General features: G+C 38.3%; 2 protein-coding genes across 3 annotated transcripts; one reads left to right on the plus strand and one right to left on the minus strand.

The window, feature by feature from the left end:
* Nucleotides 1-22,739: 22,739 nt before the first annotated feature.
* Nucleotides 22,740-42,394, minus strand: CISD1 (CDGSH iron sulfur domain 1). 2 transcript variants are annotated; one of them, XM_052661012.1, is made up of 4 exons: nt 42,246-42,364; nt 34,416-34,510; nt 33,299-33,504; nt 22,740-23,160 (listed from the first exon to the last, which is right to left on the minus strand). In XM_052661012.1, the coding sequence occupies exons 2-4, from the start codon at nt 34,453-34,455 to the stop codon at nt 23,071-23,073; spliced, it is 336 nt and encodes a 111-aa protein (XP_052516972.1). In that variant the 5' UTR covers nt 34,456-34,510; nt 42,246-42,364; the 3' UTR covers nt 22,740-23,070. The 2 variants fall into 2 exon arrangements, with proteins under 2 accessions (XP_052516972.1, XP_052516973.1); XM_052661013.1 differs by lacking the exon at nt 34,416-34,510 and having other exon boundaries at nt 22,745-23,160; nt 42,246-42,394.
* A 1,563-nt stretch (nt 42,395-43,957) lies between these two features.
* IPMK (inositol polyphosphate multikinase) lies at nt 43,958-94,230 on the plus strand. The gene is made up of 6 exons (XM_052661180.1): nt 43,958-44,147; nt 64,243-64,328; nt 70,754-70,850; nt 78,129-78,301; nt 92,422-92,503; nt 93,608-94,230. Exons 1-6 carry the CDS (start codon nt 43,958-43,960, stop codon nt 94,228-94,230), a joined length of 1,251 nt encoding a protein of 416 aa, XP_052517140.1.
* Nucleotides 94,231-144,179: the final 49,949 nt, after the last annotated feature.

The following is a 144,179-nucleotide window of genomic DNA, read 5'->3' on the forward strand; positions in this document are numbered from 1 at the left end:
CACATAGCTATGTATAATATTGGTTATATAATGTTAGATATACAATGCACATGTATCAGTTCAGTTCAGTTCAGTTCAGTCGCTCAGTCGTGTCTGACTCTTTGAGACTCCATGAATCGCAGCACGCCAGGCCTCCCTGTCCATCACCAACTTCCGGAGTTCACTCAGACTCACGTCCATCGAGTCAGTGATTCCATCCAGCCATCTCATCCTCTGTCGTCCCCTTCTCCTCCTGCTCCCAATCCCTCCCAGCATCAGAGTCTTTTCCAGTGAGTCAACTCTTCACATGAGGTGGCCAAAGTACTGGAGTTTCAGCTTTAGCATCATTCCTTCCAAAGAAATCCCAGGGCTGATCTCCTTCAGAATGGACTGGTAGGATCTCCTTGCAGTCCAAGGGACTCTCAAGAGTCTTCTCCAACACCACAATTCAAAAGCATCCATTCTTCAGTGCTCAGCTTTCTTCACAGTCCAACTCTCACATCCATACATGACTACTGGGAAAACAATAGCCTTGACTAGATGGACTTTAGTCCACAAAGTAATGTCTCTGCTTTTGAATATGCTATCTAGGTTGGTCAAAATTTTCTTCCCAAGGAGAAAGCGTCTTTTAATTTCATGGCTGCAGTCACCATCTGCAGTGATTTTGGAGCCCCCCAGAAAATAAATAAATAAAGTCTGACACTGTTTCTGCTGTTTCCCCATCTATTTCCCATGAAGTGATAGGACCAGAAGCCATGATCTTCGTTTTCTGAATGTTGAGCTTTAAGCCAACTTTTTCACTCTCCACTTTCACCTTCATCAAGAGGCTTTTTAGTTCCTCTTCACTTTCTGCCATAAGGGTGGTGTCATCTGCATATCTGAGGTTATTGATATTTCTCCTGGCAATCTTGATTCCAGCTTGTGCTTCTTCCAGCACATATATATATACATATGTATATAGATGTTAAAATATTAGCCATATTGGTTAATGATTTAATCATTATAACCTGATAAATATTATTCACAGCAGAGCCACACACATATATTTTTCTCGTTCTGTATCATATTTATTTGTCCTAGAATTTATCATGCATCTACTAACTCCAAAATGACTTATCTGTTATTGGTTTGGCCTGGTGATCATTGGCTATTGGTTCATATTTAAAAAAAGGCACTGAAATGCTGGCTTCAGCCTCTGAGTGTGTCAACAGGGTTTGCTGACCCATAGGTATTACTTTAAGGTTATCTATTTAAATTACAATTGTCAGTGTTTTCTCACAACAATTCTGAGTGGGGGTGACGCTTTGAACCAGATGTTTGTGTCCACCCCACCTTTAAGTTTATATGTTGAAACCCTAATGTATTTGGAGGCAGGTCCTTTGGCAGGTAATACATTCATGGATATGGAGAACCTATTATGGGATTAGTGTCCTTGTAAGAAGAGCGAGAGAATTAGTCCTCTCTCGGCTCTCTACCATGTGTAGATACAACAAGGACACGTTCATCTGTAAACCAGGAAGTGGGTTCTCACCAGTCAGTCACCAGATCTTCTGAGCACCTTGATCTTGATCTTAGCCTCCAGAACTGCGGAAAATAAATGACTGCTATGTAAGCCACCCAGTCTATGATTATTCATGTTCAGTTTAGTTTAGTTCATTTCAGTTCAGTCACTCAGTCATGTCTGACTCTTTGAGACCCCATGAATCGCAGCATGCCAGGCCTCCCTGTCCATCACCAACTCCCGGAGTTCACTCAGACTCACATCCATCAAGTCAGTGATGCCATCCAGCCATCTCATCCTCTGTCGTCCCCTTCTCCTCCTGCCTCCAATCCCTCCCAGCATCAGAGTCTTTTCCAGTGAGTCAACTCTTCACATGAGGTGGCCAAAGTACTGGAGTTTCAGCTTTAGCATCATTCCTTCCAAAGAAATCCCAGGGCTGATCTCCTTCAGAATAGACTGGTTGGATCTCCTTGCAGTCCAAGGGACTCTTAAGAGTCTTCTCCAACATCACAGTTCAAAAGCATCAATTCTTTGGTGCTCAGCCTTCTTCACAGTCCAACTCTCACATCCGTACATGACTACTGGAAAAACCATAGCCTTGACTAGACAGACCTTAGTCGGCAAAGTAATGTCTCTGCTTTTGAATATGCTATCTAGGTTGGTCATAACTTTTCTTCCAAGGAGTAAGCGTCTTTTAATTTCATGGCTGCAGTCACCATCTGCAGTGATTTTGGACCTAAAAAAAAAAATAAAGTCTGCCACTGTTTCCACAGTTTCCCCATCTATTTCCCATGAAGTGATGGGACCGGATGCCATCATGTTCGTTTTCTGAATGTTGAGCTTTAGGCCAACTTTTTCACTCTCCTCTTTCACTTTCATCAAGAGGCTTTTTAGTTCCTCTTCACTTTGTGCCATAAGGGTGGTGTCATCTGCATATCTGAGGTTATTGATATTTCTCCCAGCAATCTTGATTCCAGCTTGTGTTTCTTCCAGTCCAGCGTTTCTCATGATCTACTCTGCATATTCATGTTACAGCATCCCAAACTGAATAAGAGTGGAAGGAGAAGTGTAAAGGAGTTATAAGCAACTCATCAGGAAAAGGAGCTGCAGGTTTTCACATTTAATAACAAGTATCAGCTTAATCCTTCTGTTTTCAACCCAATTTCCTGCTAAGTTTAGGGCCTGGAATTCAGTGTCCACTCATGACAACCTTTCCTCAGAATGAATTTCAAGTCATCTTTCAGAGAATGGAAGCGTGGGAGGGACAGACCTGCCCATACAAGCCTCACAGGAAATTTGATGAGGGGTCTATACAGCTTCCTAGTCAGATGTTGAATATATTCTGTTTTTAGTGCCATACCCCTTCCCCCGTGGTCACAGTTACTCCAATTCCTGAATCTCTGTAGAATTCTATTTTCTTATCAACATTTTTACTATGAGATTAAAAAATTTTTTTTTTGTTACTACAGAAAGTTGACAACGTAATATATGTCTGCTCCAATATCCCCCCCCCCCACCCGCAAACTCCCAGTTTCTTGTTTGTTTTTAAATTTTATTTATTGGGTATTTGTCATGCAAAAAAAATTTTGTTTTTAAAAATGAAGTAAAAAATGATAGCTTCTGTGTTTGTGTTATAAAATTCCATCCCACTTCAGGAGTTAAGAAATACTGTCATTGGAATTCCCTGGCCGTCCAGTGGTTAGGACTCTGCCTCTTATTGCTGAAAGCCAGTGGGGGAACTAAAATCCTACAAGCCGCACAGCGCAGCCATACAGATATACATGTAGGGACTTCCCAGGTGGCACAGTGGTAAAGAATCTGCCTGCTAACGCAGGAGACACAGAGATGCAGGTTTGATCCTTGGGTTGGGACGATCCCCTTGAGGAAGATATAGACACCTGCTCCAGTATTCTTGTCTGAAAAATTCCATAGATAGAGGAGCCAAGCAGGCTTCCATCAATGGGGTCTCAAAGGGTCGGATAAGACAGCACACACACACATACACACAACAACAGTTCTGTTTTTTCTTCCAGACAACAACTGTTTCATACAACAACAGTTCTGTCTTTTCTTCCAGAACTTTATAATCTCTCATCGTCTTTAATTTTGAGAGAGGATTAGCAATTATTTTAAGATCTCAGGTAGCAGCAGGTATCCCGTTCTTTCTTCCCAGCTGGCTATTTAGTTGTTTCACCACAGTCCTGTGAATTGTTTATTCTTTTGATGATGATTAGCAATACCACTTTTCCTTTAAGTTTTTAATTGACTTAATGTCCTTTCTAGGAGGTTTCTATTCTTTTCATAGATTTTTTTTGGGGGGTGTGTGTAAATTCATGCTCCATTATCACACCATTTCAGTTATTATTGTAGCTTAATAACAGGTTTAACTATCTGAGGTTGCTAATTTGGGGTTTAATAATAGGTTTTGCTTTCCTCCTACAGCAATCTGGAGAATGCTCTGTAAATGCTCAGGTCAAAAGCCTTGCAGTAATCCTTTCTCTTTTTCTAACAGGCTACATTCTAACAGACTACATTCATATCAGTAAAATCCAAGCTATTCTAGTTTCAAACTATATCCTGCATCTGACCAATGTACTACTATTCTATCCCAGATGAAGCTGCCATTATTTCTCTCAATTGAGTTATTGGAGCAGACTCTGGAATGGTGTCCACATTTCTGTGCTTGGTGTCCCTACAGTTATCTCCATACAGAAGCCTGTGTTGTATGTAAGTCAGATGTTAGCCTCCTGCTCAAAAACCTCCAGTAGCATTTGATCTTACTCAGAATAAAGACAAATACAAAGCTCTAACCTCGTCACCTCCCACTCCTTCCTTCACTCAGCTGCAGCCCCAGGGGCCTCCTTGCTATTCTTGAAACACATAAACAAAAGACACTTAGCATAATTTACTCCAGGTCTTAAAAACTGCTGATCTGCCACCCATAACTTATTTTCCTCAGATGCCTATTTCAGTAGGCAGCAAAGAGGAAAGAAAGGGAGAAAGAAGTGCAAGTATGCTCATGTCATAATTTTTGAATAGATAGTAGTAAGACTCTACCTAACGAAATAGAGGAGAAAGTCTATTTTATAATAAAGGTAACAACTAAAATAAAAATATGAACTTCCCCAAACTGTCAGATGAAAAACATGTACCATTATAGAACAAGCAGAGTGTATATAGTGAAAATCTATTGTGAAAAAACTAAAAATAGGAAGGAAATCCTTACGAAAACTATGGAACTGAGACTCATCTAACTATTGTATCCATAGGAGGAAATATGTTAAGAACTACCCATTAGATAAAAGACTCCTTAGTTCAGTTCAGTCACTTAGTCATGTCCAACTCTTTGCGACCCCATGAATCCCAGCACGCCAGGCCTCCCTGTCCATCACCAACTCCCGGAATTCACTCAGACTCACGTCCATTGAGTCAGTGATGCCATCCAGCCATCTCATCCTCTGTCGTCCCCTTCTCCTCCTGCCCCCAATCCCTCCCAGCATCAGAGCCTTTTCCAATGAGTCAACTCTTCACATGAGGTGGCCAAAGTACTGGAGTTTCAGCTTTAGCATCATTCCTTCCAAAGAAATCCCAGGGCTGATCTCCTTCAGAATGGACTGGTTGGATCTCCTTGAATGGACTGGTTGGATCTCCCTGCAGTCCAAAGGACTCTCAAGAGTCTTTTCAAACACCACAGTTCAAAAGCATCAATTCTTCAGCGCTCAGCTTTCTTTACAGTCCAACTCTCACATCCATACATGACCGCCAGAAATACCATAGCCTTGACTAGATGGACCTTTGTTGGCAAACTTATGTCTCTGCTTTTCAATATGCTATCTAGGTTGGTCATAACTTTCCTTCCAAGGAGTAAGCGTCTTTTAATTTCCTGGCTGCAGTCACCATCTGCAGTGATTTTGGAGCCCCCCAAAATAAGGTCTGACACTGTTTCCACTGTTTCCCCATCTATTTTCCATGAAGTGATGGGACCTGATGCCATGATCTTTGTTTTCTGAATGTTGAGCTTTAAGCCAACTTTTTCACTCTCCACTTTCACTTTCATCAAGAGGCTTTTTAGTTCCTCTTCCCTTTCTGCCATAAGGGTGGTGTCAACTGCATATCTGAGGTTATTGATATTTCTCCCAGCAATCTTGATTCCAGCTTGTGTTTCTTCCAGTCCAGCGTTTCTCATGATGTACTCTGCATATAAGTTAAATAAGCAGGGTAACAATATATAGCCTTGACATACTCCTTTTCCTATTTGGAACCAGTCTGTTGTTCCATGTCCAAAGACTCCTAGTGAATTATAAAACAAAGACCTTTATGCACTTCTCTATGTATATTCTGTACATAAAGTACTAAAATTATTCAGAAACTTTGTAAAGAAAAGGATGAACAAAAATATCCTAGGGAAATACAAATAAAAGGAAGTAAAAGTGAAAATTGCTCAGTCGTATCTGACTCTTTGTGACCCCATGGACTGTACAGTCCATAGAATTCTCCAGGCCAGAATACTAGAATGGGTAACCTTTCCCTTTCCCTTTTCCAGGGGATTTTCCCAACACAGGGCTCGGACCCCGGTCTCCCACATTGCAGGTGGATTCTTTACCAGTTGAGCCACAAGGGAAGCCCAGAGTCCTAGAGTGGGTAGTGTATCCCTTCTCCAGTGGATCTTCCCAACCCAGGAATCAAACTGGGGTCTCCTGCATTGCAGGCAGATTCTTTACCAACTGAGCTATCAGGGAAGCCCAAAAGGAAGTAGAGTTTAGGATATTAATATCATATGAGATTAAATTCTGGAAAACAATCACAAAGATGACACTTCATAAACTGTCCAATATACAATGAAGTTCTTACAGACAGTTATGCCCGACTCATATGTACAATTTGACCAAAATGGTTGGAAATTACAGGTGAGGATGGGAGTGTGGTAGCAGTGACAGAGAATCTGGAGGCCCCTGCATTGCTGTCTATGGCCTGTTTTTCAGTCACTAAGTCTGTCCGACTCTGCGACCCGGTGGACTACAGCACCCCAGACTTCCCTGTCCTTCACTATCTCCCAGAGTTTGCTCAAACTCATGTTCATTGAGTTAGTCATGCTATCTAATTATTTCATCCTTGAATCATCATTTGAGTACCATGTTCACTTTTTAGGATGTATCCAGATACTGCCTGTACAGTTATTTACCTTATGCTTTTCTTTGAAGTGACATATTCTTTAAGTAAAATAATTTTATGTAATATAAAAACTGGTAAAGGTGAATGTCATATCTAAGAAAGGAAGCTATTCCTCAGGTTTGAGAATGTAGTTCTATGTTACTAAATTCTTCAAATACAGCCAAAAATCTACTTTATTCTATAAAATCTTCTGATTTTCTTTTAATATTAGCTTAAAAGGGCAAACAACACTTGCCTGTGGCGCTTTGGGCCTTGCATCTACCAGTTCTTTGTGTTCTGTAGGTGCTGGGGACACAAAAAAGGAAATCTCCCTCTCCCTCTTCTCCTTTCATCCTCAGCCACTGATAACACCATCTGTGACTATAAACTCCTTATCTGAACTGTAAACGCCTGAAGAGCAAGGATTATGTCCTAATTGCATCCCTCTCTGCCTCCCTTCCCCTCCCAGAGTTTCTGGTACTTACCAGGGGTCCATTCATTCATTTTTTTTGTTCAACAAATGTTAGGAAGCAGAAAAAATATTTCATAGCTTAATTGAAAAGGCTTATAAGTATAATTAGGATTCAGAAAATAAGCAGAGTTCTGTGGGCTGCAAAGAAGGGACACCTAATCCTAACAGAGGGAGTAGGGATGGTTCCCAGAGGAGGCATTAACTCTCTGAATTGATTGATTGTTCTTAAAAAAAAAAAAAAAATGTGTGGGGAGGCATTCCAAGAAGAGAAAGCAGGGTGGTATGAGATTTAAATTAGGCTGGGATTGCTGATTCCTAGAGCACACGTTGGGAATGATTAACGACAGTGCTGGAGGATAGTCAGCCTTGGTCACAAACAACTGTGTTGAATCTGTAACTTCATACGACAACTAGCACTCTGCACAACTTGATGACTATTCACTTTTTTTCTCAATGGGTTTTTTTCCCTGCATTCTATAAATTTCTTATTATTTTCTGACTGGGAACATCTCATTTATCCTTCATGTAGCAGTTCAAATGCCAGTTTTTTTGAAAAATGATCTCAACCTCTCTGTAACTCCTTTAATTGTTGTTGTTGTTCAGTTGCTCAGTCGTGTCTCTAATAATGGAATTTGAACTGATTGAACCACGGTACTTTGCACATACTTTTATTTTAGCTGTAATTATTTTGTTTATGTGAAAGTGAAAGTGTTAGTCACTCAGTCATGTCTGACTCTGTGACCCTATGGACTGTAGCCTACCAGGCTTCTCTGTCCATGAAATTCTCCAGGCAAAAATACTGAAGTGGATTGCCATTTCCGTCTCCAGGGGATCTTCCCAATCTAGGATTTGAACCAGGGTCTCCCACATTGCAGGCAGATTCTTTACTGTCTGAGCCATTAATGTTATTATTATTAATTCTCAAACTAGGCTGGAAATGTTTTGAGGTCAAGGGCTGCTTTTTAGTACATCTTTGTCTCCAAAACATCTGTTGAGATATTTCATATTTGTTCCTCAAATGACTATCTCCATATTAGTGTCTTGGAAGTGCAAAAGGAATGGGAGATTGTCATTAACTTCTCAGAGGAAATAGCATTTGCGGATGTTGAACAGAAGTGACATACACACAAAAAAAGTGAAGGAGGGCATATATGCAAATGGAATGGCACACATGAAGATGTGCCTTTTTAAATAATATAATTTATTTATTTTTTATCATGTATTTTGGCTGTGCTGGCTCTTTGTTGCTCCGAGCACGCTCTCTCTAGTTGCAGTGGTCAGGCTTCTGTTTCAAGTGGCTCCTCTTGCTGTGGAGTGTGGGGCTCTAGGGTGCTTGGGCTTCAGTAGTTGTGGCTCACAGGCTTCAGAGCAGGGGCTCAGTAGTTGTGATGCATGGGCTTAGCTGCCCCTCGGCATGTGGAATCTTCCTAGAGGGTTAGAACCTGTGTCCCCTGCATTGGCAGGTGGATTCTTAGTTACTGGACCACCAGGGAAGCCCCAAAATATGATTTCTTATTAAATCATTTGGATTAAAATGATTGTCCAAGTGATTAGTGGGGAGAAAGAAAATTTGATAATATTTGCATAGGAGGAAGATTGTAATAAAATTCCATTTCACACTGAGCTCTTCTTCTATTACTTTATCCTTGTTCAAACATTTCTGAGGTGGTGGAGCTATTTGTTCTTGTGTGTGCATGGGCTAGTGCAGTTGAACAGAGTACTATGACAGGTCTTCTAGTCCTGTGTTGTTGTTTAGTCACTAAGTCATGTCCAACTCTTTTGTGACCCCATGGATGGTAACCCCCCAATCTCCTCCATCCATAGGATGTACCAGGCAAGAATAGTGGAGAGAGTTGCCATTTCCTTCTCCATGGATCTTCCTAAACCAAGGATCAAACCCTTGTCTCCTACATTGGCAGGTGGATCCTTACCATGGAGCCACCAGGGAAACCCATATTTTATCCCTTGTTTTTGGCTCTCCTGTGAAGTCTTTTCCAACTATTGAAACCTGAAGGGCTCCTGTATCCTTTCTGAATTTCTCTGGACTTTCTGCTGGCTTGGTTCAGTTCATTCACTGAGTTGTGTCTGACTCTTGCAGCACGCCAGGCTTCCCTGTCCTTCACTAACTTCTGGAACTTGCTCAGACTCATGTCCATCGAGTCGGTAATGCCATCCAACCATCTCATCCTCTGTTGTCCCCTTTTCCTCCTGCCATCAATTTTTCCCAGCATCAGGGTCTCTTCCAATGAGTCAGTTCTTTGCCTCAGGTGGCCAAAGTATTGGAGTTTCAGCTTCAGCATAAGTCCATCAATGAATATTCAGGACTGATTTCCTTTAGGGTTGACTGGTTGGATCTCCTTGCAGTCCAGGGGACTCTCAAGAGTCTTCTCCAATACCACAGTTTAAAAGCATCAATTCTTTGGTGCTCTGCTTTCTTTATGGTCCAACTCTCCCATCCATACATGGCTACTGGAAAAACCATACCTTTGACTAGATGGACCTATGTTGGCAAAGTAATGTCTCTGCTTTTTAATATGCTGTCTAGGTTAGTCACAGCTTTTCTTCCAAGGAGCAAGTGTTTTTTTAACTTCATGGCTGTAGAAACCATCTGTAATGATTTTGGAGTGCAAGAAAATAAAGTCTGTCACTGTTTCCATTATTTTATTTTCCATGAAGTGATGGGACCAGATGCCATGATCTTCGTTTTCTGAATTTTGAGCTTTAAGCCAACTTTTTCACTCTCCTCTTTCACTTTCATCAAGAGACTCTTTAGTTCTTCACTTTCTGCCGTGAGGGTGGTATCATCTGCATATCTGAGGTTATTGATATTTCTCCCAGCAATCTTGATTTCAGCTTGTACTTCATGCAGCCCAGCATGTTGCATGAGGTACTCTGCATATAAGTTATGCAGGATGACAATATACAGTTTTGATGTACTCCTTTCTCTATTTGGAACCAGTCTGTTGTTCCTTGTGCAGTTCTAACTGTTGCTTTTTGACCTGCATACAGATTTCTCGGGAGGCAGGTCAGGTGGTCTGTTATTCCCACCTCTTTCAGAATTTTCCAGTTTGTTGTGATCCACACAGTCAAAGGCTTTGGCATAGTCAATAAAGCAGAAGTTTTTCTGGAACTCTCTTGCTTTTTTGATGATTCAGCGGACATTGGCAATTTGATCTCTGTTTCCTCTGCTTTCTAAAACCAGCTTGAACATCTGGAAGTTCATAGTTCATGTACTGTTGAAGCCTGGCTTGGAGAATTTTGAGGATTACTTCACTAGCGTGTGAGATGAGTGCAATTGTGCGGTAGTTTGAACATTCTCTGGCATTGCCTTTCTTTGGGATTGGAATGAAAACTGACGTTTTCCATACTAGACCATTCAGGTATGACCTAAACCAAACCCATTACAATTATACAGTAGAAGTGACAAATAGATACAAGGTATTAGATCTGATAGTGTGCCTGAAGAGCTATGGACAGAGGTTCTGCTGGTGCATCTTCTGCAAAGGCAGGATTATTTCTTTTGCAATTGTATACTTTTTATTTTGATTTGTATTTGTAAAGTGACTTTTTGACTTGGAGCTGATACATGCAAAATATAAATATTTATGAGAAAGAGAAGACAAGGAAAAAATAAAAAATGAAAAACAAAGCAAAAAATATGTAAATACTTACCACATATATAAATACACAGAGAGGAAGAACTGACTCTTCATTTCACCTTCCCAGATAATTATAAGTGTATTGATCCTTCTTACCAAGAAGAAAAGGGCTTTCCTGGTGGTTCAGACAGTAAAGAATCTTCCTGCAATGCAGGACACCCAGGTTTGATCCCTGGGTCAGGAAGATCCCCTGGAGAAGGGAATGGCTACCCACTCCAGTATTCTTGCCTAGAGAATTCCACGGACAGAGGAGCCTGGCAAGCTACATACAGTCCACAGTGTCAAAAAGAGTCAGACATGACTGAGCGACTAAGATAGAAAAATAAATCTTATTTCTCTTTGGAAATTAGGAGATTAAGCCTAGAGAAATGTACTTCACTTAGGAAGTATTTTAAAAGTTTCCTATCATTTAAGATGTTTGAAGGCAATAGGAGATTAGAAATATTATTTGATATTACACATGGACTGTTACGAAGCTCTTCTCCTGCAAGTGCGCATTTTTTTCTGTGCTTACTGATAAAGAACAATCTCAAAGCCACTTGCTTTCATCTGCTTATTATTTAGAGTTTGATTCTGCCCTTAGGATTTACATTCTTTTCTTCGTAGGACACTAATAAAAACTGAACTAGATGAAACAGTTTCTTTGAAATCTTGTTAGTCAACAGTACTGTTCAGTTCAGTCACTCAGTCATGTCCGACTCTTTGTGACCCCATGGACTGCAGCACACCAGGCTTCACTGTTCATCACCAACTCCCGAAGTTTACTCAAACTCATGTTCATTGAGTCATTGATGCCATCTAACCATCTCATCTTCTGTTGTCCCCTTTTCCTCCTGCCTTCAATCTTTCCCAGCATCAGGGTCTTTTCCAACGAGTTAGTTCTTCACCTCAGGTGGCCAAAGTATTGGAGTTTCAGCCTCAGCATCAGTCCTTCCAATGAATATTCAGGACTGATTTCCTTTAGGATGGACTGGTTGGATCTCCTTGCTGTCCAGGGGACTCTGAAGAGTTTTCTCCAACACCACAGTTCAGAAGCATCAGTTCTTTGGTGGTCAGCTTTCTTCATAGTCCAACTCTCACATCTATGCATGACTACTGGAAAAACCATAGCTTTGACTAGACGGACCTTTGTTTGCAAAGTAATGTCTCTGTTTTAATAAGCTGTCTAGGTTGGTCAGACTTCCCTGGTGGCTCAGATGTAAAGCGTCTGCCTACAGTGTGGGAGACACGGTTTCAATCCCTGTGTTGGGAAGATCTCCTGGAGAAGGAAATTGCAACCCACTCCTGTATTCTTTCCTGGAAAATCCCATGGGTGGAGAAGCCTGGTAGGCTATAGTCCATGGGGTAAAGAGTTGGACACGACTGAGCGACTTCACTTTCGCTTTCTTTCTAGGTTGGTCATAACTTTACTTCCAAGGAGCAAGTGTCTTTTAATTTCATGGCTGTAGTCACCATCTGCAGTGATTTCCGAAGCTCCCCAAAATGAAGTCTGTCACTATTTCTACTGTTTCCCCGTCTACTTGCCATGAAGTGATGGGACCAGATGACATAATCTTAGTTTTCAGAATGTTGAGTTTTAAGCCAACTTTTTCACTCTCCTTTTTCACTTTCATCAAGAGGCTTGTTAGTTCTTCGTAGTTGTTCTAATCTCAGTTCAGTTCAGTTCAGTTGCTCAGTCGTGTCCAACTCTGCGACCCCATGAATCACAGCACACCAGACCTCCCTGTCCATCACCAACTCCCGGAGTTCACTCAGACTCAGGTCCATCGAGTCAGTGATGCTATCCAGCCATCGCATCCTCTGTTGTCCCCTTCTCCTCCTGCCCTCAATTCCTCCCAGCATCAGAGTCTTTTCCAATGAGTCAACTCTTCGCATGAGGTGGCCACAGTACTGCAGTTTCAGCTTTAGCATCATTCCTTCCAAAGAAATCCCAGGGCTGATCTCCTTCAGAATGGACTGGTTGGATCTCCTTGTAGTCCAAGGGACTCTCAGGAGTCTTCTCCAACACCACAGTTCAAAAGCATCAATTCTTTGGCGCTCAGCCTTCTTCACAGTCCAACTCTCACATCCATGCATGACCACAGGAAAAACCATAGCCTTGACTAGACGGACCTTAGTCGGCAAAGTAATGTCTCTGCTTTTCAATATGCTATCTAGGTTGGTCATAACTTTTCAGATTAAATGTTAATAAACTTGCAAAATGAGAAACCTCCACTCTACCTAGTACCTTGCCATAGAAATCTGTGGCCAGGTCTCCCCCTGGTGGTCATGGTAAAAAGTACATGAGAGTCTTCAGAACTTTGCATTTCTCACTAGGATTTTTCATTCTTTGGGGTAGACATTAATAGAAAAGCTGCTGCTGCTGCTGCTGCTGCGTCGCTTTAGTCTTGTCCGACTCTGTGCGACCCCACAGACGGCAGCCCATTAGGCTCCCCCGTCCCTGGAATTCTCCAGGCAAGAACACTGGAGTGGGTTGCCATTTCCTTCTCCAATGCATGAAAGTGAAAAGTGAAAGTGAAGTCGCTCAGTGGCGTCGGACTCTCAGCGACCCCATGAACTGCAGCCTACTAGGCTCCTCCGTCCATGGGATTTTCCAGGCAAGAGTACTGGGGTGCGTTGCCATTGTTTTCTCCGTAATAAAAAAGGCTAAAGGACAAAAGGGGCTTCCCTGGTGGCTGAGAGGTTAAAGCGTCTGCCTGGAATGCGGGAGACCCGGATTCGACCCCTGGGTCGGGAAGATCGCTTTAAGAAGGAAATGGCAACCCACTCCAGTACTCTTGCCTGGAGAATCCCATGGAGGGAGGAGCCCAGTAAGCTACAGTCCACAGAGGACAAAAGACTTCCCTGTTGGCTCAGTCAGTAAAGAATCTGCCTGCCAATGTAGGAGACAAGGTTTCTATCCCTGGGTCAGGAAGATACCCTGGAGAAGGAAATGGTAACCCACTCCAGTATCTTTGCCTGGGAAATCCCATTAGTAGGAGGAGCCTGGTGGGCTACAGTCCAAGGAGTTGCAAGAGTCCAGTACAACTTAGTGACTAAACCACCAAAGGACAAAAGGGGAAGGAGAATAATGTAACAATGCTTGGGTTACTTTTCTCAGCTTAAATTTCCAATCTCATTACCTCTGTGTGGTGTGCTTATTGCTTCAGTTTTTTCCAGCTTCTTGTTCAGGATACTGATAAAATAAAGCAAGTAACAATCCAAGCCTCCTTACACCCAAATCTAAATATGGTTGGTTGGCTATAGTTCTAACCAAACAATAGTTTTTGATTAAGAAAAGGTTTCTTTGAATTGAAATGGTCACGGCAGATGCAATAGTAGTGATTCCTACAGCATTTTGATACACTGTTAAACAGCTAAAATTCAATAAAGGACAATAATAATTGAGTACCCCTACTTGGGGCTGAGCACAGTGTGAAGTGCTTCACATGCATTTCATCTTCATGACAGCTCTGTGCGATAGCCCTATCATTGCTGTTTTACAGGGCTCAACTAGGTTAAGTGATCTGATCAAGTTCACACAGTGGAAAACACAGAGTCCCTAGCTCTTAGTCACTTCAGTTGTGTCTGAGTCTTTGCGACCCTATGAACTGTAACCCATCGGGCTCCTCTGTCCAAGGGATTCTTCCAGCATGAATAGTGAACTGGATCGCTATGCCCTTCTCCAGGGGATCTTCCTGACCCAGGGATCCAACCCATGTCTCTTACATCTACCTGCAATGGCAGGTAGGTTCTTTACCACCTTTAATGCCACATGGAAAGTCCTTTCACTTCACTATCTTTTTGCTTTGTTAGGGACCCTCTAGCATGCTCATGGATGGGCAGTGAACAACTAGGATGATTTTAGTATAAATACCCACTTAACCTTCTTCAAAATTACTTTGTTGTATAGTAATTTCAGTACACTCCAGTACCCCAGTTGTTTGGGGGTACTGGGGAGATTTATGTAATGATTAAAATTTGAAACATTTTCTTTCCCAGGGCTGAAAAAAAGTGAGTCGTGCAGCATTACCAATGTCTTGGCAAATCAAACACCAAAAGCACAAGAGAATCACAGAACTGTAAACTGAACTTGCAAGTCACTAGAATTATGGAGTTATTAAGGTTCTTGCAAACAGCTGAGAAGAGAAACTAAATGCAAAGGAGAAAATGAAAGATATACCCATTTGGATGCAGAGTTCCAAAGAATAGCAAGGAGAGATAAGAAAGCCTTCCTCAGTGATCAATGCAAAGAAATAGAGGAAAATAACAGAATGGGAAAGACTAGAGATCTCTTCAAGAAAATTAGATATACCAAGGGAACACTTAGTGAAAAGATGGGCACAATAAAGGACAGAAATGGTATGGACCTAACAGGAGCAGAAGATATTAAGAAGAAAGATCTTCATGACCCAGATAACCATGATGGTGTGATCACTCACCTAGAGCCAGACATCCTGGAGTCCAAAGTCAAGTGGGCCTTAAGAAGCATCATGACAAAGTTAGTGGAGGTGATGGAATTCCAGCTGAGCTATTTCAAGTTCCAAAATATGATGCTGTGAAAGTGCTGCACTCAATATGCCAGCAAATTTGGAAAACTCAGCAGTGGCCACAGGACTGAAAAAGGTCAGTTTTCACTCCAATCCCAAAGAAAAGCAATGCCGAAGAATGTTCAAACTACTGCACAATTGCATTCATCTCACACACTAATAAAGTAATGCTCAAAATTCTCCAAACCAGGCTTAAACAGTATGTAAACTGTGAACTTCCAGATGTTCAACCTGGATTCAGAAAAGGCAGAGGAACCAGAGATAAAATTGCCAACATCCGCTGGGTCATAGAAAAAGAGAGTTCCAGAAAAACTTTTACTTCTGTTTTATTGACTACACCAAAGCCTTTGACTGTGTGGATCACAACAAACTGTGGAAAATTCTGAAAGAGATGGGAATACCAGACCACCTGACCTGCCTTCTGAGAAATCTGTATGCAGGTCAGGAAGCAACAGTTAGAACTGGACATAGAACAACAGACTGGTTCCAAATAGGGAAAGGAGTACGTCAAAGCTGTGTATTGTCACCCTGCTTATTTAACTTGCAGAGTACATCATGAGAAATGCTGGGCTGCATGAAGTACAAGCTAGAATCAAGATTGCTGGGAAAAATATCAATAACCTCGTTATGCAGATGATACCACCCTTATGACAGAAACTGAAGAAGAACTAGAGTCTCTTGATGAGAAAGAGGAGAGTGAAAAAGCTGGCTTAAAACTCAACATTCATTGGGAGAATGGCATTGAAATATGTATATTATCATATGTGAAATGGATCGTCAGTCCAGGTTTGATGCATGATACACGGTGCTCAGGGCTGGTGCACTGGGATGACCCAGAAGGATAGGATGGGGAGAGAGGTGGGAGGGGGGTTCAGGATGGGGAACACATGTACACCGTGGCAGGCTGATGTCAGTGTATGGCAAACCAATACAATATTGTAAAGTAGTTAGCCTCCAAAACACTCAATTTTAAAAAATGAGTCTGAAAAAACCAAAACAAAACAACTCAACATTCAGGAAGCTAAGATCAAGGCCTCTGGTCCCATCACTTCATGGAAAATAAATGGGGAAACCACGGAAACAGTGACAGACTTTATTTTCTTGGGCTCCAAAATCACTACAGATGGTGACTTCAGCCATGAAGTTAAAAGACACTTGCTCCTTGGAAGAAAAGCTATGACTAATCTAGACAGCATATTAAAAAGCAGAGACACTACTTTGCTGACAAATGTCCATCTAGTCAAAGGTATGGTTTTTCCAGTAGCCATGTACGGATGTGATACTTGGACCATACAGAAAGCTGAGTGCCGAAGAATTGATGCTTTTAAACTGGGGTGTTGGAGAAGACTCTTGAGAGTCCCTTGAACTGCAAGGAGATCCAACCAGTCAACCCTAAAGGAAATCAGTCCTGAATATTCATTGGAAGGGCTGATGTTAAAGCTGAAACTCCAATACTTTGGCCACCTGATATGAAGAACTGACTCATTGGAAAAGACTGTGATGCTGGGAAAAATTGATGGCAGGAGGAGAAGGGGACAACAGAGGATGAGATGCTTGGATGGCATCACCGAATTGATGGACATGAGTTTGAGTAAACTCCGGGAGTTGGTGATGGACAAGGGAAGCCTGGCATGCTTCAGTCCATGGGGTCACGAAGAGTTGGACACGATTGAGTGACTGAACTGAAAGGTTCTTCAGGATCAGGGACTCACCTCAAGTGCATATGCTGGATGGCACTGTTAAATTAAGACATGTAATTCTCATGGTATAATATTCCCATAACAAGAGAGTCTACAGCAGGTGGTTTTCAGGGTCAGGATAAAAACAGTAACCAACAATGAAAAGTCAATGTTGTTTTAGCTTCTGTGCTAGAAGCAGCTTCCCAGGGGGTCCTGAGAAATAGTATTAAATGAGAAAGGGATGAGGTTGCTTTATACGATGATCAAAATGCTCTTCGCCCAAAGAACTGCAGAAGTGAAGAGATAAAGGTTCATGTGATGACTGCCAGGCAGACTGCAAGTTGGAAAGATAAAGGCTGACCAATTCTAAAAATATAAAATCATAATGATATTAAAGGGAACATATAATATCTTATTGTCTAGAATGAGGAGAGGAAGTCAGTATCAAGAAAGTTTATGGTAAAAGAGTGCTGTGTAGAGATGGAATACATAAGTGAAACTCCACTTTTCATAGTTGGGAGATTTCAAAATAAATTTAACACATTTAGTTAGCTAAGTTTAATGGTTGATACAGACATAAGAGACACCATCTTTCATGTCTATTTTATACATGGAGTGAGATGAGCTGCTGCCTAACCCAATAATGAAAGTTGTCAGTCAGTATTATCAGCAGAAAACCAATTTATCCTATAGTAATGAGCATGTAGAGGCAGTGGGCAATGTTCAAAGTTATTTCAAATTGGAAATAAAGCTGAGAATCTATAAAACTCTATATGCTTACAAAGGAAAAAAACTTTTGAAACAGCACTTGAAGAACCAAGTCTTGACAGAAATTGGCTTCTGTTCATCTGTAAGGGTCAAGCTGGAAGAACAAGAAAGACATAGACTATCCTCAAAGACACAGGTACTACTGCAAGTGAAGAACATCTAGTTTCTACATGGCCTAGCTGACAACATTCTCAGCCTGGCACTGTTCAGTTCCATATCTGAGGTTGAACTGCCTTTAATGTTGTTCAGAGATCGTAGGATAAACATCATACCAATACCCTTAATTTAAAATCTGAATGATATTTACCCATTTACTGATTAAAATTTGATTTCTAGTCTTTCCCCTTGAGCATGATTACTGGTAACTTCAGCTCAACATGCAATTCTTTTGTTTATGAAATACTGTTTAAGTCCATAAAAAATACTGTTAACTGCACATCTACATTTTCTGAGAAAAGTATTTCCCCTGCATTGGCTGGTGGATTCTTTACCACTGAGCCAGTAGGGAAGCCCAGATTGACGTTATTTTTAATCTTGATCATGATAGTAAGTTGAGTGTAAGTAAAATCCACTTTTCCTACATTAATAACTTTGCATGAAGTTTCACTCATTGTCTTAAGTCATATATGAAAATTTTCAAATTTGCAAACTAAATATCAAGATCAATGAACCTATTGTTTTAACATCTTTATAAAATAATAACTAAGTCCCAGAACTTTAGAAAAACTCTTGGTTTAGTGGTTCCCAGGCTTTTAGATTTCATGGAGCAGTTCAAGTGGGAGCTAATATGAGGCTGTCAACACTTTATTTTGCCAAGAATATTGAAACCAACTAATACTACTAACAATAGTATTTCATAAAACAATAGTTCAATACCACAAAAGTAGGGATTGATCATGTAATAAAAATGGAGTTCAAGTTGATCGTCTATCAACCCTTTTTTGCACCCCTTTAGGGATGCTGAAATTTTAGTTGTGGCCTAGAATTGGGGAACAAATGCCTAACATGCCATTTTGTCCAAATGTTCTAATTAAAAGGCTAAGAGGTGGCTTTGCCTGACATCAGTTGGTGTTAAAATTGGGGAGGAAAAGCACAGCTCCTGACAGCTAGTAGAGTAAAATACCCTGAGAGACTCAAGCATTAAACATGTTGCTAATTAGGAGGAACCTTAACCAATTAAAAAAGTTATGTATTTGTTTGGCTGAGCCAGGTCCTAGTTGCAGTGTGCAGGTTCTTTAATTGTGGCATGTGGGATCTTTTACTAATAGCTGCTGTGTGTGAATCCTTAGGTGAAGCATGTGGGATCTAGTTCCTTGGCCAGGGATTGAACCCAGGCCCCCTGCACTGGAAGTGTGGAGTCTTAGCCATTGGACCACCAAGGAAGTCCTACCAATGTTCATCTTAAAATATCTGATAACTAATATAAAATCAAATAAATCCACCTACCTGGTAGAAAGAATTGGTGTACTGACTGCACCTGTTATAATGTCAAGGAAAATAACCCAAATCATAAATTATCATAATAATATAAACTATGTCATAGATGATGTAATCCAAACTGTGAGCTTTTAATTCTATAAAGTGTTTTGTTCTCAATTACACAGTCGAATATCTGCATGAATAGGTGTATATCACTCTAAATAGCTGCAAAACAATTTCTTTATAACATTAGAAACTTCCCAACCTGGCAGATTCTTACTGCAGAAATCCATAAAACATAAATGATATGAAGAAAAAAAGATAGTGATGGTATGGGGGAGTCCCACTTGCTTGATCTCTAATCAAAGGAAAAAGCAATTAGAAGTTTTAAGGTGTTTAAGTGAGAACAGTAACTGTACACAACACCTACTTAACTTTTAGGTTAGTAACATGAAAAGGTTTTAAAATCCTAAAGGAATTCTAGTTCAAAAGCATGTAATAGAATTTTACATGACCCTGGAACTACACTTATCTAATTATATGCTACAGTAGATCTGCCTTTCACAATAAGGTGGTCATTTCCAATTTTACCATAAACATACTCACCCACCTATACCATTGATAAAGTTTTGAGAATTGGCACTAGTTTTTTTTCTTCTGCTAGCTATAAAAATGCATGACTCATAATTTATCATTTTAAATTCAAAATTAAGACTACAGAAGAATTCACTGGTGGTCCAGTGGTTAGGATTCACAACTTCCACAACAGGGGGCATGGGCTCAATCCTTTATCGGGGGAACTGAGATCCCACATGCCATGGCCAGGAAAAAAAAAAAAAAAATACAGCTTAGTCTATTTAAAGGATGTCCTTTCATCAGTAAATCTAGTTCATAGATGTATTTTTCTTTAAAGCAATTCACCTTTAAAAGCATGATGCTATTGCTGACCTAGTCATACTTCTTATTAAAAGGGGGGAAGAGGCATGAAAAAATTCACCCTAAGAATTTTTCTGGCAGAATCAGAGTTTGTATACCATTACCAAAAGCTCTGCCTCTCTGTACACTGGTGCCAGTCAAACCTCAGAGATGGTTTTGGATGTAGTAGAAAGGATGGCTTTTATTCCTTTACCAGGCAGAGGAAGACAAACCTGGCTTCACCCTTGAACCACTGTCTCAACTGGAGACCTTGATGAGGGTTTCTGTAACAGTGGATCAAAAGTGGGGTCTGATGAGATAAGGAACTCCTAATCTTGATGACTATGCCAAAGCCTTTGACTGTGTGGATCACAATAAACTGTGGAAAATTCTGAAAGATATGGGTATACCAGACCACCTGACCTGCCTCTTGAGAAATCTGTATGCAGGTCAGGAAGCAACAGTTAGAACTGCACATGGAACAACAGGCTGGTTCCCACTAGGAAAAGGAGCACGTCAAGGCTGTATATTGTCACTGTGCTTATTTAACTTGTATGCAGAGTACATCATGAGAAATGCTGGGCTGGAAGAAGCACAAGCTGGAATCAAGATTGCCAGGAGAAATATCAATAACCTCAGATATAAAGATGACACCACCCTTATGATAGAAAGTGAAGAACTAAAGAACTTCCTGATGAAAGTGAAAGAGGAGAGTGAAAAATTTGGCTTAAAGCTAAGCATTCAGAAAACAAAGATCATGGCATCTGGTCCCATCACTTGATGGGAAATAGATGGGGAAACAGTGGAAACAGTGGCAGACTTTATTTTTTGGGGCTCCAAAGTTACTGCAGATGGTGACTGCAGCCATGAAATAAAAAGATGCTTACTCCTTGGAAGGAAAGTTATGACCAACCTAGATACCATATTGAAAAGCAGAGACATTACTTTGCCAACAAAGGTCCATCTAGTCAAGGCTATGGTTTTTCCAGTAGTCACGTATGGATGTGAGAGTTGGACTATAAAGAAAGCTGAGTGTCAAAGAATTGATGCTTTTGAACTGTGGTGTTGGAGAAGACTCTTGAGAGTCCCTTGGGCTGCAAGGAGATCCAACCAGTTCATCCTAAAGGAAATCAGTCATGCATGTTCATTGGAAGAACTGATGCTGAAGCTGAATTCCAATACTTTGGCCACCTGATGCGAAGAGCTGACTCATTTGAAAAGACCCTGATGCTGGGAAAGATTGAAGGCAGGAGGAGAAGGTGACAACAGAGGATGAGACGGCAGGATGGCATCATCGACTCGATGGACATGAGTTTAGTAAACTCTGGGAGTTGGTGACAGACAGGGAGGCCTGGTGTACTGCAGTCCATGGGGTCGCAGAGTCGGACACGACTGAGTGACCGAAACTGAATCTTGATGAGTTTTTTTGCTCCTTTTAATCTTGCCTCAGGTGATTTCTTGGCTGCTCTTCTCTTGATTTGCAACTGTTCAAATCTACCCTTTGGAATTCGTGGAAGATCACAATGGCTGGAGTCTTGCCTACAAGAAATGGGGGACAGAAAGACCTCGTAGAAAGCCCCACAGGGTTCCACTCAGTTTCAGTAACTTTAGATTTTGTGAAGATGTGTCTTGAAGACAAGTTTAACTAAGACACGTTGCACTACTTAAACACTGGTACACACAATTTTGGGATCAACTCTATCTACCGTAATATACAAAGCAATATGTTAAAAAAAAAATGCCAATGAGCATATTTAATATAATAACACTGACGTTTGGTTTCACTGACTTCTGTTACTTCCAAGGTAATTCTGGATTCTACATGACCGATTACTACTGAGAATTCAAGCATCTGCAAAGAAATGAGTTTACCTATGAACTTTGTCAGTTTCCAAATATGTCTGCCTATATACTATTCCTGTCTTCATTATTTTATTGCTCCTAAATATCTTCCGTTTTCATATTCTTTTCTAAATCAGCAATGAAATGCAGTTACTGGTCTGTCTTTGAAGAATATTACATAAAGAAAAACTTGTCTTCAAATTTTTGCTTTTAAGATTATATAACTTAAAAGAGGATGTAATTCTTATGTTTCTCTCCAAAATAGTTTCTTTTGTAACCATATGCCTGGTAATTGAGAATGAGGAAATAAAAATCTTCCCATGCCTTTGATCTACCCTCATTATCACCATTTCTGCCAAGGATGTGTGTTTAGTGTTCAAGAGACTTGGCATTACGTGCTCCAATTCCTTCAGTGTCTCCAGTTCAAGTGCTTGCCACTCCTTGGTGAGAATTCTGGAACCTAACATTTTAAGACATCCTTCATGACAACTTAAAATCTCTTATTACTTTGATCTAAATTTTGACTATTGGTTTCCTTAATGGATTGATGAAATTTCCAGGAAGATGAATACAAAGAAGTTACTGTCCCTTTATTACTGACCTGGCCCACTTATAATTAAGCAGAATTAACATTCATTTTGATTGAAAACCCAAAAACTGTATTTTCTTAGTATCAGTACTCTGATCAAGGAAAAAACCAAGGTCATAATAGGCTTTTCCTAGATTGTTATTAGGAGATTAATGTAGCTTTAATCACACCCATTTTACTTTCTAGGCTAAGTAATATTAAATGGTGATTAATTCTTTGAAACTTACAAGTACAATCTGCACATACATGATTTTGAGAATAATTTAATACGTTAACTTTGACATACAACTATAATCTAATGTCAGTTTTAAATGTAAAGAAACAGATCCTTACAAGACCAAAATAACCCACAGGCCATGAGATTGGTTTTTTGTTTTTCCTTTTTTGTTTCAACAGATGTGCACCACAATGGTTCCACATGTAAGGCAAATGCTGTGAATATGAAAGCTACAGTTTACCACACATCTAGAATCCAGGGGAGGTGAATTAGATGGAAGTGGTAGTCATTCTAATTAAACAATCAGGAAACATCATGACAAGTTGGTTTGCAGCATCAAAAGTGTCCATTTAAGTGTCTTTTTTCTTAATGATCAGAGGTCCCACGTTGTCTCCAGTTTCTTCATTGTGTTTTGTGTGAGATCCATCACAGAGTGGGAACTAGGAAGAGAAAGAATGTGAAATGTCTAACTGCAAAATCAGTATTATGTTTGGCAGAGTAGGGTGTCACTTAATTCACATATATAACACGATAACTCAGTAGATTTTTCTTGGCTACCTTAGAGATGGTTTTCTGAATGAGCATATGTAAAGTGTACACACTAAGGAGGAGAAAGAAATTGACTTGTGGATAAAACACAGATCATTAACTGCATTTCCATTTGTGATATCTGCTTATGGATGTGAAAAACCTTTTTTATGTTTATGTACTAGTCATATTTCCTTTCTAGTGAATTGTATCCCTGACCTATCTACTGGAAAGAGTTTAGGTTCATAATTTGTTCAAAATCAATCTGTTCATTATCCTTTTGCTAATCGACTTTATAGCAATTTTTCACCCCAACCCTTTTTATTTTGCTTATTTGTTCATATCCTTAATTTCTGTACTTTCATACAAATAATTCAGTATTTCCCTTGTTAACATCCATCATGGAGACTTCTTTCTCCTGGAGATGTGATAAATTTCCATTTGTTTTCAAGATCTCACATTGGGGAAAAGGGACAAAACTAAATATTTAACACGGTGCTTCCCCAGAGCTCACTGCAAAATATTCTGATTTGGTTTCATTTCGTATACAAAAAACATATACAGTTCTCTTGGTTAACAACATATATTATTATTTTAAAGAGGAGCTACTATTAAAGACACACACACACGGGGTGGGAGTTGGGAGGGGTGGTTCAGGAGGGAAAGGACATATGTATACCTGTGGCTGATTTATATTGACGTATGGCAGAACCAACACAATATTGTAAAGCAATTATTCTCTAATAAAAACACACACAGATACACAATTTTAACCTCAAATTTCGCAGGCTGACTGGATTTACAAACACTTCTTTGATGTCCATTATCATCATGTTCTGTGGAGTGCAACTTGCAAAATGCTGTTCTAAGAACAGCACTTAAGAATCTGTTGCTTCAGTATTATTAGAAGTGGTTGCCTCCCAAATTGTTTTACATTCATTCAAAATTTTATTAAAATTAAGTCTACATATAAAGTGTTTATTTATAGGTTCCACATTATCTTATTCATCAGCCTATTACGAGATAATGACTGTGTTTAAAATTGCTTCAGTATTAGGTAGGGCTGGTTTCCTTCACATTTCTTCTTTGTTAAAACTTTCCAGTTTATCCTTTACCTATTTATTCTTCCAAATAAACTTGAGAGTTTTTTGGCCAAGTCCTATTTTATTTCTCTTCTGTTCTTTATCCTCAGGTCTCATGCATTTTTCTGATATGAACATTTCTGCTTTATATGTTTTACAGGCATTAAGTATATATTTTCATATCTGACTATTCTTGATATATATCACATATATATAAATATATATTTGTGTGTGTGTGCCTGTATATCACTTGTTTTTTGCAAGTATATCCTCTTTATTGTTAAATGATGAAAATAAGAATTCAACAATGTTTTTAGGTGTTTCTCAGGATTTCATAATTATCAGTAAATTATTTTCTTTCCTTCTATATTTTACCTTTTATTTTTATTTCATGTCAAATGATGATACCTAGAATCTTTGTTTTATTCTTTTTGTCTGGAATGTAACTTCACTCTGGAATAAGGTATACTCGTCCACTGAAGGAGCCTATTTAGAAGAGCAAAGTGCTAGGAGTCTTGGTCTGAAGAGTAAGATCACCTTATTACTCCACCAAGGAAGTATAATTTTCAGTACCTGAAACTAGACAATGATGGTATATAATCTTTAACCTTGATGAAATGTGTCAAAGACTAAAATGACATTCAGTTGATGTTAAAGAAGTTCAATCTTAATTTTACTATCTGTATATAATTCTGAGAGGCAGTACATTAGTTAAAAACTACCTTGAAAAAAACTCAAGGTATCATCATATTGTAAATTTCTAGATGTAAAATCTATCCTGGGGTAGCAATACAAATATGATATATATGAAATTTAAATTGCTTCTGTCAATAAGATGTGGCACAGTATATTCATATTACAAACAAGTCCTTGTAGCAAACAGATGAACTCAAGCTTTCGGGTTTTCTTGCATGGATGACAAAACAGGCCATATAAAAATCAAATGGAACTGTATTCCAAAGCAAAGAACAGCATTTCAAAGTGACATATATTTAATATACAAACACAGGTGATTTTACAGTGAGAAAAAAGGTTTACATTGTTAAAAAAAAAAAACAAACTCCATTTTTTAAATAGGGATTGACATATACACACTACTGTATATAAAATAGGTTAGCTATTCGGTTAATGTATACAGGAAAAGAAACTAGAGTGGATATACGTATATGTATAACTGATTCACTTTGCTGCACACCTGAAACTAAGACAACATTGTAAATCAATTATACTCCTCCCCTCCTCCAAAGGGCTTCCCTTGTGGTTCAGCTGGTAAAGAATCCTCCTGCAATGCAGGAGACCTGGGTTTGATCCCTAAGTTGGGAAGATTCCCTCAAGAAGGGAATAGCTACTCACCGCAGTATTCTGGCCTGGAGAATTCCATGGACTGTACAGTCCATGGGGTCACAGAGTCAGACACGACTGAGTGACTTTCACTTTTGTTTCTCCTCCAGAAAAAAGGAGTGACTAAGTAGACTCTGGCTATTTCTTAATTAACTTTTATGCTTTTTTTTCAAAGTATATAAACCTCTGCATGCCTCTAAAATGTAAACTCAGGATTCAAAATCATTCTGTTCAGAGGCCAATACATCTTTTAATAGTACTTCCTATATTACCTAATATTAGTCAGAATAATTTCCCAAACTTCATGTGAAGATTAGGCATTCTGTATTTATCCATTAGTTCAGTTCAGTCGCTCAGTCATGTCGGACTCTTTGCGACCCCATGAATCGCAGGATACCAGGCCTCCCTGTTCATCACCAACTCCCAGGAGTTCACTCAGACTCATGTCCATCGAGTCAGTGATGCCATCCAGCCATCTCATCCTCTGTCGTCCCCTTCTCCTCCTGCCCCCAATCCTCCCCAGCATCAGAGTCTTTTCCAATGAGTCAACTCTTTGCATGAGGTGGCCAAAGTACTGCAGTTTCAGCTTTAGCATCATTCCTTCCAAAGAAATCCCAGGGCTGATCTCCTTCAGAATGGACTGGTTGGATCTCCTTGCAGTCCAAGGGACTCTCAAGAGTCTTCTCCAACACCACAGTTTAAAAGCATCAGTTCTTCGGCACTCAGCTTTCTTTACAGTCCAACTCTCACATCCATACATGACCACTGGAAAAACCATAGCCTTGACTAGATGGACCTTTGTTGGCAAAGTAATGTCTCTGCTTTTCAATATGGTATCTAGGTTGGTCATATTTATCCATTAGAGATTTCTTATTTTAAGATGATTAAAAGATTAAACTTTTTTTTCCCCAACAAACAACAAAGAGCCAAAATGAGTTATTTCAAGAAAGGATTAGCAATTTCATAAAAATGTGCTATATGTATTAATGAAATATATTAAAATTAACTCATACTTTACTAAATACAGTATAAACTAATGAATGGTAATTATTGGTACAAAAATTCAAGTGGCAAATTATCTGACAATATTTGTGTTTTTCAGAAAGTATCTTATTTCATTTTTTACCTTTCTGTGCAGGAGAAAGAAAACATGTGGTGGATATATACTTTTGAGCATAATCTAGGAAGTACAGCAGTTTTTGTATTAAATAACAATATAATGAAAACGAATTTTATTAGTCCTCTTTCATTTAAAATTTTAAATGTGTTAAAAATGTCAAGCAAAGAGCTGAAATTTTTTAAAAAAAGGTATATTTAATTCAGTTCATGTAGTATCAATACTTAAAAGAATCAGAGAATTGATGAGGAGAAAACGTTTAGCTCACAGATGATTCTAAATTTGTTCTAAGATGTCACTGTTTATTTATTAACAAATCCTGGGGAAAATTTTGAGAATTAAATTGGCTGCCTTCTCTGTATGTCCAGAAAATATCCTATCATTTGTTAACCCAATTAGAAAATTACAATCTTAAGCAGCTTTACAAGTAGAGAAGACAGGGTGTGGAGAAGAGATGGGAATAAATGTTTAGGGGAAAAAACCCTAGAGATCCTTGTTCTCCTCTTGGAAAGTTAGCAGACTTGGTAGGATGTTCATAAGAAAACACAAAATGTGTTTCTTCTTAATGGTTGGTTCTCACATCCCAAATTAAGCTGTTTCTGTTTTTAGGGAGATTCAACATAGAGGTAAATAAATACTCCTTGAATTATCTATTCTACTTGCAAAAATTAAAAAAAAAATTGAATCTTCTTTCTCTAAACTTTGTATTTTTAATTAGAGTTTGGATTATAATTTCCAAGGAGGCTGTCTGGGGCCATCTGGCTCATTACCATAAATTGTTCTGAGGAATGAACTTGCTTTGGTTGAGAAAGAACATAAAAGCAATGAGATCTTTGAGACTACAAAAGAGAATATGACATTTTCTATCATTCTTATGTACTTAACTTTAGCAATGTTAAGCATAAGATAGTAGATATAATAGGAAAATACATAAGAAAAAATTAAGACTTTACAAGACTGTCTTCATATGGATTGGGCAAGCAATGTAACCAATATTTAGAATATTGTGTCTGTGAAGAAAGGGAGTCAGTGCAACACACCTCTAACCATTAATGGGATGGAGACTTTCCATAATCACAGCCCAGCTCCTCAAAACAAAAACAAACTCACCACTAACAAAAAACCCCAACTCAAATTCTGAAGTTGTAAAGGCAAGAAAATGATTCTCCAGTTACATTTCAATTTCAGTTGAGCTACTGACATGAACTGGCTCATCTTTCCCCTTATTTCTTAGTCTGCTTTCTCCTTCGGTCCTCGTTCAAACTTTCTCCTGCCTACCCAATGGCCACCACATAACTCAGTAAATGATGTAACCTATTTGAGGTGTGTAGGGGATGGGAATCTAGTAAGACTGCTGAAAACTGTTCCCTTTGATATCAAGGTTCCCTCATCTTGTTTTGAAAGACTATTTCTTGTTAAGGGCGAATCTCAAATCATTGCTTGTCCTTTTGTTTCCTTCCAGTCTCTCAACCCACCATGGTCTCAGATGGGATTTCTCCCTGTAGTTGTTTTAATCATTTCCTTTGTATTGGCTCCTTTTTCTCTCACTTTACTTAGGGATAGCCCTTTTGTGAAATACTATCAAACAAGCTAGTTTCTGAAGAGCAGTGGACACACTAGGCGGGGGGGGGTGTGGGTGAGAAGAGAGGAGGAATGAACCATGTTGCTGCTGCTAAGTCACTTCAGTCGTGTTCGACTTTGTGCGATCCCATAGACGGCAGCCCACCAGGCTCCCCGTCCCTGGGATTCTCCAGGCAAGAACTCTGGAGTGGGGTGCCATTTCCTTCTCCAATGCATGAAAGTGCAAAGTGAAAGTGAAGTCGATCAGTTGTGTCCGACTCTTAGCAACCCCATGGACTGCAGCCTTCCAGGCTCCTCCATCCATGGGAATTTCTAGGCAAGAGTACTGGAGTGGGGTGCCATTGCCTTCTCCGAACATGACTAAGAGATCTGATTCATTAGGTCTGAGAAAACTACTCAAAATGTTAGAAACACCCAACAGGTTACTAGTGACTGTATCTTAATGAATTAGAGGGGAGATGGACAAGTTAAGAGTATAGGATTAACAGATACAAACTACCACATGTAAAAAATAGATAAGCAATATGGATTATTATTATTGGATATAATAATATCCAATATCTTGTAATAACCTATAATGGAATATAATCCGCAAAAAAAAAAAAAAAAAAAAACCCAAACTGAATCACTCCACTGTACACCTGAAACTTACACAATATTTTTTTTTAACTTTTTATTTTGTATTGGGGTATAGCTAATTAACAAGCAATGTTATGGTAGTTTTAGGTGAACAGCAAAGGGACACAGCCAAACATATACAATGAAACTTACACAATATTGTAAATTGACTATACTTCGATAAAAAAAGAATGAATTAAAATTGAATTAGTTTATATCACATGAAACTTTTTTTTTGGATAGGAGCTTAAATTTTGTTATATTATTAATATTATAAAAACAACTGGTTTATATGAAGAAAAAGTACTGAAAATAAACTCAATATAGGCATCTAATCAAAGTTATCAGTTATAGGCCTTCTGTGCATAGACATGTAAATATATGACTTGGCACCTGTGTGACAACCTTAAAGAACCTCAGGAATGTGTGGAGTTTTCAAAAATTTCTGGAGAACAAGCACATCCACTAATTTGAAAAGCATTCAAAGTGATCTCTGAATCCACTCATGTGAGAATAAAAAGTGCCCAAGCTTCAGTGAAAATTCAGAACTGACAAATCATAGATGCAAAGAGGATTAATAATGACATAAAAGACAAGCCTAAAAAGAAAGAAGACATTGAGAAAATGGAAACATTTAAACCATTAGCTTGTGTCCATTTGTGATTTTTCCTGAAATACTTGAGATCTTAGTTTGTAAAAGCCCATATTTGCTTTATTGACCCTTTGTTGCTGTCGTTCAGTTGCTTAGTCATGCCAGACTCTTTGTGACCCCATGGACTGCAGCATGCCAGGCTCCTGTCCTTCACCATCTCCTGGAGTTTGCTCAAGTTCATGTCCATTGAGTTGGTGATACTATCTAACCATCTCATCCTATGCCACACCTTTCTCCTTTTGCCTTCAGTCTTTCCCAGTATCAGGGTTAATTCCAATGAGCTGCATCTTTGCATAAGGTGGCCAAAGTATTGCAGCTTCAGTTTCAGCATCCATCTTTCAAATGAATCTTGAGGGTTGATTTCCTTTAGGATCAACTGGTTTGATCTCCTTGCAGTCCAAACACCCAACCAAAGCAAACACTCTTGGCTTCACTCAAGCAGTCATCTTATTTCTTTTTTTTTTCCATGCAGTGTCATATTTATACATTCATACTGTAACCAACTTGGACACAGCTGCTATTCTAATTATTCTGTTCAAATGATGCCAAAAGGTCAATTGCCTAATTGCTTTACCCCACAGTCTTAGTTTAACAGTCTATTCACCTCCTCGTCTTTTGCACACACTGATGTTCATAACAAAATCTTCTTTGAAACTTTTCCCTTTTTCACTCTGAAGCCATGATATTCTTAGTTTTCATTTAACTCTGGTGTCCATTTCATCTCCTTTTTTGACTCTTTTTCCTTTTTAGAAGACACGGAAAATTCTCTAAAGATTTCTTACTTAGCCCTTCCTTGATTTTTATCTGTACCAAGGATCTGCTGCATTCCTATTCTTGACTCACAGTTCTGCTGATTGCTATCTCCAACCCTGATGTCTCAACTTTAGTCCCACACTTCAGACTGCTGTACGTTTCTATTCAAATGTCACCTCAATGTCACTCTTTGATATTGCAATTTTCATTGGTGTCCTGAAAAATCAGCCATTCACTCCGAATTTCTTATTTCCATTGATGGCACCATCTCATCTAACCCTACAATCCTATCTTAAGCAAGACACTTCAGTGAGCTTCAGTTTTCCTCCCTCAATCTTCCACACAAATCATTCACAGTTAATCCTTCCTTCACTGGCTAATCCTTCCTTCAAAATGTTTCATGTATCTGTTCATTTTTCTTCATTCCCACAGTGAGCACTCTGGTTTAAGTATAACTTTATGTCTGAACTCCCTGACAGGGTGCTCCCCCATGTTGGGAGGGAAACTCCTTTCGAAGATGAAACAGGAGGGAAGGGCGAAGGGCACAATCTTTAAAAGAATGATGTAGCCCAAGGACATGACATAAACTGATTAGAACCAAAAAGGTCCAAGATGGCAAACAAGTCAACTTCCACTAGAACTTAAGCCTCCATATAAGATCAATGGAAAGCTGGGTTCCAGTCCCCACCACATGGGCTACAGTCCCAAGCAGGGTTCTGGCTGTGTTTGAGACCCTGCACATGGGTTCAAGTCCCAGTTTGAGGTGAACTGTTTCCTTGGTATTTAAGATTTTTGATTCGGACTTATTCTTTTGAGGAAGGAGGTACAAGGATCAGAGTAGCGTCTTCATTGATTCATCTTCCCAGGGGGCAATTGAACTCCTATGGATATCACTATGCCTTTCCAGAAAATTTGAGCCCACAGTGTAACAAGCTCTTTCTTTTATTTAAAGCACTCATAGTGCACCAACTATACACATCTATGACACCTGCTGTTTCACTATTTTAAGTGTTCTCATGCATGTATCTAGTAATAGAAACTAAATGAACTATTTTAGATCATTGACTAAAGGACCAATACAACTCTGGACTTAGGATTCATGTCAATGTATGGCAAAACTAATACAGTATTGTAAAGTAAAATAAAGTAAAAATAAAAATTAAAAAAAAAAGAAATTTCTAAAGATATTACTAAATTCTTAATCTAAGTGGTCTGTCATCACTGGATTATACAACATCAACTGCAGCCAGAGAAGGGGGTAAGTAGGATTGCTTTCCAGTACCTGGTATGTGACTTCTTCCTTATCTGTAACATGTAATTTGTGATAATAGATTTCCACTGTGGGATGAGGTCCCTAATACAACATGCTTTCAGAAATAGATACATCATTTTTATTGTCTATGTTCTTAGGCCTCACAGTATCAAATCTATTTTATTTAAATGCTAAATAGTGGCAGTACACACAGTATGTCATCGTATTTCTCTAAATATACCAGAAATTCTAAAGTCATTCAATGTATGAAGCTTTTCAAGATGACCTTAGAAGAACATTTTACCATCTTTAGATCACTAGCTGTCATCACTATCTAGAAGCTGCATGTATCACAGGCATACTTCCAAACGGAACTTGATAAAATGCAATTCTCACAAAAGAAAAAAAGATACAAAAAAATCTTGTGTTAGATATTTAAATATAGGAGTTGCAGCTTAAAGAAAGCTTAGGATACAGGGTCAGTACATATGTACTAGGTAAGAAATCTTCAGGGGCAATTTTCTCATAGTTTCTCTTGATATTTCTTTTTTTAAACTAGCAGTTAATTTTTATTAAAAAAAAACTTTCATTTTCTATTGAGGTATAAAATAAAGACTCAGTCATGTCTGACTCTTTGCGACCCCATGGACTATATAGTCCATGGAATTCTTCAGGCCAGAACATTGGAGTGGGTAGTAGCCTTTCCCTCCTTCTCCAGGGGATCTTCCCAACCCAAGGATTGAACCCCGGTCTCCTGCACTGTAGGTAGATTCTTTACCAGCTGAGCCACAAGAGAAGCGAAAGAATACTGGAATGGGTAGCCTATCCCTTCTCCAGGGGATCTTTCTGACCCAGGAATCGAATCCAGGTCTCTTGCATTGCAGGAGGTTTCTTTACCAACAGAGCTACTAGCTGATTAACAAACAATGTTGTGATAGTTTCAGGTGAATTTCTAGATATCTCCAAAACTTATCCTAGAATCCAGGAGCTTGAAACCCCAAGAGGAGAAAAAAAAAAAAAAAGACCTATTTCTCTTTGCATTTATTTATTATTTTAATTTTTTGTTTCTCTTTTTATTTAGGCTGCATACTCCTTTTCCTGGGATAGGGGACACTAAGACACACTTGGGGAAGAAATTCTAAACATAATAAGCAAAGGAATTTTTCCTTCTTCTTTGGCAAAGAATATGGTTACATTCACCTAACTCAACAAGGCTGTGATGTAACTTTATTGTGTGGTGGTTATACATTTCAGTAAATATATTCCTGAAGAGTACACAGAAAATAGAGAAAACAGAGATTCCATTAAAAAGAGAAAGAAAAGAAGAAAGGATGGTGGTGGTGGTGGTGGTGTAGTTGCTAAGTTGTGTCTGATTCTTGAGACCCTATGGACTGCAGCCCACCAGACTCCTCCGTCCATGGGACTTTCCAGGCAAGAATACTGGAATGGGTTCCCATTTCCTTCTCCAAGGGATCATCCCGATCCAAGGACTCCAGGTCTCCTACATTGCAGGTGGATTCTTTACCGATTGAGACACCAGGGAAGCCCAAAGAACAGATCTTAACAATTCATGATGATGCCAGCTTGACAAGATAGTTTAAAAAGGAATGTTACATTAAAAATGACGTTGACATAAAGGACTTGTTTCTCTTACCTTTTTGGACCTCCAACAACGGCAGTACACGGCTTTATCTCCCAAATCCTCCATGTCAAAAGCATGTACTACCTTGGGGTTGTCTTTCTGGATGTGAGGGTTTACCATAGATTTGTTGCGATGATCTTTAACATAAAATCTTTTGTAAGCTAGATAACCAATTGCAGCTGTTCCAGCAGCAATGGTAACAGCTGCGATCCATTCAACTAGAGTAGGGAAGGAAAACAAGAATAATTATCAAAACCAAAACGCATACTTATAATCTAACAAGAACGTTCAGGAAATGCAAGTTTTGAGTATTAAGTATCCCAACAGTCAAAGGTTTTTAACGTTAACAAAATGATCAGAACACACTGGTGTAGTAGTCCCTTGTTAAAACTTTCCCCAGCCCTTACTGAGGCAATTGTATATTTTCTATTGAGTGATGTTAGTTACATTAGTGAGCCTGCACATATCTATTGCTTAAAAAAAAGGCAAAAAAACCTCATACATAATGAAATCCAGATTACAAATAAGGCCATAAAAATTCAGATTACAAACAAGAACCTCTTATCCCTCTTACTATCAGGAGGTGATTATGTTAACAAAGTGATTCATTTAAATAGTAGGTCCTATAGTCATTTAAAAAGGAATAACCTCAAAGAGAAATGCTATCCAAAGAAAAAGCAAGAAAGGACAAAATTAAACCAAGCCTTAATATTAAACATTCAAAGTCACGCAAATTTTTTTTTGTTTTTTAATTTCAAAGTGTTTCATTAAAATAAGAACCAGAATATACTAATTTCATAGAAAACATAATATAATTACAGTTAGATTCTCCTTTAATAAATTCTAAATTTACATGATCCACTAGTGAATGATGTGAATTCTCCACAAATTCATTTTAAATTTAACGACTGTTTGTATGGCTGGGTCCTTTCACTATTCACCTGAAACTATCACAACATTTTAAACCCCAATACAAAATGGTTCAGTGTTATAAAAAAAAAAAAAATTAACTAAAAAAAAAAGACATTTTCCTGCCCAATTATTTGTTTGACTAATAGGCCATCTGTTTATTCTTTTTTTAAAGTAGCTTTTCAAGGATCCTTTGGAAGTCCAAGCACTTAACAACTACCCCAGTTCCAGAGAATTGTGGAGAGAAGAGGGTGCTGCATAGTCTGGTTAGCCTCAGCCTCAGAGGAGAGTTGTCTAGTCCCAGCATGGAGTGGACTGCAGGAAGAAGTTGAACAGGGGTCAGGATAAACACACTGGACTGCGTCCCAGCATTTCCTGAGTCAGATCTTCTCAGTGTTTGAAATAAGTTCCCAGACTATCAAATAAAGCCCTAGAGAGATAAGTACAAAAAACACATTCCAAAGCCAAATAAAAACATAAAATGAATAATTAACTGTATGGCTTACTTGCACTACTGAGTCAAATTTCTTATTGTACTAATGTGAGTAATCATTGAATCTAATTGTACCTTACATAAAACTGGAGCTCATTCTTACAAAACTCTAATGGAAGGAAATAACCATTCTCACACTTAGTTCCTTTTATCTTAGTCTTCCCTTCTAGCTTGTTTAATAATTTAGTTTTTATTAAGTGCTTCTAATTAGCATGTTCCTTGGCTCCTGTTTTCAACCACAGTATTTTTCTCTGCGAAAAAATTTAGTTTGTTTTTCTGGCAATGTAACCCTTCTATTCCTCTCTGCTATAATCCCCTAGAACAAACATTAACTTTATACCCTTCCCATGTGCTGCATGACTGCAAAAAGTTAATAAGTCATATGATAGCTTCAAACCTTTGGCCTCATTGAAAGATATTTTCAGCTACACGCCTTGTATAGATTTGTCTTGAATGCTATGTTTCATTAATCAAACATTTTTTAAAAATTTATTTCTTTATTACAAATGTTATTTTTTTCCTCAGTGATAAAGGATATAGATTTTTTGTTTTTGGTGCCACTGTGCATCTTATGGGATCTTAGTTTCCTGACTAGGGATTGAACCCAGGCCCATGGCAATAAAGGCATGGAGTCCTAACCTCTGGATTGCTGGGGAATTCCCTGCCTTGAATTTTACCTGCTTCATAGTATCATTCTGTGGCAACTCCAAGCAGGGCTGACACTAGCTCTGATTTCTAGTTTGATTCAAGATCTTCGTTTCTGATGCATTTTTTCAATCATGGAATTCCCTAGACAAAATGTCAGGAGGTATGGGAATCCACTTCTTAGCTAAGGGAAAGCCACTCTGAATAGCTAATTACCCATCACAAACTGGGCTAACATAGAGCTTCAAAGGTATATATTCAATTATGTCTTCTGAATGCTGAATCCTTAAGGCAGACTTCAAAGCGGCAAACAGCCAAAAGACTGAAATAAAATAATTCCCTAAATGCTGTTGATCTTAGTTACTACTTACTTTGGAGGTGAAATTTGAAGTATTGCTAACATATATGTTTTAATGGTGCTTACATATTATATAAATGTCTGAGATTGAAAACATCTACAGCTGGCTAGGATTAATTTGTCTCAAAACATGTACTCTGTTACCCTAACCCAAGGAGGGTCACTTATGACAGTACATAAATTTCACGGCACCATATGTGTGCTAGGGAAATGGCTTTGCATTTGCTCCAATGAGTTTGATAGAATCAGAGTCAGATAAGGTCTTAAGAAAACAACTTCCATCCCTCCCTCCTTCCCAAATTCTAATTCTCTAACCTCATTAGAGACAAATATAAAAGTTCCCAGAATAAGAAAAATGTTGCTGTTTTATCATTTCATTACTGCAGCCTGAATCAGTCTTTCTGGCAAAAAGCTATGGATGCCACTGGCAACTCTAGGGAAAAGAGAGAAAAGGAAACTATATGGAGATAGACGAGAATAATGATGGATTCCAAAGTCAACAATTACAATGGACAAAGGATTGAAAACCCAAGACAGTAAACAGATAAAAGCAATAAGCAAAATCCTAACATTTAGTTCTTGACAGTGTATACATCTATGAAGAACAGACACAACCTCAGGGTAAACAAGGGATTTTATCAAGACCTAATTTCTAAAGAGATTTCAGTTGGCATGTTTCAGACATTCTTTCAAAATTGGGGTCCAGAAATATCCTGAGCTTTATTTCTGCCTCTTCTAGTTATCCTTACTTCCCTTTTTTGTATGCCTCTCTCAGTGCACAGTAGTCCTATAGTTAGATCAAATGCTTCCTTTGCTTAACCATGCTTTCTATCTATACAATTATCACATATGCCAATATAGAAAATACAAAAAAATACATTTCTAAATAATCCTTCCCTTTCTTACTTTTCCCTTGGCTTACATTCTTTGTATATATTCTTTGGTTTTCTTAGTATTAATTACAGATACAGAAAACATCAACTTGTTCCCAAATCCCACACCCTCATTTATAACTCATTTCTTAACTTTTCTTTACTGTGGGAATCATTTGCTTTAACCCAAGACAGAAATCTCACCCTGTTCTTTTCCTTTAGCCTCTTTTCGGCCCCAAACTGTCCTCTCCTATCCAGTGTCAACTGCCATGGAATCAGAATGTACCCTCCACCTCAGGAGAGGGGGAGGGGAGCTGTGCTTAAATCTCTGCCTTTCTTGGGTCTACCTCAGATCTGTAGGCTATGCCTGGTAATGTTTTTCTTTCCAGGAGAAGTGTACAGGCAGTGTCCAATGTTAGTGCAATAAAAAGATGTAACAGATTCCTAATTTGAATTTGCTACTGCGTCTGTCTATACTACTATCACATTGCTCTCACAAAAATGACTTCTCTTTGGCCTTATCTTGTCCTTTAGCATCAAAGAGTGGAATTCAAATACTTCCTGAGATTAAAAATAAAACTTCATTATGGAACGCTTCAGATCAACACAGAAAATAGTGTAATGAACTCCCACTTACCCTCACTCAGCTCCAACAATTATCAATTCTCTATCAATTTCGTTTCATCACTAGCTCCCAAGTCCCTTCATTATTTATTGCTTATAACCTATAGGAGCTATCTCCTTTATTTGCAGTATGATCTGCACATTCCTTCGCAGATAAAAAACAAATCCTTTAAATGACTCGATAAATTTATTGAACCCAAACAGTATTTTTATATGTTGAGATTAAATGGAATGGAAAATTATAGTTAGTTTCAATAAAAGAGACAACGATATAACAGAGGATTAGTTTTGGTTACATGCATTGTAGTGGTGGTGGCTTCCTTGATGGTTCAGCGGGTAAAAAATCCCCTTGCAACATAGGAGAGCAAGATTGGAAAGATTCCCTGGAGAAGGAAATGGCAACCACTCCAGTATTCTTGCCTAGAAAACCCCATGGACAGAGGAGTCTGGAGGGCTACAGTCCATGGGGTCCCAAAAAGTCAGATACCACTTGGTAACTAAACCACCACCTCCATTGTAGTGCTCAGGGTTTGGGTTACATAACAAAGCCAAGGCAGACAGCCTAACACCTATTTTATACCTTGAGAGTAAAGTAGAAGGAAAGGGATTAAATTAAAGATGAGAGCAGATTCAGTGAGTTTTAGAGATACAGAGGAGCAAGAAGTTTAGTAAACTTCCTAGAAGTCATCTATTGGGTATGAGGAAGAGTCATTCGAGAATGGGGACTCTGTAGCAGTGAAAGCTGCTTAATGTTTCTTATAGTTTCTAAAACTGCAATAAATATTTGGTGTCCTATAAAAAGGGGCTTTTCAGGTGGCACTAGTGATAAAGAATCTGCCTGCTAATACAGGAGATGCAAGAGTCTTGGGTTCAATCCCTGGGTCTGGAAGATCTCCTGGAGTAGGAAATGGCAACCCACCCCCATATTCTTGCCTGGAAAATTTCATGGACAGAGAAGTCTATTGCCGGGGGCCAGCATGAGGAATTCCGCCCATGGCAAAGGTCATGAGGAAGGAGGCTTGGCATACGCAAAGGCGTGATCAAGCCTCAGGAAACCCCCTGTTCCCGAGCATCTAACCCCAAAACCAGAGTCTGTTTTATGCTCTCACCTACACCTCTGACTTTACGGGGGGCTCTCCCCCATAACCGTTTCTCTCGGAGATGCAGCTCCAAGGCAATAAAAATTCCTGGGCGTGACAAGAGTGTTTCAGCTTACGGGGACTGCTCTGAAGGTTATCTAGCCCACCTGTATAGGTTAGTCCAGCCACATGTGATTGTTTGCAGCCTCCCAATCTGAGAGGCACGAGATGTTTTAGACTTACTAAAGGCAAATTCTCTTGTGGAGTTAGAAATTATTAGTATAGTGGGTTGGTTAGGAATTATATTGGTGAAGGGTTTTTCATTTGTTGTGTCAATAATTGCTGCTAATTCCCTGCTCTGGGTGGGACAAGGATGTCTCAGGTCAAACCTCTCTGCTGACAGACTAGCTTGTGTGACAGGATTATCCATACTCCTGCCACTACCCACATGATTGTTTACTACCTCTCAACCATAAACAGCACAGAGAGTTTTGGAGTATTTGGAGAGTCTTAATTAGCATAGGGCTTTTTCTTCTTGTTGAGTCAATGATTGCCGCCAGGCCTCCATATCCTTAGGCACCTGGGAATATATTAATTAATGTATTTGGAATATAGAAAAGGAAATACAGTAGTTTTTGATGTTAGCAATACTAGACTTTTTGAGTTAATGGATTTTCTCTTTTGTAATAGATCACTGTACTTTGTTATAAATCACTGTGTCCTTGCTATGTAAAAATGTAACTTTATCATATCTTAAGACTAAACAGATCTTAAGGGGAGCATTGGTGAAAGGATTTTCATTTGTTGGGCTGATGTTTGCTGCTAAATCTCCATGTCCCCTACCCTTATAATGAATATAACTAACATATATGAAAAATAAGTATTAACCTTTAAGACTAATCATGTTAACCTTGGGTTAAATAAATTCCTTTCTTGATTGTAACTCACTACACCCTCACCCTATAGGAATGTAACTTTATTTGGAGGGCGGTGCTTGGTTTAAGAAAAAACACCCTTGGAAAAAATAAGTTTTTTGGTTATCAGGAAGAAAGGATCATAAAATGTCAGCAGGTCTCACTCATGGCCAGAAGATGATGTACCTTTTTTTATACATTTATGTGAAGCACCTGATTTTGATAAAGGTCAGGACTGCTGACCCCCACGTGACTCTGTATTCATCCCTATGTGTAACAAAAGGTATATAAGCAAACCCAAAAATAAAGAAATCGGATCAGTTTCCGGAAAGACTGATTCCCTCATGTCGTTCTTTTCTGCTCCCCATTTTTCTGGCTGAATTCCCATCTGGAGCATGGATGCTATTCCATGTAATCTAAGTTATTCAGCCTCTTTTTCTCCACTGATCTTCCTACTACACTATCCATTTCTAATCCCTCTTTATCTGTGATTAAATATGTATTTTTCCAAAGACGCTGACTCCGTCCCCACCTTCGAATCACCCTGGATCCACCGGGGCTGGACCCCGGCAGTCTATCAAGCTATAGTCCATGGGGTCCCAAAGAATTGGACATGACTGAGCACACATACAAACACACACTCACAAACATTACATAGAAAGTAAGTGTGGTATAATGTCAATTATACATCAGTAAGGAAAAAAAAGTGGGTAACAAAAGCCATCTCTCTGACTGCGATTGTTGGATTACAATTCCAATTATTCATCCTCATTGCCTCTACCAGATTCATGTCCTGACCTGATCTGCATTCATCTTATTTCTAGCGCAACCATTATTTTTTAAAATTCATTTTATTATTCTTATTGTAATTTATTTATTTAATTTTTGGGTGAGGTGAGTGGCATACAGGATCTTAGTTCCCGGACCAAGGACGGATCCCAGGACCCCTGCATTGGAAGTGAGTGAGTGACAGTTGCTCAGTCGTGTCTGACTCTTTGCAACCCCACAGACTGTAGCCTGCCAGGCTCTTTTGTCCATGGAATTCTCCAGGCAAAAATACTGGAGTGGGTTGCCATTTTCTTTTCTAGGGGATCTTCCCCACCCTGGGATCAAACACAGGTCTCCTGAATTGCAGGCGGATTCTTTACCATCTGAGCCACCCCAGAAGCTTACTATTATAAGAGACACTTCTAAGTATAAAGATAGGTCAACTTAAAAAGTATCAGCAGATAAATGCTTGACTTTATCTTCTACCTATAGACAATACATTAGAATACGTAATGAATTCACACACCTTTTCCAAAGGAATACCTGAAACAGAAGTAGCAATAAAGCTGTAAATGACAATCATCAATCAGATGAAATAATTTAGATGAAGCTTTTCTCTAAGAGATTTGCTACTCCATCTGTTCCGAGTCCTAAACACCAGACCCTCAAGGAAGTCTCCCACCCATTATTTTTTTACCTGAATATAAATAAGAATTCTGCATGCATATACACGCCCTTTAATTTTTTATTTAACATTTATTTATATCGTGCTTTGTTGTTACGGTGGGTTTAGTTGCTAAGTAGTGTCTGACTCTTTTGTGACCCCATGGACTGTAGCCCACAAGGCTCCTCCGTCCAGTGCCAAACACCATCCTATTCCCTTTATAACAATATAATATATACACAAACTATAAAACATATATATATATATAATTCACTTACTTAACTGAGAAAAGACATGATCATCCTCCCCCAAATCAAAAGATTTAAGCTGATTTTCAATCTATAGCAATGAACAGGTTTGGTTTAAAAACAGAGTAGAAGAATTTGAGATCTAAATGGATCTGTCCCTTGCCACACCACAGTATTTGTGGAAGAAGGCACCCGTAGAGGTGATTTACAAAGGCTTTGGGCCCCTCCTCATAGTCCTCACAACAATCTTTATGCTTTTAGGTGAAATAAAAACTTTGAAAACTTGAAAATAAGTTGTGCAAATAACCAGCTCTTATATACTGCATTAGTAACTTAAAAAGGTCATGCGTTATCACTTTCATTCAGTTAGGTAACTTTTGGCTACAAGTGAATTTTCCAATTTATAGACTATTACAAAATTAGGGCACAAGTTACCAGGGATCTGTTATAGAATCTGGCAATACATGAATCAATAAGGCTATTTTAAATTAACTTCTGGACAATCTTTTTACCTAACTACTTTTACAGGGAACCAAACCTTGAGGTGTGGTGTTTTATATCTGGGCAAAGATCACTTCTATCACGCAGCGGGTATACATTATTATATTAACAATTATACTACCACTAAGAGTTGCTATAAAGTGAAGCTCCATATTAATTGACTTCTAGAAAGTCCCTTAATTTTAACCGGACCTTCTCTGAAGTAACATTTCAGAAAGCTGGGTACCAGCACTAGGGAAGCAAGGCTGAGAAACGTGAAAAGAGCTGTTTTTAATCCTCGCTCCAGGACTACCGCCACCGAGCGCCAGATGCTAGAGGCATAATTGAAAAAAAAAGGGGGGGGAAAAAAAAAAACCTGGTAAAACTGAAGACCTCGGATTGGGTTTCTTCCTTTTAAAAAAAATGTGCAAAACTAAAATGTGATTAGTCATGCCTCGCTTGAGAGCTGCAGGAAATCCACGTTTTTGCTCTACGGTGATTTAAACCTTGAGACGGGGGAAGTTTTTTTTTTTTTTTTTGCTTTTGTTTTTACCTTTCCTTTTTCCCCAAGTCTTGTGACCTAACAGGAGTTTCAGGGGAGAACAAGAAAAGCTAGCAGCGTAGCGGGCTCATTAGGATTTAGGGTTTAGCTAGCTAGGGGAAACGAGGTCTACACCTGGGGAGATACCTGCATGGCCCCCATGGCACTTATGCCCCGCGATCGTAGCCTGATCTCACCCCCTTGCCCCATGCGGCCCGGGGAGCCTTGCAGGCCCGCGGAGCTTTTGCCCTTCTGTATTTCAAGGTTACAGGACTGGCGGGAACGCACGGCAGCAGTATCAGTCCAAGCAGCTGCAACCAGTGCGCAGGCCGACAGCCGCACCCACTCCCATGCCCCACTTCACCTCGTACGTTGGAAGTCATACTCATGGCGCCGACGCTTGCAAGGGTGTGCACAGGACACTGAGCACAAACCGGCTCTCGCGGACAGCAGGAGTCAAGGTGCGACAGGCGTACGTCCTAAGGGCACTGACTCCAGGCAGCTACCGCGCAGGCGCCGCGACTGGCCGTCAGCACGTGTGTATTAAGCACCCGGGCTGATACTGAGCATGCGCGGAGCTGAGTCCCGGACCTTTAGGAAGTGTTGAGTACGGATTTTGACAGCCGCAAGAGGAGGGAGGAGGGAGAGACCGAGAGAGGTAGCAACTGAGTTTGCGCAATCCTGAGGGGCTTGGTTCTGGAGCCCAGCGGACCCACCTTTGGAATAGAGTCCGGGCCAGGTTTTATGTCTCTCCCAGGTTTGCGGATTTATGAGGGCAGATTGTATGTGCTGATATAACACTTGCCATATTCGGATATCTAAGATTTCACTCCCAAGTTTCTTGCTTAGTCTGGTACCTGTAAGGCCAGGTCCAGTTTTCATTTGAAATGCCAAACACAGGAACCAACTGTGGTGTCCCATCCCAGAATCTCGCCCTCGCTCCCGGTGTGCACTGCTCCCCCCCCGCCCCGCCCCATTTTTCCCCCGATTTCGACACAATTCTCCATCTATGGAGCATCTTGGAACTTGCGTTAAGGGTGCAGTGGGAGAGAGAGAGAGAGAAAAAAAAAAAGCCTGCTCATTTCTTTTAAAAAACGTACTCACTTAAAAAAAATTAAGATTATTTCCTATCTTCTACAGTCTGAAATTAGTGTCGGTTTCAAAATTTTTTGAATAAGTTGTTTATGACTTGTTATAAGTTGTTTAAAGGCACCAATTTGGTGAGGAGGATAGGATTACTTAAAGGGTGTTTCGAAGGCTGCCTGGTTTTACTCCTATTGTATCTTTCCGGAGCGGGGAGTTGGAGGAAGGTGATTGCGGTAAAAGGTGGTCTCCCAAGCTACCCAGGGCAACGCTTCTGCCTCCCAACTCTTAACGAGTGACTGACTGCCTCTTACAACTGCAAGAACCAGACGTCTTTAAGCCGGGGACGCGCTGAAGCGCGTACTGAATGAATGAAGTAACAGCCAGGGCTGCACCAAAAAGGCCCATCGGGTGGGGATGAGAAAAGCTCCGCTCGTGCTCGCCCCTTCCAGGTCCTTCCGCTCGCCCGGGCAGCGCCAAGCGCGCGCCCCGCCTCTGGGGGTCCCGTCGGGCGGCCTCTGGGCATGCTCAGTAGCGGCGAGTCGCGCAGTAGGAAGCTAGCGACGGAGGCGGCCGTGCAAGCGGCGCTGACGCGCGCGCGGCAGCTAAGGGGACTGGAGGACGGCGGGAGGGGGCGGGGGCGCGGGAGGTGGGGCTGTCGTCGCCGTCAAGGCCCCGGGGAGCGCGAGGCGCCGCCGCCGCCGCCGCTGCTCTTGTGCTTGGATCTGTCTCCAGGGCTGCGCCGGGATCGGCAGCCGCGGCGGCAGAGAAGCGGAAACCTAGAGCCGCCCCGAGCGGAAAATTGGGCAGGGGAGCGCCTGCGCCTCCGCGGCGTCATGGGCCCCCTCCCCGGGCCACAGCGGGCACCAGCCGCAGGAACCCCCGGGCCTCCTCGCGGCCGAGCCTGAGCGACCCTCGGGTCCTACGGAGCCCTCTCCCTCCGCCCTATTTTTTCCCCTGCTATCGCGGCTGCTGCCGCCTCAGCTCTCCGTTATGGCAACGGAGCCGCCATCCCCTCTCCGGCTTGAGGCGCCTGGCCCCCCAGAAATGCGGACCCCACCGACGAGCGAGACCGCCCCCGAGGGCACTCCGAAGCCGGCGGGCGGCAGGCTCCGCTTCCTCAACGGCTGCGTGCCCCTCTCGCATCAGGTGGCCGGGCACATGTACGGGAAAGACAAAGTGGGTAAGTGGGGGTGGCGCGGGGCTCGCCGCTCCCCTTCCGCCTTCTCGAGACCCCGGCCGGCGGAGGCACCGGGGGCTCACTGACCGGGCTGGACGCCTGTGCTGGTGTGCACGCCGCACCCTGGATCTCTTTCACTCCCCCCCAGAGCCTCGCGACCGGTGCAGCAGGGGCTTGAAAAGTGGGGCGATTTCTGGGATGTGGGGTGTCAGGCCTGCAGTGGGAGATGGCGAGAGAGGAGTGTCTGGTCTCCCCAGGGAGGGTGGATATTGATTGGAGACGGCGTTTATTGTTAGTGAAAATAAGGAACTTCGTTTTTACTGGATGGGGAAGTAAATTCTCCCCTGAGCACAAGGTCTGTTTATTATAGGCGGGTAGCTAGTATTGCAAAAGAAAAGGAATGAAACGCAGATGATGCTAATCTAAGTGCTTCTCTTTTCCGTGCAGCTGCATAGCTGGAGGAGAAGAAAAAACAGTTTTGTTTTTTAATGTTTGTTTGTTTGGGTTCTGTTTTGTTTTGGGAAAGCTTGTCCTCGTTTATCTCTCTCCCCCGCCCTTTGGAGAGGTTTTTCTGGTGGCTCTTGGATTTCTATGGGAGGCGTGGTTTCAGTAATGCTGAAACTCGGATTCATGGTCGAAAATACACCCTGCTGTTGTACCAGGATGGTACACTGTTAAGACAGTCATTCTTGATCATCTTTTTAAGACTGTATCTTTAGCCTGTGTAATACATTTTTTGAGTCACAGCGTTTAAAGCACAATCCAGGGCCTTTTTATTCTCTTGGTAATGTAAAAGTTCAGTTTAGGAACTGGAATTCACCTGGCTTACTCACGCTGGTTCCTAGGCCATGATTACTTGGGGAAATCAGATGAGTATGTGAGTAATGCGGATCTTTGACCTGGAAACTGAGGACGATTTGGTTTGTGCTGGTAAGATGATTCTGGCTTAGGCTAGTAAGATAATACTGACATTTTAAGCTGAGATAATAGGCCAAGACTGGTGGTTAAGTGACAAACCTAAGGTCATACAGGTACTGTGTGGAGAATATGGAAACCAAGGACCCTGCCTCCTAGCACTTTTTTCCCACCATGTTCTCAGGTGGCCTAGTGGTAAAGAATCAGCCTGCCACTGCAGGAGACTGTGGAGATGAGTTCCATCCCTGGGTGGGGAAGATTCCCCTTGAGGAGGAAATGACAACTCACTCCAGTATTGCTTGGGAAATTCCATGGACAGAGGAGCCTGGCAGGCTGGCTACAAACCATGGGGTCCCAAAGAGTTGAACAAGACTGAGTGAACACACACACAGAAAACCACTTGCAGAAAACCACTCAAACAAGGATTTTTGAAAATGGATGGGACAATATATGTATGTTAATTGTCAGAGAACAACATTTTCCAATACTTTTACCTACTTTTCTCTTTTTCAAAGTTAGGAGTTAATGATGAGTCAATTGTATTCCTTTCTTCCCTTTAAATTGTTAAATTGTTACTTCCTTAGAGACTGAATCTTTTTATTCCAGTAGCCTCCTGCGTGGCCTGAGGCTCAGTTAAACTCCGGAAATGTTGAAAGAGTGAAAATAATCAGTTCTTTTGATACACCTAGGTTAGGAAACAAATAATTGTTCTCAAGTGCTTAGCTTGGAAGTAAGGAAACATTATCAAGGTGCTTAGAATAGCGCCTTGATAGCATTCTTCTATATGTCCCCTCTGTTAATGGAAGTTTGAGAGTAATTATGGAATACTTTTTAATAGATTTATACTACATACCTATTGATTTATATTAATGAATTATAAAGATGATATTCCAAATAATATTCTAGAGGCATGAAAAAAATAATTGTTTCCCTGAGGGCCCCTAAGATGGACTTATGTACAAAGGAGAATGAACAAAATATCCGAAACTGAACCACAAACACGTTAGTGTAACCACTGCTTATCAAAGTATGTAATAGTGAACCTGTTCAGAGTTATCTCTGACTAATAACTAATGTACCTTAAAGCTACATTGTAAACAGTGACTGAAAGAGTTTGTCATCCAAATGAACTAATCAAAGGAGTAGTATAGATTCTAGAAGCTGGAATCCTTAGCTTTATTTATTATTACATTTAACTTAAAATGTTATTAGTGAAAGGCCGCCTGATGATGATAATCTACTTTATTCATAGCATGGATAACCAGATGGTCAGTAATTCAAAGTTCGAGTTTATTATGTCTCTGTACTATCATAAATCACTTAGAGTTGTAAAGTACATATTGTAGTTCAAGATGTACTTTGGCTATCAACTGAAATTCTCAGAATAAACTTTGCTAAAGACATTGTGGATTTTTAAAAAGAAATTATTACTATTCATTTAGTAAGCAGGGTTCTTCAATTTAGGGTTAATGTCTTACCTATTTCCAAGAGGGATTTGTTGGCTTTATTAAATTAAAATTTAAAAACATATATTGCACCAAGTACTTGAATAGAAAAATAGATCTTATATTGTTATAACTGCTTAAGAAGGTTATGTTATAGTTCCGATATCACGAGCTATATTTTTTGTTCTTCAGTGAAATTATTTCATCAAAGTATATTTATGTCTTGTTTTTAAGAATACAAAATATTTGCATTTTCAAATTGTAAATTGTACATGATCTTTCAAGGTAAAAAGTTCAAATATATATCAGTGCCTTTCCCCCTATTTTCCCTCTCCCAGGGCAATCACAAACACTGGTAACTTTCTGGTGTATCCTTTCAGGCCTTTGTTTCTGGTCACATATGTAAACACAATAACACACTTCCAATTTTTCGTGCAAATATATCTGCAACTTCTGGCTTTCATTTTGTATTGTGTTATATAGTGTGTCATATTTTCATGCTTATACTTCATCTAAAAAACTTGTATGGATAGTGGATAGTGTAGTATGGATATGTCATAATTAGTCCTCTGGTGATGAAATTTTAGATTTTCACTATTTTGTGTGTATGTGTTAAAAATAATGTATTAAACAGTCTTGTACATCATAGTATACCTTGCACATTATACAACCTTTTTTTGGCTATGCTGCAGGCCTTGTAGGATCTCAGTTCCCTTGACCAGGGATTGAACCAGGGCTTCAGCAATGAAGGCCTGGAATTCTTTACCACCAGGGAACTCCTGGGTCTTGTTTTATACAACTTTTTTATAGATATGTTTCACAAAAATGTAATTGCTACCAATTTGAAATCCAAAAGCTTGCCAAAATGTAAAATCCTTTTTTGTTTTGATATTTAACATGTACCATTAATTTCCTTCAAATGTCCTTGAGGTTTTAAACAAGTTGAAATCAGGTATTTGTATCTTAATCCAATTTAGGATATAGAAATGAAATGGTCTATAGGGAAAAGAAGGATTTAAACTGATATTGTCCTGGGGGAAAAACCCACAACTGTTTTGGCTTACTACTGATCTATTTTTTTAAGATACCCTCTGAAACTAATTGACTTAAAATAATTTCAGACTTCCAGAAGAGTTATAAGAATAATATAGGGAATTTAACATTTTCCTGAATTTATCTCTCTGTATATACATATTTATTTTTTTCTTGGGCTTCCCTGGTGGCTCTGTGGTAAAGAATCCACCTGCCAGTTCAGGAGACGTGGATTTGATCCCTGGGTTGGGAAGATCCCTTGGAGAAGGAAATGACAACATACGGCAGAATTATGTCTCTGAAGTCCCACGGACAGAGGAGCCTGGTGGGCTACAGTCCATGGGGTCACGAAAGAGTCAGATATGACTTAGCGACTGAACAACATTTTTTCTTTACTATTTGAGAGGCACTGCTATCATGTGCCTTTCTTTACACAGTAATACCTCAGTGTGTAAACTTAAGAATGTACTTTAGTGTGTATTTCTGTAACCACAGCACATTTAACAAATATGGAAAATTTAACAGTTTGATACAGTGACAGAGCCGTGGAGCACAGCCCTTAGCACCTGACTGTCCCTGAGCTCCATTACCATCTCACACTAGACACCTGCACCCCCAAACAGGTAGCGGTCCTGTTCTGGCATTGGTTGACACCACAGTGGGCCTCTCCCACAAGCAACTGTCAGTGAGCAACCGGTAGTGGTCCTGCTCTGCCATTGGCCAGTGCTGTAGTGGTCCCCTCCCACGAGCAACCAACTGTCGGTGAACTACCATTAGTAGGGGATTCAGCCAACAGTTGGGGGAGTGATGGTCGCCAGGTGGAGAGTGAGGTAAGAGGCAGACCCCAGCCTTTGCCTAGGGGGCCCCTCCAGCTCACCCAATCTTGGGCCAGTGGATGATCTGGGGGGCCCAGGGAACAGACTGGGCGCTGTATTCCAGAGCCCTGGCCAGGGTCACCCACTGGCCTGGCCCAGGCCTGGGGACCATAGTGAACCTCTCCTCTACCCCTGCCTGTGCCAACTAATGGCAGTGGTGGTCTGCATGAGGCCAATCTGTGGGCGTTGGCCCCTGCCATTTGGGCGGCCTGAGGAGCCTGAGGGCCAGGTGGGTCCAGGGCACTAGGCTCCCTCACTGATGACAGTTGGGCAGGGTCTGGGGACCTGGCCCTGAGGGAGCCACCAGCTGAGATCTGCCTCCTCTTGCTTAACCAGAACCTGGATCTCAAAGGGTGAAAGTTGTGCCTTGGGACCTGGTTCTTTCTTATCAGAAGAGAAAATAACACATTAACACATAATTTGTTTGGTGGAGATTTATGGGAACATCATTACCTGATCATGACCTGACCTCAAGAACAAAGGATCTGACCCTGCAACAACTAACCACACCCCTCGCTCACCTTTCCTTTAACACTGCTTTGCTGGTAGCTCTTGGGAAGTTTGGGGTTTTTAAGGCATGAACCACTGATTTCCTTGCATGGCCCTGCAGTAAACGTTTCTCTGTTCAAGTTTGTTTTGGTATCGTTTGACCTCACTGTGTGTTGGGCACAGTAACTTGTGTTTCGGTAATAATACAGTACTTCATCTGTAGTCCATATTCTGATTTTGTCCACTGTTCCAATAATGTCTTATATTTGTTTTTTTCAGGATAGGGTCTAGTCTAGAATCATTTGTTGCATTTAGTTCTCTTGTCTCTTGGAATTCTATAATTTGTAACAGTTTCTCAGCCTTTTTAAAAATGATAAGATTTTGAAGAGTACAGGCTAGTAACTTAATAAAGTATTATTTAACTTGGGTATATGATGGGTTCTTACGATGAGATTCAGGTTATACTTTTCTGGCTGGAATGTTATACAAGTGATATATAAGATATCCTTTTTAGGGTATCACATCTAGAGGTCCACACTGCCTATTTGCCTGTTATTAGTGATGTTCACTTGATCACCTGGTCCAAGTGTGGTTTGGCTTCTCTAGTATATAGTTAATATTTTCTCCCTGTTACTAAGCTGTCTGTGGAGAGATACTTATAAGTTCATGCAAATATTGGGATCCTCATACTTTACTCCTAAATTAGACGTCTAATGATAATTCTGCCTGAAGCAGCCTTTACTCTGATAGTTGAAAAATTGTGATTTTCTTTTTTTCATTCTACCACTCTATTTTAATAGTCAACATTCTATAGTCAGTGAGGTTGCAAAGAGTCAGACACTACTGAGTGACTGAGCACTGATTCTAAGAAATAGCTCCAGGAGAGTGCAGGGGTTGGGGGGAGCCCTTCCACTCACAGATTTAGAGAACAAACTAATGATTATTAGAGGGGATGCACACTGGGGAGCAGTGAAATAGGTGAAGGGGATTAAAAGATACAAACTGAGATATAAAATTAGTTACAATGATGATTAACATAGGGAATATAGTTGATATTTTACTTATTGAAGCATAGTTGACTTTGTAAGAAAAGAAAAAAAAATAGCTCTCTGTTATTCCTATATATGTGTGTTCTTTTTTATGATTAATTTGCAGTCATAGATTTTTATTTTATAGTGTCATAATCTATTATAGAACTTGTTTATTTTGCTGTTCAAATTGTCCCAGATTTGACCAGTTTGGAGCACTTCCTTCCTTTAACCAGGGAAGTCCACACAGCTCTGGAACCTGCCATTTCTCCAAGGAGCCCTGGTTCATTTTTAGTGGGAAATGGTTGTTAGAAACCAAGATCTGGGTGCAGGTTTGCTTGTTACCACTGGGATGTCACTGCTTCCAGGTCTTTTCAATGGATATTACTAAAAAGTGTGTATAAATATTTTAGAAATCATAATTGCATACTGATACTTCTAGTTTCATTCCAACTCCATGGAGTTCTTTTCCTTTTCCTGATTCTATATTTGTATTTTCCATTTACCTCAGTGAGAACCTGGCTCCCACAATATTAAATTTTTTTTAATCCTATGATCTTCAGAATTTCTGTGCTTGTACTACTGTAGAAAACAAACCTAGAATAAAGAATTCAAGATTAGATTTCTTTCATTGAGGGTATGTGGTTGGACACTTTTCAAAAGCTATTTAGATTAGGATTTGTCTGTGTGTATGTGGTTATTTTTACTTCCCTCTTCTCCATGGTAATATTATTCATTTGAAATATGTTTGTTTCTGTTTAAATTCATTTCGCTTCCTTCAGTGATCAGTTTTTGAATGCTTATAAAATTAATATGCTTCCAAAAGCAAAACTTTTCAAAAAAGGTGTATCAGAAGTGTTACTCTCTTCAGTATTACTCCATCCCATTTCTCAGCATCCCTTGTAGGTTAACCAGTTTCATTGTTTTTGATTTATCTTTTCTGAATTTCTTGTTCTAGAATTAAGCAGATCTCTATTTTCTTCTTTTCCTTTTTTCCGACAAAAAGTAGTATGCTGTATATACTCTTTTGTACTTTGTTTTTTAAAGTTAGCAGTATTTCCTAGAAATCGGTATTAGCAGTTCATAGAGTGCTTCCTTATTGCCTTTTTACAACTTATTAGTACTCCATTGTGCATATATACCTCAGTTCTTTCAGTTTCATATTGGACTTGTTTTACTGATTTGTTTATCCTAACAGTAATACCTCACTGTCTTAATTTAAACTGCTGTATAATAAATCCTGATGTATGGTAGAATAAACATCTCACTTCTGATTGTCTTGACTATTTCTGGCCATTTACATTCAGTGTAAAAGTCTTACACTAGATTTTACCTAAATAATTGATGCTACTCTATATCATGCTTCCTTTTTAAGGAATTTAAAACATTTCTGTGTTGGGAAACTTCAAACTTAAAAGTTGCAAATATAGAATAACAGACTATTACATATTACCATTCATCTGTATTTGGCTGCTGATATTCTGCCACAGTTGCTTTATCGTGTATGGTAATGGTTTTGTGGAACCATTTAAAACCAAGTTGCAGGCATCATGACCTCTTGTCTATCTACTAAAAATAAGAACATTTTCTTACCTAACCATGGTAAAATTATCAAATTCAGAATATTTATCACTTTGCTTTTGCCACTATTCCTATAATATTTCTTTATAGCAGTTTTCCCTAATATTCTTTATAGCAGTTTTCCCCCATCTAAGGTTATATACATTGCGCTTAGTTATTATCACCCTCTAGTTGCCTGTCATATGGAGGAGTTCTTAAATTTTTTCCTTTATCTTTTTTTAACTGTGAAATATTTGAAGACTATAGGCGTATGACTTTTAGAATGTTCTTCAAGATTCTCTAATTATTTCCTTATGATTAGAATCAGATGAATGCATTTTTCTAAGAATACCAAATGAATTATGTTGTTTTCTTGAAGCATCATATCATACAGCACAGGATATCAGTTGCATTACTGGTGTTATAACTTTGATCAGCTGATTAAATGATGTCTGCCAGATTTTTCCACTGTTAAGTTTAATGTTTCCTATTGCAGGTAAATAATTTGAGCGGAATATTTTGAGACTGTTAAACATCCTGCATATCATTGGCATTTTCACCAAATGTTACAAGCACTCGTTAATGATATTTGACCAACTCAACTTATTACCGTGTTAGCTGGAAAATGATGTTCTAATATCTTATTCCTGTTACATTTGTTAGTTGGCATTCTTCTTTAAGGAATACAGATTTTCCTTCTCTCTCTAATTCGTAGGATGGATGGCTGGGTTTTCCAAATTTCTATGGATCTTAGCCTTTATTGTTGCTGCTTAATTTTGATGCTCAATTGTCCCAGATTTTGGCAGTGGGAGCTTCTTCAAGCTGGCTCCTGTGTCTTTTTAATGTTCCCATATTTTGAAGCATTTTCTGACTTTGTGGCATGAAAAGATGTCCCACGTTCATCTTATACCTTTCGGGTCCCAGCCTTAGAATAAGACACTATTTTCTCAAGAACCTAGTTCATTTAGGGGTTGTTGTTGTTCAGTTGCCCAGTCATGTCTGACTCTGCAACTCCATGGACTGCAGTATGCCAGGCCTCCCTGTCCCTCACCATCTTCTGGAGTTTGTCCAGTTGAATTCATGTTTATTGCATCAATAATGCTGTCCAGGCATCTCATCCTCTGATGCCCTCTTCTCCTTTTGCCCTCGATCTTTTCCAGTATCAGGGACTTTTTCAATGAGTCATCTGTTTGCATCAGGTGACCAAAATACTGGAGCTTCAGCATCACAGAAGAGTAATGTCTCTGTTTTTCAACACACTGTTTTGGTTTGTCATCGCTTTCCTTCCAGGAAGCAATTGTCCTCTGATTTCATGGCCTGTAGTCACTGTCAACAGTGATTTTGGAGTCCAAAAAGAGGAAATATGTCAATACTTCCACCTTTCCCCCTTCTGTTTCCCATGCAGTAATGGGGCCATTCCATGATCTTAGTTGTTTTAATATTTAGTCTTAAGCCAGCTCTCTACTCTTTTTCATGAACACAAAAGAATACTTTATACATGGACATCACCAAATGGTCAATACCAAAATCAAATTGATTACATTCTCTGTAGCCGAAGATGGAGAAACTGTATATATGGTCAGCAAAAGCAAGACCTAGAGCTGACTGTGGCTGAGATGATAAGCTTCTCATAGCAAAAGTCAGGCTTAAACTAAAGAAAACCAGGAAAAACACTAGGCCAGCCAAGTATAATTTAAATCAAATCCCATATAAATTCACAGAGGTAATGAATAGATTCAAGGGACTAGATCTAGATAGCAGTGTGCCTGAAGAACTATGGACAGAGGTCTGTCATATTGTGTAGAAGGTGGCTAACAAAACCATCCCAAAGAAAAAGAAAAGCAAGAAGGTAAAGTGCTTATCTAAGGAGGTTTTATGAATAGCGGAAGAATGAAGAGAAGCAAAAAGCAAGGAAGAGATGGAAAGGTACATCCTTTGGGGATAAATCGTATTTAAAAATCAACATCTGAGCAACAGGTATACTCATTGCTTCTTGATTGTTATTACTATTGGTCCTTTCAGCAGAATGAATTAAGAAATAATTTCTTACTGGTAAAAATTAAAATTAATATTCATATCTATAATTAAAATCTAATATCACAGGGTTCTTCTCCCTGTTCTATATTCATATCTCCCTTTTTTCTCAGAAAACTGTCTTCCCAAACATCAATACGTTTACTCATCTTGGAATATTTAAATCAACTGTGCGTTCCTGGATTAAGGTCTATATGTTGGTGATAAATTGTTGTTCAGTTGCTCAGTCATGTCGGACTCTTTGCAACCCCTTGGACTGTAACATTCCAGGCTTCCCTGTCCTTCACTATCTCCCAGAGCTTGCTCAAACTCATGTCCATTGAGTTGGTGATGCCATCCAAGGATCTTGTCCTCATGCCCTTCTTCTGCCTTCTGTCTTTCCCAGCATGAGGGTCTTTTATAATGAGTCAGCTCTTTGGAAGCATCAGGTGGCCAAAGTATTGGAGCTTCACTTTTAGCATCAGTCCTTCCAAAGAATATTTAGGATTGATTTCCTTTAGGATTGACTGATTTGATCTCCTTGCAGTCCAAGGGACTCTCAGAGTCTTCTCCAACACCACAGTTCAAAAGCATCAATTCTTAAGCACTCAACCCTCTTTTATGGTCCAACTCTGACGTATGTACGTGACTAATGGAAAAGCCATAACTTTGACTATAGGGACCTTTGTCGACAAAGTAATGTCTCTGTTTTTTAATATGCTCTCTAGGTTTGTCATAGCTTTTCTTCCTAGGAGCAAGCATCTTTTAATTTCATGGCTGCAGTCACCGTCCACAGTGATTTTGGAGCCCAAGAAAATAAAGTCTGTCACTGTTTCCATTGTTTTCCCATCTGTATGCCATGAAATGATGAGAGCAGATGCCATGATCTTAGTTTTTTGAATGTTAAGTTTCAAGCCAGCTTTTTCACTCCTCTTTCACCTACATGAGGAGGCTCTGTAGTTCCTCTTTGTTTTCTGCCATTAAAATGGTATTATCTGCATATCTGAGGTTATTGATATTTCTCCCAGCAATCTTGATTCCAGCTTGTGATTTATCCAGCCTGACATTTCACATGATGTACTCTGCATACAAGTTAAATAAATAGGGTGACAATATACAGCCTGACACACTCCTTTCCCAGTTTTAAACCAGTGTGTTATTCATGGTGGGTTCTAACTGTTGCTTCTTGACCTTCATACAGATTTCTCAAGAGGCAGGTAAGGTGGTCTGATACTCCCATCTCTTTAAGAATTGTCTACAGTTTGTTGTGATCCACATAGTCAAAGACTTTAGCATAATCAATGAAGCAGAATTAGATGTTTTTTTTCTGGAATTCTCTTTCTCTTTCTGTGATCCAGCGGATGTTGGCAATTTGATCTCTGGTTCCTCTGCCTTTTCTAAATCCAGCTTGTGCATCTGCAAGTTCTTGGTTCATGTACTGTTGAAGACTATCTTCGAGGATTTTGAGTATAATAACCTTGCTAGCATGTGATATGTATGCAATTGTGGGGTAGTTTCAATATTCTTTGGCATTGCCCTTCTTTGGGATTGGAATGAAAACTGACCTTTTCGAGTCCAGTGGCCACTGCTGAGTTTTCTAAATTTGTTGGCATGTTTGGATTTGGTTTCTTAGTGTTTTTATTAAAGATTTCTGTGACTGTATTCATTTGAGATAATTGCCTATAGTTTTAAGTCTTTGTTGAGGTTTTTAAAAATGAATATGCTGGCTTCATAAAGTGAGCAGGAAAATGTTCCCTACTTTTCTTGGTAAAACTGGTATCTTTTTCTGTAAATGTGGGATAGAATTTACTAATGAGCACATTTTGGCTTCATTTGTCTTAGTATATTTACAAATATGAAATCAATGTTTTTGGTATACATAAAAATGTTAGTGCTAAGTCGTGTCTGACTCTTGCGATCCCATGAGCCGTAGTCCAACAGGCTCCTCTGTCCATGGGATTCTCCAGGCAAGAATACTGGAAGGGGTTGCCTTTTCCCTCTCCAAGGGAACTTCCTGACCCAGGAATTGAACCCAGGTCTCCTGCATTGCAGGCAGATGCCTTACCGACTGAGCTATGCAGGAAGCCCTTGGTATACATCAGTTCAGTTCAGTTCAGTTCAGTCACTCAGTTGTGTCCGACTCTTTGAGACCCCGTGGACTGCAGCACACCAGGCCTCCCTGTCCATCACCAACTCCAGGAGTTTATTCAAACTCATGTCCATTGAGTCAGTGATGCCATCCAACCATCTCAGCCTCTGTTGTCCATTTCTCTTCCCACCTTCAATCTTTCCCAGCATCAGGGTCTTTTCAAATGAGTCAGTTCCTTGCATTAGGTGGCCACAGTATTGGTATACATAAATTAACTTAAATTTTTTATTCTCTGTCTAAAGGTGTTTGTACACTTTAAAATTTTTTTTTTTTTAATAATTTTTATTTATTTTTGGCTGTGCTGGGTCTTCATTGTTGCATAGGCTTTTCTCTAGTTGCAGTGAGCTGAGACTACTCTTTGTTGTGGTGTGTGGGCTTCTTACTGTGGTGGCTTCTTTTGTCACAAAGGATAGGCTCTAGGTGCATGGGCTTTAGTGGCTGCTGCGCATGGGCCCAGTAGTTGCAATTCCTGGGCTCTAGAGTACAAGCTCAGTAGTTGTGGCACACAGGCTTAGTTACTCTGTGGCATATGGGATCTTCCTGGACCAGGGATCGAACTTTGTTTCCTGCATTGACAGGTGAATTCTTTACCACTGAGCCACTGGGGAAACCCCTATCTAAGTTGTTGAATTTATTGGTGTGAAGTTCATGATTCATTTATGCTTTTAATGTTTGTAGCATTTGTAGTGACATCTCATCTTTCATTTATTTCTAATAATGATTGTTTTCCTTGATCTGTCTAGCTAGAGGTTTATCAGTTTTATTGATCTCAGAGAACCTTTTAATTTCACTGTTTTTTTTCTGTTGTCCATTTTTATTGCATTGATTTTTTTTTTTTGCTCCTGTCTTTCTTTAATATCTTTTCCCCCCTGCATCTTAAGTTAGAACCTTCTTTCTTTTGCAATATAAGCATTTAAAACTATGCATTTTTCTGTAAGCACTATGTGGTACTTTTAGTTGCATTCCACAATTTTGATATGTTGGTTTCATTATCACCTAGTTAAAATGTTTCCTAATTTCCCTTGTGAATTTTGATCCATGGATTAGTTAGAAGTGTGTTTACATTCTGTCTATTTGGTATTTTCCCAGATGTCTTATCATTACTTCCATTGTGGTCAGAGAATATTCTCTGTGTGGTTTTTTTTCTGTAGTCCAGCAGATGTGGTCAGTTTTGGTAAAAGTTCCATTTATACCTGAAAAAATATATATATTCTGTTGGACGTAGTAGTCTATAAGTGTCAGTGTAGTCAAGTTGTTTGATACTGTTGTTAAAGTTTTATATATCATTACTAATGTTCTGAATACTTGTTTTTATGAATTATTGAGATAGTAATTGTGAGTTTATCTTTTCAGTTTTTGTTTCATATATTTTGAAACTTTGCTACCATTGTGTCTTAATGAAACCTTCTTATCATTATGGTATGTCCTTTACATTCAGTATTTCTTTTCTTGAAGTCTATATGACATTAGCGTAGTTTGATATATAAGAATATTAATATATCAACTTTCTTATGAATAGTATATCTTTTTTTAATCCATCCTTTTAACCATTTTTGTTTTTATATTTAAGTTTTGTATTAAAATGTCTAGGAGTTTTTTTTTTTTTTTTCCCCATAGTATTTATGATTCTCTGGGCTTCCTGGCTCTATAGTTTGTTTTTTATTAGTTTTAGAACATTTTAGACATTGTCATTTTGGTCATTAAAAAAAAAGTCTTTTTAATAACTTGGTTACATAATTGAGATTATACAGAGTATGTAATTATTCAGTGTATATGTTTTCCTGTGTCAAGTATGTTTTCTATTAATGAAAGCAAAATATGTTTGTTATAGAAATTTCTGGGAAAAGTTACCAAAAAAAAAAAAAGTTAAAAATTACCTAGACTATTCCATCTGCAGATAGAAAAAACACGCAGTTTCTTTTTTCTCTTTTTGTGTTTCAATTTGGGTAATTTCTGTTGCATGCAGAAATTGCATGCGTGTGTGTGCTAAGTCACTTCAGTCATGTCTGACTCTTTGTGACTCTATAGACTGTGGCCTGCCAGGCTCCTCTGTCCCTATGGATTCCTTGTCCCCACATTTACTGATTTCTTCCTCTGTTGTTTTATGTCTACTGGTAAACCAATAGAAAGCAGTTTTTAATCTCTCTTACCATGTTTTTTATTTCTTACATTCCATTTAACTCAAAATTTATCTGTGCTGAAATTCCTCATCTTTTCATGCATGTCTTACCTTTCCTGTTACAGTTTTTAATAGATTAACTATGGTTATTTTAAGTTTGATAATTATAACATCAGTGTAATCTCTGAAACTGTTCTGTATGTTGCATTATCTCTTGGCAGTGTTTTTTCCCTTAGTTTTTTATATGACTTGTGATTTTTCAATTAAAATCTGGATATCATATGTAGGACTGAAGTAACTGAGGCAAACAGTATTTATGCCTGAAATGAATATACCTCTTCTGCTAGGCTGTTAATGTTGGTGATTGAACCAGTCTAGTCAGGAGTAGAGCCAAGTGTGAATTATGTTGTAGTTACCTTCTGTTGTAGATTGACTGTTGTGCCCTCCAAAATTAATATATTGAAACACTAACTCCCAATATGATTGTATTTGGAGACAAGGCCTTTAAGATTAATGAGGAAAGGCCTCAACCCATCTTCAGTTAGTTTAGTCGCTCAGTCGTGTCCGACCCTTTGCGACCCTATGGCTTCCCTGTCTATCACCAGCTCCCAGAGCTTGCTCAAACTCATGTCCCTTGAGCTGGTGATGCCATCCAATCATCTCATCCTCTCTGCCGTCTGCTCCTGCCTTCAATCTTTCCTAGCATCAGGATCTTTTCCAGTGAGTCAGTTCTTTGCATCAGGTGGCCAGAGTATTGGAGTTTCAACCTGTCTTGTCTCTCTCTTTTATAAGTTTTGTCTCCTCCCCCCCACCCCGCCTCCCCGATGCAAATTAGGGCTAGCTAGGAAGGGGGTGTGTTTGTTTCACCTGAGGTATTGGTACTGCGATTTTCTTTTGTTCTATTTTTGAGGGCTTTTCCGTTTGTCTTTTAGCCATTCCTTTTTCTTATTATAACTAAACAAGATCATAAGGTGGGGCCTGATCCGATAGGATTAGTGTCCTTATAAAAATAGACATGAGAGCGTAGACTCTTGTTTCCCCACCATGTGAGAACACAGTGAGAAGGTAGGAGCTGTCCACAGGCCTGAAAGACGGCTCTTTCCAAGGAACCTGGCACCTTGATCTGGGCCTTCTAGCTCTATAACTGTGAGAAAATAGATTTGTGTTGTTTAAGCATCCAATCTTTGGTATTTCAGAAGTACAAGCAGACTAATACACCTCTAGTGTATCTTGGGCTTGAAATTTCTCTGTTGTAATCTTATGTTTAGAGTGAGAGTGATCTGCTGGAGGATTTTTCTCAGTATTCCTTTCCAGCCCTCTGCTTTAGGTCTTCTTTGCACCCATGCTTCAGAAGTTTTTTTTTTCTCTATGTTCATGCCCCTCCTCCATCTGTAGACTGCTGTTGCTTATTGGTGACAGACCATGTCAGAAAGTGAGAGCTGGCCCAGGGCATGGGGGTCTTGGATTTTAAGGGCTCGGTAATTTCATGTGCTAATGAGGGTGGTGAGTATTCTTGTTAGGTCTGGGAAGGGTGGGGATTTCCCAGGGTTTGGGCCACTGCCAACCTTCTGACCTTTTATGATCTAACTGTCTCAGCTTATGTGGGGGTGATTTTTAGTATTGGTTGTGGTTGTATGTGTTCAGTTGTGTCCGACTTTTTCGACCCCATGACCTGTAGCACACCAGGCTCCTCTGTCTGTGGAATTTTCCAGGCAAGACTATTGGAATGCATTGTCATTGCTTTCTCTAGGGGATATTCCCGACCCAGGGATCGAACAAACCCATGTCTCTTATGTCTCCTGAATTGACAGGCAGGTTCATTACCAGCTGTACCACTTATTACAATGAAGGTATAATGAACTAAAGGTCAATGATGGGGCTGTTCTCAGAGCCACCTTAGTTTTAGCTGGTTCCAGCCAGTCTGTATCCCAAGGGTTGCACCCCTTCATTTATCTAGCATGTGTGTCCTACCCTTTTCCCTCCTGTCTCATGCTCCTTTTTATTTTTTGTGGGAGACAAACTCTTTAGCAAGTGAGTTTCTTTCTCTTCCCCCAGCAATAGACCACCTCTGGAGTCAGGATTTATCATGCTTTTCTGGTCCCTCTTTGCCTCCAGGATTAAAGATTTTTTTTCTTTTACTATTCTCCCCATCTTTGTGCCTTGGGGGCAACATGATTTACTGCCCTTACCCTAGAAGTTTTAGAATTTTGTTCACAGGGGAAAAGGTTCTGGTAGGAACTGTTTTTTCCTGTAGTCGTGTTACCTGAAAAATTGGGTTTCTCTTGGTGGGTGTTGGGCCAAAAGACATAACCAAGTCAAAGATCGGGAGAAGGATTTATTACCTATAGCAAGTAAGGAGCTCTTTCCCAAAGCAATGTCTCCCCAAATGGTAAAATTGGGGAAACTTTAAGTTAAGGAATATTCATGAAGGGGCTTGAGGAGAGAATTCAGTATAGAATTGGTGCAGAGATCGACAGAGTCCAAGTTTTAGTTGACTGAAATAGCAGAGGGTTCGAAAAGGAAACCTCATCATTCCATCCTTCACTTGAGTAGGGGTGTAGTTCCTGAACAGCTATGATCTGTATCAGATTGTTATAATATATAACTTGAGGAGGAACTAGGACTTTATCACTGAACTATTGTTTCTTGGGGCTTCCCTGGCAGTTGAGAAGGTAAAGAATCCATCTGCAATGCGGAAAATCTGGGTTTGATCCCTGGATTGGGAAGAACGCCTGGAGGAGGAAATGGCAACCCACTCCAGTATTCTTGGCTGGAGAATCCCCATGGACAGAGGAGCCTTGCAGGCTACCGTCCATAGGGTCGCAAAGAGTGGAACACTAGCGAGCGACTAAGCACAGCACCGCACGTTGTTTCTTGACTGCTTTTCCTTTGTTCCTGCAATCCTTCACTTCATTGTTCAGTTGCTAAGTCGTGACACTTTGTGACCCCATGAACTGCAACATGCCAGGCTTCCCTGTCCTTCACTATCTCCCAGAATTTACTCAAACTCTTGTCCATTAAACTGATGATGCCATCCAACTTCCCTTAAGATTGTTAATTACTGAGTCCTGTTCAAGGGCAAGCACTGTGGCCAGGCTTAGATCCCCAAACAACTTAGACCTAAAATGATTTCTCTTATGTCAAGAAAGCTGTACCTGGTTCTTTTTCTCCAGGGACTCCCTGCCCTATCTGCTTACAGGAATGGTGTCTACTTCCTCAAGGACTGTACCTTTGAGGGTTGCTTTTTATCTTTTTATTCAGTTTTTTTTTTTTTTCTTTTATTCCAGTCTTTTTCTTGGACAGAGGAGAGGGGTTTCTGGAAAAGATGTTGCAAGTGTTTTGTAACTTTTTGAAGTCAGTATTCTCTCCCTAACCTGTATTTTGTTATTGTTAACTGTTTGTTAAAAATATTAGCTAAATTATTCTTACTGCCTTGTAAGGTAGTCCCATCTTCTTACTACCATAAGCAAGGGAATGCTCCCATTGGGCATATCATAGTGGTTAGATTATATGTTTGTAGTTTACAGTCTCAGTGCGCTAATGGTTTCAAGAAAAGTTATAATTTTGTAGATTATCTAACTTTTCCTTATTTTAAGATGGGAGTGGTGTTCTTTCAGCCCTTTGTATACTATGTAGAAGTGGAAGTCCAGAATTATTTTTCTGACCCATTCTCATTTCTCCTTATGATACTCCAACTGTGTATTTGTTAGAATACTTGATATTATCCTACAGGCTGCTAGTGCTTTATTCCTTTTTTCTTTTTAGATACTTTTTCTCTCACTGCACTAATTTAGATATTTTCTATAGAGCTTCCTTAAAGTTTATTATCAGTCTCTTCGATTGCCTATTCTTAATCATCTGCTGATAATTGTATTTCAGATACTGTGTCTTTTTTACTTCTAGAATTTCTTTTGGTTCTTTTTTAGACTTTGCATTTCTCCCGAAGTATCTATTTAATGTTTATATCCATTTTTTCCTATAGTTTCTATTGCATCATACTTATAATTATTTTAACATCCTTGTTTGGTAGTTATAAGTACTCGTTCATCTATGTGTCATCATCTGTTGACTGTGTTTTCTTTTGGTTATACATCACACTTCCTTCTTTTATTATGTCTCAATTTTTAAATTGAAGTTTGTATATCTTATTTTAAAAAACAGTGAGAAGAAAGAAAAGAACCCTGGGAAGTGAAATATATTATTTTTTGTTTTGTTTTGTTCCACATAGAGTATAAGCCCTTCCCCTCTGTTTAGCGTGAGGAATGATAAATCATATTCCCTCTAGAATTTAGTTGAACTGGGGCTGGGCTGCATTCTTAGATTCAGTTCATGTGGTGTTGGCCCAGCCTTCCAAGATGTTTCTTTTCTTATCCTGACTGTTTTTCAGCTGTGAGGGATTTGGCTGCAGTGTAAGATACTAGTGGTTTACTTTTAGATCCTATAATTCATTCACTGGGAGAATGCCTGGTATTACTGTCTCCTTCTCCATGGCTTCTTTCTCTGAAAACCTGGAGTGGTATTTTTCAGAGTGAATAGTGTGGGAGAATTGCTGGATAAAGCAATCTGTTTTTGTATGAGGACTATCCTCTCTAATCCATCCTGCTACTCCACACTGTTGTCTACAGTCTGATTTCTGCTTGCCTGCTAAGATGTTTGTCTAATGGCAGACTCACCTGTATCTAGATGAGGTATCTTCCTCAAGGTGGGAAGCTTCATAGTTCTCTCTTCACTGATGAATGCTCCCTGCTCCCTCCCAATTTAGCTCATCAATCCTTTTTTTTTTTTTGAAATAAAGTATTTTTAAGGTTTATTTATATATTTATTTTTGGCTGTTGATTAAATTCTGCATTTTTGTTGTTGCTGCACGCGCTTTTGTCTAGTTGCGGAGAGGGGGCTAATCTGTAGTTTTGGCGCATACACTTCTCATTATGATGGCTTCTCTTGTGGAGCACAGGCTCTAGGGCTCGTGGGCTTCAGTAGTTTGTGGCATAAAGGCTCAGTATCAGCGCCTGGGCTCTAGAACAGAGGCTCAGTAGTTATGGTGCAGGGGCTTAGTTGCCCTGCGGCATGTGGGATCTTCCTGGATCAGGGATTGAACCTGTGTTTCTTATGTTGGCAGGCTGATTGTTTACCACTGAGCCATCAGGAAGCTCCAGGGCTTTTTTACATCTGCCTTTATTCATTAGCCCATTGAAAATGTTTGTTACCGTGGGTGTGAAGGCTCTCCCAGACTTTGGGAACAGCTATGTTAGACTGTTCTTTGAAGTCCCAAAATCTTTTCATTACTTACCAACCAATCTTACCCATATGAATTAACGTTTACCTTCCTTATATTCTATAAGTAGCACTTAAACAAACTCAATTGCTATATCTTTTAGGTTGATAGTTTGTAGATTAAATTCTGCATTTTTGTTCATAAAAATTCCTGACACTTGCCAAAGAAATAGAAACTTAAGTAGTGTATTTTATCAAAATTGGAAGTAGATTTATTTGAGTTCTGTTGTGTTCTAACTGGCATGATTTTATGAAATCTCAATATATGAAAATTTAAATTTTTCACATATAAATGAAAACCAGCCTCCCCTTTGAGTGGGCATGTCGTAAAATGGTGCCTCTTCTTGTCCAGGCTTGGCGCCTGATTTCAGCTCCTACATTTCGCATTGGCTTGTTGCCTTCATGCTATCAGTACAGCTTTACACAGTGCATCTGACTCAGGAAAAAACTTTAGTTGCTTTCTTATAACAGATGAGATAAACTTAAAAAATGAAAAAATGGGAAATTCATATAGAACCACTGTTAACATTTTTTTGTTTGCTTATAAAAGTGGGATCAGTTTATGCTACTGCTTTTAATTTGCTTCTTGAAAGTGAAGGTCACTCAGCCGTGTCCGACTCTTTGCGACCCCATGGACTATACAGTCCATAGAATTCTCCAGTCCAGAATTTGGGGTGGGTAGCCTTTCCCTTCTCCAGGGGATCTTCCCAACCCAGGGGTCAAACCCAGGTCTCCCTGGGCATTGCAGGTGGATTCCTTACCAGCTGAGTCACAAGGGAAGCCCAAGAGTACTGGAGTGGGTAGCCTATCCCTTTCCCAGTGGATCTTCCGACTCAGGAATTGAACCAGGGTCTCCTGCATTGCAGGTGGATTCTTTACCTAACTGAGCTATCAGGGAGGCCCAATTTGCTTATTTAACTATAAATTAACATCTCCTGGAAAGTCTATTGCTGAAGAATTTCTATAAAAATTTAAATATGCTCTATTTATTAGAAAGTCTGAGGGGGCTATAAGGGGCATAACAGTTGGAGACAACAAAAGGAAGCTATTTAGAATTTGTGTTCCTTGTGCTTTGCCTATAACAGGCACTGAAATATGTTGTTTGAATGTTTCAGTTTCTGAAATAAGTAAAAGGAAACTGTTAAATTTATGAAATTGGCTATTAAAGCATTTTAGAATATCTTATTTTTGTTCTGTAGGTATACTGCAACATCCAGATGGCACAGTTTTGAAACAATTGCAGCCGCCTCCAAGGGGTCCAAGAGAGCTGGAATTTTATAATATGGTAAGTGAGGTAAGATTTATTTTGTTGTATTCAAAGTGCTTTTCATAATTTTATGCTGCTGACTCAGTAAGAAATACATTTGATAACATGTCTTCTTAGTACACTGTATATGTGACTGGAACAACAGCTCAAAAAAAATACAATGTTTATCTTTACTAACATATTCTATATTTTCTATTCTATTTCATTTTTGAGTGATTCTTATTTTGATATACTGAATTAATTTTGATTGATGGGTTTTGACCTACATTTTTGAAAAATACTTAGATGATAGACTGTATTTTTCAGAAATGCTGAGTTTAAATAAGTACTTCTTTTTTTTACTATAGAATTTCTTAGAGCCTTGAACGTGAGCTAGTGTGTACTGTGAAACTCCAAAGGAAAGTAGAGGGGAAGGGTTGGTGGACAGTTAACATTTAATTAACCTTATTACTAGGAATAATTTTTAGAAGATTCACAATGTTTTGCAACCATCACCTCTATCTAGTTAACAACACATTTTCAGCACACGCAAAAAAACCCTGTACCCAATTAAGCCACGGTGTCCTATTCCTCCCTCAGCCCAATGTCTTCCACCCACCAACCTGCTTTCTATGGATTTAGTTATTCTTGTGGCTAGCTTCTTTTGTTAAGCATGTTTTTAAAGTTTGTGGTAGGCATTACTACTTTGTTCCTTTTTGTGGCTGAGTAATACTTCATTAAATTTACATACCACATTTTGTTTATTCATTCACTCATTGAAGGACATTTGGATTGTTTCTATCTTTTGGCTTTTGTAGATAAGGCTGTTATGAACATTTATGTATCAGTATTTGTTTGAATACCTGTTTCTAATTCTTTTAGATATTAGAATTGGGTATGGAGTGGAATAACTGGGTCATATAGTAATTCTACATTTAATTATTTGAGAAACTGTCAAAAGTGTTTCCCAAAGTGCCTGCCCTATTTTACATTTTCACCACTAATATATGAGGATTCCAGTTTCGCTATATCCTCATCAATGCTTGTTAGTTTTGTTTTTGTTTTTAAATAGGCATTCAAGTGTGTGTCAAGTGTTAATCTTATTGTAATTTGCTTTGATTTTCATATGTGACTTGTAAATATTTCCCCTCTTCTCTGAGTTGTCTTCATTTTCTTGTTAGTGTCTTTTGAAGTGCAGACTATTAGTGTCATATTTAATGTCATGAAGGTGAATGCTCATATTTTCTTTTAAGAATTTTCTAACTTTACCTCTTAAATTTAGGTGCAAGTAAAAAGGTAATGCAAAACAAAAACCAAATACTTGCTAGTAATGCTTTACCAACTCATTTAACAACAACCTGTGGGTTAGATACACTGTTATTATTCTTTTTATACTAAAGTATGATTAATTAAAATAATTTGACCAGGATCATTCAAATAGTTAATGATGGTCCCTGGATTTGAACATAGGCAGTCTGGCACTAGAATATGCTTTCAATTGCTGACACTTCCTCTTTTTCAAAGAAAATATTTTATATTTACTCTGTAAAAGTCTTGCACATACTTTGTTGGATTCATTCTAAGTTGGGTTTATTCTTATTTTTTGTTTCTATTGTAAACAGTATTTTTTGAGTTAAGTTTTCCAATGGTTGCTAATACACAGGAATGAGATATTTGTGTGGTGTTCTTACGTGCAATAATCTTGGTGAACTCTTAGTAACTTATATTTATCTGAGACTTTCTAACAATTTTAGTTGCTTTCTGTATAGATGGTTACATCTTCTGTGATTGGAAACTCTATTTGTCCCTTTTGAATCTATATACTTCTATTGAGGATTTCTATATAGTTCAGTGTGATGAACTGAAGCAATGGTGGGGGGAATCTTCCCCTCATTTAGTAAAAGTGCTTCTAACATTTCCCTGTTAAAGTATGACTTTCAAGCTAAGTTTTTGAGAGATACTTCTCCACAGACTAAGGAAAGTGCTTTCTTTGTGAGTTAAGATTCTCTCAAGGAAAAAATGATGCACTCTATCAGTTTAATAAAAGGACTGTTTACAATGATGTGGTCAGAGTTTAAGGTCACCTGCAAGAGAGAAGGCTATACCATCTGTAGGCCTGGTCAGCATGGAGAGGGAGTGGTTGCTGGAACTCAGCAAGGTAACTTTAAGAGAAGACTTGCACTGACAAGGAGGAAACTAGAGAAGTAAATAAGTGACCTCAGCTGTCACCGACCCCCTAGTCTCTTGTACCAGGAAGAGACAATGCAGGAGGGCAAAGATTTTCCGTATCTGTTGAAATGATCATGAGTTTCCTCTTTTAATCTGTTAATGTGGTAAATACCCTTGTTCATTTGCTAAGTTGTGTCCAACTCTTTTGACCCCATGAACTATAGCACACCAGGCTTTGCTGTTCTTCGCTGTTTCCCAGAGTTTGCTCAGACTCATGTCCATTGAGTCAGTGACGCCATCCAACCATCTCATCTTTTGTTGCCCCCTTCTCCTCCTGCCCTCAGTCTTTCCCAGCATCAGGGTCTTTTCCAGTGAGTCAGCTCTTCATATCAGGTGACCAGAGGATTGGAGCTTTAGCTTCAGCATCAATCCTTCCAATGAATATTCAGGGTTGATTTCCTGTAGGATTGACTGATTTGACTTCCTTGCTGTCCAAGGGGACTCTAAAGGGTCTTCTCCAGCACTGCATTTCAAAAGCATCAGTTCTTTGGCACTCAGCCTTCTTTATGGTCCAACTCTGACATTTATACATGGCTACTGGAAAAACCATAGCTTTGACTGAGATGGACCTTTGTTGGCAAAGTGATAACTGTTTTTTAATACGCTGTCTAGCTTTATCATAGCTTTTCTTCCAAGGAGCAAACGTCGTTTAATTTTGTGGCTGCAGTCACTGTACACAGTGATTTTTGAACCCAGGAAAATAAAATCTGCCACTGTTTCCACTTATCCACTTTTTCACCATCTATTTGCCCTATAGTGATGGAACCAAATGCCGCAATTTTAGTTTTTGAAAGTTGAGTTTTAAGCCAGCTTTTATACTCTCCTCTATGGAATTCTCCAGACAAGAATACAGGAATGGGTAGCCATTCCCTTCTCCAAGGGATCTTCCCAACCCAGGGATCGAACCCAGGTCTCCTGCATTGTAGGCAGATTCCTTACCGTCTGACCCACTGGGGAAACCACTGGTAAATGCCATAACAAATTTCTAATATTACATTACCTTTGATTTTTGAAATAAAAAATACTTGGACATGTCATTTTTGTTTTTTAATAATATGCATTACTGGGTTTTGTTTGCTAGTGTTACATATATAAGATTTTTTCCAGCTATGCTTATGAATGGGATTATTATTTTCTTCACATATTGTCCTTGTCTTATTTTGATACCAAGTTTCCTTTAGCTTCATAAAATGAGTTTTGAGGGACATTCCTTTTTCTTTTCTGTGGAAGAATTTGTATCAGATAAGTATTTTATTCCTTAGACTTGATAAAACTTACCTATAAATTCATCAGAGCAGCCTGTTGACTTGTCTCTTTTTCTTCCATAAGTCCTTTCCATCTTTCTTTTCATTTGTTCCTGGGAAAGGATGTATTTTTTAACTAATGATTCAATTTCTTAAATGTTTTGATTTTCTTTGTTAATGTGGTATTAAAATATAGATTATAGTTTTATGTAATTATCCACCTGATAAAGTTCTTCATAGTATTTTTTAAAATGCTATGCTAGTTTAATTATGACTCCCTTTTTATTCCTGATATTGTTTATTCACTGTTTTTTTCTGTATTAGCTTGACCCAGAGCATTCTTTACTCTCCCTCTTTCAGTATCTCTGTCCTCATCTAGGACTGATCCTAAGTTCAGAGATCCTTTGGTTCAGGTCTTCAGAGTGGACCTCTGAGCCCAAATATCACTGCTCAGCTTAGTACTTTGGGTTTCCTCTTTATTTTAGATTTCTGTGAATTTCCTTTTTTTAATCATGGGAGCTCAGCTATGCATTTAAGAAAATATTATATTTTATCCTACATTTCTAGGTACAGAGTTGTTTAGGTTATCTTGTTTGGCATGTTGTAGTAAAGATCAGTCTTACTACTTAAAAAAAAAAAAAATTAACATAAAAGAAAGTTTATGTTTCTACTCTTCTAGTTCTTTTATCTTTTCACTTATATCGTGGACTTCTTCAGGTAAGCACATAGAGATGTATGTATTTGGCTCCTCCATCTTGTTAGGTCATCATAAATACTGTGTCTTCAAAGTCTTTGTGCCAGGAATAAAGGGATTTGATAAGGTACACCCTGCTTTTAATTACCTTGACCAGGAAGTGACTGATATCATTTCTGCTCACATTTCAGTAGAGGAAGCTGGAAAATAACAGTATATCATGTTTGGTGAGTTTCTGCCATACTTGAGTTTATTAAATAGAATTATGTCATATATATAACTACTTGATGTGAATGTGGTTTGACATATATAATTAGAATTCTGCTACTGAGATTTCATAAGCATTTTACATGAGTAAACTTAAATGGTTCTGAGTACTTAGGTAGACCATATTTGGCAAGAGTTAATGGGTAAGATGTCTTGCTAGTCATTATTATTAGTAGACCTATTTGGCAAGAGTTAATGAGTAAGATGTCTTGCAAGTTATTATTAAATCTTTTATTTTGTATTGGAGTATAGCTGATTAACAGTGTTATGATAGTTTCAGGTGGACGGCAAAGGGACTCATCATATACATACATGTATGCATTCTCCCCAAACTACCCTCCTATCCAGGCTGCCACATAACATTGAGCAGACTTCCCTATGCTATACAGTAGGTCCTTGTTGATTTTCCATTGTAGATATAACGGTGTGTACCTGTTAGCCCAAACTCCCTAACTATTCTTTTCACTCACCCTTTCCTGGACAACCACAAGTTCTCTCCCTCAGTCTCTGAGTCTGAAACAAAAAATATTTTCTTTCTGCTTTTCTAGAAGAAAAATTAAAAATCTAGTTCCAGGATATCTGCATATTGTTTTCTAGAATTATTACTGGTTATAAATCAAATAAATGAACAGTACTTAGACTTACACTGAGTTAAATGATACATTTTTTAAGGTAAAATCACAATTTCCTTACAGATATAAAATAAACACATGTTAAAGATTTTGTTTAAACTCATTTAATGAGGTAAGTGATGCGAAAATATTGACTTTGTGCCGATGCCAAACAGAAATATGGAAATAGTTATGGAAGAGAGAGAAAAAGTGACTTTATTTCTTTGCCAGGCAAAAAGGGAACCCAGCAGGCTATCCCCTCAAGAACTGTGCCCCCATCTCTGGGCAATAGGGAAAGGTCTTAACAGACATGAGGTGGGGGTAGGAGATAAGGATCAAAGCAGTGACTGGCTTGCATTCTTCTGATGGGTTAGTGGTGAGGTAAGTAGGAGTCAGTGTCATCAGCTTTCAGGTTCAAACTTGTCTGGGGTCAAAACAGCTCAAAGATCATGTTGTGTGTATCCCTTGATGGGGAAACAGGAACTTCCCGCAAGGCTGCTCTTGACTGTTTCTCCCTGGTGTCACTTCACCTCTCTTTCCTATTTAGTAACTGCTTGCATCTGCCCATTGGAACTCAGGGAAGGTCATGGAGGCTGAATGAAGCCTCTTTCTTAAAATCAAAGAAATAGGGGATACGGAAAGGCTTTGTGCTCAGGAGCCTCACAGGGCCCTACTTAGTATCAGAAAGAACTAAGCAGACATTAAAACTAGTTCAAAAGAAAAGTCAAAGAATCACAAATTTATATGGCATAAAGGGAAGGTGAAATGAGTGTACATAAGAACACTGTAAACTCTCCCTTTCCAGGGAGGTTGGAGGGAAGTCAGTAATCCTCCTCTGTTGCTGTTAAGTGGTCAGTTGTGTCTCACTCTTTGTGACCCCATGGGCTGCAACCAGCCAGGCTCCTATGTCTACGAAATTTCCCAGGCATAAGTATTGGAGTGGGTTGCCGTTTCCTTCTCCATAGGATCTCCCTGACCCAGGAATTGAACCCATGTGTCCTGCAAGTCTCCTGCATTACAGATGGATTCTTTACTAACACTGAGAGTCCAGGGAGGCACAGAGCCTCCTCTGGCCAGAATTTATTCTTTGTCTATGGACAAGAATTCTTTCGCATTTGCTAAGAGTTATCTACAACTTACTTTGTTGTAAAATAGTTCAAGGACAGTGAAAGGCTAGAATTAGATAACCAAGAATATGCTCTAAATAATACAGAGTTTCTCATTGGAGACACATAGAGATTTCTTTTTTTCTTTTTTTTTCTTTTAATTTATTCCAGACTTAAACTTATTAAATTCCAGTTAAAACTCATACTAGATAAATTATGATTCATTGTATTATGTTATTTGAGAAATGTGTGGAGCAGTTAGAAAGCATTACAAGGAACTAACTTGGAAATGTTCCATTTCTCTTTGTTTCAGGTTTTTGCTGCTGATTGTACTGATGATATTCTTTTAGAGCTACAAAAATATTTGCCAAAATATTATGGCATCTGGTCACCTCCTACTGCACCAAATGGTAATCTTTTCTTTAAAATCCATCTTTTAGTCTTAATTCATGAGAATTGCTTTTTAAAAGATTTAAGTAAGATTAAGCCTCGTATTATAAAAACAGAATGTATGTGTTTTTCTTACTACTCTTTCTCTTATTCATTAAGAAAACTAATTAATATTTTGCTTTTCATAACCAGTTTCTTAAATAGCATATACAAATTAATGACCAATTTCTTAAACAATTGAATGAATATATATATATGTGTATATATATATACACACACTAGTACTTAATACTCTTAATTATCAGATGTTCTTCTTTTCCCATTTTGAAAAAATAAAAATCAAGAATTTTTCTTTATATAACTTCCTTCCTATCTTCTGTTTTGTTCCTTCATTCCCTACTTGCATGCTTTAAAAAATATTGGTAATTTTCTTATAGAGGACAAAATTTTTTATGTAAGGGCACAGAATTTCTCTCTTAATATTAGTTAATACTTGAAGCAGTATTTGCCACATTAAGGCCTTTGACAGAACAGACAAAAGTCAGATAAACTGGTAACATGACTGCTAACCATTGAAGAAGATTCATGAATGAGGGAAGAATTTCAGACTTGACTGAGTTTAAGAAAAACCCATAGTCTTGCTAAAATGCAAATTAATAGGCTCGACTCCCAGACATTTTGATAATGCATATCTGTGTTGGAGTTCATGATATGCTTATTAAATGAAAGTGTGTTTGTTGTTGTTTTTTTCCTGGTGGATACAGAGCTTGAACCACATTTTGAGAACAGGAGATGGGAACTCAAGTTTGAGCTTGTTCTTTCCTTCAGTTCTTTGTCATTACTTGTGCTAGGTTTCATTAATAAGGAATCATAGTATCTCTTGTGAGTATCCTCAGATAATAGTAAATCAATGGTTCCCCAGGATTTGTAGGATTCTTCTGTGCTTCATTTGAGGAGGCAAGGGACTTGAGCTTTGCTCTGCTCTGCTTTTCCTTTCTTTGCCTCCTTCCTCTCCTCCCCCTTCTCTTCTCACTTTCCTCTTCTTCCCTTTCCCTTTTTCTTTTCTCCCTCCTTTTTTCTTTCCTTGCCTTTCTTCCCTCTTCCCTTCCCTCCTTTTTCCTTATCTAATCTGTATCTAGTTAAATGTTAAGTTTAAGAAATTATTTAGAAGGGGTAGAGAGAATTCTCTGGTAGTCCAGTGGTTAGGACTTCACGCATCCACTGTAAGGGGCACAGGTTCAAGCCCTGGTCAGGGAACTAAGATGCTGCATGTCACAAGGCACAACCAAAAAAAAAAAAAAAAAAGTGGGTCAAATAATTGAGCCAACAGCATCATTATTTTGAAAAGAGAGTATACAAGAAGAATCTGGGTAAGAGAAGAAATGTTTTAATTGAAACATTTTATAGTCTAGAATTATATAATTTAAAATAATTTAAAAATCAAAGACTTGCTAGCAATCAATGCCTTTTTGGTTTTCAATACCAAATAATCCTGAGGGATATCTATGCTAATGTAGAAAGATCAGTAACTTTGAAGTCAGATGGCTTGGCTTCTTCGTTGGATATTTCCAAATTTTGTAAACTCTAACTCATTAACCTTTTGGAGCTCCACTTTTTCTTCTATACATTGAAAATAATATCATGTGGAGTTGTGAAAATGCATGTAATTTATGTGAAAATGCTTTGTAAACTCTGAAACTCTTATTTGAGTATAAACGGAGATGTTGGTACTACTAAGTTGAAAAGATGAGGTGACGAAAATGAGAAAAAAGAGGAGAAAATATAAAAAGAAGTATACATGTAAATAGATGTGGTCCTGTAATACCAACAATTGCTTTAGGAAATTTCCTATTCCTTTGTAATCTTTTGAAAAATATTTTATTTTTTAAAATTAAAAACATATTTTTTCTTTTTGGCCATACTGCAACTTCCTGGGAGTTCCTTTGATCAGGAATTGAACTTGGGCCACAGCAGTGAAAGCACTGAATCCTAACCACGGGACAGTCAGGGAACCCCCTTCCTTTCTAGTTTTTAGCTCTGGAAGTAGAACTGCACCACAGAGATTGTTAAGCTTTGATCTTTCTGATTTTATCATTTTGATTGTAAATGAAACAAGTATAAGAATGGAAACTTTTTGACATCTTTAGTCTACAGGATCATGAAAATAAATATTTTCTTAAATTTTAATAGAACACTGTGATTTGCATTACTATCCTTTGCATAGTATTAAATTGATATAATTTATTTCTCAACTCTTTTTCCCGTCTTTCTACTTGAGCATCTTTATTTATTTATTTATGGCTGTGCTAGGTCTTCGGTTACTGCATGTGGGCTTTCTCTGTAATTGTGGTGAGCAGGGGCCACTTTTAGTTGCGGTAAATGAGCTTTTCATTGCAGTGGCTTCTCTTGTTTTGGAGCAAAAGCTTGGGGCTTCAGTAGTTGCTGCATGCATGCTTACTTGCTCAGAAAGCATGTGGAATCTTCCCAGATCAGGGATCAAACCCGTGTCCCCTGCCTTGGCAGGAAGATTTCCTATCCACTGCTCCACCAGGGAAGTCTCAAGGTAAAGTGTTATACAACTTTGTATAATTCTTAGAATCCAAAGTTGTAAAACATAGAAATATAGAAAGTTTTGCCAGTTTGTACAGCAAGTTATTGTCACTTAAAGGAAGCATAAGGATGTCCTGACCAACAGTTTTTTACCTTTTAAATTTTTTATGGCAGTTTTATTGACATTTAATTTATGTACCATAAATCTCACCCATTTAAAGTGTATAGTATAAAAAAAAAGAAAAAAAAATAAAGTGTATAGTATAGTAGTTTTTAAATTACAGTCATAGAGTTATACAAAGATCACATTAGCAAACCTTAGAATATGACTAGTGTTTTTTTTTTTTAAGGTAAAGCATTTGTTACAATTATATTTGAAGATTTGAAACTAGTTATATATGTTAAATCTCATTTTACTTGTGTATAAGCACATAGATACCTAATTACATGTACCATCAGAATTTATTTGGAGGAATAGAAAAGTATATCTTCAAGTAGGTTTGAGCAAATTGAGAGTCCTCAAATGTAATCTCTAGTCTCATTGATTGATAGATTTATGGATCTCACTGCTAGTCAGGTTTTAAGAAGCATGGATTAAAATAAGCTGTTCCCTTTCTCCCCCTTCACCCTACATTTGGAGACTCAAGGGCTCTTCTATTTATAATTCCTTATAGTTCAAGCTTCTGTTGCTCTCAGAAATAGCTGATGATTGATGTAAAAGGCAGAAGAAAGGCGTCCTGTTTTTCCATTTGGCTTCATAAATGGGCAGGGTTTCACCACCCGGCCTTTTTTACATTTTTGGAGGTTCAGAAATGAAGATGGTAGCCAATGCCTAGATAGGGTGGGAACGAATGTGATGAAACTTGGAACCTATGTTGTAATGATCTATATCATCAATATTCATTAAGAGGATCTGAATAAATTTTCAACTTTCTAAATGTCCTCACCTTTGTCTTTCCTTTAAAGGAATAGTTACCTCATCTTTACTGTTTATAGTTATTTGCAGATCTTTCAGTTTTCCATAATATTTCAGATGTTTTTATTTTTTCTCCTTTGTTACTGGGGAATTTTCTGCCTTTTTTTTTTTCTTAGTATCAGGACTGTATTCCAGCAGCAGAATTTTTTTATGTGTAATGTATTAGAAAACAGTGTAAGTATTTAATTTATATATGATAATTATATTTAATTGTATATATTTGAATAGAAAATATATTTAAAATAGAAAAGCTTTTTCATTCATAGTAACCTTGTGTAATCTTAAACATACTATCGTCAGTAGCATGAAATATATAAATATTTTGAGCATATTAACCTTATTGTTGGTACAGCCACTGATGAGTCTTAACTTAATAGACTGCTTATAAAAGCATGAAGTGGTATATTTTGGACTGCCTGGTAGATATTTTTTATGATTTTTACCTCAAAAATTTAAAGAACTATAGAAATTCTATATACATTTTCCATAAATTAATAGGTAACAGATTTCTCTCTTACAAGCATAGAAAACTATACTTCTAGTCAGTGTGACTTCTTATAATGAGATCCATATATTTATGAAAAGTAGATGTCCTGTTATTTATTACACAAATATTAAGACTAAGCTTAGTGGGTTATCTCTTAGATTTGAGGTTCAAAAATGTCAGTCTTTAGGCCTCTGACAGACTGACTGGCTTCATCAGAATCTGTTGTACTAAATAGAGCTTTTAAGAATTTAAAAAAGTAAATATTGTTATTTTTGATCATCTATATGATTTATACATGCATTAATTCATATGTATATATGAAAAAATCAACTGTTCTTTATTTTTTAATATTTAAAAATATTAAATGTTTTTTAACTTTTACTTTCCTTACAAGTTACCTCATAGCAAACAGTCATAATTATTTTCCAAACATCATATCAATATAGTTTAATTTATTTCCTTGACTTTGGTCAAAATGAACCTAAACTATTCCAGATAGAACACTATCTTATTCTTAGTCCATCCGATTTTTGGGACATATTTTCTATATACCTAAAAATTGAGAACTGTTGTACCATTCTATACCCAGAGGGGCTTTGGCTGAGTGTCCTTTGTTATCTGTAGCATTGCCTTATAAATGAGGCTCTCCTGTAGTTAAAATGCCTTTGATCATATAAGTTATTGTCTTCAGATTGACTTACTTTGAATTAAGCTCTCTTGCATTTTTTTCAGAGAGAATCAGTATTCAAATTTATTTCTAGTGATGATAATCTGAAAAAAAAAAATCAATTTAAATCTCAGTTCCCACATCATGTCTCATTTCCCTATTTTATTCAGAAGAAACTGTGGCAAACTGCTAGATAAATAACCTTTTTTTTTTTTTAACTATGCATCTCTAAAGCAGGTTTTGATGTTGATTTTTTTTTTTTTTTTTTTAGTAACTTAGAGGGAAAGAGAAACAAGAATCTCAAAATTTCAACTTTTCACTTAGAGCACCAAAAGAATACAGTAAACCAACTCTCAGTAGGCCTTAATTTAAGGATTATGAACTTAAGGCTAATAATCAATAATTTAGCCATTTATATGTATGTGTGTGTATATATATATATATATATATATGTATGTTTTATATGATTTGGTAATTCAAATCAAATAAAGCATATCAAGAATCTGAAAGTAAGATAAAAACACATTTGCCTAGTCAAGTATTAGCCACTCAGTCTCGTCCAGCTCTTTGCGACCCCGTGGGCTGTAGCCTGCCAGATTCCTCTGTCCATTGAATTCTCCAGGCAAGAATGTTGGAGTGGGTTGCTGTTTCCTTCTCCTGGCGGTCTTCCCCACCCAGAGACTGAACCCAGGTCTCCTCCATTGTAGGCAGATTGTTTATCATCTGAGCCACCAGGAAAACCCTTGCCTAGTCAAAATAAATGTCAGATAAAACTGATGATACTTAGGCCTGTTTACTGAAGGAATGGCTCAACTTATTACAGGATGAAGAAGGCCAAACCCAAAGTCCCTTTGGGCAGAAAGAAAATGAGAAGGGCAAACATTGATTCATTCAAGCAGACATTTATTATATTCCTACTGTAAGGAGAGTTTGTATTTGTATTTTTCCCTTTCCCAAGAGAGGATGAAATAGGGATTTGAAAAAAGTCTTTAGCTTCTCTTGTTTCTGTTGTTTGTTCAAAAAACAGTTTTTGTTTTTAATCACTACCAAATTGGCAGGTAGAAAATAATAGCCCTACACTGAACTGTAGATGCTGTGATGTTTAGCTAGATTTGCACACTATCTATCTTCCCATGTATAGCCTTACCTCACTAAGGCCTTCAAGGTTTCTTGAGTTATGGAAATTAGTGATGATAAACTTGTGAATGCTAATGATTTACTGTATTGGGATCTAATTAGTCTCTTCTGATATTTGAAACATAAGCCTTGTTACTGAAATTTTTATACAACTTTAGGGAGAGGATGGATCCTTTTGTTTCTCTTTCCTCAAGGTAGCTGAAAATGGGAAGAGTGTGAAGGGGACTGCTGTGCTTCCTCTTTCCCCATCTTATCATACTTTCCTGTGGTTACTTTTTTAAAGTACAGAAATGGGGTGGGTTCCAGTTCCTTGAGTAGGATATTCCTACTTGTCTCATTATGTCTCACCGTCAACAGGTTCATGTCTGTGTCCAGACCTTTTATGTTGTTGAAAATGTCCCTTTGTTAGAACCTTTCTTTTAAATGTGGCATACTTCTTTTAGTTTCTGTGAGTGCTAGTCTCTTAGGCTACAGTTCATTTTTTGTCTCTTAACTTCACCTGGTTCTACACTATCCTCCCTCTCTCCATTTTCCTTTGACTAAGGGAAAAGATTTTAAAACATAAATTCATTTATTTCAAAAAATCAAACCTTGTTACTTTGATTAAAAAGTAAAATATTTTCTGTTTGTAAGGAAAGGTATTTACAATAAGTGCTTCTTATGACATGACTGAAATTTGTGATCTCATTCAGAATTTTGTTTGGGAAGATTTATTCACCTAGGAAGGGGGAAAGACTTTCTTTCCTTACTTGTTTCCCTCAGTGCACCCAGACCTGTATTTTCAACCTAAAACTATAAGGTTTTACCATACAGTGTATGGTAACTGAGATGTTTGTAATTTTTTTACTTGAATCTCCCATTATAATAGTTTTCTGAGGGAAGGTATAAACAGGATGCCAAAGTTATTTACAAATGAACTTTTGAGGACTTTTTGTGTTCTAAAAAGCAGGGTGTTTCTTTTTCCTTTAGGACTAGTAAGTCTAGAATGTATATTTGGCATCAACATCATTTGGATTAATTTACCTTTCTTAACCTATACCTGTTGTATCCTCTGTGGAAAGGATTTATTCCTTTTACTATTCTTAAATGAAGAATTTAAAAAATTGTTAGAATAATAAGATGCCTGCTGAGGTACATAGGATGTAAATCATGTTCAAAAAGAGAATGTATTCAAGGACAGTTTTTAAAAATTATCTCATTCCCTTTTTAATGCTCTTGGATGCCTTATATCTAATTCAGACCTTTTATTTATGGTTGAATATTTATTCCACCTCTTGCAAAAGTTTCTCTGTGATATTTATACCTGTTATAAAATTTATTAGTCAGTCTTTTTTTTTTTTCCCTCCAGGTGAAGTAATAATAATTGTTGACTCTGGATTAGTTTTAACTTTTTTCTCAGTTTTAATATTTCCTCATTTTTGTTTTCTCTTAAGTAGTAATATGTTTTCCTATTACTAATTAGGGTTTTTCTTTAATAACAGATTTATACCTAAAACTGGAAGATGTGACCCATAAATTTAATAAGCCCTGTATAATGGATGTAAAGATAGGGCGGAAAAGCTATGATCCTTTTGCTTCATCTGAGAAGATTCAGCAACAGGTCAGCAAGTACCCATTAATGGAAGAGATTGGGTTCTTGGTGCTTGGCATGAGGGTAAGAGTGATTTTTAGTGTAATACATGCATTTCTCATTACATGTTTTCTTGAAGGTTATAGATGTCACATATATTTTAGAATTAGGTTATCCATAACTCCTCAGTGCAGGCAGAGATTTTTATCTCTTGTTCACTGTTATATGGGCAGTGTCTGGATTTATTCTGGGATGCAATACATGATTAATAAGTGAATGAGTGGCTGAACCTCAAAGCTCTGACTCTAGTAATTTTATTTTAAAGAAGTTTTAAGTTTAGTGCAAAAGAAATAATATGATAAATGAATGTGATATTATTTGTAATTTTTTTTTCCCCATGAGAAAAGTGCCAGTAATTTTTTCTGTATATTTAAAACAAAAAAAGGGAAATAAGTTAGGTTACTGGTTTAAGAATGTGATTTAAAGCCATTGTTTTCTTTGCCTATTTTTCCCTGGACTGGCAATTTACAATGGGCTCAGGTGGTCAGTTCTGATCTCATCCAGAGTCCCTCTTGTGACTATACTCATCTGATGGCTCCTCTGGGTCTAGTTGGTCCAAGTGACCTCACTCTTATGTCTTTCAGTTCAGTTCAGTTCAGTTCAGTTCAGTTCAGTCGCTCAGCCGTGTCTGACTCTTTGCAACCCCATGAACTGCAGCATGCCAGGCCTCCCTGTCCATCACCAACTCCCGGAGTTCACTCAGACTCACGTCCATCAAGTCGGTGATGCCATCCAGCCATCTCATCCTCTGTCATCCCCTTCTCCTCCTGCCCTCAATCCCTCCCAGTATAAGAGTCTTTTCCACTGAGTCAACTCTTCACATGAGGCGGCCAGAGTACTGGAGTTTCAGCTTTAGCATCATTCCTTCCAGAGAACACCCAGGGGTGATCTTTAGAATGGATTGGTTGGATCTCCTTGCAGTCCAAGGGACTCTCAAGAGTCTTCTCCAACACCACAGTTCAAAAGCATCAATTCTTCAGCACTCAGCTTTCTTCACAGTCCAACTCTCACATCCATACATGACTACTGGAAAAACCATAGCCTTGACTAGACGGACCTTTGTTGGCAAAGTAATATCTCTGCTTTTCAATATGTTATCTAGGTTGGTCATAACTTTCTTTCCAAGGAGTAAACGTCTTTTAATTTCATGGCTGCAGTCACCATCTGCAGTGATTTTGGAGCCCCCCAAAATAAGGTCTGACACTGTTTCCACTGTTTCCCCATCTATTTCCCATGAAGTGATGGGACCAGAAGCCATGATCTTAGTTTTCTAAATGTTGAGCTTTAAGCCAACCTTTTCACTCCCCTCTTTCACTATCATCAAGAGGCTTTTTTAGTTCCTTTTCACTTTCTGCTATAAGGGTGGTGTCATCTGCATATCTGAGGTTATTGATATTTCTCCCAGCAGTCTTGATTCCAGCTTGTGCTTCTTCCAGTCCAGCATTTCTCATGATATACTCTGCATATAAGTTAAATAAGCAGGGTGACAATATACAGCCTTGATGTACTCCTTTTCCTATTCGTCTTACAAGTTGATATTAACTGTTGGCTGGGCTTTTTCCCATCAGGTTCCTTCCAGAAGGCTGACTGGAGCTTCTACATGTACTGTATACATTTTAGGAAGGCAAGAGTGAAAGCTATGAGGTCTGTTGAAATCTAGGTTAAGAAGTCACCTTCTGTCATTTTTATGAAATTATATGGGTCAAAGTATGTCACAGGGCAATCCATATTCATAGGAAGGAGAAGACTCCACTTCTGGTTGTGGAAAAAGAGAAGCCACAATATGAATGGCAGTGTGCATAAGGATGTTGAGGCCCTCTTTGCAAACAGTATGCCACAGTTAGGTAATGTGGAATGAAATTCTATAAACAAGTGATGCCTTCACTGTTTTCAAATCATTCACCCTTCCGCTTTCCTTCTCTTAGGAGATAATTTTGGCTTCTGCTTCAGAAAAAATAAGCCATTATACAGGGTTTCCTTTAATTTCCAGCTAAGAGACATACACATCTAACCTGCATATGCTTTCATTTCCTCATTATTCCTCTCTACATTGAAGAATTTTCCATCCTGCTGTCAGAGGCAGCCCTTCCCTTTGCCCTCTGGATTGTCTTTCTCTTCTGCCTCTTCTCAACCTAATATTGTTGATTCTGTCTTGTTATTTTATTTTATTTTTTATCTTCAACTTTGGTCTCTCTTTAGTTGTTTTTCCTTTTTGTTTCAAATAATGTTCAAATCACTCTCAATTGAAAAAGAAAAAAATCAAAACCCACTTTTATCCTGCTCTGTTCTGCAGCAGTGCATTTAAATTGCTTCCTCTTTGTATCCAAGCTTGTTATATTTGTTACTGTTTCCTTACTTGCCGTGCTGTATTCTTTAACCCATTTTAATCTGGCTTTAGCTTCATCATGCCTCCAGACTGGTGCCTCATGAAGGTCCCTAATGACATCTCTGTGTCACTAAATTCAAATGGCATTTTTCATTATTCATCTTACTTCACTTTTAAAAGCAGTCTTCAACATGACCATGTCCTCCTTGAAACATTCCTTTTGTGTCCATAACACTGCAGTCTCTCCTGTTTTTTCCCTAAGAGCATTTTGCAGTCTTTTTTTTTTTGCCAGCTCATTTCTTTGTTCTTTAAATATTGAGGTATTCCATTTAGTTCCATTTACTGCTTTCTGTTTCTTCTCAAGTGGTGTCCTTTATTCTCATTGATTCAGTTTCACTTACACTGATAACTCCTGAACATACATATCTAGCCTCTGGTTTTTCTGTGATCTCCTAATCTATATAGCTAACAGCCTATTCAACATTTTACTTGGATAACTTAAAGACATCTAGGACTAACTGTAAAAAACTGACTTACATCCCTTTTGCAAAATAACAACCAAAGCATTAACAGCAAATCTCTTATTCTCCGTGTCAGTGAATGACATTATCATACGTCCAGTTTTATGAAGGAGAAACCTTTTAGTACCATCATTTCTCAAAGCCATCCATCAGTTTTGTTGATCTTAATTTTCAAGCACCTGAGTCCCATTTTCAAAATTACTCCTCTCTAGACAAGTATCTTACCTCTCAATTTCAGTTTTATTCTCTCCTGGTCTGTTCTCCAAACGTTTTAAAATGTATATCTAATTTTGACATTCCTCAGCTTAAAAATTCTTCAGTTGGTTTCCATTGCCTTTATATATGTGTGTGTGTGTGTGTGTGTGTGTGTGTGTGTGTGTGTGTGTGTGTATAGACACACAGTAGAAATAAATAAGGCACTGCCTGATTTTGCTCTCTGTGTGTTATTTCCCCAGACAAATAGAGGTTCCTCTGTTTGTATTTTTTAATAACGTTTTTATTGAGATATGATTTACCCACCATTCAATTCACTCATTTAAAGTAGCAGTTCATTGGTTTAGTATACTCATAGAGTTGAGCAGCCATCAAAGTATTCAACTGTAGAACATTTTTTTCATCACCTAAAAAGAAAAGCTATACATATCAGCAGTCACTTATTTCCTTCCAACTCAGTAGCCATAGACAACTCTAATCTACTTTCTGACTGTATAGCTTTGCCTCTGCTGGACATTTCATATAAAGGGAATGAATCATGTAATACAATAGGTAGTCTTTTGTGACTGGCTTCTTTCATAATGTTTTCAGAGTTCGTCCATGTAGTTAGCACAAATCTGTATTTTATTCTTTTTTGTTTTTGTATGGATATACCACATTTTGTTTATCCATTGATCAACTTTGGGTTGTGTCCACTTTGGGACTGTTATTAATAATGCTGTTATGAACATTCATGTACAAGTTGTTACGTACATATGTTTTTTAAGGTATGTAGTTCCTGAATTTGAGATTAGTGAATGCCATGATTAAATTTAAATTTTAAAGAAACTGCCAAAGTGTTTTCCAAAGTTCTTACACCATTTTATATTTCTACCAATGATGTATAGGAGTTTCAGTTTCTCTGCATTGTTACCCAAAGCCCAAACCTTGTTATTCTGCCTCTCTTCTTTTTTTTATAACTTATTCTAGTGGGTGTAAAGTGGTATCTCATTCTGGTTTTTATTTACATTTCCCTAATGGCTCATGAAATTGAGCCTCTTTTCATGTGCTTATTTATCCATGTGCATCTCATCTTTGGAGAAATGTCTATTCTGGTCATTTGCCCACTTTTAATTTGGGTTATTTTTTTCTGTGGGTTGTTTTTTCACTTTTTTGATAATACCTTTGGAGTACAAATATTTTTTTTGAAGTCTAATTTAATTTTGCCTTTTGTTGTTTGTGCTCTTGGCTTCATGGCTAAGAAACCATTGCCTAACCTCAAAGATCACTGATCACAGCTAACATAACAATACAGTAATAATGAAAAAGTTTGAAATATTGCAAGAATTACCAGATGGGACACAGAGACATGAACTGAGGCAAATGCTGTTGGAAAAATGGCTCTGATAGACTTGTTCATTGTGTTTTCTTTTTCTTGGGTGTATAATGGTAGTTCTCTTTTTAAGTTTTTGAGGAACTTTCATACTGTTTTTTATAGTGACTGTACCAGTTTACATTCCTACTAGTAGTACTCAAGGTTTGCCTTTCCTTCATATTCTCAACAGCACTTGTTAGTTTTCCTGTCAAGTTGTCTGACTTCTTTATATGTTTTGAATATTAACCCTTTACCAGATACATTGATTTGTAGCAGGTGTTTTCTCAGAATCACACTGTCTTGTTTTTGGAGCAGGGGGGCTGTACCACATGGCTTGCTAGATCTTAGTTCCCTGATCAGGGATTGAACTCTGGTCCATGTCAGTGAAAGCACTGAGTGCTAACCACTGGACCATCAGGGAATTCCCAATAACCACACTGTTTTGATTAATGTAGCTTTGGAATAACTTTTGAAACTGGGAATTGTTAGACTTCCAACTTTGTTCTTTTCCAAGATTGTTTGGACTACCTAGGGTCCCTTCGACTTCCTCGTGAATTTTAGGATCAGTCTGTCAGTTTCTGCAAGCAAGTGTTCACCTGGGATTTTGGTAGAAATTATGTTGATCTGTAGATTAATTTGAGTTCTCCTAATTTTATTCTCATGGCTTTCCTTTGTATAGTAGTTAGCAGTTTATAATTACATATAGTTTGCTTATCTGAGAAAGGATATGATTGCAGTGTGAAATAATGAATAAGAATGAGAATATAAATATAGACTAAATTATATAATTCTAGAATATTAAAATTGGGAGATATAACTTGAGTTTTAATAGGAGTTCTATTAGGATTTTTTTTCAGATAGTTATTTCCTTAGTGTTTAGTAAATTTATTAAACTGTTCAATCACAATGGGTTTATAGGTTAGTACTAAAGATAGAGTTGGATAATTTTAGAATAAGTGTTCCAAATTTAAAAAATTTTCTTCCAAGACAATCATGCCCAATTTAAATTAAAAAACAAAACAAAACAAAATCCAAAACCAACCCTCACTGAATATACTGAAGTTTACCAAATATATAGAGGTTTGGTGGGCAAAAGAAAATGCCAATTTACGATTTCCTTATAATTAATTAATTATATGCCAGCAAAGGTCTGTATAGTCAAAGCTGTGGTTTTTCCCGTAGTTGTGTATGGATGTGAGAGTTGGACTATAAAGAAAACTGAGTGCTGAAAAATTGATGCCTTTGAACAGTGGTGTTGGAGAAGACTCTTGAGAGTCCCTTGGACTGCAAGGAAATCAAACCAGTCCATCCTAAAGGAAAAATCAGTTCTGCATGTTCATTGGAAGGAAGGTCTGATGCTGAAGCTCCAATACTTTGGCCACGTGATGTGAAGAACTGACTCATTGGAAAAGACCTTGATGCTGGGAGGGATTGTGGGTAGGAGGGAAAGGGGACGACAGAGAATGAGATGGCTGGATTGCATCACCAACTCGATGGACATGAGTTTGGGTGAACTCTGGGAGTTGGTGATGACCAGGGAGGCCTGGTGTGCTGTAGTCCATGGGGTCGGAAACAGTCAGACATGACTGAGTGACTGAACAGAACTGAATTATATATAATTACTTCTTATATAAATATAAGGAGTTTATTCATATAAATATATTTATAGGAACTTATTACATTAAGGAATTTATTGCATATAAATACATAATTTCCTTATATAAATTCCTGACATTAATTAAATCTTTTGGTTGCACTGTGAGCATGTGGGATCTTAGTTCCTTGACCAGGAATCAAAACCATGCCCTCTGCATTGGCAGCACAGGATCTTAAGCACTGGACTGCCAGGGAAGTCCCAGGAATTCCTTGTTTTTAAATTACTGTCAACAATTATACTGTTATTTCCTTGATCCCAAGATGGTATAGATGATAAGACTCACTTTGATTTAATAACAAAAGGTTTAAGATAATTTGTAACAAAAAAGAAACAAAATAGGAGCTATAAGAGCAAATCAGTCAAGAGAGGAGGAGTATAAAGTGACTTTGGAAAAGAGAGTATTTTGAATTGGCAACAGGGAAAATAGGTAGAAAACCAAGAAGCAGAGCATTTTTTGAACTAGTTGATGAAAGGTGATTGTAAGTTTATGTAAGGAGCATATATATATAGGCAGGTGGAGTGTATTTTAGCTTAAAGTATCAGACTTGAGACAAGTAAATATATCAACAGCTTGCTTTGGGACTTTCTGCCTTTTTCAAGTAGCGTTCTTAGTGGTCAACTATTAAGTGAATGAATGGTTGTTTAATTTTCCAGTTTTATATTGACTTTTTAAACATGTGCTGTATAACTATGGGGATTATTATATTTATTGGACTTCCCTGTTGGCTCAGGCAGTAAAGAATCTGCCTGCAATGCAGGAGATTTGGGTTCAATTTCTGGGTGGGGAATATCCCCTGAAGAAGAGAATGGCTAACCACTCCAGTATTCTTACCTGGAGAATTCTGTGAACAGAGAAACCTGTTGAGCTACAGTCCTTGGGGTCACAAAGAGTCAGACATGACTGAGAGACTAACACTTAAAATATTAACTGCAAATAATTGAAATACAATTTGTAGAAATTCACCTGAAATTTCTTTAAAACATGTAATTCAAGATTTTAGTTGATTTATACTTGTCATTTTCTCCCCCTCCTCATGTCTTCCAGGTTACCTTTCCTTTAAAAAAGATTAAGTATCTTTTTTGTTACCTGTTTAGATATTTTCAAGGTGGCACTGTTAACTCTTGATTTACAAACGTCTTTGTAACTGATCAAGACTGGGTAGTGGGTTGAGATTGGAGACATTCTCAGATCTCTTTACATTCTAGCTTTAACTAGTAAAGTAGAAGTAAACAGACATGCCTGAAATGATTACAGCATTGTAAATCAACTATACTTCAATAAAAAATAAATGAATAAATAAAATTAAGTAAGTAGAGAGAGAATATAAATAAAGGTGTCTCATTGAAACTAGTTAGCTTTAATCTGTAGGTGAAATCTAGATTTTTCATATGTGAAATTTAATTTAGCTCAGAAAATACATCCCTGGATAGTAGAATGGTGAAGTTTCCAGAATCCTTTTTTTTGGATTCTATAAACATTTCCTAGTTGGTAGTTTTGGAGAAGGCAATGGAAACCCACTCCAGTACTCTTGCCTGGAAAATCCCATGGGTGGAGGAGCCTGATAGGCTGCAGTCCATGGGGTCGTGAAGAGTCGGACACGACTGAAGCTACTTAGCAGGAGCAGCAGTTGGTAGTTTACATGACTGCTGCTGCTGCTAAGTAGCTTCAGTCGTGTCTGACTCTGTGCGACCCCATAGACAGAAGCCCACCAGGCTCCCCTGTCCCCGGGATTCTCCAGGCAAGAACAATGGAGTGGGTTGCCATTATATGACTGGGTACTTGAAAATTCTTCTCATTTATTTTTGTATTTAATTTTATCACATTATTTATTTTCTCAATTTCATCTTTTTATTTCAAGATAAGTGACACATGACATTGTATATGTTTGAGCTGTACAGCGTGTTGATTTGATAAATTTATATATTGCCATCTTATTGCCATATAGTATTAGCTAATACCTCTGTCACTTTGAAAATCCTCTTTTACATGTATTTCTGGGCATAGAGAACATGAGTACTTTTTAAAAAATCACTTTCTGGATATAATTAACTGTCCTTATGAAAATAATTTTTCTTGTAGTCAAATGTAATTTTAGTATATATATAAAGTGTTTTTCTTCTGTTCATAGTAACACTTTGTTCAAGATAAATTGTTTTTCTTTAAATAGGCTGCTAAATGTATGTAAAAAGGACACTGTACTATTTGGATTTTTTGAATAAAGTGAAGCATTTGAGATAGAGAGTAATTAGCCATATCATACTGAAATTATAAAATACCATTTTCTAAGGCAATGTATTCTTAATGCTTCTTAAAAATATTTAATTAAAAATTAATGAAATACATCACTGTATGGTTCAGATGCCAAAAAGTATAGAAACATATACTGCAAGAAGTCAGCCTCCCCACACAGGATATTATATTAATAGTGATTTTTTTTTCCTCACCAATGTATCCTTCCAGAGATATTTGTTCCTATATTGCAAAATCATCTACTTTGAACACTGTTCTGTATCTTGCTTTTTTTCTGTTTAACATATATATCATGGAGATTTTTCCATAGTGGCATTACCAACTGTCTGTAATGGATCTTTTGACTTGTTTCCAGTCTTTTGCTATTACGAATAACGTTTGAAATGAATGATTGGAGACCTTCCTCATTTCACCAGTGTGCTAGTGTATTTATGGAATAAGTGCCTAGAGGGGAATTGAGCTTGTATGCATTTATAATTGTGGTAGATACTGGCAATCTGCTTGATACAAAGCAGTGATTTTGAACCAGGTCAGTTCAGTCGCTCACTCGTGTCCAACTCTTTGCAATCCCATGAACTGTAGCATGGGACTATTGCAGCATTCTAACTGTTGCTTCTTAACCTGCATACAGATTTCTCAGGAGGCAGGTCAGGTAGTCTGGTATTCCCATCTCTGTAAGAATTTTCCACAGCTTGTTATCATTCACACAGTCAAAATCTTTGGCATAGTGAATAAAGCAGAAGTAGATGGTTTGAACCAGGGGCAGTTTAATTTCCCAGGGAGTCATTTGGCAGTGTCTGGAGATACTTTTCCATGGGGATTGTTTTGATCCCTGTCTCCTGTACAGTGTCACAAACCTCATTCCGTAGTTCATCAGGCACTCTATCTATCAGATCTAGGCCCTTAAAATTATTTCTCACTTCCACTGTATAATCATAAGGGATTTGATTTAGGTCATACCTGAATGATCTAGCGGTTTTCCCTACTTTCTTCAATTTAAATCTGAAATTTGTAATAAGGAGCTCATGATCTGAGCCACAGTCAGTTCCTGGTCTTGTTTTTGTTGACTGTATAGAGCTTCTCCATCTTTGGCTGCAGAGAATATAATCAATCTGATTTCGGTTTTGACCATCTGGTGATGTCCGTGTGTAGAGTCTTCTCTCGTGTTGTTGGAAAAGGATGTTTGCTATGACCAGTGCATTTTCTTGGCAAAACTCTATTACTTTGCCCTACTTCATTCTGCATTCCAAGGCCAAATTTGCCTGTTACTCTAGGTGTTTCTTGACTTCCTACTTTTGCATTCCAGTCCCCTGTAATGAAAAGGACATCTTTTTAAGGAGTTAGTTCTAAAAGGTCTTGTAGGTCTTCGAAGAACCATTCAACTTCAGCATTACTGGTTGGGGCATAGACTTGGAATACCATGATATTGAATGGTTTGCCTTGGAGACTAACAGAAATCATTCTGTCGTTTTTGAGATTGCATCCAAGTACTGCATTTTGGACTCTTTCATTGACCGCGATGGCTACTCCATTTCTTCTGAGGGATTCCTGCCCGCAGTAGTAAATATAATGGTCATCTGAGTTAAATTCACCCATTCCAGTCCATTTTAGTTCGCTGATTCCTAGAATGTCGACATTCATGCTTGCATCTCTTGTTTGACCACTTCCAATTTGCCTTGATTGATTGACCTGACAGTCCAGGTTCCTATGCAGTATTGCTGTTTAGAGCATCGGACCTTGCTTCTGTCACCAGTTACATCCACAGCTGGGTATTGTTTTTGCTTTGGCTCCATCCCTTCATTCTTTCTGAAGTTATTTCTCCACTGATCTTCTTAGCATATTGGGTGCCTACTGACCTGGGGATTTCCTCTTTCAGTATCCTATCATTTTGCCTTTTCATACTGTTCATGGGGTTCTCATGGCAAGAATACTGAAGTGGTTTGCCATTCTCTTCTCCAGTGGACGACATTCTGTCATACCTCTCCACCATGACCCGCTCGCCCTGGATTGCCCCACGGGCATGGCTTAGTTTCATTGAGTTAGACAAGGCTGTGGTCCTAGTGTGATTGGACTGACTAGTTTTCTGTGAGTATGGTTTCAGTGTGTCTGCCAAATTCAGACTTAAATTGAAGAAAGTAGGGAAAACCACTAGACCATTCAGGTATGACCTAAATCAAATCGCTTATGATTATACAGTGGAAGTGAGAAATAGATTTAAGGGCCTAGATCTGATAGATAGAGTGCCTGATGAACTATGGAATGAGGTGTGTGACATTGTACAGGAGACAGGGATCAAAACCATCCCCATGGAAAAGAAATGCAAAAAAGCAAAATGGCTGTCTGGGAAGGGCTTACAAATAGCTGTGAAAAGAAGAGAAGCAAAAAGCAAAGGAGAAAAGGAAAGATATAAGCATCTGAATGCAGAGTTCCAAAGAATAGCAAGAAGAGGTAAGAAATCCTTCTTCAGCGATCAGTGCAAAGAAATAGAGGAAAAGAACAGAATGGGAAAGATTAGCGATCTCTTCAAGAAAATTAGAGATACCAAGGGAACATTTCATGCAAAGATGGGCTCGATAAAGGACAGAAATGGTATGGACCTAACAGAAGCAGAAGATATTAAGAAGAGGTGTCAAGAATACACAGAAGAACTGTACAAAAAAGATCTTCATGACCCAGCTAATGACGATGGTGTGATCACTCATCTAGAGCCAGACATCCTGGAATGTGAAGTCAAGTGGGCCTTAGGAAGCATCACTACGAACGAAGCTAGTGGAGGTGATGGAATTCCAGTGAGCTATTTTAAATCCTGAAAGATGATGCTGTGAAAGTGCTGCACTCAGTGTGCCAGCAAATTTGCTCAGCAGTGGCCACAAGACTGGAAAAGGTCAGTTTTTATTCCAATCACAAAGAAAGGCAATGCCAAAGAATGCTCAAGCTACCGCACAGTTGCACTCATCTCACATGTTAGTAAAGTAATGCTCAAAATTCTCCAAGCCAGGCTTCAGCAATATGTGAACCATGAACTTCCTGATGTTCAAGCTGGTTTTAGAAAAGGCAGAGGAACCAGAGATCAAATTGCCAACATCTGGTGGATCATGGAAAAAGCAAGGGAGTTCCAGAGAAACATCTACTTCTGCTTTATTGACTATGCCAAAGCCTTTGACTGTGTGGATCACAATAAACTGTGGAATATTCTGAAAGAGATGGGAATACCAGACCACCTGACCTGCCTCTTGAGAAATCTGTATGCAGGTTAGGAAGCAACAGTTAGAACTGGACATGGAACAACAGACTGGTTCCAAATAGGAAAAGGAGTACGTTAAGGCTGTATATTGTCACCTTGCTTATTTATCTTATATGCAGAGTGCATCATGAGAAACGCTGGGCTGGAAGAAACAGAAGCTGGAATCAAGATTGCCGGGAAAAATATCAATAACCTCAGATATGCAGATGACACCACCCTTATGGCAGAAAGTGAAGAGGAACTAAAAAAGCCTCTTGATGAAAGTGAAAGTGGAGAGTGAAAAAGTTGGCCTAAAGCTCAACATTCAGAAAACGAAGATCATGGCATCCGGTCCCATCACTTCATGGGAAATAGATGGGGAACAGTGGAAACAGTGTCAGACTTTATTTTTTTGGGCTCCAGAATCACTGCAGATGGTGACTGCAGCCATGAAATTAAAAGACACTTGCTCCTTGGAAGAAAAGTTATGAGCAACCTAGATAGCATATTCAAAAGCAGAGACATTACTTTGCCGACTAAGGTCCATCTAGTCAAGGCTATGGTTTTCCAGTAGTCATGTATGGATGTGAGCATTTTACTGTGAAGAAAGCTGAGTGCTGAAGAATTGCTGCTTTTGAACTGCGGTGTTGGAGAAGACTCTTGAGAGTCCCTTGGACTGCAAGGAGATCCAACCAGTCCATTCTGAAGATGATCAGCCGTGGGATTTCTTTGGAAGGAATGATGCTAAAGCTGAAACTCCAATACTTTGGCCACCTCATGTGAAGAGTTGACTGATTGGAAAAGACTTTGATGCTGAGGGGGATTGGGGGCAGGAGGAGAAGGGGACGACAGAGGATGAGATGGCTGGATGGCATCACTGCCTCGATGAACGTGAATCTGAGTGAACTCCTGGGAGTTGGTGATAGAAAGGGAGTTCTGGCGTGCTGGGATTCATGGGGTCTCAAAGAGTCGGACATGACTGAGCGACTGAACTGAACTGAACTTGAGATACTTTTGTTTGCCACAGTTTTGGGATAGTCAGTTTTCCTGGTATGTTTGAGACCTGATTTTAGTGAACTCTTCAGATTCCATTCTTCATTTTCCCATGAGTAAACATGCTCTTTGTTCATCAGATACATTTCAAATACCTTTTTTTTTTTTTCTGTTTGTCTTTTGATATTTGAATGGCAAAAACACTATCAACATTTTAAAAAGCATATTGTATGTGGTAGATTGAGGTTTAGTTGGAAATGCCTTCCCTGGTTACCAGTTATTTAAGGATTCTGCCATCTTTAGGTAGGAAGGCATTTTAACTTTCAGTTATAAGATAAATTCTTATAAGCTAACGTATAGCATAGTGGCTACAAGTGTGCTAAGTCGCTTCAGTTTTGTCCAACTCTTTGCGACCCTGTGGACTGTAGCCTGCCAGGCTCCTCTGTCCATGGGATTCTCCAGGCAAAAATATTGGAGTAGGTTGCCATCTCCTCCTCCAGGGGATCTTTCTGACCCAGAGATTGTAGCTGCGTCTCTTATGTCTCCTGCATTTGCAGGTAGGTTCTTTACCAGCAGTGTCACCAGTTAATAATACAATTTTCTTGAAATTGGCTGAGAGTAGATCTTATATACACACTAAAAATTAGTTAACTGTATGAAGTGGTGCGTGTGTTTATTTTCTTGATCTTAGTAATCAATCTACTATGGTTAGTTTTAATTTAGTTGCTTAGTTGTGTCCGACTCTTTGAGACCCTATGGGCTGCAGCACACCAGGCCTCCCTGTCCAACCCACTTCAGTATCCTTGCCTGGTAGGAGGTACAAAGGAGCCTGGTAGGCCACAGTCCATGGGGGTCTCAAAGAGTGAGACATAAATGACCGATTAACACTTTCACTTTTCCATATAATCTCTTTTACATTTTATCTTACAAGTACTTTGCACATAAGGTTCATGCCTTCTGTTTATTCCTTTGTTTTATTTCTTAACTTGATTTATAAATGGAGTCTTACATTTTCTAGTCAGTTGTCTGTATATATGAAAGGTTATTTTCTATTTACTAATTTGTACTGTCACCATTTCAGGTTTTTATTGTTTGTGTTAACTTTTTAAATTGATTTTTCCAATTATATAACCATTATGTACAAAGGGTAATATTTTTTTCCTCCTTTTCAAATTATGCCTCTTATTTCTTTGTAATCTATTTGGATTTGCTAGAAGCTCTGGAACAATATTAGGTAATAATAATGATAAAAGGTATTGTAGTAGAGTAGTTTTTGTGGAAGTTTCTTCTATTTTAAGACAGATACTTCCTTATTTCATTTTTAAACTTGAGACTAACTTTTGATGGATTGAAATGGATAATTTTTTCATATTGGAAATACTTAACTATCTTTTTAGAGAGTTTTCATCAGTAGTGGATATAAATATGCTAAATGCCTTTTCAGCATCATTGATATGACACTATGACTCTCTTTTTTCATCTTAAATCCGTTAGAATGCGTTATGTGAGTAGATCTTCTCATCTTTAGCCATCCTTTCATTGCTGGGATAAAACCCCCAGGATTAAGGAGTATTCATTTTTAATATTCAGTATTTTTTTCTGACAGGTTTATCATGTTCATTCTGATAGCTATGAGACAAAAAACCAGCACTATGGAAGAAGCTTAACAAAAGAAACTCTAAAGGATGGTAAGGATTGAAAAACCATACTTCAGTGCTTTTTATTATTATAGAATTAATCAGAATAATTCTAAAGTGATTTCAGTTTTAATTCTTCTTTGGTGTAGTGATTTAATTCTCAATACTGTCTTAACATATATACTTCTAAAATGTGTATGGCCAAGATATTATAAAAGCAATGATAAAAGACTTCCATATATAATGTTCTGTTAAAGTTTATTACTAACTGTACCCAGGATGAGGAAGAAGTTGAGTAGTGTAAATAGTTGAAAAAATGTTTATGCTTACAAAATACTCGTCTACGATGTACTCTTAACAGTTGATATTTGCCTTAGTAAACTTAACCAATAGCAAGATAACATTTAGATTGGCTCTATACTAAAATATTTCTCAGGCCAATATGAATATATATTTTTAGCAGTTTTTATACCAAAGTAGGGGAACAGCAAAAATCAAATTCCATGAATTCCCAAATATGATAAAATATGCATTATTTAAATAATTTTAAGAGGCCTAATATGATAGGTTAAAACATTAAGTCTCAATATTGAATAACATACTTAACTTGGTCCTACTGCTAGTCTCCAAAGTGAACTCACCTTTTGTGAAAAGGCTGGTTTAATTAGTATTGTTGAGAGCATAAAAAATTAAGTACAGCTATGATTTGGTATTTTGGTAATGGGCTGTTGACATAATTGAAAATGATTATGCTTTGACTCTAGGTTCTAGATTAGTTCATGATTCTAACAAACATATAGATAGTCTTACTATAAAATTCTTCATAGTAGCAAATGAAGCAAATCTTGGAATCCTGTTCCTTAAGAGAATATATATAGATGGCACTAAACTAGTAGTCTACCTGTAGTAAATTTCTTGTCTAAATAATGTATTTTGCTTTACTTAAGTGTCATTTGTATGTTTTCTAAGAAGAACATCTTCACCAGAAATTAAGTTGAGCTCTAAGATTCTGTGTTTAACTGGAATTCTTATCTGTTTACTTAATTGCAGGGGCTGATGGGAGAAAGTTTAATAATTGTATCTAAGATGAAATTACTTCCCAAGTGATGGTTATTACATAATTTCATTATAATCCTAGTATTTTCCTTCTTATAGGAGTCTCCCATTTTTTTCATAATGGATTCTGCTTAAGAAGAGATGCTATTGCTGCCAGTATTCAGAAGATTGAGAAAATTCTCCAGTGGTTTGAAAGCCAGAAGCAGCTTAACTTTTATGCAAGTTCATTACTGTTTGTTTATGAAGGTTCATCTCAGCCAACTACTACAAAATTGAATGACAGGACTTTGGCAGAAAAGTTTTTGTCCAAAGGTCAGCTCTCAGACACAGATGTACTGGAGTACAATAATAACTTTCATGTGTTAAATTATACAGCAAATGGAAAAATAGAAGCTTCAGTGGGTAAAAGCTTGTCCAAAATGTATGCTTGTCACAGAAAAATGTATTCAAAAAAGCATCACAGTCAGACTTCATTGAAAGTTGAAAATATAGAGCAAGACAATGGGTGGAAAAGCATGTCACAAGAGCGTTTAAACGGAAATGTACTTTCCCAACTGGAAAAAGTTTTCTACCATCTTCCCACTGGTTGTCAAGAGACTGCAGAAGTAGAAGTGAGAATGATAGACTTTGCTCATGTGTTCCCTAGCAACACAGTAGATGAGGGATATGTTTATGGGCTGAAGCATTTAATTACTGTACTGCAGAGCATATTAGACAATTGAATCTTTTGCTGCAGTCTTTTAAAGGGGTGGGGCAATCATAACAAAGAGCAGCAGTTAATAACTCTGCACTTGTAATGCTGTGTAAAAAATTTGTATTGTGAGTCTACATTTTGTCTTTATACTTTTGGTAGAAGAGTTAACTTTTTTATAATCTTACTCAGGAAAACTAATTATTTGTTCATTAAAAAACTAAAGAGTAAAGAAACTTAGGAATGTTATGCAGGGAATGTGGTGGTACGTGGCTTAAATGTCTGTTGGCTCAAGCAAAATGCAAACTATTATTCAATCATAATGAGTCTAGTTTGTTTTCTGTAGCCATTTATCATGAAACCTCTGTCTACCTGGCCATGGTGAGCCATATCTATAACTCATTACATTATTAAAACACTTAAAAAAATGTAGAAAGCATAGGCTGATATCCTTAGTATTGCTATGTATGAAGTTATTAAAACTGGAGAGAATTCTACAGAAAAAAGTTATTCTTTAGGTTTTGTATTAAAAGTTCAAACCAGCATATCAAAAGGTGCTTCTTAGTAAAATGATTTAGAATTATTGCATTCCAAAAGCAGATTTTTTCCTTTCATTTTCACTTATATACATACTTCATGAAAAAGATCATTGAAATGGATAAAAACAACAACAACAAAAGTCTTAAAATTAAGGGCACTTATTAGTCTTGCCAGGGTTAGGGAAAAGAGAAGATATTTGCCAGGAACAAAATATTTTTTTTTAAATGTTTAATTTATGAGAAAATTGGAATATGTATTTACTACATTGTGACAAGTATTTATAAACCATAAAGTACCTTGCCTTTTACTCTGTAGCTTCAAAAAGATGGATGATTGAAGCTCTTTTTGTTTCCCCTTTAAATAACTCATTTTGAGGTTTTTCTTTTATAATTCATGTATTTATATGTGCCCGTTCAGTTAAGCAGTGGTATGACTGTATGTTGCTAAAAAGCGTTTTTCAAAATTCTAATAAGCAGTGAAGGACAACATTCAGTTGTCAAAAATACCGTGTGTAAATTAGTACATCATACAGAGCTTGGTGCATATCTAAATTCATGCTTCTGTTTCATTCTTACTCAAAACAGTTTTATATCATATTCAAGAGAGAGATTATAATTTAATTTCATGAAAGGGGCAGTGCTAATTTTCTTGGAAAAAGTAGATCTGTAAGTATTATCTCTGTTTCACATTCACCACCTTAAAAAAAAAAAAAACACGTTATTTTCAGAAACATTTAAAACTTTGAAATTAAATTTGCAAAAATGTTAAATGTTTGTTTTCATTGAACTTTGATTTACCAGCAAAATGTCTTAAGTAATTAACAGTCTTGTCATATTCTTGGAAGTTGTTTTAGAGTTGTGAACTGTTAGACTCTTCCCTTTCTTTCCCCCTCAGAATTAAAATACCCTTTTTTAGTGTGAAGGAAAGTATCACAGTTTTATCTCACCTTCCCAGCCCTCTCTCTGAATGTATTTTTGTAATCATCTGAGCACAAAGAGAAGTATGAAATTAATTCTATGCTTAGTAAATTTATTAAGCTTGTATACCTTTAAAATTCACATGCATTTATTATAGCAAAATTTGATTATTTTACATTTTTTATTTAGGGTCAGTGTAGGTATTTTCCATAAGGACTTCGTATGCTTGCCTATTGCCTAAATGGGTATTGCTGTAGCTTTTTTTGTGGGGATGAAATTCAAGTCATAGTGAATAGAAATTTTGTTTTGCTTTTTTTGTCCTACAGTGTGGACTTTTGTTGTTGTTGTTACTTGGATAGTAATTCAGTAAATCTTAAGCTCAGATAATTAAACACTATTTTGAATCTTAACAAGATACTTTTTAGTATGGGATAGTATCAACCTATTACAATGAATTAATAAATTTAAGTATTATCATATTTTTTGTGCATTTTAGCTCAGTAAAATGTGAATCTGTTGTTCCAGATTTTCTTTATCCATATTTAGAAATGATAGATTTGTAAAATCAGTGTCTTACCTTTTTGATAGATAATGTTTTGTTTTTATAAAATGAGAAATACTTTTATCTTTTGTTCTTCAGGGAAGGGATTCACCTTTTATTCTGTTTACATTTTTTTTTTAATCACTGTTATTCATTTGGTGTTATTGTATAAGTAAGCTTACATGTAAGAGAACAAGTATTGGTTTTTGTTTATCTACATGTGACTATTTTATTGTCTAGTCCAGTCATTTAACATTATGCTGAAATTTACCACTGTGGGGATGAAAGATCACTAGTCACCAAGCATATTTAAACATTTAAATCTTTAAGAAATAATAATAAGGATATAGTTTGGGTTAATAGGATTACCATAGTTTCTTCTCCCTAGAAATCATAAATAATGATTTTTGTGTATTTCTTATGAAATACACTCATGAAAAAGACTTTAATTATGGATAGTGAATAATACATTTCTCTAATAAAAATTTAAATTGTATAATAGTTTTATAATAAAGTATTTACAGTAATCAGTATTTTAATATGGATTAAAGTTACATAGATTCAGATAAATTTAAAATTGATGATAAATGCTAAATATTTTATCTAAATAGTTTTTCAAGAAACAGTTGTGAAAATGTGTGTATTAAATGACTCTAAACTGGAGCATGTGGTATTTTCAACTCTGTATTCATTATTTGTTTACTGTGTCTGGAAATTGTACTTTCTGTGCCTCTTTACACTACAATTTGCTATTGTGGGGCTTCAGATTGTGTTCAACTGAATAAGATTTTTTTAAAATTTTAATTGAGTATAATTTACTGTTTTATGATTTCCAAGACGATCTTCATATCTCTGTACCATATATATATGTATTATATATCAAATTTATAATGTAACTTAAGATAAAATTACTTTTCAGAGGTATTTCAGTTGCAGTTTTCTCATTTCATGCAACTGAAAACACTTTTGTTTCTAGGATTTGGAATATTAAAGAACATGTAGGATGAAAAAAAATGGTAGAACAATGAAAGAATTTTATTTGTGAAATTACAGAAATTTTGTCCACTATTTTAAAGCATTGTCATCATTTTAGTACCATCTGCTCTTAGTAGTTTGGCATTTGATACTGTAAAATTTGATTTGCTTTAAAAATTGTTTACAGTGCTTTGTAATAATCTTCCTTATCCAGTGCCTTTAACCTTGATTTGATATATTTGTAGCCTTGGTTATCCTTCCTTACATCCTGTAATATCTTCATAGCCTACACTTATATTTTAAAAAAAAAGTCACTTTGGTCAAGTGAAGAAGTAGCAATTATCTGCCAGTGCTTTGGGAAAATATGTAATGTTGTCTATGGAGGCCAGGCATCTTAGTTCATTCAGAAATATAAATGGGACAAACATTTTTAACCCCTGAATATATAGTTGTGATCCAATCAGACAAAGCCCTAATACTTGCAACATTCTGTCTAGATTGACTGGGTTCAGGGCTAAATGAAAATAGAGATATGGAGAAATGCTTATTTAAAGGTAATAGTTAACTAACATTCAACTTCATGGGAAGATAAGTAATTGAGTTGAGATGAAGCAACTAACAATATGTTAGAGGTTAAAAATAATAGATTGCCGCATTGTACCCTCTATTTGACATTTGAGTTCAGCTGTAATTATTGATAGCATTAAAAGGCCTTAATTTTTCTTGCTGGTAAAGGTACGTGTACTTAGACTGATCATTTAGAGTAGTATTTTAACATAGTATTACTGTGAAAAACATTCCATTACAAATTCACAAGCAAATTACTGCACGTTTAAAAAATTGTACTTTTCAGTTTACTGCAAGTATTTTAGACCTCTGTCTTCAAATCATAGGTATTTTAATTTGGCAATGAATATGAAATTACTTTTTGACTTAAATGGTCATATTACTAAAATGCTTATTAATATTTTAGGAAGGTTGGAATCTCCATGTTTTTGGATTTAATATTTAAATTCTTATTACTTATTTTGATAGTATTTAGTAAGAAGAAATAGTACCCATGCAATTAAACAAATTAGAATATACTGTAAAGAATTGCTTTTTTTTTTTAATTGTTGAAATTTGTCATCACTGGGGTTAAATTTTGGCCTGGTATTCACTTACAATATACATTAACACATTTAATTATGAAGTAAAATAGTCTTAAGTATGATGTATGATACACCTATATATAAATGAAAATGGCGTGCACAAAGACACTTTACTGTGGGAACTGAACTGGAAGATTTATGAAAGCATGTGAAATTGCACCTAAAATTGTGTTGTTAGTGACTATGCTAAATTTATTGTACTTGATGAATGAATGTATTTAGTCTAGTCAAAGTTACTTTGGTTTAAATGTCTAAACAATGTCTTTTTTAAAAAGTGTAATTTGTACTATTGATGAGGGGGGTATTCTTGGACTGCAGGGGTTGTTGTCAATGTGTGATTTGTGTTTTTATAGTGTCATCTAATGTGATATACCAGTTTTTATATAAGTGATATTTAGGTAATTCTAATAACTGTATATTTGACCATTTATTAAAATGTTTTGCATTGGAGCTTTTTTCAGTAATTGTGATATGCTCACAGATTCCTGGTAATTTGAAAATAACTTACTTATTCAACAGATATTTGAGTACATGTTATATACCAAAAACTATAGGAATCATTGGGGAGTCAAAGATAGTTAAGACAAAATATTAATAGAAGCGTATGCATTGGAAATGAAAAAGTATGTAGACTATTTTGTATTAATATTTTTTTCTATCTTTGGAATCAGCCTAGTAGGAGGAATAGACTATAAGAGAAAAATACTGACTTAACTGTGAAAATATATACTATAATTTAAAACTTCAGATATAGGTAAGATATTTTTGCATGCATTTGAAATTTCATGAGTCACTTAGTCTTTCATTCATTAATTAAAGAGAGCACAATCTGACATCTATCTACCCTGTATCATGCACTGTATTTGGCTTTGGAGATTCTAAAAAGCTGAATAAGGGATCTAGTACTTGGCCTCAAGATATACACTGTCTGATAGAAGAAAAACATGTAAATGTGGGGAAAATGTTACTGGGGCTATGATGCATATTTATCAATATCCAGCAAAGATGGAGAAGGGGAATCAGTTCTGATGGCATGTAAGAGGGTGAACACTTCACAGAAATTGGGAGTCAAAGCTCTCAAAGGTTGTGTGGTATTACTGATGCCTGCTGCTGTGCACTGTAGGGAGAAGCAGTGCTGTGTGAAGTACACTCCTTCAGTATCTTTGGGATTGGTTTCAGAAGCCCCCACAGATACCAAATCCACAGGTCAAGCCCCTCATATAAAATGGCTAGTACAGTCAGCAGTCCATATTCATGGGTTTCAAATCCATAGATATAGAGGGCCTGCAAACCATATGTAAGTGGACACACCCAATTGAAACCTATAGTCTTTTTAAGACAGGCTCTTTAAGGAAGAAGGAAAAAAAAAGACTGCCTGCCTAACCACTGAAAACAATAGGGAAATCCACTGCCATGGTCTCCAAGTTATGGCTAAGTATAAGAACTAAATAGAGCCTGAAATGAAATAATAAATGAAAATAATAGTAGTATAATTAAGAGTGAAAAGTAATCACCTGGAGATTTTTTAAAAAATGCAGATTCTGATTCAGCATGTTTGGATGGGGTTTGTGATATTCCTGATTCATGGATCACACTGAATAGCAAGGTTTTCAAAATGTTTTTGTGTAAGGTAGAGTGTATAGTGGAACTTTATCCAAGAAATAGAGCCATTTGAAAGCTAGAAGAGTTCTGGGAAAGAAAATGGTTTACAGTGTGAGAAAATAGAATCAACAAGGGTTCAAGGTAATGGCCATTCTGTCAGGCCATTAAACCTTCCTTTCGCAACAGATCTTAAGAATTCTGTAATCAAATCATAGACATTCATTTTCTATTATTTGCATGTGAATGTTGACTAATTTGCCAAGTGAAGAAAACATCCTATATATGCTTGATAATTATGTTGTACTTGCCATCTAACAACATTCTAGAAGTGCTTTAGGCATAAATAACATGGTATCATTGGCTTAGATACTCTGAAATAGTCAGATCTGTGTGTTTTTAAGAGAAGTTAGTTAAAATTGTTATTTAAGTTAATATAATTTGACAAACTGCCTTGGGGTGGGCAGAAAAAAGTGATGAATTGTGGAAGAACCATGTGGACATGTTAGTCTATGGGAGAATGAAAGAGTATCACCTCACACATTTTGAAGAATATGAATTTAAGTTAAATATATAGGCTTAACTTACAGATTATAGAGCTTGGATCCAGTTCCAAGAGTATCTTTGTTGTTGTAAATTTGTTTAGAGGCTATAATACAACTTTAAGTTCTCATCCATCTTAACTTCCGTTTTTCACTCTAGTATGGTTGACTCTAACCCATTGTAGTTTGAGCAAGCTCTGGGAGTTGGTGATAGACAGAGAAGCGTGGTGTGCTGCAGTCCAAGGGGTTGCAAAGAGTCAGACACAAAGAGTCAGACAGAGGCTGACTGAGCGACTGAACTGAACTGAACTGAACTGAACCCATCTAGGTTATGCCAGAGGCAGAGAAGACAGTCTAAGTTGCAGTAGCCTGGCTACCCTGTCAGCAGTTATTGCTGCAAACACCTCAAAATGTAAGTGGCATAAACAACTAACCATCTTTTATTATATGTATGGATCTGCAAGTTAATTGAGTGGTTCTGCTAATCTTGGCTGGACTTGGGCACCTATAATCAGCTGGCAGGTTGGCTGAGTGGGGCCTAGTGAGGATGGGTGGTGAGCTAGTCCAGTCAGGCAAGTCCAGCCATTTTCTCTTAACAGTAGTTTCGGGTCCAAGAGATGATTGCTAAATCCTGAGTCAGTGAGGGAGGACTCTACAGAAAGACATGCCAGGAGGCCATAGTGCAATCAACAGCATGCTCTAATCTCCGACCAGCTCACATGGGGCCCCAGAAAATCAAGTCATATGTCATTAATGGTCCATGGTTTTTTATCAGGAAGAAGTATTAGATCAGGTTCAGTTCAGTTCAGTTCAGTCGTGCAGTTGTCTCTGACTCTTTGCGACCCCCTTGAACTACAGCACGCCAGGCCTCCCTGTCTGTCACCAACTCCCAGAGTTTACTCATGTCCGTTGAGTCAGTGATGCCATCCAACCATTTCATCCTCTGTTGTCCCCTTCTCCTGCCTTCAATCTTTGCCAGAGTCAGGGTCTTTTCCAATGAGTCAGTTCTTCACATCAGGTGGCCAAAGTATTGGAGTTTCAGTATCAGTCCTTCCAATGAATATTCAGGCCCGATTTCCTTTAGGATGGACTGGTTTGATCTTTTTGCAGTCCAAGGGACTCTCAAGAGTCTTCTCCAACACCACAGTTCAATGCAGCAGTTCAGCACTCAGCTTTCTTTATAGTCCAGCTCTCACATCCATACATGACTACTGGAAAAAACAACTTTGACTAGATGGACTTTTTTTGGCAAAGTAATATCTGTGCTTTTTAATATGCTGTCTAGGTTGGTCATAACTTTTCTTCCAAAGAACAAGCATTTTTTAATTGCATGGCTGCAGTCACAATCTGCAGTGATTTTGAAGCCCCCAAAATAAAGTCTGTCACTGTTTCCACTGTTACCCCATCTATTTGCCATGAAGTGACGGGACTGGATGCCATGATCTTAATTTTCTGAATGTTGAGTTACAAGCCAACTTCTTCACTCTTCTCTTTCACTTTCACCAAGAGGCTCTTTAGTTCTTTGTTTTCTGCCATAAGGGTGGTATTATCTGCATATCTGAGGTTATTGATATTTCTCCTGGCAATCTTGATTCCACCTTGTGCTTCATTGAGCCTAGTGTTTTTCATGATGTACTCTGCATATTGGTTAAATAAGCAGGATGACAATATACAGCCTTGACATACTCCTTTCCCTATTTGGAACCAGTGTGTTGTTCCATGTCTGGTTCTGTTACTTCTTGACCTGCATACAGTTTTCTCAAGAGGCACGTCAGGTGCTCTGGTATTCCCATCTCTTTTAAGAATTTTCCACAGTTTGTTCCAATTCACACAGTCAAAGTCTTTGGCATAGTCAATAAAGCAGAAGTAGATGTTTCTCTGGAACTCTTTTGGTTTTTCGACGATCCAGTGGATCTTGGCAATTTGATCTCGTTCCTTTGCCTTTTCTAAATTCAGCTTGAACATCTGGAAGTTCACAGTTCATGTACTGTTGAAGCCTGGCTTGGAGAATTTTGAGCATTACTTTACTAGCTTGTGAGATGAGTGCAACTGTGCGGTAGTTTGAGCATTCTTTGGCATTGCCTTTTCTTTGAGATTGGAATGAAAACTGACATTTTCCAGTCTTGTGGCCACTGCTGAGTTTTCCAAATTTGCTGACATATTGAGTGCAGCACTATCACAGCATCATCTTTCAGGATTTGAAATAGCTCAACTGGATTCCATCATCTCCACTAGCTTTATTCATAGTGATGCTTCCTAAGGCCCACTTGACTTTGCATTCCTGGCTCTAGGTGAGTGATCACCCCATCATGGTTATCTGGATCATGAAGATCTTTTTGGTACAGTTATTCTTGCCACCCTTTCTTAATATCTTCTGCTTCTGTTAGGTCCATACTGTTTCTGTCCTTTATTGTGCCCATCTTTGCATGAAATGTTCCCATGGAATCTCTAATTTTCTTGAAGAGATCTCTAGTCTTTCCTATTCTATTGTTTTCCTCTTATTTCTTTGCATTGATCACTGAGGAAGGCTTTCTTATCTCTCCTTGCTATTCTTTGTAACTCTGCATTCAGATGGGTATATCTTTCCTTTTCTCCTTTTCCTTTTGCTTTGTCTTTTTTTTCACTATTTTCAGCTATTTGTAAGGCCTCCACAGACAACCTTTTTTGCCTTTTTCTTGGGGATGGTTTTGATCACCACCTCCTGTACAATATCACAAACCTCCATCCATAATTCTTCAGGCACTCTTGTCTATCAGATCTAATCCCTTGAATCTATTTATCACTTCCACTGTATAATTGTAATGGATTTAAGTCATACCTGAATGGTCTAGTGGTTTTCCCTACTTTCTTCAATTTAAGTCTGAATTTGGCAATAAGGAGTTCATGATCTGAGCCATGGTCAGCTCCCAGTCTTGTTTTTGCTGACTGTATAAAGCTTCTCGATCTTTGGCTGCAAAGAATAGAATCAATCTGATTTCTGTATTGACCATCTGGTGATGTCCATGTGTAGAGTCTTCTCTTGTGTTGTTGGAAGGGGGTGTTTGCTATGACCAGTTCATTCTCTGGCAAAACTCTATTAGCCTTTGCCCTGCTTTATTCTGTACTCCAAGGCCAAATTTGCCTGTTACTCCAGGTGTTTCTTGACTTCCTACTTTTGCATTCCAGTCCCCTTAATGAAAATGACATCTTTTCTGGGTTTTAGTTCTAGAAGGTCTTGTAGGTCTTCAAAGAACCGTTCAACTTAAGCTTCTTCAGCATTACTGGTAGGGGCATAGACTTGGATTACTGTGATATTGAATGGTTTGCCTTGGAAACGTACAGAAATCTGTTGTTTTTGAGATTGCATCCAAGTACTGCATTTTGGACTCTTTTGTTGACTATGATACCTACTCCATTTCTTCTATGGGATTTTTGCCCACAGGATAGACATAATGTTCATTTGAGTTAAATTCACCCATTCCAGTCCATTTTAGTTCGCTAATTCCTGAAATGTCAATGTTCACTCTTGCCATCTCTTGTTTGACCACTTCCAATTTGCCTTGATTCATGGACCTAGCATTTCAGGTTCCTATGCAATATTGCATTTATAGCATCGGACTTTACATCCATCACCAGTCACATCCACAACTGGGTGCTATTTTTGCTTTGTTTCCATCCCTTCATTCTTTCTGGAGTTATTTCTCCACTGATCTCCAGTAGCATATCGGGCACCGCCTGGCTTGGAGAATTTTGAGCATTACTTTACTAGCATGTGAGATGAGTGCAATTGTGGGGTAGTTTGAGCATTCTTTGCCGTTGCCTTTCTTTGGAATTGGAATGAAAACTGACCTTTTCCAGTCTCGTGGCCACTGCTGAGTTTTCCAAATTTGCTGGCACATTGAATGCAGCACTTTCACAGCATCATCTTTCAGAATTTGAAACAGCTCAATTGGAATTCCATCACCTCCACTAGCTTTGTTCGTAGTTATGCTTTCTAAGGCCCACTTGACTTCACATTCCAAGATGTCTGGTTCTAGATTAGTAATCACATCATCATGACTATCTGGGTCGTGAAGATCTTTTTTGTACAGTTCTTCTGTGTATTCTTGCTACCTCTTCTTAATATCTTCTGCTTCTGTTAGGTCCATACCATTTCTTCCTTTATCGAGCCCATCTTTGCATGAAATATCCCCTTGGTATCTATACCAGACCACCTGACCTGCCTCTTGAGAAATCTATGCAGGTCAGGAAGCAACAGTTAGAACTGGACATGGAACAACAGACTGGTTCCAAATGGGAAAAGGAGTACATCAAGGCTGTATATTGTCACCCTGCTTATTTAACTTCTATGCAGAGTACATCATGAGAAACGCTGGACTGGAAGAAACACAAGCTGGAATCAAGATTGCTGGGAGAAATATCAATAACCTCATATATGCAGATGACACCACCCTTATGGCAGAAAGTGAAGAGCTAAAAAGCCTCTTGAAAGTGAAAGAGGAGAGCGAAAAAGTTGGTTTAAAGCTCAACATTCAGAAAACGAAGATCATGGCATCTGGTCCCATCACTTCATGGGAAATAGATGGGGAAACAGTGGATACGGTGTCAGACTTTATTTTTCTGGGCTCCAGAATCACTGCAGATGGTGACTGCAGCCATGAAATTAAAAGACGCTTACTCCTTGGAAGAAAAGTTATGAGCAACCTAGATAGCATATTCAAAAGCAGAGACATTACTTTGCCGACTAAGGTCCGTCTAGTCAAGGCTATGGTTTTTCCAGTGGTCATGTATGGATGTGAGAGTTGGACTGTGAAGAAGACTGAGCGCCGAAGAATTGATGCTTTTGAACTGTGGTGTTGGAGAAGACTCTTGGGAGTCCCTTGGACTGCAAGGAGATCTAACCAGTCCATTCTGAAGGAGATCAACCCTGGGATTTCTTTGGAAGGAACGATGCTAAAGCTAAAACTCCAGTACTTTGGCCACCTCATGAGAGGAGTTGACTCATTGGAAAAAACTCTGATGCTGGGAGGGATTGGGGACAGGAGAAGGGGATGACTGAGGATGAGATGGCTGGATGGCATCACGGACTTAATGGACGTGAGTCTGAGTGAATTCCGGGAGATGGTGATGAACAGGGAGGCCTGGCGTGCTGTGATTCATGGGGTCGCAAAGAGTCAGACACGACTGAGCGACTGAACTGAACTGAACTGACTTGGGGAATTCATCTTTCTGTGACTTATCTTTTTGCCTTTTCATACTGTTCATGGGGTTCTCAAGGCAGGAGTACTGAAGTGGCTTGCCATTCCTTTCTTCAGTGGACCACGTTTTGTCAGAACTCTATACCATGACCGTCCATATTGGGTGGCCCTACACAGCATGGCTCATAATTTCATTGAGTTAGACAAGGCTGTGGTCCATGTGATCAGCCTGGTTAGTTTTCCGTGCATGGTTTTCAGTGTGTCTGCCCTCTGATGGAGAAGGATAAGAGGCTTATGGAAGTTTCCTGATGGGAGAGACTGATTGAGGGGGAAACTGGGTGTTGTTCTGATGGGTGGGGCTATGCTCAGCAAATCTTTAATCCAATTTTCTATTGATGGGCAGGGCTTTGTTCCCTCCCTATTGTTTGACCTTAGGCCAAACTATGGTGGAGGTGAAGGTCCCATGCAGGCACTCAGTGTCCCGTACCCTGCAGCAGGCCTCAGCTGACCCATGCCTCTGCCAGAGACTACTGGACCCTCACAGGCAAGTCTGGGTCAGTCTCTTGTGGGGTGACTGCTCCTCTCTCCTGGAACCTGGTGTGCACAAGGTTTTATTTGTGCCCTCTAAGAATCTGTTTTCCAGTCCTGTGTAAGTTCTCATGGCTCTATGGTAGATTAATGGCGACCTCCTCCCAGAGGGTTTATGCCATACCCAGGTCTACTGCATGCAGAGCCCCTGCCTTTGCAGCAGTCCACTCCTCAGGAGATACTCAAACACAGTTCTGACTCAGTCTTTGTGGGGTCTCTGGGTCCTGGTGTGCACAAAGTTTGTTTGAGCCCTCTGAGTGTCTTTGGTGGTATGGGATTTGATTCTAGACTGATTTTGTCCCTCCTACCATCTTGCTGGGGCTTCTCCTTGGCTGCTGGACGTGGTCTGTCTCAAAGTCGTTCCAGTGCCTCCTAGCCACTGCTCCTGCTGTGGTGCTGCTCAGCAAGTTTTAATTATGAAATGCATCAAATATCCAATGGATATATTATTATTATAGTCACCATGCTGTGTACATTATATCCCCATGAATGACTTACTTTATGGCTGGAAGTTGGTACTTTCTGAAATACAGAAAGTATTTCTGTAATATGTAACTTCTCCCCATATTAAAGTATTTCTCCCCATATAAAAGCTGACTTAAAACTCAACATTCAAGAAACGAAGATCATGGCATCCAGTTCCATCACTTCATGGCAAATGATGGGGAAAATGTGGAAACAGTAACCGTTTTCTTGGGCTCCAAAATCACTGTGGCTGGTGAATGCAGCCATGAAATTAAAAGATGCTTGCTCCTTGGAAGGAGAGCTGACAAACCTAGACAGTGTTATTAAAAAAGCAGATCACTTTGCTAACTAAGGCCCATCTAGTCAAAGATATGGTGTTTCTAGTAGTCATGTACAGGTATGAGAGTTGGACCATAAAGAAGGCTGAGCGCTAAAAAATGGATTCTTTGAAATTGTGGTGCTGGAGAAGACTCTTGAGAGTCCCTTGGACAGCAAAGAGATCAAATCAGTCAATCCTAAAGGAAATCAACCCTGAATATGATTAGAAGGACTGATGCAAAAGCTGAAGGTCCAATCCTTTGGCCACCTGATGCTGGGAATGATTGAAGGCAAAAGGAGAAGGAAGTGACAGAAGCTGAGATGGTTGGATGGCATCACTGACTCAATGGACATGAGTTTGAGCAAACTCCAGGAGATAGTGAAGGACAGGGAAGCCTGGTATTCTGCAGTTCATGGGGTCGAAAGGGTCAGAGACGACTTAGTGACTGAACAACAACCCATTTTGTACCCCTCACCCTCCACCTCTGGTAATCACCAATCTGTTCTTTGTGTCTATGAGTTCTTTTTTTTTTTTTTTTTTAATCCACATATAAGTAGGTTCCAAATATCCTACTGAAGGATCATGATTGAAGTGACTTAGCACAGTAACATAAGTAGGATCAGGTGATGTTTGTTTTCTCTGTTTCTTTTTTTTTTTTTTTTTCCCAGCCAGTATAATGCCTTCAAGGTCCACTATGAGCAACATGGACGTACTCTGCATGGTAAAGAGGATGTTGAAAAGGCCAAAACTAAATACTGGATTATTTCTATGTGAGAGTACTGCCTAACACAGGAAAAGAGTTTAAATATATCCTTAATTACATTGATTCAGATTATATACATGAATTAAAATTTTTAACTTGTAGCTAACCAGAGAGTTTTTTATGAATATATAGACAAAGTATACGTAAATTTCAAGATGTGCCATGTATGGAAATGTTTATTTTAGCTTTTTTCCTCTTTGAACTATTTTATTGAAGTACAATTCAAGCTGGTTTAGCAAAAATTTATGATTTAAATTTGTGAGCCATCACCACAGTCCAATTTGGGAACTTTTTCATTAACCCCCAGATTTCCTTTAAGCATATTGCACTTTTTTCACTGTTCTTAACAGGACCGAGAGAGGAAACACGGGCGCATGCACGTGCGCACGCACGCACACACACACACACACACACACACGTCTCACTTTAAGGGAAAAGAAAAATTACCTAGTACCGCTTAGTGGTTTTTGAGTAGACAGCAAGTTGATATCTGAATTCCTGAAATCCTGAGATTCATGTTTCCTTGTTTTCTTCCGTGGGGTCACTAAATCAGCTATAAATATTTACAGTTTATGAATGAAATTCAACTTGAAAGTATCTACAAAATTATCTAAAACCATTACTAGATAAATTTTAAATGCTTAATTAAAAATTATTGGCATTCTTCAAATGAAAGTTTACTTGAAGTCTCAATATGTTTAGCTGATAAGTGCTTCACAACTGAAGCAGGGATGGGGACTGGTTGTTCCCCTACTTGATGAAACTAATTTTATAAATACAGGACTGGAGGAATACACAAAAAATAAAAGAGTGATTGGGTACTAGGAAATGAATAAATTCTTCCTCTTGGTCTTATTTCTGTCTCGAGTGTGTATTCATAGTTGAACACTTTTATTTTTAAAGGTGAATATCAAAATTTTAAAATATTGCAAAAATATCCAGCAAAGTCTGTGAAAGATAGTAATTTTCCATTACTTCCCCGTTCTGGATTCTTCCCTATTGGTGGCAGTAAATACATCACTCACAGGCTAGGACTGAAGGCAGTAGCTAACACAAGGAGCCCCTGACTCAGCCTCAGAGCTTGACTTTTTTGCTGGAGACCCCACATGTTACCTGAGTTCATTGGAGTTCAGTGACCCAAATTTAATTAAATTGTGATCAACAGTGTAATATTTGTCTGGTGAAATGCACATAACCTTCCTAAGCAACAATACCTTATTCTAGAAATATGTTTCAGAGAAACAATAATTTCAGTTATATAATTAAAAATGTCAAATTGAATAATAATATAATTACCTAATATAGGTTCCAATTCTGCCTTAACTCTTACTATTTGTGTGATCTTGGGCAAGTCACTTGACCTCCATTTGCTGAATATCTCTCAATTTAAAAGCTGGAGATAATAATGCATGTATACCATATAGTATGAACACAATGAATGTTAGATATCATTGCTATTGTTTTACTATTAGTATTATTTTCTTAGAGTGGTGTATGAGGGATGGCTTAACCTGTGACTGTAGAATAAATCTTGTCACACCACTTTCATAGGTGTAAATACAAAACTAAAAGTATGGGAATGGGAGGGCTCAGATGCTGTCCTTGGTTCTGAAACCACCATCACTCAGGAGGGCAAGATTGTTGTGAAACCTTAGGATATTGGTGATTTCTAAGTGAAGGGAAATGTGTACACACACACACACACACAGGAGGGGGGAGAGTGTGAGGAAGAGAGAGAGAGAAGCATAGCTCTGGAGAATTTGCCAGGATGATGAATGGGAAAAAAATGGTGCTTCGTATTTTCAAATTTCACTTCTTGCTATCATGAAGACAGAAATAAATACCTTGCTTTTGGCAGAAAGCTATGGGCATGTATATAGGGGGTAGTTTACATATTTCTTCCTTGAACTATCATTGTTGTATTTTCTTGTCACACTAAGTAATTGCTTTGAGATTAGTATTTAATCACTAAGCTGTAAGTCCCCTGAGGGCGGAGACTGGGTTTTGTGCACCCTGATGAGAACAAAGAATAATGCCTCTTTCTTAGTCAGCTCAAGCTGCCTTAACAAAATACCATAAATCAAGTGGCTTAAATAAAAATAATTTCTTTCCTCACAACTCTGGAGGCTAGAAATGTGAAATCTTGGTGTCAGCATGGTTGACCCACTTGCTGTGTCCTGATATGGTAGAAAGAGAGAATGAGAGAGAGAGATAGTCCTCTGGTGGCTCTTCTTATAAGGATACAAATCCTATCGCTGGGACTCTAACCTTATGACCTCATCTAACCCTAATTACTTCCCAAAGGCCCAACCTCCAAACACCATCACACTGGGATTTAAGGCCTAGACATGGATTTTGGGGGGAGGGGGGTGGATGAAAACATTCAGTTCATGGCAACATGGAAAGTGGGAAGTACACAGTGCCGGTCACACTGAAGGCCCTCAAGAAATGGTAGTTATATACAAAGGGAAAACTGTAATCTGGGTCTCAGCGTTTCAGTTTCACTATGTAGTTCTTTTCCATGTTACAGGTCACATATTACGAACTGGGTAGCAGCATATACAGCTTTGTCATTGTCTTTGTTTCTTTAGCTACATGCACCAGCTCAGCATGGAAGATGTTCAGACTGGCTCTGCTGAGAGAGGCAGTGAGACAGAGATGTGAAACACATCAAGATGGAGCCTGAGCACCAGAAAAGGTCCTGCTTTCAGTGGAACAGTTGTTGACTGGAGCCTATGTGGACTGCGTTCTAAAGGTAGTCTAACGTAGCATACAGTCACAGGTAAGACTTGCAGAGCTGTTATTATGGGCCAGCTATTCTAAGCTCTTACATATGTTGACTCATTTTAGTAATTACAGAAACTCTTAAGGGGTAAAAAAATTATTATTGTAATTTCACAAATGGGGAAACTGAGGTAAAAATATGTAATGGACACAGTTCAGCTCAGACACCATCTTTTACCAACTTTGGTGTTTATAGCTCCTCTTAATCATTTTCCATTTTTGCCTATCTTGTACCTACTCTTCCTTGCTAAACCTCTCCCAAGACTTCAGAAGTAGGCTTGGGGACCACCGAAGGGTAATGCCTCTGCACAGACACATACCTGGTACCAGTACTGACTCTGATAGGCAGTCAGTGGCACCCCAGGAAAGAGACAGTGTTGTCACTTCCTACATTATTCTCTCTTTTATGCACTTTTGGGGAACAAATGCAAATGTTAGATGGATTTTACTTGTGTATCTACATTTCTTTGAGTGCTATGGGGGACAGCAGAGAAGAGGTAGAATAAAAAGTGATATTTCATCCCTGTTCAGTCAATGGGGTGAGGATCTTGGACCCTTGATCAAAGATCTGCTGGCCCTTAATGTAAGTACAATGACCTTGAACTCTAGTGCTAGCACCTTGCTTTGTATCAGAACCCTCCACCTCTTGGTTTTTGCTTTTCTACCCATTTATTCTCATTTTCCTGCTTGCTTCTATCATGAGTCAGTCATAGGTGACAATAGGTGTCTTGATTCTTTCTGTGTGTGACAGAATCTTAAGATTTTGCCTTGAAGGTTGAAGACTAGAATGTTTCTGTATAAAGAAATCAGACTTTTATAAACTGATAAGCCTGGGCTATCTTGTTTCCTGGGAAATAAGTGGAAAGGGTCTGAGAGGAAATTATGGCTTTTCATATTAATTGAGAGGAGTCAGTTATTCCAAAGAAAATATTCTGCTCTGTATTCAGTTAAACAATGTATTTGTCAAATACCCATTCATTTAATAGAGATATAAAAGAGGTGTTAAAATTCTTGTCATAGCATGCAAGGAGGTTTATACATTTTTCTTAGGGTGAAGAATTGAAAAGACAAAAACATTAGTAAATCATGGAATATCATGAACAGAAATGCAAAATAGTCTGATTTTAAGTATACATAGTTGACTGCCATCAGTCCTCAGGGTCTGAACTTCCTAATCAGTCCCACTTTATAAGACCACAGATAGCGTTAACTTGAAAACTCCATAAAAGGTACATGCTTAAAAATTAAATATTTTTTCTTTCCAAAGCTAATTTTGGCATGTTCTTGAAACCCAAATCTGAGCAGCAAAGACATTTTTACAACTAAATGAGAACATCAGAAGGGAGCTGGAACCTTCATAGAAGTCCAAGGGTAAAAATAATTAATTCATTTAAGTCAACTGTGACAGAGCATGCCAGCTCTCTGCTCAGTATCCATTCTCTGCTCCTTCAACAGTAATGTAAAACGCCAGTTATCATCTTGGTATATGAAAGCCATACTATAAAATATACATATCCCAGACCTTAAGAAAGCTCTGAGGTGTCATGTATAGTCATATGACCAAGTTCTGGTCTGTTGGTTTTGAGCTGTGGTCATGTGTGTATTTTTCAGGCCATGTACTTTTTAAAGGAAGGGATTTCCCATTCCTCTCTATTTCCTTCTTTTTTCTGATGTCTGGAATGCAAATGTGGACTATGCAGATGTGTGTAACAAACCAGCCTTGTATCTCATTGTTTTCATTTGCTTATCTCTGAATATTAATGAGGCTGAGCATATTTTCATATACTTATTAGTCATTTAAGCACAGCATCTAACTCAGAGAATTGAGAAGGATAACAAAGCACATCCAAAGAGGTAAGAAGAAAAGAAGTAATAAAGATTTCTATTTTTAACCTTAATTCTTAATGAGTGCTTGTAGAACAATCAATTTCCTTCTAAGTGTTGGCTTAGCTATGTCAAGCAATTTTTTACATGAGTGGTGTTTTGTTCATGTTCAGTTCTAAGCAGATCTTTATTTTCTCTGTTTGTTTGTTTGTTTGTTTCACTCCATGAGTTACCTGGTCTTATGTTATTTAATTTTCAAGCATTTGAAAGGTCTTAATAACTATATATTTTTAGCATTAATTTCAAATTTTATTGCACTATGGTTGAAGTAATCTGAGTTGTATATTGATCTTTTGGGGTTTATTAAGATTATTTCAAAGGCCTAAAATTGTTTACTTTTATAAATGTTGTATGTGCATCCAAAAAATATATATTCTTAATGGCTCTGTGTGTGTGTATTCCAACATTTAATATATTTGATAAATCCAGTACAGTATTAATTGTTCATATCTTTGATATCATCACTTATTCTTGTCTGTTTCTAATATTACTTTCCGAGAGGACTATGCTGTAGATATATAACATAGTTTTAGAATTATGGTTGTTCTTTTTAGAATAATGCTTTTTGCAATTATTTTGATGATCATCTTATGCTTCTTCTGGTGTTTGCCAAACAATTATAGAAGTTGATTGTGTTTATTTCTTGGCTTGATTAGATCTTTTCAATGATTTTGGCATTTGGAGGGCATTCTTGAGAGGGAAATTTTATTTTAGTTATTATTTCTCTCTCTCCTACTCTGCTCATCCACTCTTCTTTAGTGGTTTCAAAACTGTAAAAAGAAGTGTGAAATTTCAACAAGAATGGATATTTTCAGAGAGTTTTACCCAGAATGACAACATTACAAAAAGATTTAGCTGAAAATGTGGGGACTGTGCTGAATGAATGGTTATGCTTAGTACTGGCAGGGTCGTGTATCTCTGGGAGGGGAGTGTGGAAGTGTATGTTGAATCCATGTTAGCAAAAATCTTTGAAATGAAGCTCTTCATTTTATTCTGCAGACTTTATACAGTTCTGAAATACTCTGTTGGTTTGGCTTTGCTTCTGGTTTCTTAATAATAGAACAGGGAAAACATTTACTTACTATTATTCTCAACATTGTCATGTAAACTACTTGTGACTGTTTGTGACATTATTTGAAGATCTGAAATGATAAACTCCCAATATCTGAAAAATTATTTCATTATTACCTTCAAAAAAATGTCATCAGTGAATGTCTGCAGCTATATAAGTGATGTACCTAAAGTCTCTGGCTGACACTGTTTGACTTTTATCATGATTTAGTATTCTTCTGGATCGATGATTCCCTTATTTGACAGTGTTATCAGGAGACCAGTTTGAATTATAGCTGCTTAGAGTTCCAGAAATATAAAGCCAAATGCATCATTCCTTTATTTTGTTTTATTATCACTTACTAGCTTGTATTGCACTACAATTATTTAGCTCGTTGTATTAAAAACTTATAGTTTTCCCCCAGTATTCATTGTTCTCTCCCCAATTTTTAAACTCCAATTTTTGGTTCAGTGTTTGGTTCCTCAGAAAAAAGAACAGATTTCCCAGCCTCTTTTATAGCTGCTACCGCTGCTAAGTCACTTTAGTCATGTCCGACTCTGTGCGACCCTATAGATGGCAGCCCACCAGACTCCCCCGTCCTTGGAATTCTCTAGGCAAGAACACTGGAGTGGGTTGCCATTTCCTTCTCCAATGCGTGAAAGTGAAAAGTGAAAGTGAAGTCGCTCAGTCATGTCTGACTCTTAGTGATCCCTTGGACTGCAGCCTACCAGGCTCCTCCATTCATGGGATTTCCCAGGCAAGAGTACTGGAGTGGGTTGCCATTGCCTTCTCTGACTTTTGTAGCTAGATATGGCCAAATGACTATGTTCCAGTCAATGGGATGTATCTGGAGGTAATGTATAAAGTTGAGGGGGGAGGGAAATCTGTCTTCTTTTATACTTTCTTATATTTGTTGGGGAGATAAAGATGTAATAGCTGGAGCTACAGCATTTATCTTGGACAATGAGGTGACCTTTAGACTAGAAATCCTATAGAGAACAATAACAAGATAATTAAGTTTTATGTCTTATACTACAAGTGCTTTAACAGTTCTGATATGACTACCATTTGCCTTCTTGAATATGAGAGAGAAATAAACTTCCATTTTTGTTTAAATCACTATGATTTTTAGCTATTTTGGCACTCACATTCTAATATAATCTTAGCTAACAGACTCTACAATGTTTTTGCATGTCAAACATACACTTTCCATTCTTCAGGATATACTATCTCAATTTTCCTATTTTTATGCATGTGATTAGATGAGGCTGAGACTAGTCCCCCAGTTTCAAGGAAGGGCATATGAGCCTTGCCTCACCAATCATAGCATTCCATCTGGTGGGCCTCAGTGATTGGTTCACAGATAGTCATGGGATCCATCCCAGACTAATGAGGTACAATCTGGGACTTTTATTGGAACTAATAGGAAGGAGAAGCTCTTTTTCCACCACAGTTGATTATCTATGAGGACTTGAATCTGAGTGCTTGTCTGAAAGAGAGGCCAACATAGGAATAATATTGGCGTGGAGTTAACACACACACACGCACGCACACACAGACACCAAAAGATTGTAACATCATTTGAGCGCTTTGTTCTAGCCATCCTTGAAGCTAAATAACCCTGGCCTCTAATTCAGTTCAGTTCAGTTCAGTCACTCAGTCGTGTCCGACTCTTTGCGGCCCCATGAGTCGCAGCACGCCAGGCCTCCCTGTCCATCACCAACTCTCAAAGTTCACCCAAATTCATGTCTATCGAGTCGGTGATGCCATCCAGCCATCTCATCCTCTGTCGTCCCCTTCTTCTCCTACCCACAATCCCTCCCAGCATCAGAGTCTTTTCCAATGAATCACCTCTTCGCATGAGGTGGCCAAAGTACTGGAGTTTCAGCTTTAGCATCAGTCCTTCCAAAGGACATCCAGGACTGATCTCCTTTAGGATGGACTGTTTGGATCTCCCTGCAGTCCAAGGGATTCTCAAGAGTCTTCTCCAACACCACAGTTCGAAAGCATCAATTCTTCTGCACTCAGCTTTCTTCACAGTCCAACTCTCACATCCATACATGACTACTGGAAAAACCATAGCCTTGACTAGATGGACCTTAGACGGCAAAGTAATCTCTCTGCTTTTCAACATGCTATCTAGGTTGGTCATAACTTTCCTTCCAAGGAGTAGTGTCTATTAATTTCATGGCTGCAATCACCACCTGCAGTGATTTTGGAGCCCCCCAAAATAAGGTCTGACACTGTTTCCACTGTTTCCCCATCTGTTTCCCATGAAGTGATGGGACCGGATGCCATGATCTTCGTTTTCTGAATGTTGAGCTTTAAGCCAACTTTTTCACTCTCCTCTTTCACTTTCATCAAGAGGCTTTTTAGTTCCTCTTCACTTTCTGCCATAAGGGTGGTGTCATTTGCATATCTGAGGTTATTGATATTTCTCCTGGCAATCTTGATTCCAGCTTGTGTTTCTTCCAGTCCAGCATTTCTCATGATGTACTCTGCATATAAGTTAAATAAGCAGGGTGACAATATACAGCCTTGATGTACTCCTTTTCTTATTTGGAGATTTAAAGAAGGTCAGCCCATCATGTGTAGTTTAGGCTTAGCAGGATGTACCTTGGAAAGCAGCTCCTGAGAAGAATTCTGCCACTGTACTTCTTGGAAAACGAATGCTGTGGTCTGAATATGTGTGTCTCTCCAAAGTTTGCAAGTTGAAAACCCAGTGTCAAGGCAATGCTATTAGTAGGTGGGGGCTTTGGGAGGCAATTAGGTCCTAAGGGTCAAGCCCAAGTGAATGGGATTAGAGCCCTTAAAGAGGCTCCAGAAGGCTAGTATGTCTCTTTCACCGCGTGAGGATACAGTGAGAAGTTATCAGTCTGCAACCTGGAAGTGGTCCCTCACCAGAGCCCTACTGTACTGGCATGTTGGTTTCAGACAAACAGCCTCCAAAGCTGTGAGATACATGTTTCTGTTGTTTATAATCTGTTTTGTTATAGCAGCCTGGAAGGACTAAGAAAATACTGAAGGGGAGCAGAAAACACTTGTTTGATCACGTACAATGAGAGTTTTATAGTGGCAAGAAGTGGCTTTGCTGAAAAAAGAGAGTGTTCTGTGCCCGGAAGTCATTAGTTTAGGGGGTTCACATACTAGAAGCTGGTCAGAGCTACTTACCTTGTAGAGCTTCAGCTGAGCCAGCTCACTCCTACTGAGCAAACTCTTTGCCAGATCACCGAAAGGATGGGCAGTTATGAGAGGGACAGTAAGGGGGCAGGTGTAGGTGGAGCCACCGGGGCCACCCATCAGGTTTACAGTTTGTCTTTTTCCAGCCAATGTGTACTTTCCTGACACGACCAATTTATTTTGAATGGATATGCTTTTTTGTTCTAGAATGTGCCCTCAAAGGGTAGCTTACAGGTTGAATACTCTTGAAAATGAACTGCCATAGAGTGTATTTTAGGCATATGTGACCTAGGACTCAGTATGTTGGTTTGTATATTCAAGAGTGTGGCTATGTTTGTTTTGTGCCTCCAAAGGGTAACAGTTTCAATTCTCTTTGGAAAATGAGCTGCTGGAGAGTGTATCTAAGGCATATATGACCCAGGACTTTTAGCTTTCTGTCTATTTGAAAGAAAGTCTCCCAGGAGCTTCAACAGAGAAGAGGAAAATGCCATGGTTATCTTGAGCGTCTATGATGATAATTAGTGACCAGAACATCCCAGGGTAACAAAAATTCCAAGACTCTCTGAGAGTATTGTATTTTCTCTATCTGTTCTTTTGAACCTAATCCAGAGATGGGAATAGGGGCAATGAGTCAGTTGTTTTGATGGATGCATGTGTTATTGTCTACGGATAGGGACTGTTGTTTTTAAATAGGTTGTCTAAGCCTTTGGGTAGGAGACTTCTATTTTACCTGCTTCTTCTCTACCACTTAATGACATCATTTTCCAGAGGAGATTGTGGACTGGAACACTGTCACATTCTGTATCTCTGTCTGTTGCCTGTTCAAGAAGTGGCTGGAAATTTTCTGCAATTGCAGCATGTAAAAGACAGCTCTGCTGTGGTGCCTTTTATAAAGGAAAGGATGGGCCAAGCTGCTTCTGGTTTTGATGAGGATTGCAGGAAACAATACCAGGAGCATAGGGAGGGGAGGGGTCTGGAAGCAGGTAGTTGGGAGATAAAGGAAGATATGATGTGAGCTGCTAACAGACACAACCACTGTGGATTCCATTATCTCCTGGCTGTGTGATCCTGCACCAGTTACTGAACCTCTTTCTGTCTCACATCTGTCTGAAAGTGAGAATTATAATAATACCTTTTTGGTTTGAAACCTTAGAGTTCCCTGGGTGAATGTTAAAACTGGCCCCCATACATGAAGGGTAGGGAGAAACTGAAGAAAGAGGCTGACCACTATTAGTGGTCAGCCTATTTAGTAAGCAAGAAAATTTGCATGTGAGGTTTGTTTTGTGTGACCACGAGATGAGTAGATCTCTGTACCTGCACAACAGAATCTTAAAAGTTTATACAGAGGTCTTCAGGGGTTCAGTCGCATATACCATCCAGAGGGTATCAACAACTCCTTCCTCTTTTAAGGCTACATCCTTGAATTGGCTGCTAGTATGGGGACAGTAAACGCAAGTTCATTCTAAGCATGAGGAAGTGGATGGGGAGCCTCCCACTGTCTGGGTCTCGCTCAAGGGCCAACCTGCAGTACATCCTTTCAGTGACCTCCTCCAGCACGTCTACCCCATAAAATTATCAAGGAGATTAAATGATTCAATTTCTAGAGTGTCTGCTGTGTAGAGGTATGATGGTAAGCAATAAAAGTGCTATTTTTTGTTAGGATGACTATGACACTAATTATAATTATTAAGGGCATCATGGTGGCTCAATGATAAAGAATCCATCTGCACTGCAGGAGATATGGGTTCGATCCCTGGGTTGGGAAGATCCCCTGGAGTACCAAATGGCAACCCACTCCAGTGTTCTTGCCTGGGAAATTCCATGGATAGAAGAGCTGCAATCCATGGGGTCACAAAGAGTCAGACACAACTGAGCACACATGCATGCAAGGATGTCATGGGAGAGGACTGGCATTTTGAAAGCATCTGGCAAAATATATCAGTTTGTATCCAATCTGATGAGAGAAACCACAAAATAATTTAAACAGGGATGTATCCTATAAAGATCTATTAAATGTTGAGAAAAGGGTAACTGTAAGATAAAAGAAGACTTTATAGTGTTCCTAGACTGAGGGAGAGTACACAGGAAAGACACACCTGGAAGAAGGGCTCACCCTTAAGGCTGGGGTTCAGATTTTGTTGCAAAAGTTGTTGTTACAGCCCACTGGATGATAAAAAATTTTGATTTGCATGGTCTGCATATTCTGGGCAAGCAGGAAACAACTCTCCAGGAACATGTCGGGTACAGGCATGTGGCTGTACAGAAAGAGTGAGGGCACAATTGAGGGTTGCCATCGCTAATCAGAGAGCTCTGAGAAGGTGATTACTAGGTCAGGCTGAGGCTGTAAGATCGTCAAAAGACCGTACATTCTGGCAGCTGGCTGGGGTCAAGTACTACATTTTGCCCTCACACCAGCACCAAGGACTGACCCTGCAGCCACAGCGAAGAGCAGGTATCTTTCCTTTAGAAATGTTCCCGTAGCACCCTCTACTGAAAACTTTTTAAAACTGCACTCACTGTAAAAGAGAAATGCATTAAGAAAATCCACTTATTGCAGAGCATGTGTTGAAGGGGTGCATTTAAGGTAAAGCTGAGAGGCAATACATTGATAACTGGCACACAGGGTTTTCTTGTGGTTCATAGTAACTGTTCAATAAATGTTGGTCTGATATTTGCCCCAAAGCAACTGGATGAGCTAGTCATATTTGACATAGAACACTGGTTTGAAAACCCTCCCTCTAGCATTACTTTTGTAACCCTGGACAAGTGACTTATCTTCCCCACACCTTGGCTACTTCATTTATAAAACAAAAGAGGTGGACTAGGTACATAGCCTCCAATGTTCACCTTTAAGATATGAAAATATTAAAATACAGTGCAAACCCCCTTGGCCTCCAGAATCAAGCAATCAAAGGGTGTCCCTTGGTCTGTAGCCACAAAAGCCAGGGCACCAGTTGTGTGTAGAAGCTCCTCTCCAGGAGATACTGTCACCCTGGAGATCAGCAGAGGGAGAGCAGGAAGGTGGCATGTACCAATCTTAGTCCCCTGAGTATCCAGCAGGCCTCTGCCCCTTAGTCCAGTGCTTGAAAACTAGCAAATGAGCCTCTTTTACAGGAAGTCTGAGTGCTTTGCAAAGGGCTGCTTCTGTGCTGAGCCCTGAGGTGAGTAAGTTGTGTGGGGACCTAGGAAGACCTGTTTCTCAGTTCTCCATAGCCTTGTGGGTCTTGTGGATGCAAGCTCCATTGGTTTTCACAGCCAGATTTTTTTTGGGGATTGTCTCGCAGGTGCAGGCCTTAAAAGTTGGGGTGCCCAATGTGGGATAAAACCTTTCCTTCCTCAGGGAGAAGTTCCAGGTTTCTATTTTTCTTCTGATTATGGTTCACCTCACAGGAGGTATGGTTTATGATGAGATTGTGTCCCAGCCTCTTCTATCCTTTTGATGTGTTTTTTTTTTCTTATTTGCCAGCTATATATATTTTTTAAATTTATTATTATTTTTTTATTTCTAATTTTTTAACACCAAAATCATTTTATATTGGGGTACAGACAATTAACAATGGTTTGGTAGTTTCAGGTGAACAACAAAAGGACTCAGCCATATATATACATGTATCCATTCTCCTTCAAGCCCCCCTTTCACCCAGGCTTACCAGCTATTTATAAAGTTTTTTTTTTTCCCCTGAGGAAATTATTCTGTATATAGCTGTACATGAGTGTGCTACTGGGGGGACGTGACTTCAGGATCTTCCTATGTCATCAGCTTAAATTGGAACCCCTGAAATAAAATAAAATTTGAATAGCAGCAGCTACTACTGCTGTTTAGTAGCGAGTTGTGTCTGACTCTTTTGGACCCCATGGACTGTGGCCCACCAGACTGCTCTGTCCATGGAATTTCCAAGACAAGAATTTGAATAGCACAGTCCCTTTAATACTGCTGTGATATGGTAGTATATCAATTATCTTATTGAACATCAGCTTTCAATAGATGAGGATGTTGATATATATGTGTCCTTCAGTATCTGTGGGACACTGGTTCTGTGACTTCCTTGGATACCAAAAATCTGTGGATGTTCAAGTCCTTTATATAAAATGGTGTAGTATTTGCATATAACCTGTACATATCCTCCCATATACTTTAAAATCCTCTCCAGTTCAGTTCAGTCGCTCAATCATGTCCAACTATTTGTGACTCTATGGACTGCAGGATGTCAGGCATCCCTGTCCATCACCAACTCCCAGAGCTTGTTCAAGCTCCTGTCCATTGAATTGGTGATGCCATCCAACCATCTCATCCTCTGTCATCCCCTTCTCCTCCTGCCTTCAGTCTTTCCCAGGATCTGGGTCTTTTCCAATGAGTCAGTTCTTTGCATCAGGTGGCCAAATTATTTGGAGTTTCAGCTTCAACATCAGCCCTTCCAATGAATATTCAGGACTGATTTATTTTAGGATAGACTAGTTGGATCTCTTTGCAGTCCAAGGGACTCTCAAGAGTCTTCTCCAACACCACAGCTCAAAAGCACCAATTTTGGTTGGTCATAACTTTTCTTCCAAGGAGCAAGTGTCTTTAATTTCATGGCTGCAGTCACAATCTTCAGTGATTTTGGAGCCCAAGAAAATAAAGTCATTGTTTCCATTGTTTTCCCATCTATTTGCCATGAAGTGATGCGACAAATGTCATGATATTAGTTTTCTGAATGTTGAGTTTTAACCCAAAATTTTCACTCTCCTCTTTCACTTTCATCAAGAGGCTTTTTAGTTCCTCTTTGATTTCTGCCCTAAGGGTAGTGCAATCTGCATATCTGAGGTTATTGATATGTCTCCCAGCAATCTTGATTCCAGCTGTGCTTCATCCATCCTGGCATTTTGCATGATGTACTCTGCATATAGGTTAAATAAGCTGGGTGATGATATACAGCCTTGACATATTCCTTTCCCAATTGGGAACCTGTCTGTTATTCCATGTAAAGTTCTAACTGTTGCTTCTTGACCTGCATACAGATTTCTCAGGAGGCAGGTAAGGTGGTCTGGTACTCCCATCTCTTTAAGAATTTTCCACAGTTTATTGTGATCCACACAGTCAAAGGCTTTGGCATAGTCAATAAAGAAGTAGATGTTTTTCTGGAACTCTCTTGCTTTTTTGATGATCCAGTGGATGTTGGCAATTTGATCTCTGGTTCCTCTCCCTTTTCTAAATCGAGCTTGAACATCTGGAATTTCACAGTTCACGTACTGTTGGAGCCTGGTTTGGAGAATTTTGAGCATTACTTTGTTAGCATGTGAGATGAGTGCAATTGTATGGTAGTTTGAACATTTTTGGCATTGCCTTTCTTTGAGATTGGAATGAAAACTGACATTTTCCATTCCTGTGGCCACTGCTGAGTTTTCCAAATTTGCTGACATATTGAGAGCAGCATTTTCACAGCATAATCTTTTAGTATTTGAAATAGCTCAGCTGGAATTACATCTTCTTCACTAGCTTTATTCATAGTGATGTTTCCTAAGGCCCACTTAACTTCGGACTCCAGGATATCTGGCTCTAGGTGAGTGATCACACCATCATGGTTATCTGGGTCATTAAGGTCTTTTTTGTATAGTTCTTCTGTGTATTCTTGCCATCCTATCTTAATATCTTCTGCTTCTGTTAGGTCCATACCATTTCTGTCCTTTATTGTGTCCATCTTTGCATGAAATATTCCCTTGGTATCTCTAATTTTCTTGAAGAGATCTCTAGTCTTTCCCATTCTGTTGTTTTCCTCTATTTCTTTGCATTGATCACTGAGGAATGCTTTCTCATGTCTCCTTGCTATTCTTTGAAACTCTGCATTCAGATAGGTGTATTTTTCCTTTTCTTCTTTGCCTTTAGCTTCTTTTCTTTTCTCAGCTATTTTTAAGGCTACCTCAAACAACCATTTTGCCTTTTTCTTGAGGAGAATCTTGATCACTGTCTCCTGTACAGTGTCACAAACCTCTGTCCATAGTTCCTCAGGCACTCTGTCTATCAGATCTAATCCCTTAAGAACCCCAGGATTAGTAGAAGGAAAGAAATCTTAAAAATTAGGGCAAAATAAATGCAACAGAAACAAAAGAGACCATAGCAAAAATCAACAAAGCTAAAAGCTTGTACTTTGAGAGGATAAATAAAATTGACAAACCATTAGCCAGACTCATCAAGAAACAAAGGGAGAAAAATCAAATCAATAAAATTAGAAACAAAAATGGAGAAATCACAACAGATAACACAGAAATACAAAGGATCATAAGAGACTACTATCAGCAATTATATGCCAATAAAATGGAAAACTTGAAAGAAATGGACAAATTCTTAGAAAAGTACAACTTTCCAAAACTGAACCAGGGAGAAATAGAAAATCTTAACAGACCCATCACAAGCACAGAAATTGAAATTGTAATCAGAAATCTTCCAGCAAACAAAAGCCCAGGTCTAGACGGCTTCACAGCTGAATTCTACCAAAAATTTAGAGAAAAGCTAACACCTATCCACTCAAACTCTTCCAGAAAATTGCAGAGGAAGGTAAGCTTCCAAACTCATTCTATGAGGCCACCATCAGCCTAATACCAAAACCTGACAAAGATGCCACAACAAACAAACAAACAAACAAACAACAACAACAACAAAAACCCTATAGGCCAATATCACTGATGAACATAGACACAAAAATTCTTAACAAAATTCTAGTAATCAGAATCCATCAATATATTAAAAAGATCATACATCATGACCAAGTGGGCTTTATCCCAGGGATGCAACGATTCTTCTATATCCACAAATCAATCAATGTAATACACCACATTAACAAATTGAAAAATAAAAGCCATATGATTATCTCAATAGATGCAGAGAAAGCCTTTGACAAAGTTCAACATCCATTTATGATAAAAACCCTCCAGAAAGCACAAATAGAAGGAACATACCTCAACATAATAAATGCTATATAGGACAAACCCACAGCAAACATTATCCTCAATGGTGAAAAATTGAAAGCATTTCCCCTAAAGTCAGGAACAAGACAAGGGTGTCCACTCTCGCCACTACTGTTCAACATAGTTTTGAAGTTTTGGCCACAGCAATCAGAGCAGAAGAAGAAATAAAAGGAATCCAGATTGGAAAAGAAAAAGTAAAACTCTCACTGTTTGCAGATGACATGATCCTCTACATGGAAAACCCTAAAGACTCCACTAAGAAATTACCTAGAGCTAATCAATGAATATAGTAAAGTTGCAGGATATAATATCAACACAGAGAAATCCCTTGCATTCCTATACACTAACAATGAGAAAACAGAAAGAGAAATTGAGGAAACAATTCCATTCACCATTGCAACGAAAAGAATAAAATACTTAGGTCTATATCTACCTAAAGAAACAAAGAGAAGGCAATGGCACCCCCGCTTCAGTGCTCTTGCCTAGAAAATCCCATGGATGGAGGAGTCTGGTAGGCTGCAGTCCATGGGGTCGCTGAGGGTCAGACACGACTGAGCAACTTCACTTTCACTTTTCACTTTCACGCATTGGAGAAGGAAATGGCAACCCACTCCAGTGTTCTTGCCTGGAGAATCCCAGGGACAGGGGAGCCTGGTGGGCTGCCCTCTATGGGGTTGCACAGAGTCAGACATGACTGAAGTGACTTAGAAGTAGCAGCAAAGAAGCAAAAGACCTGTATATAGAAAACTATAAAACACTGGTGAAAGAAATCAAAGAGGACACTAATAGATGAGAAATATACTGTGTTCATGGAGCAGAAGAATCAATATAGTGAATATGAGTATATTACCCAAAGCAATCTATAGATTCAGTGCAATCCCTATCAAGCTACCAACGTTATTTTTCATAGAGCTAGAACAAATAATTTCACAATTTGTATGGAAATACAAAAAAAACCTTAAATAGCCAAAGCAATCTTGAGAAAGAAGAATGGAACTCCAGGAATCAACCTGCCTGACTTCAGGCTCTACCACAAAGCCACAGTCATCAAGGCAGTATGGTACTGGTACAAAGAGAAATATAGATGAATGAAACAAAATAGAAAGCCCAGAGATAAATCCACACCCCTATGGACAACTTATCTTTGACAGAGGAGGCAAGAATATACAATGAAGAAAAGACAATCTTTTAACAAGTGGGGCTGGGAAAACTGGTCAATCATTTGTAAAAGAATGAAGCTAGAACACTTTCTAACACCATACACATAAATAAACTCAAAATGGGTTAAAGATCTAAATGTAAGACCAGAAACTATAAAACTCCTAGAGGAGAACATAGGCAAAACACTCTCTGACATAAATCAGAGCAGGATCCTCTATGACCCACCTCCCAGAATATTGGAAATAAAAGCAAAAATAAATAAATGGGATCTAATTAAACTTAAAATCTTCTGCACAACAAAGGAAACTATAAGCAAGGTGAAAGGACAAACTTCAGAATGGGAGAAAATAATAGCAAATGAAGCAACTGACAAAGAATTAATCTCAAAAATATACAAGCAACTCCTGCAGCTCAATTGCAGAAAAATAAAAGACTCAATCAAAAACTGGGCCAAAGAACTAAACAGACATTTCTCCAAAGAAGACATACAGATGGATAACCAACACATGAAAAGATACTCAGCATCACCCATTATCAGAGAAATGTAAATCAAAATCACAATGAGGTACCATTTCACCCCAGTCACAATGGCTGCGATCCAAAAGTCTACAAGCAATAAATGCTGGAGAGGGTATGGAGATAAGGGAACCCTCTTACACTGTTGGTGGGAATGCAAACTAGTACAGCCACTATGGAGAATGGTGTGGAGATTCTTTAAAAATCTGGAAATAGAACTGCCATACGACCCAGTAATCCCACTGCTGGGCATATACACCAAGGAAATCAAAATTGAAAGAGCCATGTGTACCCCAATGTTCATCGCAGCACTGTTTACAATAGCCAGGACATGGAAGCAGCCTAGATGTCCATCAGCAGATGAATGGATAAGAAAGCTGTGGTACATATACACAATGGAGTGTTCAGTTCAGTTCAGTTCAGTCGCTCAGTCGTGTCCGACTCTTTGCGACCCCATGAATCGCAGCATGCCAGGCCTCCCTGTGCATCACCAACTCCCGGAGTTCACTCAGACTCACGTCCATCGAGTCATTGATGCCATCCAGCCATCTCATCCTCTGTCGTCCCCTACTCCTCCTGCCCCCAATCCCTCCCAGCATCAAAGTCTTTTCCAATGAGTCAACTCTTCACATGAGGTGGCCAAAGTACTAGAGATTCAGCTTTAGCATCATTCCTTCCAAAGAAATCCCAGGGTTGATCTCCTTCAGAATGGACTGGTTGGATCTCCCTGCAGTCCAAGGGACTCTCAAGAGTCTTCTCCAACACCACAGTTCAAAAGCATCAATTCTTTGGCGCTCAGCCTTCTTCACAGTCCAACTCTCACATCCATACATGACTGCTGGAAAAACCATAGCCTTGACTAGACAGACCTTAGTTGGCAAAGTAATGTCTCTGCTTTTGAATATGCTATCTAGGTTGCTCATAACTTTCCTTCCAAGGAGTAAGTGTCTTTTAATTTCTTGGCTACAATCACCACCTGCAGTGATTTTGGAGCACCCCAAAATAAAGTCTGACACTGTTTCCACTGTTTCCCCATCTATTTCCCATGAAGTGATGGGACCGGATGCCATGATCTTCATTTTCTGAATGTTGAGCTTTAAGCCAACTTTTTCACTTTTGTCTTTCACTTTCATCAAGAGGCTTTTTAGTTCCTCTTCACTTTCTGCCATAAGGGTGGTGTCATCTGCATATCTGAGGTTATTGATATTTCTCCCGGCAATCTTGATTCCAGCTTGTGTTTCTTCCAGCCCAGCGTTTCTCATGATGCACTCTTCATATAAGTTAAATAAGCAGGGTGACAATATACAGCCTTGACGTACTCCTTTTCCTATTTGGAACCAGTCTGTTGTTCCATGTTACTCAGTCATTAAAAAGAATACATTCGAATCAGTTCTAATGAAGTGGATGAAACTGGAGCCTATTATACAGAGTGAAGTAAGCCAGAAAGAAAACACCAATACATTATAGTAATGCATATATATGGAATTTAGAATGATGGTAATGATAACTCTGTATGCAAGACACCAAAAGAGACACAGATGTATAGAACAGTCTTTTGGACTCTGGGAGAAGGCGAGAGTGGGATGATTTGTGAGAATGGCATTGAAATGAAATTGAATATGTGAAATCTATCGCCAGTCCAGGTTTGTGGCATGATACAGGATGCTCGGGGCTGGTGCACTGGGATGACCTTGAGGGACAGTATGGGGCGGGAGGTGGGAGGGGGTTCAGGATGGGAACATGAGTATACCCGTGGTGGATTCATGTCGATGTATGGCAAAACCAATACAATATTGTAATGTAATTAGCCTCCAATTAAAATAAAAAAATTTATATAAAATAAAATTAAATAAAACACAGGAAAAAAAAAGATCTAATTCCTTGAATCTATTGCTCATTTCCACTATATATAATCATAAGAGATTTGATTTAGGTCAAATCCTCTCCAGATTATATATAATAACTAATATAATAAATGCTATGTAAATGGTTGTAAATACAGTGTGAAAGCCATGTAAATAGTTGTTGGTGCCTGGCAAATTCACTTGCCTTTTAGCACTTTCGAGAAAAATTTTTTTTTTCCAAATAGTTTTGATTCACAGGTTGGTTGGATCCATGGATGTGGAACCTATTATATGGTGGGCCGACAGTATTCCTTTTATTTAATATGCCAAGGAGTTTCTTTCACATATTACACTGCTATGATAGTTGTAATCTTATTTCTTGTGATTTAAAATAAGAATTTTATTCTTTCCTTTTATTGTTTTTCACATGAGTCTTGCAGAAAAAGCATAAAGTTACAATATGTTTTTTCTTGTCACCATCACTCAACTATTGTCTTTTTCTCTGGGAAGAACGATGTAACAAAAAGAAAAAGTTATTTAAAAGAGTTCCTCTTTTTTTTTTTTTTTTTGAAATTTTCATAAGGAAGTATGCTTTCCAGTCCATTTTTTGATTAAAAGAATATCAAAGAGGTAATCATATTTCCTGCTATCTTATAAAGGCATCTAGCAATATATATTTTTTGTGTGCTATCATGGGAAAATCACACAGGAATAAATTTTTATTGTGAGCTGAATAAATTTGGAACTTGTTGGAAGAATTTACCTTTCAAATGTTTGACATTACAGTACAATCTAGACCCAAAGGTCCAAATGATATATTTCTGCTGGTAAGATAAATCAGTTATCTTTCATTCATATGACCAAATCAATATTCTTATAGGTGAAAATGCATTTTCTTTGCCAGTTAATGAGTTTCCTTTCCCTCAATCTCATGTGAACTTGGATGATTTCCAAATATCCGATTAAATAACGTCTTGCTTAGGATGTCATCTTGACTGATAACTTAAGAATGTCAATAACTTTGATGTGATACATATTAAGGCAATTGGAGGGTCATAGCCCTTCAAGTTTAAATAGCCAAGAGTCAGAGGGCTGAGGGAGAAGCCTTGAAGAAGGGGCTGTTGTAGGGCTTCTTAGAGCCTGGAAGCAGAGGCAGATTGGAGAAGATACTCCTGCTTTGGTCTACTTGGGAGCCAGCAGCAACCAGAGGACAGGCCATGCACGTGCAGTGACCTTTCTTCAACTTCGCCAACTAAGACAGGTCATTCCTCTTCTCTGGTGGAAGCAAGTGAGGGAAAGAGGAACCAAGGTCTGGCAGAAACTTTCCCCTTAACATTTAGGGTAAAATTAATTCTGAAAGTTCCCATTAAATGACCCAATGTAGGAACAAAGAGAAAGAAAGAGAAGGGCTCCTCCTGTGGTCTGGAGCAGAGGGTCTCAAACCATCAGAATCACTGGGAGTTTTAAAAAATTATATTGATAAATATTGGGCCCTCAGAACAATTAAATTCAGATGCTTCAGGATGGAGCCTGGGAGCCTGTATTTCTGAAAATCTAGGCAGGAAGTTTTGATGATTCACCATATCTTGAACTATTGACTTAAACCCTGGGAGCTCTGTCTTCCTAAAGTTATTTCAGAAGCCAGATATACATTTTTTTCTGCTGTGATGAAATAGTCCAACATATATGAGTAAAACAATTCCAATATAAGAAATTAACACCATGGAAAATGCTCACAGATTTAGATTATCTTTACATTTTTTGTCTTAAATTGCTTGGCAAACTGTAAATATTTGCAAATGTTTATAAATAATGTGAGTGCATTATACTGATATTGTCCAATCCAGTAGAAAGGAACTTTAAATATTATGCAATGGTCATTCTGTGCAACCAAAAGAAGGACTGAGGCTGAGATGTACACCATTGTCAAAGCCAGGACAGCCATCCTGGGCTTGTTGCTGTCAGAGTTGGTGGTCCAGGAATGGTTTTGTGGTTTCCTTCTTCAGCATGGCACTGAATCATGCTTTCAGCAACAGCTGTCAGAATTAGGGTAAGAATTAGAGCCACTGAACTGAACTGAACTGATAACAGTTTTTTCTTTTCTTTGATTCAGTGTCTGATTTAAGTTTAAATGGCATCAGATTGAGATATTTCTCTTTTGTTTTTACTGGGCTGAGAATAAGCTGTCAGGGAGAATGTATAACATTGTGCTGCAGGAAGGGAGTGTAGTGCAGTGTTCAAGAGCCCAAATTCTAGAACTGGCTGCCCATTGCCTGGATTCAGTCCTGGCATCCTTAAACACTTTTATCCAAACTTTCCTTTGGCTTTCAGCACCAAGGAAAATTGGGACGTGGAAATTCCCTGTATGTAGGGAAGATCTTTATTTCTTCCAGGCTAACTGGCACAGGGTATTGACAGTTGATTCTGTCTCACTGGAGTAGTAATGTAGGTGAAGCACAGGGCCTGGTATGTGGTACCAGCTAATTTCAGTGGTGTCTGGATAAATTCTCCTGATAAGCTGTTAGTCCTTTTTCATCTTGAACCTGGAAGATTGCAAAGAGGATAGACTGCATTGTAGAGGTGGCACCATGAGGAAGAAAGAGTTAGTTATCCCCATAGATTTCTCTCTCTGAATCCATTACCTGGTGATCCATCCCCACTTACATTAGCTGTAGGGCAGCTCTTACTCTGTCTGGGGAAAGGGCACTAAACCACATAAGATACATCTATGTCTTTGCTTTGACAAGATCCTTTACCTCTACATCTAATAGCTGTTCCTCAATATCTCCCTGTAAGTTCATGTTTATTCTATTTAGTGTCTTTATAACTATCATCCAGGGAAAGAGGGCTGTTCAGTCTGCTGAGCTGTGAGCCCCAGGCATTTCCTAGGGACAGAACATTTTGATTGAATTGTATTTTATGAAATATAAATTTCAGCACCAAAATACTACAGTCCTTAGTGAGTGAGCGAGTGATGAGTGCAAGTGTTTGTATTTTTAGGTTTAGTGTTTAGGTGTTACTCAGAAATAATACCTCCCACGGTTACCCCCAGCATTCTAGAAATGACCTTAACTAAAGAGCGTAAAACTGAAGTACTCCTGAAATAAAGCAGCCACTTCTCCCTGAAGACTGACAGAATGTTATGCTAGTTCTGAACACTAGGTGGCAGACGTGCTCAAGTTAAGACGACGATTGAGTTTGGAGAGTTGCTTTGTCCTGCCAGAGACAGTGCTCTTTCTTAATTAAGCAGTCACCTCCTCACACAAAAAGGCCACACAGGATGTTCCCATCGAAATAGACATCACTTTTGCAATCCGCGGGGACCATGTTTTTACATTATTGATGGCTTGGCTGAGGATGCTTTTTTGAGGCCTTTCAATTCATTTCAGTAATGGAACAGAGTCACGCAGGCCTCAACCTCTCATTCATCAATGGTGAGCATTAGGAGAAAAATGAAATCTGATTTAAGGCCTGGATGTCATGCTTGGTACTAAAAATCAATGCCTAAAAATTTGGGGGCCTTTGAAGAGGCTAACAGAACAGACAGTAGTATGTAATTTTCTCTCATGATTGTGGACAAAGAGGAGTTTCACTGAATATCATAGAACTTGAGAGACAGATTGACCCTCATTGGTCACCTGATTAGAATCTCCACAGAGAGAGAGTCAACCTTGACTGTGGCTGAAATTTACCCGGTTGCTTTCAAGAAGTACGGATGCCTGGATGCTAGAGACAGTATCCCTGGAGGCGGAAACATCCACAGGCATCTTCCATTTGAGAATGGGTGAATCTGGAGTGAAATTTTCACCCTAGAGTAACACTTGTAATCTCTTAAGCATAAAGTAAACACATTCTCAGGATCAACTTCACAACCTAACAGACCACAGCGGTGGTTTCAGGAGCACAGAAAGAACCCTGAGGTCCCAAGTTCGTTCTACCCTTCAGCCTGTAAGAGGTTTGAGTCTTCTCTCATCATTAACCTTTAGCTTAATAGTTTTGAGTTGTTTATTGTGTAATTAAAAGCAATCCTGGTTGCTCAGTGGTAAAGAATCCCCCTGCCAAAGCAGAAGACAGAGTTTGATCCCTGATCCAGGAAGATCCCTCATGCTGGAGCAACTAAGCCTGTGCTCTGGGAGGTAAAACTACTGAGTCCACATGCTACAACTACTGAAGCTGGTGTGCCCTACATTCTGTGCCCCTCAACAGGAGAAGCCACTGCAATGGGAAGTCCATGCACCGCTGCTAGAGAGTAGCCCCCTCTCACTGCAACTAGACAAAAGTTTGCATGGCAATGAAAACTGAGCACAGTAAAAAAAAAATCAATAAATAAAAATTTTAAAAATCTTGAAGAAAAGCAGTCAGTAAAGCACTGGACATTAAGCACTAGGTTGCTCAGAAATGAGGAAGTTTTAGGATTTTGGTGTCCTCTTGGTAAGGGCAGGCTTGGTTATGGGGACATACAGAAATTCACTGGACATCAGAGCAAAATAAGGCAGGAGAAGAAATCTGGTAAGAAGGTCTGGAGGTTTCCTAAAGCAAACTTTTTACATTTTCTAATTTTCAGTGTACTATCCCAGGCACAGTTTTTAGTATGGAGGAGTCCACTCTATGGTATACTTCTTCCTTGGGGAGGAATGAAGAAGTTAAATCCAGTGGTATTAAAAACATGTTCTAACATGCATGCATGATTTGCATATATTGAAGAATCCTTGTATCCTTGGGATAAACCCCACTTGATCATGGTGTATGATTCTTTTAATGTTTGTTGGATTCTGTTTGCTAGAATTTTGTTGAGAATTTTTGCACCCATATTCATAGTGATATTGACCTGTAATTTTCTCTTTTTGTGTGTGATATCTTTGTCTGGAGAGATATACCATGTTCTTGGACTGGAAGAGTTGATATTATCAAAATGATTATACTACCCAAAGCAATCTACAGATTCAATGCAATCCCTATCAAATTACCAAGGGTATTTCACACAGAACTAGAACAAAAAATTTCACAAATTTTTTTAAAAGTTTAAATTTATTTATTTTAATTGGAGGCTAATTACTTTACAATATTGTATTGGTTTTGCCATACATCAACATGAATCCTCCACAGGTGTACACATGTTCCCAATCCTGAACCCCCCTCCCACCTTCCATATGGAAACAGAAAAGACCCCAAATGGCCAAAGCAATCATGGGAAAGAAAAACAGAGCTGGAAGAATCAACCTCCTTGACTTCAAAATATACTACAAAGCTACAGTCATCAAGGCAGTATAGTATTGGTACAATAACAGAAATATAGACCAATGAAAGCCCAGATAAACCCATGCACTTATGGATACCTTATCTTTGATAAGGCAGGCAAGAATATATAATAGAGAAAAGACAGCCTTTTCAATAAATGGTGCTGAAAAAACTGGACAGCCACATGCAAAAGAATGAAATTAGAATACTTCCTAACACCATACACTAAAATAAACTCAAAATGGATTAAAGACTTAAATGTAAGACCAGAAACTGTAAAGCTCTTAGAGGAAGATACAGGCAGTAAACTCTTCGACATTAATTGTAGCAAGACATAAATTGTACTGTCTCTGATCTACCCCCCAGATTAATGGAAATAAAAAATAAACAAATGGGACCTAATAAAACTTAACAGCTTTTGCATAACAAAGGAAACTATAAACAAAATGAAAAGACAAACCTCAGAATGGGAGAAAATAATTGCAATTGAAGAAACTGACTAAAGGTTAATCTCCAAAATATATAAGCAGCTCAATATCAGAAAAACAAACAATCCAATAAAAAATAATAGGCAGAAGACCTAAACAGACATTTCTCCAAAGAAGACCTACAGATGGGCAATAAACACATGGAAAGATGCTCAGCATCACTCATTATTAGAGAAATGCAAATTGAAACTATAATGAAGTATCACCTAACACCTGTCAGAATGGCCATCACCAAAAGTCTACAAACAACAAATGCTAGAGATGATATGGAGAAAAGGAAACCCTCCTGCACCGTTGGGGGAAATGTAAACTGATACAGCCATTATAGAAAACAATATGGAAATTCCTTTAAAAACTAGGAATACATCTACCATCAGTTCAGTTCAGTCACTCCCATGAACCGCAGCACTCCAGGCCTCCTGACATCTACCATATGACCCAGCAATCCCATTACTGAGCATATACTCTAAGAAAACCACACTTCTAAAAGACAAATGTACCCCAATGCCCACTGCAGCAATATTTACAATAGCCAGGGCATGGAAGCAACCTAGATATCCATTGACAGATGAATGGGTAAAGAAGTTGTGATACATTTATACAACAGATTATTATTCAGCCATTTAAAAACGAACAAATTTGAGTCAGTTGTAGTGAAGTAGATGAATCTAGAGCGCTTATACAGAGTGAAGTGAGTCAGAAAGAGAAAAACAAGCATATATTAATGCATATATATGGAATCTAGAAAAATGGTACAAATGAACCTAGTAAAGAAAGGACTTGTGGACACAGAGGGGGAATGTGAGGGTGGGACGAATTGAGAAAGTAGCCTTGACATATATATTACCATGTGTAAAATAGATACCCAGTGGGAAGCTGCTAAAAAATACAAGGAGTCCAGCCTGGTGCTCTGTGATGATCTAGAGGGGTAGGAGGGGAAGGAGGCTCAGGAGGGAAGGAATATATATATATAAAATCAGGATTAATCAGAGAGGCCTGCAGCCAGGGCAGTCTACACTACCACTCAGAGCAGCCCAAGCCTCCGAGTTTTACCTATGGCACCCAGGCAGCACTTAGGGTTGGAGAGACGAGCCCTAGTCCTCTTGTATCATAGATTCTAAAGTTCTGTGAACCCAGAAAGAAATATACAGTTTTCAAACTGGTTATACATATTTTTTACAACAGGGGTTTTGGAGATTGCAATTCTTTCTCTAGAGAAAAACATCTCATAAATATTCCTTTGGAATTTAGTCAAGTATTTATAACTTTAGCTCAGAGGTGGAATTGTTGGCAACTGTAAATATTTCTGACATTATGCCTTAATGCTTCTCCTCTCCAAAGTCACAGAAAGCACGGTCCAGGGCTTTCCACTTGTTGAAATAGTAGTACACAGATCTCACAGGAGTGCAATGGGACAGAATGAAAAATCTGGCTTCTCAATCTACAAGGATGAATGCTAGTTAAAATCAGACAATCCAGAGTGATTGGATCCAACTCGATGCTTGAAGGATCCTTCTTTTATTTTTTTTTCCACATTGACCCATTTTATTCTTCTCAGAAATATCTTAAATTTATAGAAAATAATATCATCTAGTATTTAATTTAGAGCAACATGACATACATCCATATACAACTTTGAGAACTTCATATCTCTATGGTCTGCTTAAAAAATCAGAGCTAAAGTTATTTGAGACACTAGAGATAATGAGTAGGATCCTCCTTTTAAATAAATAACATGGGAACGCATGTACACCCGTGGTGGATTCATGTCAATGTATAGCAAAACCAATACGGTATTGTAAAGTAAAATAAAGTAAAAATAAAAATTAAAAAAAAATAAAATGAAGATCAACATTCAGAAAAACTAAAAAAATAAATAATAAATAACATAAAAATGATTTACTTTGTTCATAGAGAAAGCAAATTTCTCTCCTTTTTTTTTTTTTTTTTTGGATTTTCAATGACAAATCCGTTATAAATAAATTAGATAATGTGGTTACTATCTATTTTCCCATGATTGATTGGATAAAAAGAGCTTTTGCTTGGTTTAGTCCTTCACAGTCAGACTCCTTTGCTTGATGAAAGGTGCTTTCAATGATGAACTGACTGAAATAACTCAAGTGGCAGAAAAGATAGAGCTATTTGCATAGAGCCTCTGTGGTTTTGCCTGATAAATGTGAACTGCTTTATCTAGGTTTCCAATAAATAATTTGCCTACATTGTAATGAAAATGATAATGGAATATCCCAAATGCTATGCCAATGTCCTGTTCATCATGAATTGTCCATGTAATTGCTACAGTTTTTTGCATTGTGTGAACTATAGGTATCAGGCCAACAGATGCTTTGCAAAACAGAAATTTGCTAATGTGATTTGACTGGGAAGTAGGAAAGCTGATGATAAACAGTGAGAAGATCTCTCCCCCCTTAAATACCTCATAAATCTTAGAGCACATTTAAGCCTGATAATTAATTTGAGCTTAGTTTTGAAGTGAGACAGAAATTTTTGCATGTTTTGAATTATTTTGTTAATTTCATATAGTTGCCAGTTGATGTAATCTATGCCAAAATCATCCTACAGACATGTTCTGTTTAACCTTCATGCTGTTCCCCTCCACCCCATATTTCCATTTATCATCATCTTGTTTTTCTTATAGTCAAATAAAAAGGAAAATGCAATTAAGTCATAAGAATATTTTCCCATTAAAAGTACAGAGTGAAGTAAGTCAGAAAGAAAAACACCAATACAGTATATTAACACATATATATGGAATTTAGAAAGATGGTAATGTTGACCCTATATGCGAGACAGCAAAAGAGATGATATAAAGAACAGACTTGGACTCTGTGGGAGAAGGCAAGGGTGGGATGATTTGAGAGAACAGTACTGAAACATATATATTACCATATGTGAAGTAGATGACCAGTCCAAGTTCAATGCATGAAACAGGGCACTCAAAGCCAGAGCACTGGGACAACCCAGAGGGAGGGGATAGGGAGGGAGGTGGGAGGGGGGTTCGGAATGGGGGACACATGTGCACCCATGATTGAGTCATGTAAGTGTATGGCAAAAAACCACCATAATATTATAAAGTAATTAACCTCCAATTAAAATAAATACATTAATTTAAAAAAAATTTTAAAAAGGAAGGATAAACATAAAATTCCAAAACTTCTCCTCTGACAATTTATGATTCCATATAAAGAAACAAAATGTAACAAAAAAAGTAGAAAAGTAAAATCCAAACCTAGAAGGTCATGGCTTTTCTAGAAGAATCAAAGAACGTGTCTGTGTGTTTGTGTGTATGTGTGACTGGAGGGTACTCTATATGCAAAAAGGGTCTTTGTCAAAAGAGTAAACTTAAATCACCATTACATAACAAACCTTGTCTGTTTCTTTTCTTAGCATTTTCTATCTGAACCCTATATGTCATTTTGGCTTGAGAACACTATTTTAAATAAGAATGGAATTTTCTCTTGATGCTTTGTAATTTTTTTTCCTCCTGTTTTTTTTTTTCCCTACTTTTCTATCTCTAGTAAAAAGTGATCATGTCTTTAGTAAAAAGCGAACAATGTCTCAATTTATTATTTTTTTTTCTTACTTCTGCCTATTCTGTATCTAATTGTTCAAGGTCCTGAAACATTGCTTGAGCATTGGTCTTAATTTTGGCTGAATATTGGAGTCCTCTGTAGAGCTTGAAAAAACAAAAAACAAATAAGCAAACCACCCCACCAACCTCATATATAGGTCTCATCTCTACAGATTCTGATTTAATTCATCTTTCACTAGGGAGAACAAGATGGTGGAGGAGTTGGTGGACGTGGAGTACATCTCTCTCCACGGATACATCAGGAATACACCTTCAGACACAGAAGTGCATGCAGAACACCAGCTGAGAGCAGACAGGAGTACCTGACCAGTGGAAAAGAATATATAGACCTACACAAAACTCAGTAGGATGAAGGAACTAGGAGGAAAAACAGGAGTGTTAGTAGGGCTGGACCTGCCCTGAGCAGGTGGGGGAACTGAAGCAGGGGTCCAATCACCACATTGGGGCAAATATCTGAGTCAGAGGAGAAACATTTAAGGCTGAGAGTGAAACAGCTGATCTGTGGCAGCCTAAATGGAATGAGAATCAGACAGTCCTTGCCACAGCCATACAAACCCTGGACAGGGTCATAGATCCCCTGGAAGTTACAGAGGCTGGGAGCTGGAGTTTAGGGATTGTGGAGCAATCCCAGGGTAAGGGCTGCTGTTGACTGCAGAGAGATGGATTGAGGGGATGTAAGGGAGGAGATCCAACCAGTCCATTCTGAAAGAGATCAGCCCTGGGATTTCTTTGGAGGGAATGATGCTGAAGCTGAAACTCCAGTACTTTGGCCACTTCATGTGAAGAGTTGACTCAGTGGAAAAGACTCTAATGTTGGGAGGGATTGGGGGCAGGAGGAGAAGGGGATGACCCAGGATGAGATGTCTGGATGGCATCACTGACTCGATGGACGTGAGTCTGAGTGAACTCCAGGAGTTGGTGATGGACAGGGAGGCCTGGTGTGCTGCGATTCATGGGATTGCAAAGAGTCGGACATGACTGAGCGACTGAACTGAACTGAATGGAGGAGATTGTGGTGGGAAATGCCTGTGGATGAGGAAAGCCAGGCAGCCATGGAAGCAAGATGATACTTCTGAGTCACACGTAGTGGGTGGAGCCATCACTATAGCCTCTCTCCCCCGACAAGCCAGCACTGGCAGCTGCACAATAGAGAGGCTGGCCCATCAAATGCCTGATGCACTGAACAACAGAGAAGGACCCCAGGCAAAGTGGCCCCTCTATGTGCCTTAATGGGTGGAGCTATGGAGAAAGACTGGCCAAAGAGGCCTTCTGATTGCCAGCTACAAGAGGCTTGAAAAAAGACTCTAATAGGGCCATAACTCTTGTGATGAAGGCAGTCCATGTCGCTGCACCCTTGGTGCCACTAGAGACCCCACAAGCCAAGCAGCTGTGCCACCTTCACACTCAACTCTCACTGGGCTAGAGCTGCCATAGGCAAAAACTGTCTTGCATCTATGTGTGCAGGGTTGCTTTGGTAGTGTCCAACTTTTTCGACCCTGTAGACTGTGAACTTCCAGGCTTCTCTGTCAGGGAGAGGGGGTTCTCCAGGAAAGAATACTGAAGCATATTGGCCATTATTGATTGTCACACCCTTCTATAGCATTACATTTCCTGCTGCCCTAGCTACCAATTCCCCTGAGTACCTGGTGTTGCCAGAACCCCTGCAACCCAAGTAGCTGTGCCACCTGCAAATTGGCCCTCACAGGGGCAAACCCAAATCCTCCAGGGAAGCCTCAAGAGCAAACCCCAGTGGACAATCCACATCCAGAGGTGGAAATAAAACCACCATTGAAACCCAGGGGCAGTGTGAATAATAAAGAAGACCCAAACCTTCCCACCAGCCGTACAACCTGCAGATTAAACTCACATGGTCAACTAGGCAGACTCTGTGTCTATGGAATATACAAAAGGTCATTGAGAGTGCCCACAAAAGAAAAGGCTAGTGCTGATAGCTGTGGACACTGGAGGCAAGAACACAGAGTAGGACCAGATTAGAACCTGAGCTGCCCCCACAACAGGTCCACAGATCAGCAGTGTTTGAGGGCATCATAGGGAGGTGAGGTGGACTGTGACTCTCAGCGAGGGAAAGGACTCTAACAGTAGTGACACAGGAAAAACATTTATTATTCTTATGTTTTGACTTGTTCTGTAGATTCTTTTTTTTTTCTCTCCCACCTATGTTGTAGTTGTCAATTTTATTGGCGCTATGAAATCTAAGTAAGCTTTTGAGCTTTTTTTCCCTCAGTCACTTTTTTTTAATTGTTGTTATAAACCTCTGCCTCGATGTTGGGCTTTTGCAGTTCTGTGATGTTTTCCTTTTTTCTTTCTTCTTCCATTCTTTTTCCCCCCTCTTCTTTATAATGTTAACTTTAATTTTTAAAACCTATTATATTTTTTCTACATTTGTTCCTTTGTTTGCCTTTCCTACTGTTCCTTCCCCCTTGTAGTTAATCTTTAATGTGTACAAATCTTCTTCATCTACCTCTATTTAACTTTGCATAACAATTCTTTCTTCCTTTTCTTTCTTTCCTTTCCTCTCAGCATTTGTTAGCTTTGTTTACATTGCTTTATTCCCCTATTGACACCTTGCTTTAGTTTTGCTTTCCATTTTGTGCTTTAGTTAGTTTTGTTCTTAACTGGTAAATACAATTTTTAATTTCCTTTGTTCTCCAGGTACTTTATTTTTGTTGGACTGTTTTGATTTTGCTCATGGATGCATATGTATATGTATATATTCCATTATTTTAATTATTATTTGTCTGATTTTGTAAATGCCATTTTTCTGGAGTTCATCTTTGGTTTCTCATTTTTGAATATTTGTTTTAATCTCACTTAATGCCATAACAACAAGTGTTATCTTCATTCCTGACCAGAGCTCAAGCCCTGAGCCTTTGGAGAGGGAACACTGACTCCAGACCCTAGACTACCAGAAAACTAACCCTAGGGAGAATCAAATCATGAGAACTCACACAAAGGGAACCACTTGAATATAAGACTCAGCATCACCCAACCACCAGTAGCACCCTGTGCAGGATGCCTCATCTAAACAACAAATAAAACAAATGTACAAACTCAATCATCAGCAGACAGGATTACCACCTCACTCAGCCCTGCCCATCAGAGGAAAAACAAGCAAACAAAAACTCAGCACAAATCTCACCCTATACAAAGCTTACCCAAACCACTGGACCAAACTTAGGAGGGCAGAAACCAAAAGGAAGAAAGAATTCAACCTTGAAGCCTGGAAAAAGGAGACCTCAAACATAATAAGTTAAAAAAAAAATAATGGAAAGACAGAGAAATACTACACAAATAAAGGAATAAACTAGAAACACAGAAGTCCAAAGAAATGAAGAGGTAATAGGCAAACTCCCTGAAAAAGAATTCAGAATAATGATAGTAAAGATGATCAAAACCCTCGAAAACAAAATGGAGAAAATGCAAGACTCAATTAACAAAGACCTAGAAGAATTAAAGAGTAAACATACAAAAAACACAATTACTGAAATTAAAAATACTCTAGAAAGAATCAATAGCAGAATATCTGAAACAGAAGAATGAATCAGTGAGCTGGAAGATAAAATGGTGGAAATAACTTCTGAAGAGCAGAATAAAGTAAAAAGAATGAAAAGAAATGAGGATAGTGTCTCAGAGACCTCTGGGACCGTATCAAATGCATCATTTGAATTATAGGGGTCCCAGAAAAATAAGAGAAAAAGAAAGGGATTTGAAGAGATTATAGTTGAAAATTTCCCCAACATGGAAAAGGAAATAGTCAATCAAGTCCAAGTCCAAGAGGCACAAAGAGTCCCATACAGGATAAACTCAAGGAGAAACACAACAGGACACATACTAATCAAACTAACAAAGACTAAACACAAAGAAAGAATATTAAAAGCAGCAAGGGAGAAGCAACAAGTAACACACAAGACAAACCCCATGTGCTTAACAGCTGATCTTTCAGCAGAAACTCTGCAGGCCAGAAGACAATGGCAGGATATATTCAGTACTGAAAGGGAAGAAGCTACAACCAATATTATTGTACCCAGCAAGGATCTCATTCAAAATTGGTGGAGAAATAAAAGCTTTTCAGACAAGCAAAAGTTAAAAGAATTCAGTACCACCAAACCAGCTTTACAACAAATGTTAAAGGAACATATATAGTCAAGAAATACAAGAGAAGAAAAAGAATCTACAAAATCAACCCCCAAACAATTAAGAAAATGACAATAGGAACATATATTTAAATGTAAATGGATTAAATGCCCCAACCAAAAGACACAGACTGGCTGAATGGATACAAAAGCAAGACCCATATATATGCTGTCTACAAGAAATCCAGTTCAGACCTCAAGACACATAGACTGAAAGTGAGGGGATGGAAAAATATATTTCATGTAAATGGGAAGCAAAAGAAAGCTGGAGTAGCAATCCTCGTGTCAGACAAAATAGAGCATAAAATAAAGATTACAAGAGATAAGGAAGGATACTACATAATGATCAAGGGATCAATCCAAGAGGAAGATATAACAATTGTAAATATCTATGCACCCAACATAGGAGCACCTCAATACATGAGACAAACACTAACAGACATAAAAGGAGAAATTGACAGTAACAGAACAATAGTAGACTTTAACACCCCACTCACATCAATGGACAGATCATCAAAACAGAAAATTAATAAGGAAACACAAGTCTTAAATGATACATTAGATGAGATGGATCTCACTGATATCTTCAGGACATTCCTTCCAAATGCAGAACAATGGACCTTCTTCTCAAGTGCACATGGAACATTCTCCAGATAGACCACAGCTTGGGCCACAAATCCAACCTCAGTAAATATAAGAAAATTGAAATTGTATCAAGTATCTTCAACCACAATGCTATGAGACTAGATATCAATTACAAGAAAAATCTGTAGGAAACACAAACACATGGAGATTAAACAACACATTTCTAAATAACAAACAGGTTACTGAAGAAATCAAAAGGGAAATAAAAAAATTTCTATAAACAAATGACAATGATTACAGGAAAACTCAAAACCTATTGGATGCAGCAAAAGCAGTCCTAAAAGGGAAGTTTATAGCAATAAAATCCTACCTCAAGAAACAAGAAAAAGATCGAATAGACCACCTAATTTTATACCTAAAGCAACTGGGGAAAGAAGAAGAAAAAACCCCCAAAATTAGTAGAAGCAAAGAAATCATAAAGATCCGAGCACAAATAAATTAAAAAGATATAAAAGAAACAATAGTAAAGATTAATAAAACTAAAAGCTGGTTCTTTAAGAAGATAAACAAAATTGATAAGCATTTAGCCAGACTCATCAAGAAAAAAAAAAAAAAAAGAGAGAAGAATCAAATGAACAAAATTAGAAATGAAAAAGGGGAGGTTACAACAGACAATGCAGAAAAACAAAGGATTATGAGACAATTAGGAACAACTATATGGCAATAAAATGGATAACCTGGAAGAAATGGACAGATTCTTAGAAAAGCTTGATCTTCCAAAACTGAAACATGGAAGAAATAGAAATTATGACCAACCCAATTACAAGCACTGAAATTGAAGCTGTGATTAAAAAAAAAAATCTTCCAAAAAACAAAAGCCCAGGACCAGATGGCTTCACAGGTGAATTTTGTCAAACATTTAGAGAAGAGCTAATTCCTATCCTTCTAAAACTCTTTCAAAAAATTACAGAAGAAGGAAGACTTCCAAACTCATTCTACGAGGCCACCATCACTCTGATACCAAAACCAGACAAAGACAACACAAAAAAAGCAAACTACAGGCCACTATCACTGATGAACAGAGATGCAAAAACCCTCAAAAAAATTTTGGCAAACAGAATTCAGCAACACATCAAAAAGCTCATACACCATGATCAAGTTGGGTTTATTCCAGGAATTCAAGGATTCTTCAATATACTCAAATCAATGTGGTACACCATATTAACAAATTGAAAGATAAAAACCGTATGATCATCTCAATAGATACAGAAAAAGCCTTTGACAAATTTCAGCACCCATTTATGATTAAAACTCTTCAAAAAATGGGCATAGAAGGAACCTACCCCAACATAGTAAAGGACACATATGGCAAGCCTACAGCAAGCGTTATTCTCAATGGTGAAAAACTGAAAGCACACCCACTAAGATCAGGAACAAGACATGGGTGTCCACTTTCACCACTATTATTCAACATAGTTCTGGAAGTGCTATCTAAAGCATTCAGAGAAGAAAAAGAAATAAAACGAATCCAGATCAGAAAAGAAGTAAAGCTCTCACTGTTTGCAGAAGACATGACACTGTACATTTAGAAAACCCTAAAGACAGGATCCGAAAATTACTAGAGCTAATCAGTGAATTAAGCAAAGTTGCAGATACAAAATCAATACACAGACATTACTTGCATTTCTATATAATAACAATGAAAAATCAGAAATGGAAATTAAGGAATCAATCCTATTCACCATTGCAACAAAAATAACTAAGTATCTAGGAATAAACTTACCTAAGGAGACAAAAGAACTGTACCCAGAAAATTATAAGACACTAATGAAAGAAATCAAAGACGACATAAACAGATGGAGAGAGATTCCATGTTCCTGGGTAGGAAGAATCAATATTGTGAAAATGACTATACTACCAAACGCAATCTAGAGATTCAGTGCGATTCCTATCAAATTACCAATGGCATTTTTCACAGAACTAGAGCAAAAAACTTCACAATTCATGTGAAAACACAAAAGACCCTGAATAGCCAAAGCAGTATTGAGAAAGAAGAATGGAGCTGGAGGAATCAACCTTCCTGACTTCAGATTATACTACAAAGCTACAGTCATCAAGACAATATGATACTGGCACAAAAACAGAAATATAGACCAGTGGAACAAGATAGAAAGCCCAGAAATAAACCCATGCACCTATGGGTACTTTATTTTTGACAAAAGAGGCAAAAATATACAATGGGGCAAAGACAGCCTCTTCAATAAATGGTGCTGGGAATACTGGACAGCTACATGTAAAAGAATGAAATTAGGACACTTCCTAACATCATACACAAAGATAAACTCAAAATGGATTAAAGACCTAAATGTAAGACCAGAAACTATAAAATTATTAGAGGAAAACATAGGCAGACACCCGAGAACATAAATCAAAGCAAGATTCTCTGGGACCCACCTAGAGTAATGGAAATTTTAAAAAAGTAAACAAGTGGGACCTGATTAAACTTAAAAGCTTTTGCACAGCAAAGGAAACTATACGCAAGGTTAAAAGACAACCCTCGGAATGGGATAAAATAATAGCAAATGAAACAACTGGCAAAGGATTAATTTCCAAAATATACAAGCAGCTCATACAACTCAATACTAGAAAAACAAAGAACCCAATCAAAAAGTGGGAAAAAAACCTAAACAGACATTTCTTGAAAGAAGACATTCAGATGGCTAATAAACACATGAAAAGATGCTCAACATTGCTCATTATTAGAGAAATGCAAGTCAAAACCACAATGAGATATCACCTCACGCTGGACAGAATGGCCATCATCAAAAAGTCTAAAAACAATAAATGCTGGAGAGGGTGTGGAGAAAAGGGAACACTCTTGCACTGTTGGTGGGAATGTAAATTGGTACAGCCACTATGGAAGACGGTATGGAGATTCCTTAAAGAACTAGCAATAAAACCACCAT

The sequence above is a fragment of the Budorcas taxicolor genome, chromosome 23, assembly GCF_023091745.1.
Source record: "Budorcas taxicolor isolate Tak-1 chromosome 23, Takin1.1, whole genome shotgun sequence".
In the NCBI taxonomy this organism is placed as follows: Eukaryota; Metazoa; Chordata; class Mammalia; order Artiodactyla; family Bovidae; genus Budorcas; species Budorcas taxicolor.

Bases quoted from the DNA above. Each gene is read 5' to 3' on its own strand.
- CISD1 (XM_052661012.1), bottom strand. From the start codon at position 34,455: ATGCAGCACCCTCTTCTCTCCACAATTCTCTGGAACTGGG. The intron at 33,505-34,415 runs GTAGTTGTTAAG...TCCCTACTCTAG, and splicing joins CACAATTCTCTGGAACTGGG to TTGAATGGATCGCAGCTGTT. The intron at 23,161-33,298 runs GTAAGAGAAACA...TTCTCTTCCTAG, and splicing joins GTTGTTGGAGGTCCAAAAAG to TTCCCACTCTGTGATGGATC.
- IPMK (XM_052661180.1), top strand. From the start codon at position 43,958: ATGGCAACGGAGCCGCCATCCCCTCTCCGGCTTGAGGCGCCTGGCCCC. The intron at 78,302-92,421 runs GTAAGAGTGATT...TTTTTCTGACAG, and splicing joins TCTTGGTGCTTGGCATGAGG to GTTTATCATGTTCATTCTGA. The intron at 92,504-93,607 runs GTAAGGATTGAA...TCCTTCTTATAG, and splicing joins AAAAGAAACTCTAAAGGATG to GAGTCTCCCATTTTTTTCAT.